General features: G+C 38.5%; 9 protein-coding genes across 11 annotated transcripts in view; 5 read left to right on the top strand and 4 right to left on the bottom strand.

Annotated features, from left to right (window-relative positions):
• Positions 1-1,696, top strand: part of LOC117301056 (programmed cell death protein 2-like) — an 8,406-nt gene extending 6,710 nt beyond the window's left edge. Inside the window, exon 6 of the mRNA XM_033784939.1 lies at positions 682-1,696. Coding sequence (XP_033640830.1) covers positions 682-839 — 158 coding nt within the window. The 3' untranslated portion in view covers positions 840-1,696. The remainder of the gene's footprint in view (positions 1-681) is intronic.
• A 5,061-nt stretch (positions 1,697-6,757) lies between these two features.
• Positions 6,758-60,783, bottom strand: LOC117300621 (PAS domain-containing serine/threonine-protein kinase-like). 2 transcript variants are annotated; one of them, XM_033784290.1, is made up of 21 exons: positions 60,529-60,783; positions 39,563-39,684; positions 37,989-38,134; positions 36,059-36,264; positions 32,875-33,045; positions 32,080-32,220; positions 29,930-30,064; positions 29,136-29,280; positions 28,322-28,482; positions 27,475-27,667; positions 26,332-26,524; positions 25,393-25,554; positions 23,634-24,643; positions 23,094-23,272; positions 21,210-21,377; positions 20,499-20,624; positions 19,029-19,163; positions 17,342-17,541; positions 15,344-15,477; positions 13,850-13,990; positions 6,758-7,294 (listed from the first exon to the last, which is right to left on the bottom strand). In XM_033784290.1, exons 1-21 carry the CDS (start codon positions 60,712-60,714, stop codon positions 7,161-7,163), a joined length of 4,188 nt encoding a protein of 1,395 aa, XP_033640181.1. In that variant the 5' UTR covers positions 60,715-60,783; the 3' UTR covers positions 6,758-7,160. The 2 variants fall into 2 exon arrangements, with proteins under 2 accessions (XP_033640181.1, XP_033640182.1); XM_033784291.1 differs by lacking the exon at positions 60,529-60,783 and adding an exon at positions 54,389-55,067.
• Positions 60,784-63,079: 2,296 nt separating this feature from the next.
• Positions 63,080-80,985, top strand: LOC117300776 (replication factor C subunit 1-like). The gene is made up of 21 exons (XM_033784568.1): positions 63,080-63,118; positions 63,957-64,173; positions 64,758-64,793; positions 65,861-66,108; positions 66,564-66,663; positions 67,507-67,679; positions 68,025-68,414; positions 68,942-69,121; positions 69,634-69,723; positions 70,412-70,709; positions 71,217-71,314; positions 72,160-72,381; positions 73,041-73,178; positions 73,452-73,547; positions 74,996-75,094; positions 76,316-76,470; positions 77,616-77,733; positions 78,364-78,509; positions 79,065-79,278; positions 80,186-80,383; positions 80,712-80,985. The coding sequence occupies exons 1-21, from the start codon at positions 63,116-63,118 to the stop codon at positions 80,829-80,831; spliced, it is 3,339 nt and encodes a 1,112-aa protein (XP_033640459.1). The 5' UTR covers positions 63,080-63,115; the 3' UTR covers positions 80,832-80,985.
• A 2,129-nt stretch (positions 80,986-83,114) lies between these two features.
• Positions 83,115-87,962, bottom strand: LOC117300591 (exonuclease 3'-5' domain-containing protein 2-like). Of its 2 annotated transcripts, none has more exons than XM_033784252.1 (5): positions 87,882-87,962; positions 86,707-86,941; positions 85,895-86,061; positions 84,505-85,263; positions 83,115-84,167 (listed from the first exon to the last, which is right to left on the bottom strand). In XM_033784252.1, exons 1-5 carry the CDS (start codon positions 87,908-87,910, stop codon positions 83,615-83,617), a joined length of 1,743 nt encoding a protein of 580 aa, XP_033640143.1. In that variant the 5' UTR covers positions 87,911-87,962; the 3' UTR covers positions 83,115-83,614. The 2 variants fall into 2 exon arrangements, with proteins under 2 accessions (XP_033640143.1, XP_033640144.1); XM_033784253.1 differs by having other exon boundaries at positions 87,874-87,933.
• A 200-nt stretch (positions 87,963-88,162) lies between these two features.
• Positions 88,163-95,397, top strand: LOC117300992 (26S proteasome non-ATPase regulatory subunit 14). The gene is made up of 7 exons (XM_033784864.1): positions 88,163-88,746; positions 90,282-90,413; positions 91,351-91,470; positions 91,664-91,734; positions 92,187-92,520; positions 93,143-93,268; positions 93,946-95,397. The coding sequence occupies exons 2-7, from the start codon at positions 90,291-90,293 to the stop codon at positions 94,105-94,107; spliced, it is 936 nt and encodes a 311-aa protein (XP_033640755.1). The 5' UTR covers positions 88,163-88,746; positions 90,282-90,290; the 3' UTR covers positions 94,108-95,397.
• Positions 95,398-98,418: 3,021 nt separating this feature from the next.
• LOC117300608 lies at positions 98,419-100,684 on the bottom strand. The gene is made up of 2 exons (XM_033784269.1): positions 100,617-100,684; positions 98,419-99,637 (listed from the first exon to the last, which is right to left on the bottom strand). The coding sequence occupies exon 2, from the start codon at positions 99,519-99,521 to the stop codon at positions 98,601-98,603; it is 921 nt and encodes a 306-aa protein (XP_033640160.1). The 5' UTR covers positions 99,522-99,637; positions 100,617-100,684; the 3' UTR covers positions 98,419-98,600.
• Positions 100,685-101,572: 888 nt separating this feature from the next.
• LOC117301164 lies at positions 101,573-109,866 on the top strand. Its single transcript, XM_033785066.1, has 6 exons — positions 101,573-101,827; positions 103,061-103,226; positions 105,892-106,018; positions 106,607-106,801; positions 106,973-107,134; positions 107,530-109,866. The coding sequence occupies exons 2-6, from the start codon at positions 103,077-103,079 to the stop codon at positions 108,309-108,311; spliced, it is 1,416 nt and encodes a 471-aa protein (XP_033640957.1). The 5' UTR covers positions 101,573-101,827; positions 103,061-103,076; the 3' UTR covers positions 108,312-109,866.
• A 1,564-nt stretch (positions 109,867-111,430) lies between these two features.
• On the top strand, positions 111,431-124,014 carry LOC117300789 (flocculation protein FLO11-like). The gene is made up of 6 exons (XM_033784590.1): positions 111,431-111,703; positions 115,298-115,530; positions 115,952-116,075; positions 116,309-116,500; positions 118,377-118,544; positions 119,394-124,014. Exons 2-6 carry the CDS (start codon positions 115,384-115,386, stop codon positions 121,202-121,204), a joined length of 2,442 nt encoding a protein of 813 aa, XP_033640481.1. The 5' UTR covers positions 111,431-111,703; positions 115,298-115,383; the 3' UTR covers positions 121,205-124,014.
• A 1,385-nt stretch (positions 124,015-125,399) lies between these two features.
• LOC117300947 (U5 small nuclear ribonucleoprotein 40 kDa protein-like) lies at positions 125,400-138,018 on the bottom strand. The gene is made up of 9 exons (XM_033784816.1): positions 137,835-138,018; positions 137,119-137,248; positions 136,169-136,259; positions 132,100-132,265; positions 130,791-130,913; positions 129,908-130,028; positions 128,832-128,914; positions 128,382-128,547; positions 125,400-127,292 (listed from the first exon to the last, which is right to left on the bottom strand). Exons 1-9 carry the CDS (start codon positions 137,946-137,948, stop codon positions 127,243-127,245), a joined length of 1,044 nt encoding a protein of 347 aa, XP_033640707.1. The 5' UTR covers positions 137,949-138,018; the 3' UTR covers positions 125,400-127,242.
• Positions 138,019-144,179: the final 6,161 nt, after the last annotated feature.

Below are 144,179 nucleotides of genomic sequence, written 5' to 3'. Positions count from 1 at the left end.
TTCCATAACGCGACAACTCCTTTCACAATCATGGCTATTCATGCCTGAAAATTATGGGATATTTATGTAAATCATTAACTTCTTCTTTTGAAATTTCTGTCCAGCTATATTCATTATATAACAGACATTTTTTAAGCCCGAAGCACCAAATCTGAATGCAAAGTGCCTTAAGTTAACCAATCATGTCATGTTTCTCAAATAGAGGACATTTCACAAAGGGTGATTTTATTTTAGAATAGTTTTCAAGAAAGGGTTCCTTAAAATGCTTTGAGAAAATAGAATGAGCTGTTGCAAACTGCTCACCAACCAAAAGGACCCATGGTATATTATAAATGCTAAAAGCAGTTAATGGCCTGACATTTCAACCCTATTGCGAGTATTTCTTGAAGGATTAAAATGCCTCGATAATGTTTCATTCTTGCCTTTACTTTTGTAAGTCACTCCCTCTCTCTCTTTTAGACTTCAATAAAATGTCCAGGGACCAATGTTATAAAGCCTGTAAGCACACAAACTTGCTAAGCACAGATATAAGGTATTGCTTAACAGAAGTAGGTTACCAGCCAAAATTACAAAGTTTACATTATTGTGACTGGTTCCCTACTCGATTTTTGCTAAGCAAAGAAGTTTGTCAAGAAGTATTTTCTGCTTAACAGCATTCAAGGCCTGTGATTTTCTTTTTAGATATCTCCCTTGATTTTGGAGTTGTGATAATTTATACATGCAAGAGGAGCTGTTGGAATGAACCATGCCAGCCTGGTCAATTCCTTTACAGAGAAGAACATGTAGTACTCCAAGCTGATCCTGATAGTTCACTTATAAACCAGGCTACATTTGTATGACCCTAGATACATTCTTCAAAAAATAGTGGGTATAGATCGTATTGAATATGACGTCACCGTTCAAATATTTGCCCTACAAGATGGCTACATTTGTATAACCCAAGATACATGTACATTCTTCAATAAAGTATCATCTTTCTCAATAAATAACGGGTAACAATTCTATAGTTGTGAAGTGGATTTGGTGAAATTGTGATTTTGCATACACTTTTATCTTGAAACAACTGGCGACAATTTCACAAAGAGTTAGGATTGGTCTTAACTGTTTATAAATCTTAAAATGCTAAGCAAATTATTAAGTCACAATACAGTCACTACTGCAATTCAATTAAATTCAATTCCATTCAACAGAATTAAATTCAACAGAACATATTTATAATAATGATAATGATTCAAAATTTCTTATGACCAAACATATTCAGAGGCAAAATACAAGACAAGCATAAATCAGAAGATGCTAAGATTATCAAAGTAGTATACAGGGGATATTAAGATTTTCACACTAAAAAAAGGTGGATTAACACAATATATATACAGTCAGTCAAATATCGTGATGCGTGTTTCACAGATTTTTATTAATTTTTAATAAGTATACAGTAACTTATTGTTATTTTTGCTGAAATGTCTTCAACACTTTCTTCTGTAAAGCAGTGATATTAAATTTAAGATCTTTTTATTGAACCACACATGGCAGTATGCATAGGAACATGACTTTAATACCCAAAAGAGGGTTGGTCCAATTTGTGGCCTACTTGAACAAGCTAATAAATAGACTCGAGAAAGTTTTCCTTTAAAGGCAGTGCACACTATTGGTAATTACATGTACTCCAAATAATTATTATCATAAAACCTGTCTTGAGTACATGTAATGGGGAGAGGTTGATAGTATTAAACATTGTGAGAAACGGCTCCCTCTGAAGTAACTTTCCACAAATTTGATTTTGAGACCTCAGATTTAGAATTCGAGGTCTTGAAATCAACCATCTAAAAGCACACAACTTCGTGTGACAAGGGTGTTCTTTTCTCTCATAACTTTCTCGCAACTTCGATGACCAATTTAGCTCAAATTTTCACAGGCTTGTTATTTTATGCTTAGTTGGGATACACCAAGTGAGAAGACTGGTCTTTGACAATTACCAAACGTGTACCTTCCCTTTAATACCAAAAAGACGATTGGTCCAATTGGTTGCTTACTTAAATAGACCCAAATAAATAGACCCAAGAAAAATTAAATTTAAGGTATTGCACACAACAATCTGCTGATGATTAGTGGTGGTTAATTAAAAAACAACAAATTGTTGGGATCTGACTTTAAACTATGCCATAAGCCATGTGCAAATAATTGTGTTCTTTACATATATTTTGTGCAAAGTATCGTAAGCAGAAAAAATGTAACTTGGAATAGACCGATCCATTTAGCTCCGCCCCATTGCGTATTGACCAATCACAACGCAAGGAAGGTCGACAAATAAGGTCCGACATGCGTGCGCGTATGGCAGATTATGCAGAAAGGCATTGGAGAGGCTCACGTGTTCTTGCTCACACGTGCGTCGTGGGCGGAGCCTACTGGATCGGTGTATTGAACAAAGACAAATTGACTAGAGCGTGACTTGAACCTTCAACCTCTTAAATCATGTAGCAGCGCTCTACCAACTGAGCTATCTAGCCCTATGTTGGCGATCTCCCATGTCATTGTTAGGGATGCCAGTCAGATGCCATAGTTACCCTTAACTGCCGGTGGTCAGGGATCACACCCAAGTTTTTGATACAACTTGGGAAGCGGCAGCCAAGGGATCACCTTAAGGGAATGCAACTTGTTTTAGTGAACAACACAAATATATGTAAATGGTTGCAAAGCATTTACAATGTCAACTTGGTTACAAAAACTGATGTAACATTGAATTGTAGTGAACTATTTTCAGTTATCTTCGTTGTACTATTTCAATTTCAGTTAAACTTTTCAGTAATGTATGATGATGGGATTAAAGGGACACGTTGCCTTGGATCGGGCGTGTTGGTCTGTGGAAAGTGTTTGAAACCGTTTGGTATGAAATGCATATGGTTAGAAAGATGTTTTTAAAGTAGAATAAATAATGATCCACACAAATATTCCTCAAAATATTCCCCCCAAAATTTGACTCCACAAAATGGCGTGCCGTGCTAGTTTACAATGTACAAAGAAAACTGTGCAATTTCCAGGCATATTAGTGTGGATTATTGTATTCTACTTTTACAACATCTTTCCAAGCATTCTTTCTAAGCATGTTTTTTTTCACAAATACTTTTCAAATTGCCTTTCATAGACCAACTTGCCCGATCAAGGCAGCTGTCCCTTTAATGTTTTAGTTTGAATCACTGCTTTGTGTGATTCACAATCAGAAAGTGAAAATAACCAAAGGAATTCCAATAAAATATGCGAAGTAGTGGGAATTGAACTACGATGGTTTCCTGTTGTGTGAGTTACTGTAAAAATTAACTAAGAAATAACAAAATTAAGCTTACTAGAATAAGGTTACCAGCCAAAATAGCATGTCACATGTACAATTCTGTGAATGGTATCCTGCTTATTTTTGCTCAACAGAAATGTTTTAAACACTATTTTCTGCATAAGCAGCTCTTGCCTTGGTGCCCCTTGATAAATGTAAATAAATTCACACAACCATTAATGTGCTGCATGGAAAAGGTGCCTGCAGCCGATTTCACGAAACGATAGGATTAATCCTAACTCGAGTTGGGACGAGTAACCCGTCCTAACTTAGGATGGGTTCAATTTGTCCTACGTACTTGGATACAGAACTGAACCAGTCATAAGTCCTAAGATGATTCCTAAGTTAGGAAGAGTTTGGCTGGCTTTAGAAGAAAGCCTGTAAGCACAATAAGTCCTTAGCACATACAAAATGTTATTTAGCAAAATTAAGTTACCACCAGAAAACCATACAGTTATCGTCACTGCGACTGGTAACTCGGTCATTTCTTGCTTAGCCAAGAAATTTGCTAAGCATAATTTTCTGCCTAACAGTTTGATGAAACTGGGCCTTGATTTAGTACAAACACAATAATGAAATGCATTGCCACCTTTTTCTATAACAAATACAAGATAACCAGCTTGTAATACTTTACGAGTTTATCGGTGCAGGAATGGTTTGAAAAGATTCACTCAAAACTATTGTCCAATACAGGGCGAGTCAAAAAGAAGTTGACCAGGATTGGTGATTTTTTTCAAGACAAACAAATGACACTCAAAAGTTCAGTAAAGCATATATTTAACAACCACTCTCTCCTGCTTATTAGAAAAAAAGAATGAAAGAAATTGATAATTCCAAAGAGGAATTACGTCCGTTTTATAAAAGGTACTCATTTAGCAAGCTGTCCATGGATTACTTGGAAGAAAAAAAAACGGATTACTTCTTTATGCCCTTTCCTACCTGCTCAGATGTTTAGATTCAGCCAAGAATTATCATTTCAAGGAAAGCTATAAACATGAGTCCTTTCAGTACAACAGGCATAATGTTGGTTTAGAAATGATCAATTTGGTTCATTCCTTTTTCTAGAAAAGCATGAAAGAATGCTTGTTTAATATGTGCCTAACAGGGGTTTTGAGTGTCCATTGTTGTTTTATTATTAAATCATAAATCTCGGTCAACTTCTTTATGACTCCCCCCCCCCTTTATAGTTCACTAAAACAAATGTTTCAATGTTAGCACACACAGTATCACACTAATACACCAAGCATTGCAACACCATACTCCAATATTTACAAACACAGTATGCAATATTAATATTTGGACCAATCCTGTGCAAAAGTTCTCAATCTTTGTACAATAAATTCTCTCCGTAAAAAACGCATTCGTCATTTCCAAACAATAATGAGAATGCTTAAAAAAACCCAAAAGTGTTCAAGATATTTACAAACCCTTTGTGCAAAAAAATGGATCTAACAGTTAAGTCCACTAGATTACAAAATAACACTCCATACTTTTGGCACACAATAGACTTGAAATAATGGAATTATAATACGAGAAAAAACACACATAGCACATTGTATGAGAATAAAAATATATATATTTCATCAAATTGAAATCTAAGATGATGTCTCAAAGTTTTTGGTCTCAAGTACCTGTTTTTTTATCAAAATACAAATGATTCATTGGAACACCTCCCAAATAAATAAACTCCAAAGTATTTTGCGCATCTAATTAACATTTTGGATGACCTTTGAAATGGCAAACTTCACATTGATCCCACGGTATTCATAATTTACCTTTGTTTTCAAAACATCTCGACATGAAATACCAATATCTCTAAATATATTCAATAAAAATCCACAGCATTACAGTTCTAATTTAAAGACCGCTGGTAAACAAAACTAATAATGATAATACATACAGCTCTTTGAGCCAAATTCACACAAATTGAATTTCTCTATAAGTCGGCATTAAGCACATTGGCAACACAATGTCTGGTAAAGTGTCATTTAAATATTTCTTGTGCTTTATATTTGATCTTTAAAAAAAGTCTTGGCGGTTGAACAACTCCCATCAGACAGGGGTTCCCGGTGATTTCATGAACGTAACGTCCGAGGTCAAAACTTCCAACTTACAGAAGATGTTATCGGAGGTCTGGACCCCCGACAAAATGTAGCAATGTTTGACAAGATTTTACAAGGGACCTTGGACACTACAAAATGTTTTGTCTTTTCACAGGAGGTATATTGTGTAAAAATTGTACAACCTTGCTACAACTTAGCAAGAGATCCTTGCTATAAGTTAACCATTTTGTTAACTTAACGGTTTGTTAAACCTATCAGTTGATAGTTAGCTGAGTGAACTTACCAATTGGCCTGTAACCTACAGGTTAGTTATGAAACTTAGCAAGAGATCCTTGCTATAAGTTGACCATTTTGTTAACTTAACAGTGTGTTAACCTATCAGTTGATAGTTAGCTGAGTGAACTAACCAATTGGCCTGTAACCTACAGGTTAGTTATGAAACTTAGCAAGAGATCCTTGCTATAAGTTGACCATTTTGTTAACTTAACGGTTTGTTAACCTATCAGTTGATAGTTAGCTGAGTGAACTAACCAATTGGCCTGTAACCTACAGGTTAGTTATGAAACTTAGCAAGAGATCCTTGCTATAAGTTGACCATTTTGTTAACTTAACGGTTTGTTAACCTATCAGTTGATAGTTAGCTGAGTGAACTAACCAATTGGCCTGTAACCTACAGGTTAGTTATGAAACTTAGCAAGAGATCCTTGCTATAAGTTGACCATTTTGTTAACTTAACAGTGTGTTAACCTATCAGTTGATAGTTAGCTGAGTGAACTAACCAATTGGCCTGTAACCTACAGGTTAGTTATGAAACTTAGCAAGAGATCCTTGCTATAAGTTGACCATTTTGTTAACTTAACGGTTTGTTAACCTATCAGTTGATAGTTAGCTGAGTGAACTTACCAATTGGCCTGTAACCTACAGGTTAGTTACAAGCTACGTACAAGTTCTCAATGTGTTTTGATTTAGTATCGTAAAACACAGACTAAAAGGCTTCAAACCCTTTGAGCAACAAATGAGGATATGAAATTTGTAATTTGCCAACATCTAGTCAGACTTTAGAATTGAAAATAAAAATGCTTGTACAATGTACATACAGAGCAATGGTTCCAAGATTGACCAATAATGCATCACACAATAGACAGATTCAATAAGTCTGCTTTCATACAGAGATAGAGTCTAATGTTCTTTGGTTTGGTACAATTTTAACATGCCAAAACATAGGATTCAAAGTGCCACTAGCTACCGGGCAATCTCGGTAGTCTATGTTGGTAAGACACTGCTCTAGAATTGCAAGGGTCGTGGGTTCGAATCCCACCCGCGTAACATGCCTGTGATATTTGTTCACAGGACTCTGGAAAGTACTGAGTATACAGTGCTCACACACATCGGTATATGGGTAAAAACCAAAATTAATATTCTTATCCCGATGCAAATTTAACCTCATTATAAAAACATGTCTGATTATGCTTCAAGATAGATCGTATCAGCAAACAGAAAGAGACTTCTGAAAAATCTACTCCGCGGTAGAAGAGAGGTCTCCCGAATTTAAAAAAAAAATACTCCGCGGCAGTGGAATGTAAAGCAAGACAAGTTCTCAAAAGAACATTATCTACCCAGCAAGTAGACATGGTATTACCGCACACCAAATATACAATGATACCTCAATACGCAATGCCCCAAATCCCATCAGAAAGAGACTCATAAGAAAAAAACTGTTGTAATCTGCTGTGACGTCGATGGTGCATGATATTGATAATATAATCGCAATTTCAATCGCCTTCATCTGTTATTTCCAGACATTTCAACAGCTCACTACTCAGCATCAGATCTTCTTGCTCTTGCTCTTCTTGTTCCAGAGGGATGTCGCTGCCACCAAAGGTGTGAGAAGTGTCACTTTTAAAACCTATAAGGAGAAAAATAGTCAGATTTTTATATAACACCCAAGCAGATCCTTGCCATTTGATTGGAGGATTGTCCGTCATGTGATGGCAAATAAACGTCATTCACTGTGCATTTTTTTGTTCCATTCACCGTGAATTTTTGGTTCCATTCAATTTGTTCTATTGCACGGTGCAAACCACATCACCGTGTATTGGTGTAATAGTTGGGTATTATGTCACAACTAAATATTATACACTTTGACAGTTGTATCCTCCAATCAAAATGGCAAAGATCTACTTGAACGTCATACAAAACAAACAATTATGAGTTTTTCCATTTGTGCAATAGTGAGAATATTTTCATTCGTTGGAAAGATGGAGTGTTCCATTCAACTCGGCTCCGCTCGTTGAAAATATAAATCCGACTTTCTACTCTTGAAAATATTTTCACCATTGCACTCATAGAAACTCATTATTTGTATATATATAGTCATTATGGGCAGTGCTAATGTGATACTTGTGTGAAGAATAGATCTGGAAATGAATGATGAAGTTAAGTGAATGCCATTGCTATCCACATAAAGGCCATTGTGAGTGATATGGGCTTTTCTGTGGCACATTCTGACAACAAACAAATATGCTGAAGGAAACAATAATGTGAGTTTATAAAAAGGATCACACAACAATTGAAGGAAAGTGAAGGAAAACAGAATTTCAAAATACAAAAAATTCCAGTGATTTGTAATCAGAGTAAAATCTGACCAATAGTTTAAGGGGAAAAGAGAAGATGATAACCTTTCGGTACAAGAGAGGTATATGGTTTGAATTGGAGACTAGGGTTTAAGGAGTGGGCTAAATTTGGGTACCAGAGAGTGGGCTACATGTGGGTACCAGAGAGTGGGCTAAATGTGGGTACAGAGATTGGGCTAAATATGGGTACTAAAGAGTGGGCTAAATATGGGTACCAGATAGGTACAATCTTTAAATTGAGGAGTGACTGGTTCAGGGATCAAGGGGAAATGATTGAGTGATTGCTTTAGGAGGGGGGGGGGGCCTGCAGCCAGCTGGGTATTGGTGTGCTTTGTGTCAAGCTCAGACATCTGGTAGGTTTAAGGTGTGTTTAAATAAAGACGTATAATATAATAAAGACGTGGATCCTAGGTCTGTGTATGTGCTGCTAGAGTTTGATTATAGGTGAATATAATTACAGTGTTTGAGTAGGGAAGGGGTGGGGAAATGTGCTAGCACATTCTATTATAGCCTATGTTTAAAGGATCATTACAGAATTGGTTTTTGCTAACCAAACAATTGCAGCCAACAATACCCCAAAACACCATTCTCATAGCAATAAGCGTAACTTTTAAGGTCCTTTTTAATACATGCATTTTAAAAAACAACCAAGGGGCCCTACAGCTTACATAGCCTAGCCCTCAACTAATCAGAATTAAGCATTCACAAGATTTAGAAAGTCAAACAATTCAAGATTGCAGCTATTTAACAAAGCTTTTTTATCGTCTCCTGACGATGACTAGAGCAAGCTAGTCAAAACATTGAGACCAATTTAAGAACCGACTCCGCCGTAGTACAGTTAATCACGATCCTATAAGCTTAAGTAGTAGTCCCAGCCTATTTTCTATGTCCGCTCGGGTAATAGTTAAAAAGCAGGACAGTTCTTTTCAGAACTGAAAAGTCCCCCAAACCCCCGAACATCTACTCCGCGGTAATAGAATAAAGCAAGACAGTTATCTAAGAACAAACTCTACCTGGCAAGTAGATACACACATGGTGTTACCGCAAACCAAATATACATTGATACCTCACCATGCAATGCCTCAAATCCTATATAGCCTTTTAATAGCTCATTGGACATTAAGTCAGTGAGTTAAAGGGGGAGGGATATTAAAATATTAGTGTTGATGAATGTGAGTGCAGAAAGTGCAGCTCTGGAATTCAAAAGCAATGTATGTAGTTAGCTTGTGAGAAGTGTCGCTTTTATAACCTATAAGGGGAACAATAGTCAGATTTATATAACACCCAAACAGATCCTTGCCATTTGATTGGGAGGGGTATCGAAACATTAGTGTTGATAAATGTGAGTGCAGAAAGTGCAGCCGTGGGATTCAATGGTATGTAGTTTGCTAGGGTCCAAGTTTAGGGGTTGGAGCACCGTGATACTATCCATCCAAACTTGGGCACATGGAACTACAAATGGGCTGGATCATCTAGTACAGACAAGTGTACACACTGTGTATTGGTTGAGTCAAGAGTTGGGAAACAGTGGGTGCGTTCGCTTAGCTTCTCCGGGTCGACCCTGGTCTGCCCCCACTATGTTCGAATAGCTTTGACGTCATTCCAGGGGCTCCACCAGGTCAGCCCAAGTACCCTGCTTATGGAACGGGTCACTTGGGGCTGGCCTGAGAGGTGCATAACGTCACCACAAGAGGGTGTGTGATCGTTCGATTAGCTCTTGTCAGGGGCTGACCCGAATGAGCACTGTGGGGTTGACAAAGGAAAGCTAATCGAACACACCCAGTATTGTGAATTTAACAATCTTATGCAACTACAAATCGAGCAAGTAAATCCTAGATGGGCAGGATAAAGCACACACCAACATGGGCTGGTTAAGCTAGGTGAACTAATACTGTGTTTGTAGCTATATCTACTTTGTGACAATAGTTCATGACACTGGCGTTTTAGCTATATATGGTAAATTTCAGCTTTCCCATTTGTTAATCTGATTACTTTGCGTTTGCTAAATGCTACTGATATTCTATGTCCACAGCTGACAAAGAGGGCGTGTACAAATGTAGAGCACACACATACAACAACTGGGCTTTAGCATTATCCATGTTCTATGGCTCATAGACACAAGTAGAGCTACATCGTGAAAGAAATCAGAATAATAATAAAAACAAACCGTTTTTATACAGCGCAAAATTACAGTGAAGTCTCAAAGCGCTTTTGGAAGGTCACTAGAGAAAAATCAGGACCGTTGAATACAAAAATTACAGAAAATACAGAAAGGACTGCAAAATCATAATGCATAAGTCATTTCACAAAAAGATGTGTCTTCAAAAGAGACTTAAACAGTTCTAGAGAGGAGCTTTCTTTTATGCAAATTATAGGGAGTGAATTCAAGAGTTCAGGAGATACAGCCTGAAAAGCCCTTTGCCCATAAGCTAAGGTGGTGGCTGGAAAAAAAGAGTAAGGAGATTTTTCAAGCCAGAAAGAAGAATGCAAACAAACCCTGTCAGCTTAGTGATATTGAAACTGTAAAATAGTCACAGAGGAAAAGATCTGAAAGTGAGAAAGTGACTGTGAAGAACGGATTGCAACAAAAGGAATCACACAAAAGATGTAGCCGAAACACTACCCAAGCAATATGCCAAAACGTGCGACTCAAATTGAAACTGCAAGTGTAAAGCGGAGGAATGAAAAGTTAAAAGAGGAAAGTTTGAGATTTGTAAACACGTGAAGAAAGACACAAACTGTTAGTAAATCCAGAAGTGAAAACAAAACATCCTTCCATGAGATCTTTATCACACAGCAGCCACCTTGGATTCATAATGAGGCTTGGTTCTAAACTACTTTTTAGTCTTTAAAGGCACTGGACACGTTTGGTAATTACTAAATGTTTGAAAAGCTTAGTTGGTAACAAGCAAAGTAGAGCTGTTGATAGTATAAATCATTGTAAGAAACAACTCCTTCTTAACTCTGAAGTAATGAAGTTTTTGAGAAAGAAGTTTCTCACTAAAATATTTGAATCTGAGAAAGACTTAAGGCCAATAACCAAATGTGTCCAGGGGTCGGTTTCACAAAGAGGTAAAGACACTGGACACTATTGGTAATTGCCAAAGACCAGTCTTCTCACTTTGTTAATGCATAAATTAACAAACCTGTGAAAATTTGAGCTCAATTGGTCATCGAAGTTGCGAGATAATGAAAGAAAACACACCCTTGTCACACAAAGTTGTGTGCTTTCAGATGCTTGATTTTGAGACTTCAAAATCTAATTCTGAAGTCAATCAAATTCGTGGAAAATTACTTCTTTCCCGAAAACTACGTTACTTCAGAGGGAGCCGTTTCTCACAATGTTTCATACTATCAACAGCTCCCCATTTCTCGTTACCAAGTAATGTTTTATGCTAATAATTATTTGAGTAATTTAACCAATAGAGTGTCCACTGCCTTTAAGATGAGTTACTCGTCCTACCTTAAGGACTAGATTTCTAGTCACAAGTTAGGACTATCTTTGTGAAAGGGACCCCTGTATCTTTAATTGTTGCATATAGACCATATGAACCTTGTTTACAATAAGTGTGACCTTGTACATTCTTTGAGTATTCTGGCAGGCACAATACTGCACAGGTCGTATGGGAAAGTTGACATTTTGTGTCATAATTTCCACATCAAAGTAAAAGCTGGACAAGTTTTGTTATGTGCCCCCTTTCATCATATCAAAAGTTGATAAGAATTAGACAGTGTAATCTCCATAAAATATAAGATTTTGTGACTTCTTCCATTCGGCTGTGTACAAATCGCGCCTGCAGGAAGTCCAGGCTCTGTGGCTCTTTTGTAAACAAGTGATGACACAGGTCACATCGTCTATAGACGATGTGACCACTGACGTCACAAGAAAACCATAACATGATTCGCGCGCATACCGCCGGGCAAAACCTTTGTGTTTTGGCAGCCAGCTAGAAAGGGTATGCAATCTTACCATGACTACGTGTCTTTTTGCCCAGCGAATCATGACGTATACAGTGTTTTTTCAGTAGAGGGCGGTATAAATGTAAACACAGGTCACATCGTCTATACACTCAGTGATAATGGTATGATTGAGATAACCATTGACTGTTGTTGGATGATAATGATCTCTAGGTGAATTTAAAAGCTGTACCTACGCCCACTACATACATGACTAACAAGGTATTGGATCACATTGAGAGAGAAAGTTGTCTCTCGTATTCGTCTCGTAGATGCGATAAATTCTCTGACTCATCGTCGGGGTCACTGCACTCTCGATCAGATGGTGGGGGAGAGGAGTCATAAATCTCACGGGATTCCCCTTTATTTGATACAAAGGTTTTATGCAATGGAAGCAGCGTGAAAAGGAGAGAAAAAGCGCTAAATGTTAATGGGAAAATGGTTATTGGCTTAATGCTATGCTGGGATCTTAAAATTATAGTACACCCTAACTACCATAGTACAGTGTATTACAGAAACAGGTATGTGTTACTCCCAGACTACCAACTAAACCTTTTCCCTCCCCCTCCCCCTCCAAAAACAAACAACAAACAACAAAAGTAAACAAACACGCAAATAACCTTCAAAACAAACAATATTAAAAGGGAACAGATATGTCTATCAGACTACCCAAACTATCAAGCTAGCCCAAAACCCCTTGACGATGCCCCCCCCCTCATCAGAAAACAAAGACAACAACAAACAAACAAGTAAACAAACACCACTAAACCAGTTTTTAGTAGACTTGTGGACAAGTCATTAATGGTTTGTCACGGTGAGATAGTCGAGCTGGGGCGGTGTTGTAATGATTCAGGTTTCCGCAATTAAATACTGCTCTCACAAGATAACTGCTTTCGCGCGAACTGCTGGTTGCCGACTTCTACTCCCCAGGGACCGTATTCATGGGAGCAGTAGTCTTGCTGGGCCAGGAGTCTGGAGAGAATACAGCAGAAATTGTGGGGAGATTCGGAATAGAGTCCGAATGCTCTCACCGTGACAGACATTTAACGACTTGTCCACAAGTCTAGTTTTTTTTATAGAGTTGTTAGCTTTTTTAAGTGTCTATCTAGCCTGTAAAATGTAGTTGCTGATTTATGTATGTTTGTGAACTGCATAAAGGCGCTATATAAATGCTTTACTATTGTAAATGTTTTACTATTGTTATTAAAACCCAACCGCCATGACCCAATTTCATAGAGCTGCTTAAGCAGCAAATATTGCTTAACAATTTTCTGCTCAGCAGAAATGAGCAAGATACCAGTCATACATTTTACATGTAGTATGGTAGTTTGGCTGGTAACCTTTATTCTGGTAAGCTAAATTTGGTTGCGCTTAGCTACTTTTCCTGCTTAAGCAGCTCTATGAAATTGGCCCCTGATATTAAGATACAAGGAGGCTACCAGGGCCCAATTTCATAGAGCTGCTTAAGCACAAAAAGTAGCTAAGAACAAAATAAATATGCTTACCAGAATAAGGTTACCAACCGAAATACCATGTCACATGTACAATGTAAGACTGGTATACTGCTCTTTTCTGCCAAGCATAACATTGTTATAAGCAGTATTTTCTGCTTAACAGCTTGTTTAGCATAAAAAAATGCTTGACAAATTTCTCTGCCAAGCACAAAATGAGTGGGGCACCAGTCACAACAGTGGAAACTTTATGGACTGTTGGCTGTTTTTGCTAAGCAAGATTTTCCTGTGCTAAGCAGGTTTTTGTGCATACAGGCTTCATGAAAGTGCGCCCTGATATTTAGATACAAGGCTAATAGGGAAGCCCCTGATTGATTGAATCTTATTGATTAATTGATTGACTGATTTGTCTCAACATACCTTCAGGTGGCAGGACGGACTCCCAGGAGTATTTAGTGATATCTACAGCCTGTGTTATCCAAGCATGGCTCTGCATATCACGTAGAGTACAACGCCATTCAGGCTCTGGGTGTAGCAACCACGCAACCAGTTGCATCAAATCTACCACAAACAACAACATCGTTCAAATTCATTAGTAAGTTGCATAAGAGAGTTTATGCATTCTGATTGGGAGGGTGAAGCAACCACGCAATCAATTGCATCAAATCTAATACAAACAACATCGTTCAAATTCATTAGTAAATTTCGTATGAGAGTTTATGTATTCTGATTGGTCAAAGACTTGGACTAAGTCTGTGCTTACGATCACCATTCTCCGATCACATGGCAAGCGCCAAATTTCTGTGCTTATGGTGTAACCGAAGAATGCCTAGTAACACACGCACTAACCTGTGAAATACGCTTGACGTAAGAGTGGAATTCTCTGCTTCCGCAAGCGCCGATTCTTTGCTTACGGTAAGCAGGAGCCATGTGTTTCATGAAAACCTCTAATTGAGTCGGGATGGTTCTGAGTTGAAACCAACAGTTCTTTTCAGAACCACCTCAACTCAACTTATAGAGATTATCATTACATGGTGTTACCGCAAACCTCACTAGATCATTCTGATTGGTTGAAGATTGGTCATTTGGGGGTGTTTTAACAAATGATGCCAAGACCAGCTAATTGAACTAGCAAACACTTGAAGACACTGGACACTATTGGTAATTGTCTAAGACCAGTCTTCTCACTTGCTGTATCTCAACATATAATTAAAATAACAAACCTGTGAAAATTTGAGCTCAATCAGTCATCGAATTGCGAGATAATAATGAAAGAAAAAACACCCATGTCACACGAAGTTGTGTGCCTTCAGATGCTTGATTTCGAGACCTCAAATTCTAAATCTGAGGTCTCGAAATCAAATTCTTGGAAGATTACTTCTTTCTCGAAAAGTACTCAACTTCAGAGGGAGCCGTTTCTCACAATGTTTTATATTACCAACCTCTCCCCATAACTCGTCACCAAGTAAGGTATTATGCTAATAATTATTTTGAGTAATAACCAATGGTGTCCACTGCCTTTAAGCAAAATTTAATTGCTCCTTTGAAAAAGTAATAGTATTTTAAAAGAGTTCTGAATGTATAACTGTGTATGATGAATGTTTTATTGGATGAATGATTGTTATTGTTTATACTGATTTTTGTGCTGATCGCACCACTTCATACAGGAAACGGCAGTCATGATTGATTGAATGATTTCGCACAACAGCTGTTTGCTGATAATACCATTTGATACTAGTTCAAGTTTGATTATATATGGTTTCACCCAACAACTATTTGCTGATCTCACCATTTGAAACATGGAAAAGTTGAGAACTGATCGAACTATTTGACACAACGGCTATTTGCTGATTGAACCATTTGATACTAGAAATTAATCGCATGATTTCAAACTTCACTGTTCGATGAGCTTACCATTTGATACAGGAAACGGCGGTTTAAGAATGGCTTGAATGATTTCTTCGGCATCATAGAATGGGTTTTCTTGGAAGATGAGTGTGTATAGAGTCACTCCTATTGCCCATAACTCCAACTCAGGTCCCTTGTAACTGAAGGAAGTAATAATAATAATAATATTAATATCAAAGTCTTTTAAATAGCGCACGTATCTACCAAACAAGGTACTCAAGGCGCTTACTTTCAGAAGGATAGGTAATTGCAGTGATGAATTTTGAGACCCAATTATTGAGCACCTTATAAGGGTTTACAAGGTGCTACGGCGCATACAGCAGCCATAGCCAGGAACACCGGGGCGAACCCCTTATCTTTTGGAAAAGTGTGCTGGGTTCTTTTACATGCGTTACACAACACATGGGACCAACGGCTTTACGTCCCATCGACGAAGCAATTGTTAAGTGTCTTGCTCAAGGACACAAGTGTCACGGCTGGGGATTTGAACCCACACTCTGCTGATCTGAAACACCAGAGTTTGAATTTGATGCACTTAACCGCTCGGCCACGACACTTCCACAAGTAATGGATTGGTAAATGTTAAATTATAAAGATATTGATGTGCTGAGTCAAAGAACAATGTATGACATCACATTATTAACACTAATCAATTGGTAGAAGCGAACAATAATCTTACACGTTATAGAAAACACTTTATTAAAGTTTCATGAGCTTTTATCAGGAAAAGAGGTGTTAGCACAGAAAAAATGTTGCTTAAAGTCACCTGGAAGTGGTATTTTTCAAAATAAAGCTTTTGTCACTAATATATGTGTTTTGATGAGTGGAATGTGAATAAACAGTTAACTAAGGTTTAAAAAAACCAGTTCTTATGTTATTTACAAATTTAAGAGTAGACCCCGACCTGAGAGGGTGCTGTTCGTGACGTCAATCGAGGCAGACTTTGCCTTTAATGCGTAGAGTAAACACAATTTCAAAGTACACGTACGGACCAAGTCGTGAGTTTGTACGTTTCCAAAAAAAATGTTTTGTTTTTTCCGGCAATGCCGACCAGGTGTATTGCTGCTGAATGCAGAAAAACACTTTTTGAAATGTACCAACTCACGACTTGGACGTACATGTACTTTGCACGTGTGTTTACTATACGCATGCAGGCAAAGTCTGCCTCGATTGACGTCACAAAAGGGGTAGGCGGAGTCAGTCCCCCAAACAACTTTATAAATTTTTTAAACATATAAATCGTAACAAACAATTACTAAAAAAATTGTTTTATTGTTCGTAAGCATATACTCTTATGTTTGAAAGAAAAAAAATTCTATTTCCAGGTGACTTTAAAAAGTTTCTGCTTAGAAAAAATAAGCAGGATACCAGTACCAGTCACAGATGATGCCAAGGAATTTTAGTAAGCATAGTATTGGTTGTGCTTAGCTGCATTTTTTGGCTTGAGCAGCTTTATGAAACTGAGCCCTGGTCTATGAAGTGACTTCATTTATGGATCAATCCTGACTAAGGCCATATCCGAATTAGTAGCTACGGCTACCTCTACGACTGTTGCTAAGGATGTCCAATATCTCAATGCATGATAACGGACATCTACCCACAGCCGTAGCTGTAGCCACAGACTTAATATCAGTAATAATAATAATAGTGGCTTCTTATATAGCGCTCAGGCCCGTCAAGCAGTGACGCTTCAACATTATTACCCCTGGTCACTGGGCCTCAAATCATTCCTTAAACCATCTCAGCTCCCTGGGGAGTATACAGCCTGTGCCGCAAAATATGTAGCGCACTAAGCTAATCAATCACAAGAACTAACTCTGCCCTCCACAGGTACCCATTTACCCCTGGGTGGAGAGAAGCAATAATAGTGAAGTGTCTTGCTCAGAGACACAAGTGTCACGACCGGGATTCGAACCCACACTCTGCTGAACAGAATCACCAGAGCTTGAATGTGCTCGGTGCTCTTATCCGCTCGGCCACGACACCCCGTGCAGCTGCACTTACTTGTTCCCGAGCAGTACTTCTGGTGAGCAGTATTCAAGAGTTCCACAGAATGTAGAGAAGAGTTTTCCTGGTTCCATATGAGCAGCTGAACCAAAGTCAATCAGCTTGATATGGAACCGTTCATCTAAGATCAAGTTCTCATCCTTAATGTCTCTATGGAGGATGTTTTTATCGTGGATGTACGACACAGCAGCAACAACCTGAAGGTAGAAGTGGTTCAATCAATTAGAAGCAGCTGGTACAAGGCATCAACCCAACATAATGCAAAGCAATGGCTTTAAAAGCAGTGGACACTATTGGTAATTGTCAAAGACTAGCCTTCACAGTTGGTGTATCTCAACATATGCATAAAATAACAAACCTGTGAAAATTTGAGCTCAATCGGTCATCGAACTTGGGAGATAATAATGAAAGAAAAAACACCCTTGTCACACGAAGTGTGTGCTTTAAATGGTTGATTTCGATACCTCAAGTTCTAAATCTGAGGTCTTGAAATCAAATTAGGAAAATTACTCCTTTCTCAAAAACTATGGCACTTCAGAGGGAGCCGTTCTCACAATGTATGTTACCATCAACCTCTACCCATTACTCGTCACCATGAAAGGCTTTATGCTAATAATTATTTTGAGTAATTACCAATATCATCCACTGCCTTTAAAGGGAAGGTACACGTTTGGTAATTGTCAAAGACCAATCACTTGGTGTATCCCAACATTAAGCATAAAATAACAAATCTGTGATTATTTGGGCTTATATCAATGAGAGACTTGTGAACGCTAGGTGGCAGCAGACTTACCAGGTAAATTTCCATTGTTTACGTTGTTCTGAGCACGCGCATATTAACAAGAACAATGGATTTTACCTGGTAAATCTGCTGCCACCAAGAGTCCCAAAAGTCTCCCATTGGTCATCGAAGTTGCAAAGATATTATGAAAGAAAAAACCCCCACCCATGTTGCACAATATTGTTTGCTTTCGCACGCCTGAAAAAAGGAATTCAGGCCTTCAAATAACTATAATTGAGTGAAAAATTACCTTTTGCTAAAAAAACATGTACTTCAGAGGGAGCCGTTTCTCACAATGTTATATACTATCAACAGCTCTCCATTGCTCGTTACCATGTTTTTATGCTAACATAGTTATTTTGAGTAATTATCTGTAGTGTCCATTGCCTTTGAAGACCCTGGGGAGCCCAAAGTTTCTTAAAAAATTAAGGGTGAATGTTTTAATAGAGGATATTAAAGCAAATGATTTAGGATAATAAGGCTGCAAAGTTGTAGAGGTATGACAATAGTGGGCGCTAATTATGTTTAATGGATGTCACTGTGGGAGGGGGGAGGGGTAGGGTTGTCAGGATGGAACAAGACTTATCAAAAATAAGATAAAGTAAACTTGACGTTTTGACCCTAGCAGAGTCTTTCTCGAAGGCTTAACAAAATGAACATTGTAACTAATAAGTGTAACATATGCCTATTCATTGTTTACCCCTTGCTTTTTTTCAGTGCTTTCTGACTCTCTCGGTCAAGTCATGCATTTCCGCTTCACTGCTTATGTTACACTTAGTAATACCGGTTCATGTTTGTGTTTGTTGTGATTTAGCGGTCAAGAATGACTCTGCTAGGGTCGAAAATGTCAGGCCAGTAACTTCTTTTGACAAGCTAAACTTTACAGATGGAATTTATATTTACCTGTCTGAACATGTAACTCGCTAACGCTTCATCTAGAATTGGTTGTCTGTCTATAAACTCAAACAGATCAATCCCAGAACCGTGTTTCTCCATAATCATCTGAAAGAACTCCTCATTCTCAGTAAATTCATAAACCTTTGGAAATAAAGCAATACAATCAAGGATTATGAACAGCAATGACTGCAGATCTTTGGTTATGAAGAATGGGATAACAGAGAGGCAATCAGATCTTAAACAGCTGTTCCCGGGCAGGGTTATGACTTAAAGCCATTGGACCCTTTCGGTACAGAAAAACAATTTTTTTTTTTACAGATTTACAAATAACTTACAGGGTTTACAGAAGCTAGTGGTGAAATACTTCTCTTGAAATATTATTCCATGAAATGCTTTACTTTTTGAGAAAACAGTAAAACAATATCAATTCTCGTTAACGAGAATTACGGATTTATTTTAAACACATGTCATGACACGTTTAATCTACAAAATATGAGGATACTTTTATAGTGACTTATGCACTTGGCTTCTGAGCACTACAAGAAAGTACACAAATTTGGAAAAATATGAGCATGTTCATAGTAGTGCCTTATGAAAGGCTTCAAGCCCTACAGAAAATATGTCAGTCAATAAATAGCACTGAAATTCACAAGCAAAATATGAACATGTTTATAGTGCCTAATTATGCAAGGCTTTAAGACCACATAGTAAATATATCAATCGATCAATAAATAGCAGAGAAATATACAGGCAAAATATGAGCAGGTTTATAGTACCTTATGAAAGGCTTTAAGACCACAAAGTAAATAATATATCAATCAATTAATGAATAGCAGAGAAATTTACAAGCAAAGTATGAGCAGGTTTATAGTAATGTACCTTATGAAAGGCTTTAAGACCACAAAGTAAATAATATATCAATCGATCAATAAATAGCAGAGAAATATACAAGCAAAATATGAGCAGGTTTATAGTACCTTATGAAAGGCTTTAAGACCACAAAGTAAATAATATATCAATCAATTAATGAATAGCAGAGAAATTTACAAGCAAAATATGAGCAGGTTTATAGTACCTTATGAAAGGCTTTAAGACCACAAAGGAAATATATCGATCGATCAATAAATAGCACAGAAATATACAAGCAAAATATGAGCATGTTTATAGTATCTTTTGCAAGGCTTCAAGCCCTAAAGAAAATATCAATCAATAAAATAAATAGCAAAGAAATGTACAAAGCTGTTAGGCGAAAAATTCTGCTTAGCAAATTTCTTGACTAAGCAAGAAATGACCGGGTACATGTACCACTCGCAAAATGGTTGTCCGGCTGGTAACCTGTTTTTGCTTAGCAACATTTGTTGTGCTAAGCAAGTTTTTTGTGCTTACAGGCTTCATGAAATTGGTCCCTGATGCTCAAATATAAAAGCAAAGAGCAAGTCGGCGATGAAGGACAGTTTACTGAGAACTGCGTCTTACCTTCACAATGTTAGGATGTGAGAATCTTAACAGCATCACAATCTCAGAAGGGACTCGACCAAACTCTGCATCATCCAACCAATTCTCCTTCAATATCTTCTTCTTTCGAATAAACTTCACGATAACCTGTGAAGGCAGAACCAAATGATTTGCCAATTTGAAACTTTGAATGGTGGAAATACGATATGAAAAGGTTTTCAGTAACACCATGCGATAATTATCTCTAAATAAGTTGGGGTGGTTCTGAAAAGAACCGTTGGTTTCAACTCGTAGTTTCGATCATTATGCTCTGATCGTAGAACCACACCAACTCAGAAGAAATCACTCAAAATCATTGTTGGCATACAAACTTACTTGGTATAACAAGCAATGGAGAGCTATTGATAGTATAAAACATTGTGACAAATGGCTCCCTCAGAAGTAACGTAGTTTTTTAGAAAGAAGTAATTTTCCACTAAAACAGTTGAATTTGATTTTAAATCTAATCCTCACAATCAGATTTTGAGGTCTTGAAATCAAGCATCTGAAAACACACAACTTTGTGTGACAAGGGTGCTTTTTCTTCCATTATTATCTCAGAACTTCGACGAGCAATTAAGTTCAAATTTTCACAGGTTTGTTATGTTATGCATATGTTGAGATACACCAGGTGAGACGACTGGTCTTGGACAATTACCAATAGTGTCCATTGTCTTTAACTTGTTCACTTACCAGAGTGCCATCTTGTTTCCTAGTGGCCATTTTAACAAATCCAAAAGCTCCTTTACCGATAGACTGAAGCGTTGTGTATTTCTCTTCATAGGCTCCATGGCTCAGACTAATGTCCTCTTCCTCTGGACATGATGATGTGCTTAGATTGTTAGCTTTAGCCGCTATCGCCTGATAAATAATAATAATAATAATAATAAAGAATATTTGTGACCCGCTCTGTGAAAATGAGTCAGATGTAGGCAATTTCAGGAATTGAGTTATATGCATGGTTGGAAAGAACACATCAGCAGCAGTAATTTGGTATGTGTCTAAGCTTTGGGGGTGTATAACGTTGCTGAGTTACTCCCGTTTGAAATTAGCCACTACACCATTTTTTGTGAAAAACGAATTACAAGTAAAATGATATTGTAAACTACCATTGTGTGCAAAAGAATACAAAAGTTTTTATTTTATTTAACATTTTCCACATTAAACTGTCCATAACTTAGTATTGCATTGGGCGACATGTGACTCATTTTCACAGAGTGGGTCACATTTATAAGGCGCAAAAATCCACCAAATGAGGTGCTCAAGGCGCACAAGAGGGGAAACCACACACAGCAAAGGAAAATGAGACATATAACAATTACACATAAGCGACAGTAAACAATGTGGTTTTTAACTTAATCTTGAAAGTATTGAGACTAGAAATGTTGCAAATTTGAAGAGGTAAATCATTCCAGAATGTGGGTCCAGCATGGGAAAATGACCTACATAGTGTATCGCCCCATGATTAACTACTCTTAGAAACCTGAAACATACAAATATTAGAAGATCGGAGAGATCGTATGGAATAGAATAAACACTCATTTTATAATCAAGAAAACTATGTCTGTCAGACGAACACAAAGAGCAAGTTCAGGCGCTCACCTTTAAGCCCCGGTTCATACTTCCTGTGAACGTGGAACTAATTTTGACGGCACAAATTCACAACAAATAATTTGCGCGAGTTGACGTGTGCTCAACTCCTGCGAAACATTCACTGCGAAAACAGCCCTGTGACGTCAAAATTCATATCGCGTTCGCAGTCGCAGAGAGTACTGTGAAACCTGGGCTTTAGTTAATTAGTTTTGTGACTTACAGGTTGGGTCATGGATTGGTTATTGTCAACAAAATGATGATTTATAGGCTAGTTAAAAGGAAAGATACAATTAAAGGAACACGTTGCCTCGGATCGGACGAGTTGGCAGTATAAAAAGCGTTTGTAACTGTTTGTTATAAAATGCATGGTTGGCAAGATGTTTTAAAAGTAAAATACAATGATCCACACAAATTTGTCTCGAAATTGCCTGGTTTTCCTTTTGCTTTGCGAACTAACCACGCAATTTCGAGGCAAATTTGTGTGGATCAATTGTATTCTACTTTTAAAACATCTTTCCAACCATATGCGTTTTATAAAAACGGCTACAAACGCTTTTCAAAGACCAAATTGACCGATCCAAGGCAAAGTGTTCCTTTAGAGTTGCATGTGAAATGTTCAGCTGAACACAGTGTCTTCTTGCTGAGAATTTACAGCTAAAATGAACAGCAGTATATGATTCTTACCAATTATATGAACCCTTGCACGCACGTCACATGCGGCGACTGTGCCACGCTCACCATTTTGGTTGGCAATTTTAGGTTTTTGTGTAAACGTTGCGTCGCCTAAAATGCGCACTTCACTGAATAACGCACAGTGACATTGCCCACCAATATGGCGCATCCAAGATTATTCGATGATGATGTCAGGTGAATTGGGTCAATAGGCATGGGCGACTTGTGTGACTAGTGCAACTAGTGTCCAAGTCTCGATCTGCTGCTATCAAATTGCAACTACCACTTTTCAACTACCCGAGTTAAACCTACCTCTCCCAGACTAACACCAGTCACCGATGCATTGAAGGTACTACTAAAGCTAGAAGCTAAGGTGAGATTGGAAGTACATCGACCACCCTCCCCAGGATCCGACGGGTCACGTGACATCCACATACAATATAAGACAGCATCATCTTCCAGCTGAACTATCTTGATTTGGAATATAATACCTGGATGGCAGAAAAAGATTTCAAAAGGCATTAGGAAACAAAACCACCACAAAAAACAAAACAATATTCTTGCTCCAAAGTTTGTTCGAAAAAGTAGTTTCTATGAACATTTGACCGGGTTTACAGGCACTGGACACTAGGCACTTACTCCAAGCGTATTTCATGGGTTAGCAGAAAATGTTTGCTTGTGTCCCTACAGACTCCACACGTTACTATGCGTTCTTAATTTACACAGTTAGCGCAGAAATTTGTGGTTTGCACAGTAAGTGGAGAATTGTGATAGTAAGCGCAGAATTTGGACATAAGTAGAGCCATGAAGTAATGCTCAGGTCATCAGACTATTATTAATAAAATAACTTACCTAGGTATGAGCCGTCCCTGTGCTTGCATTGCCCCATGAAGCTACCCTCTGGAATCGGAGGCAACGACATCGCAGACGTCTGCCTCATCACCTTACTAGCAGGTGTAGACGTCGCCAAGTTCAAAAACTCTCCCTCAATTCTATCTTCTGGAGTCTTCAGCACATCTCCTAATAAATTACTATTGTTAATATTCACATTGTTATTGACTGCTTTATCGGTGTCTGCTTCACTGAAACCCCACGCTTCTCTCGGCACACTCGGAGGCGTGGCGTCCAGTTTACCCCCAGTCCATTTCTCGGTGCGGATCTCAGAGTGACCTTCTTCAAAGCTGACGCTTTTCTCTAGGAATTTACAAGCAGGCTTAGGTTGGGATCCACCTGATCCTGAGCTGACCCTACGCGCTGTGATGACAGCCTCTTCATCATCACTATGAACTGAGTTATCATCGAGTAGCTGTAACGGACTCACAGGCTCAGAGTCTACATTCCTCTCGGCTAAAATCTTTAACGAAGGAACACACGGTGACGTAAGCGCCTCATCCTGCTCATGTTTTGATTCAATAGTTGATGAGCTATCGTCAACGATTTGTGGCTCAGTTGCATCATCTGGTGTTGGTGCTTCTCCCGACGATGCCAGACCATCTGAAGCAACTCCTGACGATGCTTGACCTTCAGAAGCTACTCCCGATTCTCCACCCTCGTCTTCTTTCTCCTTCTCCCAGTCCATGACCCTAAGCTTCTCCCCAAGCCGAACATGCTCCTGTAGTTTCTGAGCTGTAAGATTACAACCTTTCTGCGTCGTCAAGTCAGCGTTGGAATTCCTCTTACACAGGAAGTCTTCCCCTAAGGGACCTTCTCCTGGAACGATCTCTTCACTCACGCTGCCTCTCTCTGATGATTCAAATCCTAAGGAGGATATATCACTCAGACCATCTGGAGTACCACTACAGTTCACTTCCATACTCGCATGACTGCTCCCAGGGGGTGACACTCCAAGGAATCTACGTGGACTAATGACACAAGAATTCAATCAGACTATACGCATTTTCAATTGGTTTTAACAAATCTGTTCACACTAAGGGACATGTCACACGAGGCAATTAACAGGCACCCAGTTCCAGGCAATCTCCCAAAAGAAAATCAATTCACATTTAAATTCTCACATAATTATAATTCTTGGGATTGTAAGACATTGTTTGAAAAAGTGAACATGTGCTACCAAAGTGTTCTTGTAGCATGTAATGCAGTTGGTTGCCTCCAAGTAGCTTGCAAAAGTTCCCTCCTTTGACAAGTCCCTTACAAATATTTGCCAACTGTGCTATCAAGCACTAAATTGTCTATCTATTTTGTTGAGATCTTTTATAATAATAATAATAATAATAATAATAATAATAGTAATATAGGTATTTATATAGCGGCTTTAGCACAGATCAAAGCGCCGAACAATAAATAAAACAAGAACAAAGCAAGGAAAGAAAGATAAACAGCAAAGGATTAATGACGAGGCTGACTGAAAAAGTAGGTTTTTTTTTCGAAAATGGCAGTTAGATGATTCCCTGATGAGCTTGGGTGATTTGTTCCATTCCTTCGGCCCAGCTGGAGAAGACCATCCAAATTAAGGGTACTTAGCTATAACAGTTGGTACATGTAGAGCGTCTGCACATTGATCCGGAGATGGCAGGCTCAAATCAAGCTGTAGCAAAACTTTTCTTTCTTCAACCCAAGATTTAATTAAACATTTATTTGAGAGAGATCTCACCTTTCGATACCATCTTCTGATTTACAATCGTCAACGAATGACGGAGCAGATTCCAGAAGCTCATTGGTGCTAGAACTAAACGTCCGTTGACTGCCACGATTAGCTTTATCAACTGTGTCAAATATTCTCTCTGCCTCGTTCAGAAGATCAGCAGTGGATGGCCTGGTGTCAGAAAATAACTTGTTATCAATCTTTAAATAAAAATTCTGAAATGCAATATAAATTAAGTTGATGTGAAAGCGTAACACCCCAGGGGTCGATTTCACAAAGAGTTAGGACTCGTCTTATCTCGAGTTAGGACGAGTAACTCGTCTTAACTTAGGATTAATCTTAAGGTCTGCATGCTACAGTGTAGGGTTGGGACTCGTCCTAAGTCCTATAATTAGTCTTAAGTTAGGAAGAGTTTTGTGAAATCTACGGCAGTATCTTGTAACAAGCTGTAGCCGCTAATTCAAACACAGCCTAAATCTGCTGCTCCCTAAGGTTCCCCAAACACCTACCATTGGGTTCTACCATTTGTATCCCATTTAATTCAATACAATTCAATTCAATTTTTATTGGTCCTACCATGGAGGAAATTCATTTTGAATACATGCACTACAGACAAAATTAATAAAGCACAATCATATAAATAAACTACCGGAAATGCATAATATTAATTAATCAGAAAACTACATAATAAACCACAATGGAATCATACTGAAAACAACATCTAAGCAGAAAGTAAACAATTTGCCATTGACCAAATGAATGACGTGATAGGAAAAGGAACAAATTAGTTGATGGTCTAATTTTTGGCCTTATCAGAGACTATTCTAGGGTCGAATAGTCGGGCCATTAACTTTGTTTGCATTTATACCAGAGGTCCTTTTCATTTGGTAAGCAGTTTGCAACTGCTAATTTTATTTTCTCGATAGAAAGATGAAAAGAGTCTTGTACCTGTCTAAGACCAGATCAGGAAGGACCAGACCTCTGATATCAGCTCTGCCGTCGGATGAACCTTTCCCTGGATCTGAGATTCCCGATGATAAGGAGGTCGATTGTTTAGGAAGGTTGGCTGTCTTGGCTTGTTGCTGGTCAGCGAGTTGTGCAGCTATGGGGTTGTATGCAGAGGAAGTAAAGGCACTGGGATCTGTAATTACAATATCAAAGCAATTTTAGTTCAACATATCATCATCAAGAAAACAAAAGGTCACCTATAGATGATTGATGCTGATTTGTCTTACCCTCTTCCTGTACCCCCCCCCCCACTTTTATCTCTTTCTTGGTTAACTCACCTAATGACTCCTGTTGCATGAAGTTATCTTGTCTGACCCATCCCCTATACCCCCTCCCAATCTCTTTCTTGGTTAACTCACCTAATGACACCTGTTGCATGACGTTATCTTGTCTAACCCATCCCCTATACCCCCTCCCAATCTCTTTCTTGGTTAACTCACCTAATGACACCTGTTGCATGACGTTATCTTGTCTGACCCATCCCCTATACCCCCCTCCCAATCTCTTTCTTGGTTAACTCACCTAATGACACCTGTCGATGACGTTACCTTGTCTGACCCATCCCCTACACCCCCCTCCCAATCTCTTTCTTGGTTAACTCACCTAATGACACCTGTCCATGACGTTACCTTGTCTGACCCACCCCCTGTACCCCCAATCTTTTTCTTGGTTAACTCATCTAACGACACCTGTCCATGACGTTATCTTGTCTGACCCATCCCCTGTACCCCCAATCTCTTTCTTGGTTAACTCACCTAATGACACCTGTCCATGACGTTATCTTGTCTGACCCATCCCCTGTACCCCCCTCCCAATCTCTTTCTTGGTTAACTCACCTAATGACACCTGTCCATGACGTTACCTTGTCTGACCCATCCCCTATACCCCCCTCCCAATCTCTTTCTTGGTTAACTCATCTAACGACACCTGTTGCATGAAGTTATCTTGTTTAACCCATCCCCTATACCCCCTCCCAGTCTCTTTCTTGGTTAACTCATCTAACGACACCTGTTGTATGACGTATCTTGTCTGACCTACCCCCTGTACCCCCTACCCTCCCAATACCTTTCTTGGTTAACTCACCTAACGACACCTGTCGCATGACGTTATCTTGTTTAGCCTGCCAGCTCTCTGGTCTCATCAATGGTTCCGATGATGGTCTACTTGGGTAGGGTATAAACTCATCATCGTCGTCATCAAATGGTGGAAGTGGCATTGAGCCATCGTCAATCAAATCTAAATGCTCATAGAACTCTGGCACTAAGAATGTTATATGCTGTGTGCAATAAAATAAAACAAGTTGGTACATGTAAGTCTAGTTGGTTTGACACTGCTCTGGAGATGCAAGGGTTGTGGGTCCCAATCCCACCAAAGTAATATGCCTGTAATTTTTTTCAGAGGACTCGGGAAGGTACTGAGTATACAGTGCTTACACACATCGGGGTGTATGGGTAAAACCCAAAATTTAATATTCTTTATCCCCGATGCAAATTCAACATCTATTAAAATATGAAAACAACACAGGAAATTCAAAAAAGAGCAGACAAAAGATTAAAATTAAATTACTCAATAAATCATTCAGAAGTCAAATTTATAAAGCGTCAAAATCAAACGTTTGCTCTAAGGCTCTGAGGCAAAGATTAATAGTTAGCAAGCCTGCTAGAACCTGAGTTTTCACAGGTTTGTTATTTTATATATAAGTTGTGATACACGACGTGTGGGCCTTCGGACAATTCTGTTTACCAAAAGTGTTCAATGGCTTTAAGGATTATCTTGAATGAGGTAAGTGAACTGGCATTTCTAGTTTATACATGACCCTTATTCCAGCCGCAGGTCCTTTCAGTTGGTACGCAATTTACAAGGGCTAATTCTATTTTCTCTTGAATAAGTTGTACGGTCATAATTCTTATTGAGCCTACATGTATCTCACCTGTCCAACAAGTTCTTGATGTGAGTAGCCAGACATCATGAGAGAGAAGTTATTATTAACGCTGTGTATAGTACCATCTTGATTGAAGGACACCATACCACTGATGTTAGTAAAGACCCACATGCTAGCCTGGTAGACCACACCACACGACTGGTACTCATCTGAAAATATAACAAGAGGCAAGAATGATTTCACCATTTAAAGACTATATCAGCCAAAACATGGCCTGCTCTCAAAATGTCCAAACCCGTCCTTAACAAAATCTTAAATCAGGTTTAGTCTGGTCTGGGAAGAACATACAGCTGGACAGTGTCTATTTTGTGACTCTCGTCGGGTAAATTCTGGTAATGAGTAGTGTCTGTCTGTAAACGGGATGAACATGCTACGAACCGACCCGGTCTTTGACCCATGTACATCCGGATGATGCCCAACTGCACCACGTCTAGCATGTCTGTTGTACGATCAAATTACAGTAATTCCACTCCTAGTACGTCCTTATCATTTTTAGTACATTGCCCCTCCATCTATTTGCAGGACGGAATGGTCGCCCGATAATTTTGAGCAGGCTCAAAGTTCTGGAGCACCATTTCGATCAAACCCGTCCTAGCCTGTCCATGAAGTTCGGAAAAAGATCGTAGAATGTTGCTACTTCATCCACTCGGCTTGCTTTCAGCACCATTCGCTACATTTTTCAGAACGTAGTCGGAAAGAGTTTGCAGTGATGGGGGCTTCACAACAAATTGAGAATGAATCTGGTATGATAGGGACTTGAGAACATAGTGTGAGAACTAGTTGGGTAAGATGGGGGTTTTACCTTGGTCTTCTTGTAGCCTGTTGTTACTATCTCTCTGCCCTTCATCTTCAGGTATTGATGGAGAGGTCTGATTCTTAATGAGCAGACTAATCGGGAAACTGACGCCATCTTTGGTCCGTCCCGTTATTCGCTGTTTCTTCACCTCCTAAAACCAGAACCAGAGATGTACTAAGTGATTAAAGTAGTACTGTTTGAAAAAGGTTTTTAGGAAGTGAAAGAAAGTCAACAACTCTGCTCTCTGTGAGTTACCCTGTTTAAAGGTTTGAATTAAGATAACAGTTTGAATGTTCTCATCACTGGCACAAGAAGAATTTGCTTGCTAACCTCTGGAAATAAAGTTAAAGGAACATGTTGCCTTGGATAAGGTCGAGTTGGTCTTTGAAAAGTGTTTGTTTACATTTGTTACAAAATGCATTAAAAGTAGAATACAATGATCCACACAAATTTGCCTCGAAATTGCGTGGTTTTCCTTTTACTTTGCGAACTAACACTGTCGGCCATTTATGAGAGTCGAAAATCTGACTCCCATAAATGGCTGACCGTGTTATATTCTACTTTTAATGTATCTTTCTAATCATATGCATTTTATAACATATGGTTACAAACGCTTTTCAAAGACCAACTCGACCGATCCAAGGCAACATGTCCCTTGAAGCAAAGAATGGTTCAACACTGCAAATGCTGATATGTAAAATGCTCAGCTAAGGTTTGAAATGAGCCAAGTCCGCAATAGACCTTGCTGACGGGAAATTAACTCTAAGTGAAAAACAAAGTGTAGAGAAAAGAAAAGTTACCTTGGGAAGTTTTGCTCCAGAGGGAGGGAGTTGGATAGATGGAATCAGTTGCTTGATTGGCATACCAATTACTTCTGTATTTGATGTGAAACCATGGAGATATGCAAATTGTTGATCAGATTCAACAATGTAGCCCTGTAATATGAAAACAAAAAACATTCATTTAATACTAATAATAATAATAATAATAATAATAATAATAATAATAATAACAATAATACAAAGCATTTATATAGCGCTCTACGGAGAACAGAGCGCTTTACATGAGACTATGACAAAAAAGAGAAACAAACAAACTAGGATGGGTGGGGAAACAGAAACATCTTGAGGAGGTTTTTGAACACAGGCAACGAGATCGCCTCTCTCAGACCCGCGGGGAGCTCATTCCATAGGCGAGGGGCAGCTATGGAGAATGAGCTATCCCCAGCTTTCCGTCTAGTTCTAGGAACGGAAAGCCGGGTCTGATCAGCTGATGAGCGGAGTCGTTGCCTGTATGCATTAGCGGTATCAGAGTTGTGGGAATGTACAAGTTCAACCAGATATGATGGAGATATACTATAAGTTTTAATTTTTATTAGCTAATTTATGTTAAAGTCTGTAACTTTGTGTTTCTTTTCCGCATAATTTGATTTTTTGATAGGTGTTATTTATACCATGCCACTATTGCAGTTGCCAATCTCCTTCATTCTTATTTAAGTTTTATGTTGGTTTAATGTTTTGTATATTTCCCTTCAATGTATGTAATCTTGATGTTTTTTTACCTTGTAAACTCAATTGTAATTTAGCCTTTGGCTACAAATATTTGAATAAAATACCTTGAATTGAATTGAAAGTGATACATTTAACCCTAAGAGGTCCATTTAAAGGAACACGTTGCCTTGGATCGGACGAGTTGGTCTTTAAAAAGCGTTTGTAACAGTTTTTTATAAAATGCATATGGTTGGAAAGATGTTTTAAAAGTAGACTACAAATTTGCCACGAAATTGCGTGGTTTTCCTTTTACTTTGCGAACTAACACGGTCGGCCATTTATGGGAGTCAAAAATTTGACTCCCATAAATGGCCGACTGTGTTAGTCGACGAGGTAAAGGAAAACCGTGCAATTTCAAGGCATGTTTGTGTGGATCATTGTATTCTACTTTTACAACATCTTTCTACTCATATGCATTTTATAAAAACCGGTTACAAACGCTTTTCAAGGACCAACTCGACCGATCCAAGGCAACGTGTTCCTTTAAGGGAATCCTTCCGTCATGTTTCAATATAAGTGGGGGAGCTCCAATACGAAAAATTCAGAAGTTTACAAATATCAAAATTACATTTAAATGGTAAACAAACACGTTATAAACAAGATTAAATAGCATTCCCGTCAAAAACAAATTCGCTCAAGTACCTGTTTCAAGTCAAACAATGGCACCACAAACAACTCTCAGCCAATGACAGGTCGTCATTGACCACAGTGAGGGCACTGTTTGGATCTCGTGTGAAGTCATATGCAAGGGATTTATATAACATTGTTTTGTGTGTACATTTGAGAGAGTTAAAGTGAGATCCAAAGTTTCCATAGTTTCAAATGTTTCCGCACCGACACATTAAAACAAGGTTTTAATAATGAATGGTACCTTCCAGATACTGTGCGCCTAATAAATTTTATATTATTATTATTATTATTATTATCAAATAGAGGATTGACCCCATTGACTCGCTCTGTGTTCCAAACATACAGTATTCCGAGTGTAACTTCTACAAAGTCGCCTAAACCTGACTTTGAGATGGAGTATCCTTGCTGATAAGGACAGGGGGCAAGTCTATCTTGTGGAGTGACTGAATCCATCAAGCAATAGACCTTTCTTTTGCAAAGTCACAGTCCAAGTTTTTGCCAACCCAGTTTAAAATACTATAGAAAGCCCAAAATGCAAATCAAAAATACATCACTACTGTTTGTAACAATGCACACAAATATTCAAACATTGTGTTGATTTTGTTGAAAACAATACAACTAATTATGGGAGGTATTTTTTTAAACAGAAAGTTTGCAGAAAATGTTAAATTTTGTTAAAACATCTGTTAATACGATTGAGTGTTTAACTAACATTTGTTCGTCCAAGGCAGTTTGTTTATCAACAAAAGAAAAGGTCTATGAGTGCATACCTTGCTGTCGAATGACAACTTAGCTGAGCTCCTTTCTACTGGTTCCATGACCACTAGACATCTGGGGTTTTCATCTGAGGTTAGTTTCTTCATCCATAGAGAGATTGGTATGACTAAACCATTAGCATCTACTGCATCAAACTGGCAAGAATAAAAAACATGGACAACATAAAAAACAATACCTTGACAGTATGTTGTATATATATATATAATATATATTGTACTTTCTTTTGTAATTTGTATTTTGCTTGTACATCGCCATGAGCGTCTTGCCGGACGGACCTGTGCGCTCTGTTAGAGGCCACTATTATTTTAATTTTTATTATCATACAATAATGGAAAATGCAAAATAGAAATCACAAACGCCGTTGTGAAAAAAACTACATTGATTGAAGAGGGACTCTAAAGTCAAATTCAGTTTTGTGATGAACTCATTTTCGTAACCAATAACTGGTTGTCCTGCAAGTAACATGTGGAGGTACATTTTGAATTATGAGACCTATTCCTTTATAGCACCATGTAATGGTTTACAAGGTGCTGTGGTGCAATATGCGGTGAACCCTCTTCTCTTTTCCTGTTTTTTTTTGTGCATTACAAAAGACCTGAGGCCAACGGCTTAAAGTCTCATCCGAAGGACGCAGCTATTTTGATTAAGTGCCTTGCTTGAAAGGACACAAGTGTCAAGACCAGGACACGAACCCACACTCTGCTGAACAGAGCTTGAGTCTGGTGTGCTCTTAGAACTGCTCGGCCTCCTCCTGAAATGAAGGTTGAAGGGTTGTAGATAATACTTACCACTTTACCTGACACCATGACGACTTCCCCGTTATCTTCAAGATGTTGCTCACATAAAGCTTCAGGTTGCTTACGATCATTCACTGATAATAAACTTGACATCTTCATTCCAACTAGTTCATTCGTGCTATAACAGAATAACTCACATGCCATCTCGTTAGCGACCAAAATCTGCAAACAGAATCATACAAATAATTCAATTATTGCAATTTTATAATGAAAAGAAATTGCTGAAGCACCATGAGCATGTTTTTTAAAATGTGCGCTCTATGACTCCATATATATTATATTATTATAGCGCTTTTAAAAGGTTGCTTAGTGAGCAAAACTTGTTACTATATCAATCAAATATTTTATCACCCAGTTTATAGTGCTTCTCTTTTTAGAATATGAATTATTTGATACTCATTCAAAATGTTGTTTAGTTAGGGCCTATCTACATGTATTTATTTTAAATTATTCTCTCGTTGAAGTTGCGAGAGTATAATGAAAGAAAATACGCCCTTGTCAGGCAAGTTGTGTGCTTTCAGATGCTTGATTTCGGGACCTCAAAATCAATATCTAAGAAATCCAATCCAAATATTTTAGTGAGAAACTTCTTTCTCAAAAACTACATTACTTCAGAGGGAGCCGTTTCTCACAATGTTTTATACTATCAACAGCTCTCCATTGATCGTTAACAAGTAAGTTTTTATGCTAACAATAATTTTGAAGTGATTAGCGATAGTGTCCAGTGCCTTTAAATAATCTAAATTGCTGCATGTTTGTTTATAAACAGCCTGGCCAGGCCAGGTACATGTAGTGTGAATGCGATTGCATTTCAACAATGTACTACATGTATAGTGTAGTCAACTTTGTAAAAGTGCAATTATTTCTACTACATCATGCCATGCCCGATAACATCCTTTCATTTAAATACCTTTAAACGTATTGATAAAATAAATGATTAAATGTGAAAGACAAAATTCTGAGTGTATAGATGAACAAGTTTTGTGATTTTTAAAGACACTGGACACTATTGGTAATTGTCAAAGACCAGTCTTCTCACTTGGTGTATCTCAACAAACCTGTGAAAATTTTAGCTCAATTGATCGTTGAAGTTGCGAGAGTACAATGGAACAAAAAAACGCCCTTGTCGCACAAGTTGTGTGCTTTTAAGATGCTTAGTTTCGAGGCCTCAAAATTCAAATATTTTAGTGAGCATTTGCTTCTTTCTCAAAAACTACGTTACTTTAGAGGGAGTCGTGTCTCACAATGTTTTATACTATCAACAGCTCACAATAATTTTGAAGTGATTAGCGATAGTGTCCAGTGCCTTTAAATAATCTAAATTGCTGCATGTTTGTTTATAAACTGCCTGGCCAGGCCAGGTACATGTAGTGTGAATACGATTGCATTTCAACAATGTACTACATGTATAGTGTAGTCAACTTTGTAAAAGTGCAATTATTTCTACTACATCATGCCATGCCCGATTACATCCTTTCATTTAAATCCTTTAAATAAATAAACTGAGCAAGTCTTGCATGAATGTAACCGTCTTGGCAATGCTTGGTCCAACAATTGAGTTTTATGTGTGCTTTATTTAAAGGCAGTGGACACTATTGGTAATTACTCAAAATAATTATCGGCATAAAACCTTTCTTGGTGACGAGTAATGGGGAGAGGTTGATAGTATGCAACATCGTGAGAAACGGCTCCCTCTGAAGTGCCATAGTTTTCGAGAAAGAAGTAATTTTCCACGGATTTGATTTCGAGACCTCAGATTTAGAACTTGAGGTCTCGAAATCAACCATCTAAACGCACACAACTTCGTGTTACACGGGTGTTTTTTTTCTTCATTATTATCTCGCAAGTTCGATGACGGATTGAGCTCAAATTTTTGGGGAAAGTTAAATTAAGGTATGAATTATTTGAAAGCAAAATAAATTTAACAAGCCAACAAACAAAACCAAATAAGACTTGATCTCCACTTCTGATTGGTTGTAAACAATAAAGAAGGTTGACCAACTAAAATTAGACCTTCAATAATGTTGCACAAATTTGGGCGTGTGAAGATTGTGCAATAATGGGGTTTCTAATGAAAACAATGTTTTTTCATACACTACGTCCTTGGAACGCATTTTAATTTTGTTTAAAGGGATGCTGCAGTGAATTAAAATAAAACAGTTAATTTTGCTGTCATTTATTTCTGATATATATGTCTTGAACATCAATAAAATGTGTTTTGTTTATTCCCGACATATCTCACTTGCGTAATTAGCGAATAAGTCATGCCCCCCCCTTTGTGGATTGTTACCGCCCCCTACCATCGACGTCACGTCGGGAATTCAAACATATCGTCGGCAAAAAGAGTCTGGTCCCTAACTACACGCGCCTAGGTACCAGGCCACACAGTGCACACGTCTCTACATGCACACAGCCAGGGGGCCCGACGGCTCGGGTTACCGACATGACGTCACAATTATGCAAATGAAGGCTCCCTTTTAGGGGCGGGGTGGGTTCCCCTAATCTCTTGAAAACCATTTTTAAAATACTTGCGCATTTAATAAAAAATATATAAAAATATTTCAGGTTTCAAAAGTCATCTTCATAAAAAAAAACAATGCACCCACCCTTTAAAGCCATTGGACACTTTCTGAACAGAACAAAAATTAAAAGTTCACAAATTTACAAATAATTTACAGGTTTACAGAAGGTAATGGTGAAAGACTTCCTTTGAAATATTATTCCATGAAATGCTTTACTTTTTGGGAAAACATTAAAACAATTATCAATTCTCGATATCGGGAATAACGGATTTATTTTAAATACATGTCATGACACGGCGAAACGTGCGGAAACAAGGGTAGGTTTTCCCGTTATTTTCTCCCGACTCCGATGACCGATTGAGCCTAAATTTTCACATGTTTGTTATTTTATATACAAGTTGTGATACACGAAGTGTGGGCCTTTGGACAACACTGTTTACCGATGTTGTGCGATAGCTTTAATGTTAATTCAAACAAACTATTTGTAATCATAACAAAAGTGATGAATTAGTGATGAATATTTTTAAGAATTTTGTTATGAAAAGATTTGATCTAGCGTACGCGCTTTACATTTTGGGTTATTTGATCAAAGCAATGGTGGTCAATGCAAGGATACTTTTTAGATTATGGAAAAGGCTAGAACTGATACCAACCTTTGTAGTCCTAGCTTCTATCGTCAATATAGCCTTGTTGGGATTCCGTACTGTAGTTGGGAATGTCGCCCCCATTTGACCGCCTCCGACAAAATTATAGAAGGACCAGGATTGCCCCAGGGATGCGTTGAGCTGAGAGGTAGGAGCTGGAGCAAAACTACCCTTGGAGAGACCGGCGGAGAAACTGAAGGTATCCAAACCGTCACCTACAATGTACAAGAAAAGAAATATTAAAGGCATACATACTATTGGTAATTACTCAAAATAATTATTAGCATAACAATTCATTTGGTAACAAGCAATGGAGAGCTGTTGATAGTATAAAACGTTGTGAGAAACGGCTCCCTCTAAGCACCGTAGTTTTCGAGAAAGAAGCAAATTTCCGTTAAAATATTTGAATTTGATTTCAAGACCTCAGAGTTAGATTTTGAGGTCCTGAAATCAAGCATCTGAAAGCAAACGATTTTGTGTGACAAGAGTGTTTTTTCTTCCATTATTATCTCGCAACTTTGACGACCAATTGAGTTCAAATTTTCACAGGTTTGTTATTTTGTGTGTATGTTGAGATACAGCAAGTGAGAAGACTGGTCTTTGACAAATACATGTACCAAAGATGTCTAGTGCCTTTAATGTTGGTTTTACCCTTACATCAATTTGTGTTAACACGGTTTACTCAGTACTTTCCCGATTGCTGTGAAAACAAATCACAGGCATATTACTTGGGTGGGATTCAAACCCACGACTTTTGCATCTAGAGCAGATGTCTTACAAATTAGACCACCGAGATTTGATCAACAAGATAGATTGTGGGTCTGAACACTGCTCAATCAGTTATAAAAAAACAGGACAAATTAGGGTATTTAATTAGGAGTGAAAGAAATTATGAATTAATTAATGATTGTAGGCCTACGCTTTGTTTAAAAAAAAAGTATTTTGATGTTTCATATCAATCAATCAATCAAAAGTAATTTATAGAACGCTCAAGAGTTTGCTCTAGGACGCTGAGGCATAGATAAATAGTTAGTAAGTCTGCTGGAACCGATGAGCTTAAGTTTAAGGAGTGTCTTGAATGAGGTGAGTGAGCTGACATTTCTGTTAAAAATACTGCTTCGAGCAAATTTCTTTTCTAAGCAAAAATTGAGTCGGCATCAGTCACAAATAATGTAAACTTTATGTAATTTTGGCAGGTTTAACCTATTTCTGTTAAGCAATACATTTAGGCCTATAAGCCTAGCAAGTTGTTGTGCTTATCGATGGTTTCAACTCAACGATTCAACAGTATGCTCTGATCGTCTTCTGCCAACTCATTTGAGTTAGTCATTACATGGTGTTACCGCAAACCTTTCTATATCGTATTTCCATCATGCAAAGATTCAAATCCTACTTAGTTAAGTTAATATTATATAACACCCAAGCATATCCTTGCCATTTAATTGGAGGATTGTCCGTCACGTGATAGCAAATAAAAGTACTATTGAACGCTACGTCACTCACCGTGCATTTTTTGTTCCATCCGAAAAGTACTATTGCACGCTGAGTAAAAACATCACTGCGTGCGCGTGTCTAGTCTTTGGTAACGCAGCAGTGTTACAAGGCACATACTACATTCTGCATCTGCGTGTCTCAAAATAGCTGTACAGAACGCACATAATCACTGTTGAATCCAACAGGCCGACCCAAAGCAAACAGGTGTAATTTCACAATTAAAAATTGTAGGCCTTTGTTTAAAAAAAAAGTTGTATCCTCCAATCAAAATGACAAAGATCTACTTGGATGTAATATAAAACAAATAATGAATGGTTTTCAAAGATGGAATGTTCCATTCAACTCAGCTCCGCCTTCGTTGAATAGAACATTCCATCGTTCAACTCATGAACATATTCGCACCATTGCACTCATAAACATTCATTATTTGTATATTATAATTTACCTTTGAATTTTTCCAGCGTACAGACTTGTTCTTTGGCTGCTTCATCCTCCTTCCTATACTTAACATCGGCCGTTGTTGGAAACGATTTATTCAGATCTAAAGATGCGTTGAAGGATTGGCTTAATCCAAACTGAGCTGCTTTTTCTCTGTAAACACCAAACAAATGGAAAACAAAAATAAGAAAACATTTTAAAATATTGTTTCCAGTTCAGCAAGTACACATAAAACACTAAGTGACTTTTTTTGACCCTACCAGAGACTTTCTTGTCGACCCTAAGCAGATTCTTTCTCATAGGCTTTAAGAAAGACTCTACTAGAGTCAAAACGTCAGGCAGCTATTTTGTGCATTTATACATATATGTACCATACAAGTTGGTCTTTTTGTTAAGCAGTTTGCAACGGCTAATTTTTTTTTCCCAGCTTCGTAAGTAGGCACCACAAATTTGACACTACACTGTAAAACAGTTTTACAGAATAAAACTTACTTAAAGGTAAGATTGATGCTGACGTAAACCATCCCTTGTGACAGTCGGCCTGATCCAACATATCATTAGAAAACATACAAGTATGCCAGACAATATCCACTGCTGTATGTTCCAGTTTTAAACGGCAGAGAAAAGCAACACCGACTTTCTTAGATTCCATCAGCACAAAAATGAGAGTGTTGGATTTTGGAATGTCTATAAAAACAGTGAAGTCATCAGGCTTTTAGTCCATAAAAGCACAGCATCTCTTTTCCCTGGACCTTTAGATGATAGTGTTGGGTTTAACCTTTGGAGCTAACATCCTTAGGGCTACAAGCCATTAGCGGGGAGAGAAGTTCACTTAAGACGTAACCAACAAAGCAATATCAAGGCAGTCTTGATAAATATAGATTCCATCTCATTGATGTCCCATGAGATGAGAGGCTGCAAGTCTTATTAGTTTGTATCACATCTTTATTGACTGCATATCCTACCTAGGGAGGGTAGTGGTAGAGGCCTGTGCTCAATTTCATAGAGCACAAAAAGTTGCTTAGCATGACATTTCTTCCTTGATTAAAACAAGATTACCAACCAAATTTCCACTTCTTGAATTTTGCTTGTTACTGGTTTTCAGCTGTTGTTTACTTAAATCCTGAAAATCACCCGGAAATTTGGTTGGTAATCCTGTTTTTATCAAGGCAAAAATTTCATGCTAAGCAAGTTTTCGTGCTTATCAGCTCTATGAAATTGGGACCAGGACCCAATTTCATAAAACCTTTAAGCAGGCTTATAAATGTATTGCTTAACAGAAATGGGTTAAACCTGCCAAAATTACATCAAGTTTACATTATTTGTGACTGATGCCCGACTCAATTTTTGCTTAGAAAAGAAATTTGCTCGAAGCAGTATTTTTAACAGCTATGAAATTGGGCCATGGTGTCAGTGTCTCTATTCCCTATACACTGAGTGATGAAGAGGACATACACTGCAATAACTAGCGTCATCCTTTTGTCCGTTGTGTATCAAAGGATGGGAAGATGTATAACAGGCAAAAAAACACGACTCCTTGCCCGCCTGTGGGCTAGCCAAAATCTCTACTGACTAACTTACCTTTTACCACTGCGTATCCTATCTAGGGGTGATGGGTAGGACGGGGTACCAAACTGATCGCCTTGCCTCATGCTGCCTCCTAACGACTTAGAGAGATTCTGACTTGCCCATGGTAGTCGCCCCTGCAAAATCACACAACATACAACAAAATTAAATAAAAATGTGTACCTGTAAACGCGTAGAGCTCATGATGGGACAAGGGCTTGGTTAATTTAAGAGAGGTGAGATTGTGTGATAATGAACATGTCTGGATAAAAGTCCCCTCTTTAGTGTGGAAATAAATCCAATAAAATTAAAACAATGTGGAGATTTACAGAGGCTCTACATGTATCATTTCATATAGATATCTGACGGTCTGGTCATAAAAGGGGCCAAGTCTTTTCATCTCTATGATGGTAAAACGATCTCTTTCAAGAAAATCTGAAGGTGCAGGGAGATAGGTCAAACATTCTGAAATTGGGAAAATTTACACGCTTGTGGGAGAACGACAGCCTTTGGGCGAATGGCACCCTCTACTTTGTCTTAAGAGTGCCGGTTGCCCTGCCATAGAGCGTGCAACACTAATGTTGTCGTTTTGCCTACACACATAGAGCGTTCCCCTTTAACAGTGGTCCGCTGGCTGAATGCCAGTTAAATACCCAATGACCAGCCAGATATCTGTCTGGCTGGCTAGTTGATTGCTTTCCACTGTTAGTTTCACTTAAACCACTGATTATATTAATTCAAATCACATAGTCCCAAGATAATATAATCATTGCATGTATGGTGATGGAAAATCCTAAAGTATGGATCAGTGATAAAGCTGACAGACCAGCGAAATGACAAGCTAACTAGTCCTGCTGGCTAGTGGCTGTAAAAGTTATATGGACAAAGCCTGACAGGTACAGTATGGTTGACACTTACTGAAGAGGTCTATGGCCTCATCAAAGATACTGTACATAACCAACTGGTGTACGTGTATGTAATGCAGATGACACTGACGTTTAATGCTGAAACTCGGTCTTGCTATAATCAAGTTTGACATCAGATCAAAAGCTCAAGTGTACTTGAGTACATGTTACTGTCCATCAATAATATTTGAAGTACAGGTATCAATGCTTCAACAACAACACATAATTGTACATTCTAAACCTTCCTCCATGATTCTACACTGTTTCAGCTATGTCAACAAGATATCATATTTCTGTGTCCGATTTCAAGGTGGGTTGATGCAGCCGCAATTAATTCACTTTAGCGCTAAATCTACTGAGTGGTTTTAAGGTCATTCTAGAGACCTCGTGATCAAACACTGTATCCATTACAAGCTCAAACACATTGCTTGGTTTGGTACTGTGTATGGTTCAACAGCAAATAGTCCGTCTTGAGACTACTTCCTAATCAATAAAACCATTTAAGGCAGTGGATACTATTGGTAATTACTCAAAATAATTAGTAGAATAAAACCTTAATTGGTAACAAGTAATGGGGAGAGGTTGATAGTATAAAACATTGTGAGAAACTGCTCCCTCTGAAGTGCCATAGTTTTCGAGAAAGAAGTAATTTTCCACGAATTTGATTTCGAGACCTCAGATTTAGAACTTGAGGTCTCGAAATCAACCATCTAAACGCACACAACTTCGTGTTACACGGGTGGTTTTTTTTTTCATTATTATCTCAAGCTCATTATCTCAAGCTCATTATCTCAAGCTCATTATTATGAGCTCAAGTTTTCACAGGTTTGTTATTTTATACATATGTTGAGATATACACACTGTGAAGGCTAGTCTTTGACAATCACCAATAGTGTCCAGTGTCTTTAAGGACATGTATACTTGAAGTCAACAGTATTGGATCCTGGATGAACTGTAATGCGTACACTCTACGCATTGCTATAACGTGTAACCTGGTAACTGTATCATTACATTAACTACATACTATGAGAGAATTTCTTCCTACACATGTACGTACGTGGAATACTGACAACAGACTTTCAAAATAAAATCACATTGGTAATGATGACCTTGGATAAGATAAACCATAGAGCTATAAACACTGCGCTCCTTGCATAAAGCGGAAGGCAACAGATATGATAGGGACACTGTTTTACACCAAAAAAAACGCTGTCGTGATTTGCCTCCTTTGACCTCAGATAGGGCACTTTTTGAGCGTGTAACGTTATATGCAAGGGTCTATATTATGTGATTTAAAATTAATGGTAGTATACCTGTAAAGGGATAGGGCTAAAAAGGTGGTTAAAGATTTTATTCAAGTTGAAGCTCTTTCATGGGGTGACCAACCCATGCAACCATCCGTGGAGGCCTACCTCCATGACCCATCACACTGATAATGTTACATGTATATAAATTGACCCAATTGCACCATCAATCATGGTTGCGCTATTTTGCAATTTAGAATCTCGCCTGCTTATAAGCAGCTCTATGACAGTATGAGATTGGGGCATGCGCATACTGATGGTTATTGCACTATGCACTCTACCATATACACATAACTTGCTTCTCTTCACCTTGGAGTACATTAAGTAATGTACAGTGTTTTGGCTGGTAACCTAATTTTTGTTACTAATCAAGAGTTTTTGTGCTTAGCAAGTTTTTGTGTTTACATGCTTTACGAGATTCAGCCCCGACAGTAATGTACTTTATATTATAACTGTAGATGAAAACTTCAAACCTCTTTGACTGTGTTGACATAAAACACACTTAAGATCAACTCGGAGTACAGAAACACACAGCGACCATCCCTAGAATCTCTAGACAGCTAGGGCTTGAGACTCTAGTTACTAGGGCCAAAGTACACAGCACACCAGCCTCCACTATGAGGCACTTAAATGCACTCCACACATCCATAAGGACTGCACTTCAACTTCACATAGCGAAGGATTCAAGTGGAGCAACCGAGACAAACTCATCATCAAACTCACTGCATTCTCAAGACTCATTGAAGACTTCATAAAATGCCATCTGACAGTGAATTTATTATTACCCATTTGTTATTTCCCAGTATCGTGAGCAAAAAATAAGTTGTAGAATATAGACAGACAGTTCTCTAACAGTCTACAGATCAAACTCTACCTGGCAAGTAGATACACACATTACTTCCCGCAAACAATATATAAATTGAAACAATTTATTACTACTGAGTCTTTGAATTCATACAATAGGCAGAATTGGGTTAAAAGGAAATGCATTGTGAAAACATCTCTTTGACTATGACTTTTTAAATACAATAAAATTTAACCTTGATTTTCTTACTGACCTAGATTTTGCTATTTGTTTAAATTCCTTAATCAATTTTTTGTTTGTGTAGGTCGCTATGTATTGAATAATAATAATAATACGTAGTTCTTACTAGCGCTTTGTTCTACTCCCAATGGGCATCTCAAAGCACTCAGTGTTTTTCCTACAAATTAGTTAGATAAGTGCAGCTTCATGTTTAAAGGAACATAACAGGATTGGTAAGAACAAAACTCGGCTAAGGTCAGAGATTAACATTTAAAATTCACACGGTCTACAGTAATATGATAATAGTAGAAAAAATCCCTCATATTTCTGTCTGTCATGTCATAAATTTGAGGAGAAATACAGGAAAATAATTTACAGTTTAGAGTTTATCGGTCAGTGACCCAGATAGCCGATCGATCTCAAACTTCTACAGGTTTGTCAGTTTATGTATGGTGGATTACATAAAGTGCTAACACTGTCAGCAACTGTTTGTTAGCAAAAAAACAACTCTGTAATGTTCCTTTAAGGATGTAGACCTACATGTGTTCCTTTTGACAATGTTATGCTTTACAAGGTGCTGTATGCAGCCAATCAGACCAGGAACACCGGGGCAAACCCTTTTATTAATCTCAATTATTCTTCGTCATAATTCTTGACCATAACCACAACGTTTCCTGACTATATTTCCATAATCCATTCTTACATCAGGCAGGTGCAATTCTTTTCAGATAATGGAATGAAATAGAGATGAAATGCTCTGCGTGACAGCTCAGCATATGATACAAATCTGTTTCACGTCGTAAGGTGTTCATAATGTATGAACAGCTGCAATGCGTTATACACAAACTGCTGCTTGCGAGAGAGTGTTGATAGTTTGAACCATGGAGGTAGAATTAATTAGCCTCCATGTTTGAACACACTTTAAAAGCAGAATGTGGAGTTCACACAAGAATGTTTATTTAGTATTGCGTATATTCTTTCACCATTTCGGAGTTACAATGTAGATTTTGAATGTCTGGTACAATAACTACGTGTAGATTGGACAATTGAACTTGTAACTTTGATTCCCTAGATCAAGTGTGTATAAAAAAGCAAGTTCGCCCCAAACTTAAAAGCCACTTTTTGTAAGTGGCTGAAGAAGAAATGTTTTAGGTGAAAGTAACCCAGGAAGGTTGGTGTTGTCAGCAGCAGAGTGTGGGTTTGAATCCTGGTCACGACACTTGTGCCCTTGAGCAAGGCACTTAACAATCATAGCTACGTAAATTTGGAATCTAGGTGGTGCACCAGCCAGGTTCCTAAGGGATGATACCCATGCCTACATCCTTCTGGACTGGGGGTTACACTGTTGCAGCCCAAGGAGTAGGTGGCAACATGCCCCTGGTGGCAGCTGATTTGGGTGGACAGCCCAAATCAGTTCGGTGTATAGCCCTCACCTTGAAATGACTGTTTGTGGCCTCGTGATGTTAGGTGATCTCTCATATTAAAAAAAAAAGCCTTGTAAATCAAAATACACTTTAATGTACCTCTCTCCGAACTACTGGTGAAAAGAAACTCCACAGGCCTGGAATTTCATCTTTGAACCTATTGAAAAGGGGAAGGCCATTTTCATTTTGCAAAGGGCACATCCATTGGAAAATCTTAAAGTAAATGGGAAACTTTTGAAGGGCACCAAGGCCAAGTCCAGGGGCAATGAAGGCCATGGACTCCATGTAATATATCAGGCCAAATTTATTGTTCCTCTCTCGCAACTAAAGCTGTATGAAAGAAGCTTGATGGTTAACTGCAGAGCAATCAAAACCTTACACTTGTACAGACTCTTTGACTGCCAAATTGGAGAGCTAGTGCTTTCTGCTTTACCGGCCAGGCTTTGGACTGATTGATACCCAAGCCTACATCCGTATGGACTGTAAAAGGGGTAACCCTGTTTCAGCCCTAGGAGTAGGTGGCAACGGCCTCTGAAATTTTTTTTAAATTTTATTCATTCAATGTCAAGGTTTGCTTTATGGTCAGTCAGTGTGTAGAGCCAGGTGCATGCAGCACTCTTGTGTCACGATGCTGTCAAATCTCTGTGTGTATAAAGTCTTCACATTTAATTAAACAATAACTGATCAATGGTGGAATCCACTAATATTATTTTTATTATATATTTCTGGTTATATGAAACCAAGGATGCCTCATAAGTTAACGTGATCACTGTAGTGCGCAAGCCCGAGGAAACCGTTAAGGGTTCAATACTCTTCAGCGATAAGTGTTCTGGGTTTTTTCAGGTGCACTACCAATGTACGCTGAACCCATACAAAGATTCAAACCCATAAACTTTGACATTTTGGTGGCTAGAGGGCAGGCTGATCACTGTTGCTTGCAAGCCTGAGGAAACCTGCTAAACAAGGGCGCTTATGCATGTAGGGGTCAACCCACTAATCTTCCACGATAAGTTTTCTGGGCTCTTTCTAGAGCACTTCCAATGTATGAACATATAATTAAGGGAATAAGGGTAGCTTCTAGTTCTTTCACGTTCGTTTAAAACAGACATGGTCAAATTGCCGTGTGATATAAAGGCCCGAGCCATGGTATGTTCAGTATGTTCAGTATACATGTTACATGTACATGTACAATGTCCGTACGCGTGTGTTTTCCCGTTCCGTTACGGTTCGTGCGCATGCCTGTATAGTCTTGGTGCATATTCGCTGGTTTTCCTTTCACACACAGCGCGGCCAACTCGACGACAGCGCCTGCATCGCCCATAACAAGAAACGTCTTGCATCAAGACTAGCGCGGAGTCTCTGCTCACAGCTGGTTATAAACAAAGGTTTAAACACCCCAACGTGAGATATTTATGAATAAGGCTTTGTCCAATCCAGAGGATGCAATGATGGTCTTTCGCAAGGACACAAGTGCCACGACTGGGATTCAAAAACACACTCTGCTAATCAGAAACCTGATAACTTGAGTCTGATTGAAGGTGTGTCTTTCCCATGCAGCCATAACAAAATGTCAAAGCTACTGGAACGCACTGGGGTCAAACATGATTGATGTCAACTTATTTTAAGATGATTGCCAAAAGAAATTTATACTGAACAATTTCCTGTAAAAAAGATCTCAAATCACCTCACTGGAAATTAATTTCTGATTTTGGAAAGAGAAAATGCTGGTAATTGCTGAAATGAATAAATGTTTGCATCAACAAATTTCCGTTATTAAGCAGCACTCTAAATCCCAGGGGATGCTACTTGTAATCGACAAAATGCATTCATGAGTTATGTGATAAGGCTAATGCATGGGTCAGTGAACATCTGATCAGCAATAAGGCTGAAAATTTAAAGCCGTGTTCGCACTGGATTCATATTTTGGGTAACTTAACCATGACGCTGGGTAACATTCCGACGGGTTAACTTTCCCACCGTCCGCACTTGGATTTACCGAGACCGTGGGTAAAATAACCGCGCTGTTCCCCTGCGTAACATAAATCTTATTCTTCCATGACAAAACATGTCAGCTTCTTCGGGTCACGGACAATGGGAGATTTAACTGAGTCGTTGCGTCCCGCACTTGACTTTCTGGTTCGGTTAAACTGAACTGGTCAATCTTCCTGGGCACCTTTGGCTCGGTTAAACTACCCATTCGGGTCGGGGAAGTTACCTGCATGACCTGGGAGGAAAACTTCCTGGGCTGTTCGCATTGGACTTAAAATGGGTAAGTTACCCATTGGCTCGGTTAGTTTACCCAAACTAAGTCCAATGTGAACAGGGCTTTAAACACTGAAGAGCATCAATACGAGGTCAAAATAATAAAGTAGATATTTAAAAACATTCCTCGGGAAAATGGTTTGTGTGTTTACATTGATGTGTGCTACAATGTAAGCACCTACAAAATCCTACGCATATTACATATTCCATGCTTCGTTTTTGAAAGGGCTAGGGCACCTACGCATTTTCTCATTGACAAAGGACAACCCATGAGGAAATTGTAAACTTCTACTGGCAGAGCATTTCAAGGGGACCAAGAAAATGACCAGAGGGCATGGAAGCATTCACCTTTTTTGCCTCCGTGAAGTATCAGGGCTGATATGCTCGGGTGGGATTCAAACCCGCAACATTTGCCATTCAGGTGGCTAAAGGGCAGATCGATTACTGTAGCTTGCATGCCTGAGGATATCAGTGTATTAAACCAAGAGTGCTTATTAGGGTTTTTTTCATGTGAGCTTGTATGCACTACCAATTTACAGAGGCTAGAGGCAGCTTGAATCCTCTTGAATTCAAGAAGCATGCCGCAAAAACTTTGTTTGAGGAGAATTTTTCTATGGGAATATTTTCAAATATCTTTCCTCAGGCATGGATTTTTATATTTGAGAGGGCAAGGCCATTTTCATTTTGAAAAGAGTACTTCAATTAAAATATGTTAAAGTCTATGGGAAACTTTTGAAGGGGCACCAAGGCCAAGACAAGGAGCAACGAAGACCATGGCCTCTGTGGCCTCTGTTTAATTCCAAGCTTGCTTCCTGGTGCCTGAATGTGGAGACTACGAAAGACAGGAAACGTCCCAGCTGCACATTTTGATCTGATAGTGAAAGAGTCTCTTGAAGAAAAAATACACGTAGACGAGTAAATCAGTCATCAGTTAGGTTGCAAACTGATGGGGGTATTTTTAGGCCTTGAACTTTACTCGGGATCGGCCATTATAGTTTCCTGTTGGGGGCAGGGCTTGAATTGGAGAGGATATCCACAAGACAGTGCGCCTTGTGCAAAAAAATGTTAACTAGATCACCATCAAAATGAGAGAAGACAATAAAGAAAGAAAACATACCTAGACAGTTGGTGTTGCTAAAACTGTAACAAAAATGAAGTCAGCAGTATAAATTTACACTGTTCTACCAAATTCAAATCCTCATAAAATAAATACATTTATAATTAACAGTTACCCAAAAAACAAAACTGTAGAGTGGGTTAAATGCGAATTGACAGCTTGTGTCCAATGATATTTTACAGCCAAAAGTTAAGACTTTTCTTTTTTATCTTGCTTTTACATGTAATTGTGCTTGTTGTTATCAGATTTTTTAATATAGTATGTTATTTGTCAGTACTTTTTATCTAATGTTTTTATACTTCTTGTTTTAATGCACAGGTGGTTATTTTCGTGGAAATCGCGCAATAAATCTCTAATAACCATTATTGTTATTATCATGTGCGATCCATATTGGTAATATCCATACTCAGCGTAAAGAACCCGTCTCCAGACATCAGTGATTGATTATAAAAAAAACCTCAGTTCATATTAATAGCCTACAATATGACAGAATAATTCACTACATAGCGCCTTAGAATGGTTGCTAGGCAACCATTTATACAGCAGTCCTAGACCTTTGAGATGAGATTCCATTGTTCAAGCGCTAGTAATGAAAGTTAAGGGCAAGTACAAGGCAATACGAACCATGCAATGCAGACTCGAGCCTGTCAATAACATTGTATAAACACAGCTGCCCTGAAATTAGTATAACATTTAGACCATGTTTTAAAAAGGAGAACGCAGAGCATCCCAACCCCAACCGGAACAAATGACTGTGACCTAAATGGTTCACAGTAAGCTTCGTGCTTCTAATTTTCCTCCATGGTTTATCCAAAAGATGGCAAGTTGTAGCATTTCACTTCCTCTGGGCTATTTTTGCATAAAAACCCTCTTTTCAAAAAAGGGAAACTGATAATTCTATTATGTCACGTTTGTTGTACTCGCGCTACAGTGCATTTTCTATTGTGTCACAAATGCTGCACTTACGATACAACACATTACTGCATCGCGCATGATACTCACGTTACAACATATTTCTAACTGCATCCTTTCTGATACTCACGTTACATCACATATTCTAACTGCATCATGTATGACACTCACGTTACAACACACTTTCTAACTGCATCATGTATGAGACTCGCAACAAATTTGTTATTGCATCACATGTTGTGCTTCTACTACAACACATTTCCTACAGCATCACTTATGTTGTACTCACAATACAACACCTTTTGTATTGCATCAAATAAGCTGTACGTCATTACAAAACATTTTCTATCATCATGTACCCTATACACATGTTACGATACATTTTCTGTATGTTATGTTGTACTCACGTTTCAACACGTTTTCTATTGCATCACTCATGTTGATGCACAATTTTTTTAATATCCAGTTGGAATTGGATTTCTGGCCGATACAAACCATTCTGCCTCGAAAGCCAAAACAGAACTCCAGCTTTGCACTTACGCCTCCCACAGTGAACTCTTAAGGGTTTTCAGTTTTATTAACTCTTTAAGCTTGAATGAAATATATTGAATTCTTGAGATGCGTTCATAACAATTCTTCCCTGAGGCAGGCGAGTGTCTTTGGAATCCAGATGGAATTGGTCGGGATCAAACAAAATGTCACTGCACAGATTCAGTTTTTGTCAGACCTTTTGCTAAATTACAATTTTTCTGGAGTTCCCCCAGGCTACAGGTTGACATGTGACCAACTTGAAGAATTTTCAAGATGGCACAAAAAAGTTAATTTCAAAGACAACGGTGCATCAGCAAAAATGTCAAAGGATGGATCACAAATAAAATATTGTGGTCCCATCATCCAAGGTTTTTGACAGGATTTAGTAAAGAGGTCAAAATTTGGTTGAAATTATAAAAGTGGGCTTTTAAATTATTCACTTAGAATAGATAAGGGTGCTCAAATTTCAAAAAGGGTGTCCAAAAGACAACCCCCCCCCCCAAAGCTTTTAAACACTACATGTGTGTATGCCATCATTCACCCCGATTACAATTTTATAAGGTATTTTTTATCCCAAAAATTGCATATTGTAAGCATTTCACTCCATTTAGGCTATTTTTGCAAGTACAAAACCCTCTCTTTAAAAAAGTGAAAATGGTCATTTAAACTTGCATTCTCTTAATGCAACTTGATTTTGTCAGCTCTACTAATCCTGTACACCCACCCACCCCCCCCCCCTATTTAATTGATGCAAAGAACAGTTAATTGGCCTGACGTTTTGATCCTAGCAGTCTTTCTGGAAGGCTAAAAGAGAAATACTCTGCTACCATAGGTTTGAAACATCAGGCCATTAAAAATTGTTTGCATTTTGCAAAAGCTAATTAAATTTTCTCATGTGTAACTGATGTACCTAAAAAACACAAAGCTTTGTTTCACCCTTTGACAGTAGATACCCACTGATGAGATTGCAGACATCATGTAGTACATGGAGTCCCATTGTCGTAACTGATTAGTTTTTGATACAATGATATTTTGGTTCGGTTCGCATGTTTAGTTATTTATGAAGGTAACCATGGTAACATGATAATGAGTTTTCATCTTGATTCCTTTGGGGGGACAGTTGTATAAAGCATAAAAATGCCAGAGTATCGCACTTGACATGCAGATGTCTTTTTACAAATTCTACAGTCTCCAACCCCCGCCTCAAAATAAGAAAGGCTCCAGACTGACGAGTTCTGCACCACGAGTCAAATGAAGACACTAATAATGCAATAACTCACTCAATAACTACACTGTGGAAATTAAGCACAAAGGAAGTAACTAATGTACTGTATGTAATTATTCAAGCAAATTTGGCCTAAAGTAAACTATGGGTGTTTTCACATGAGTAGCTAACAATAACATCACTGCTAAATACTGAGCGCCAGTTTGCTTGACAAAGACTTACATAGCTAAAATTTACTGCATTTTCTCGACTCGTATAGTAGGACTTTATTCAGCTGAAATTTTCAAATGAGACTTTGATTATCTTTCTTTATAATTCTTCCTATTAATCAGCCTTGTACATTGACAAAAACAACAATCTAGTACACCCTACCTTTGAGTGGCATGTCATTTACATGCTAGCCCTAATTACATTACTTTGTGCAATTGCATGTACTGGGGACAGTAACATTGTGTAATGAAGCTACAGGAGCAAGGAAGGATACATTAACCAGACAATATATTGCACCATGTATCAAACATAATTTAGGCAAGGATGCATAAAGCCCATCACACTACTCTATTCCCCTGGGGTGGCCCTGGGGTATAACGGCTGGTCTTTTTCAACTACAGATGATCGATTTACCCCTGTCTGCCTACCCCCCCCCCTTCTGGCAAATGGATGGGCATTCCCCAGGGAATAGTCACCCCTGCTCTGGAGTAGGGTTAAGCGGTAAAACCCTCCGAGGTGTTCTTGAAACCTGCACCTGGAACCCCATGGAATAGGGACCTGGGCAGGGACAGTGTGAAAGTGCAACGGGGTAACGTGGAGTAAAGAACTCCCGCGCTGCCCTTGGGCTGCATTTACCAGTGATAAGAGATATTGGGTGCGTTCGTTAAGCGCCCCTGGGTCGACCCCGGTGTGTGGAGTTTTTTTTTTCAGGACGAACGTGTGCAGATAATTACCCACGTTCGTCCTGCAAAAAAACAACCGCCACACACCGGGGTAGACCCAGGGGAGCTAAACGATAGCACCCATTGTAGAATGTGAAAATTAATGGCAATAAAAAGGTTAAAAGTCTACAGCAGCATTTGATAGTAAGTTTTATGCCCCACAATTTTAATAATCAGAAGCATTACCACGATTACGCTTCTCAGATGGTGTATTCCTATAGAAATAATTCTCCCTGCCAACAACAATTCAGATGTTAGTTTTATTGCATTGTAAAGTACGAAAAAACAATCAGACGGTATACTTTGCCTTTAAATAGTACAATTTGAGCTGGTTTGTTCAAAGTTTCTTTTTAAAAGACAACACAGTGGTCCAATTCTAATGAGGAAGTTTGCATACTGTATACTTTGCCATTAAATAGAACAATTCGAGCTGGTTTGTTCAAAGTTTCTTTTTAAAAGACAACACAGTATTCCAATTCTAATGAGGAAGTTTGCATATGAGTAGGTAAATGGCCTTGAGGAAATAACTGTTGATAAAATACCAGTAGGTAAGTGGCTTTTAAAGTAGGCCTTGTCAGTAGGCTACAGTCATTTAAACCTATTTTTTATTTTATAAAAGGTCAGTGTGTACCCAGCCTCCAGGAACTGTGTTCTTATGTCATTTGATAAAAGTACCATACACGCAAAGTGTTGCTGTAGTAACTGTAATTGTGTTAATTACTTCCTCTAACATCAAAGGACTAGCCATGACCGACATACGTGCGTTCGTGGTAAATTTGAGACCTTGACATCAATTACCTACGTTCAGGATTTGCATTTGGTTCCTGTTTGTATTGTCTTTTTCACTTTTGGTTTCTTTTGGAGTCTTTTGGTATACAACAGTAATAGGAGACTTTCCAACGCTAGGCGGCAGCAGACATACCGGGTAAATTTCCATTGTTTACGTAGTTCTGAACATGCGCATAATTCTGAGAACAATGGATTTACCCGGTAAGTCTGCTGCCCTCTATCGTCCCAGAAAGTCTCCCATTGTATAGTCTCACATTGTATAGTGTTCATTCAATTTGTTTATCAGAGAGCATTCTATTAAATTTATTCAATCGTTGAGGTTCTCGCTGCTTAAATATAGAATTCAAACTGCCTCTAGCTACTGTACCAGGGAATTTTGGTGGTCTAGTTGGTAAGACATTGCTCTTGAAGCAAAGGTTGTCAGTTTGAATCCCACCTCAATAATTTGCCTGTAATTTTTTCACAGAACTTGGGAAAGTACTGAGAATACAGTTTAAAAAAATCCCAAATTAATATTTTTCCCAAATGAATATATTTTTCCCAAATTAAAGTTTATTATACAATGTGAGAGGGCATTCAGTTATTCTAGATTCAGCAGTTCAGCTATAATTCAACTTTCTTTGTACATGTACATTGTAGTAGCCGCTGCTGATAGGATTCAAACAGCCTATAGCCACCAGGCAATCTCATTGGTTGAATGGTAATCAGCTGCTCTCCAATGGCAAATGTTGTGGGTTCGAATGTATATGTACAGGTCTATGGATATGTTTTCAGGACTCAGAAAATTACTGAGTATACATTGCTTTAAGTATGCACACATCGGTGCAGTGCATACGGTTACCAAATGAAATGAGTCAATACTGATTGTTTGTTGAGATGATCTTCCCATCAAGGGAACTCGGCAAACTCCCAAGTGGATAGCATGGAGTTTAGTCTATGAATGTTTGTATGTAAAGCAGAGCAACATGCTTCAATCACCAAGTTGCTTTTTAACATTAGCTTTCAGGCTGCATAAAACAACTTGAGGCTATTGTCTAAATATTTTGCTATGCAAAATTGCTGAACGAAATTGCTCCCTGCAAGTATCGTTGTTTGTAGTTTGAAGAGGCAATTTCGGTTTTGGAGACAGAGAAGAGTGTATTCCTCCAGGTTGCTTACAAATCATCAAGACAACCTTAAAGAACCTGGACAGGTTTGGTAAAGTCTCAAAGATTAGTATTCTCACTTTGTGTGCATCCCAACATGCATAAAATAACAAAACTGCGAACATTTGGACTCAACTGGTCATCAAAGTTGCAAGAAAATATTGAAAGAAAAAAACACCCTTGTTGCAGGAGTGCTTTTGAATGCATGAGAAAGGCTTCAGGCCTTACGTCTTTCTTAGATTCAAATATTTGAGTGAGAAACTACCTCTTTCTAAAAAACTACAGCACTTCAGAGGGAGTCATTTATCTCACAATATTTTATACTATTAACAGCTCTCTGTTGGTACTTACCAAGTAAGGCTTTATGCTATTATTTTGAGTAACTACCAAACTTTTCCAATGCCTTTAAAATGTCATACGAACAGTATGCCTAAATGACAGTACATGGATACAACATACTGCCTCAAGATTCCTTCAAACATGGAGCTCCATGCTTCATACAACCACAAGACACTGTCAAGACGCTGTTATTACAACCTTTTTAAACCATGCATACAAACTACCTCCGCCTCCAAGCTATCCAATGCATCACATTACATACACAGCGCGGCATGCTCAACGCCAAACACACTCTTGTACACATTTTCTACAGAGGATTTCCCGGAGGCGTTTTGATTTCAATCCTGTTGCCAAACGCTTGGTCGCATCAATAGCATCAATAAAAGAGGTGTACAGTTTCCTTGAGGAATCGGAGGATGTAAAAAATATCCTGTGACACATGGTTCAACAACACAGTTGAGAATATAAATGATGTCTTAAAGAAAAAGGATGCAATGTGTTGTTTATAAGATTTATAAGAGGAACCAATCGAATCTCAGCCTACGCATTATGTATCCAGGCCAAAGTCTTAGCTAGGATTAGTTGAAAGGGTGTCCTATATTGCTGGAAAAAAGGTGTCAAAATTAATCACATACAATACACATTCACAGATAAAACAGGGTGTTCCGTAAGACACCCAGACATCCCTCTGGCTAACACTATGACCAAGTATGTCTTGTCAATTTAAGGACAAACATTTCAAAACTTTCATACAGAAGAAGACAACAATCTACTCCAAGCAAAGAGTCAAACTTTGAAGGATTTAAGATAAACTGAAGTTATTTGAGCAACTTTTAGAATTTTACAAAATACTTCTATTTATAAGCTAATGAAGTAGTATAAGTTCTTTAAAGGGAAGCTATGATTTGAGTCCCTACAATAGATTGACTTACATGAGAAAGCTGTTTTCCAGGTCCCTGACTGCTCCCTTCACTGGCTTTTTCTACCTCCATCCCAGCAACTGATTACTACAAATACCTGAAGTCCTCCTCACGATCCTCCCAAAAGGACAGGCTAACCACGTCAAAAAGACAGGTTAACCACGTCAAAAGAACAGGTTAACCACGTCAAAAGGACCACGTCAAGCAAGATTTTGATGAGTACAGAGATCACGTTTAGCAACTCCAAACAAAAACAAGGTCTGAGAATTGACGATTTCATCAGCTGCCCGTCAAACTGCCAGCATCCAACGAAAGTCCTCAAGAAAATGTCTAAACAAACACGCACTTGGCGAATACGACACGCCGGTAAACACTTTTTTGAAAGCTGGTCAGGTAACTTGATCCTAGAGGGAGTTGATTCCACTGTGGAAAAGTTGTACTCTCACCGACACTTATAGTCTCAATCTAAATATATGCATCCCATCTGAAATACACCATGTTGCTATGGTAACATCTTTCCATCAATTCCAATCTACCACACGTTGGTATTACAATTGTGGTTTATTCTGCTCAAATCCAAAATGAAGAAGTCTGCAACTAACAAAATGTACTCAACCACTGAGAAGCATCCATACACAGTCGATGAAAACAAAACACTGGATCAAACATCCTCTTAGAAATGACACGCCACGTGCCGATACGCTAGCCACAAAAACACACTCCCACACACGCAAACCTTATGTGCAGTGCATTTTTTTCTTCCTAATGGGTCACGTTATGTGCATTTCCTCATAGGCTTGTTATAACAGTGAGTGGATACATGCACTGGATGTACACAACGCATACTGATCAAAGGCTCAGACACAAAACGCACACTGCTATACAAGAGCTTCTAGTATTTCTCATTAATATTTCATAAATTAATAATGGGATGAATTCGTCAGACATTCTAGAAGGCATTGTAAATTCAGGGTTTTTTAATACAATAAAACTAAAGCCCTAGGCAAGGTCAATGCTGATAACATCTTGGATGCAGATATTGTACAAATGTAGAGCCACCCTATATTTTTGAGCAGTTCCACCTTTTTGAGTTATATTAGAGATAGGCAATTAGGAACAGTTTCCCATGTGCTAAAGATGATCGAAGGGAATGATATTTTTTTATCTTGAGAAAAGTACAATATTTGTTTTACAAGGCAGACATAAAAAAGTATGAATTAAAACAAATGTCTGAATAGTTTTATTTCATTCCTGAAAAAACTGAGAGGTTAAATTAAGCATACACCATTTTAATAAAAGAGTGGTACGAGGTCGTGATTGTTTAAAACCGGTATGGACGTGGCTGTATGATAAAGAACCTAGCTGAATCCATAATTCTTGTGATTCAGATTCAGGCCCGTATGCTTCGTTTTTGAAGGGGCAAGGGCACCAAGGCATTTTCTCCTTGGAAAAGGGCACTTCATGGGGACGAAGGCATGGAGGCAATCGCCTTGGTTGACTCTGTGAAGTATCAGGCCTGCATATTGGAATGCCATTGACAATGCATCCAGGTTTAGACAGGATTGGGAGTAAGTAGAGCCTGTTAGAACCTAATTTCCTTGGGGGATGTTGTGGCTGAGCGGTTAAGAGCATTGGACTCAAGCTCTGGTGTTTCTGAACAGCAAAAGGTGGGTTTGAGTTCCAGTCGTGACACTTAGTGTCCTTAAGCAATATACTTTTGCCATTATTGCTTTGTCCTTAATCATATATGGAGCTGTCAATATGTTTTCAATAGTGCAAATATTTCAATTAATGATTAATTCCTAAACACGTTCACCAGTTCCTGAAATTGAAGAGAAGAAATATTCATGTAGAGCGAACGCTTTGTACAATTCCTTGCACATAATTGAAACTTGCTGGTTTGTGAAAATGCGGGTGCCAACCCCATCTCTGGCTGCAGAAGTCACGAATAGACACCAACCCTAAAAAAATTTAGCAATGAAGCATTTCTTAGATTCATATGTTTTGGGGTGAAAACACTTTGAAATACTTTCTAAAAATAGTTTAACTATCAACTGTGGTAAGGTTTTTTAAGGTCAATATTTTTTCCGAGAACTTACCAAAATCAATTTTTTACCTTTAAACAGGGTTTTTCAAAGGTTAAACAGAACTGTTTATAAACTTTAACTTGAACACTTGCAATGGCGTACCTTCCATAACACTGTGCAATTAAGGCAGTTGCCCGTTAAATGAGTCTACGATTTAGGAGTACAGCCGTCGATTTCAAAAAAACTCTTCCTAACTGAAGACTAATCTTAGGACTTAGGACGAGTCCCAACCCTGCACTGTAGCATGCAGACCTTAAGATTAATCCTAAGTTAAGACGAGTTACTCGTCCTAACTCGAGATAAGACGAGTCCTAACTCTTTGTGAAATCGACGGCAGATCCATTTAATAGGCTAAGTACTGTTTAAGTAGGGAATTTGTTTATTAAATTAGAATGCTAAAAAACCATGCTACGAGCTAAAGCTTAGCACAGTTTTGCTTTTATCACTGTAGTACCAACGGAACTCTCAGCGAATCAACAACAATTTCATGATCAAGTCCTTTTTAAGATATTACCATGGCAACTACAATTCCTGAGGATACCCATGAAATTTAAATTTGGACACGATTTGTTTTATCACCCAGAGAGTTGAGCAAATAATCCATGCTTTCCTGCAATCTGGGGCAGTGATCTTCAAATTCCACTCAGTCACGATCCAAAAAAGAAAGAAGATTTCCTATTAGTGTGGGAAGAAGGGGCATAGAGTAGTCTTTTTTCAAGCAGTTTAACCCACAGAGAAGGGCTTGATTACTGTGTTGGGTATCTCAAGAAAGGAACAGAAGGAGCATGGAGTGGTCTTTCTCCAACCAGTTACACTGTAGAAACCCACAGAGAGGGTGTTGATTACTGTGTTGATCAAAGTGTATGCTGCACAGCGCTGGTTAGGGGCCGCACAGACATCGGAGCGTACCACTTTGCAAACTGACCCCATCTTAAGTTGTTTTGCTGCATCCAGCAGCAATACACGTGGTCGACATTGCAGGAAAAATGCAAGAAATAAACCTTTTTTCAAACCATACAAACTCATGACTAGGACATGCATGTACTTGCACGTACATGTGTTTGATGTTCGATCGAGGCAAAGTCAGCCTCGATGGACATCACAAAAGGGGTAGGCGGAGTCACCCCCAAAAACTTTATCTATTTTTCGTTACAAGCAATTTTGTTACAAACATATAAATCATTACAAACAACTACTAAAAAAAAATATTTTTATTGTTCATAAACATAATTATGCTCTAATGTTAGAAAAAAAAATATATTTCCAGGTGACTTTAAACTGTGTCCAAACCCTGCAGTGTCACGTGATGTTTCCCTGCAATTTGGAGTCCTGACATTGAAACTAATTTCTTTCTTTGTGTCCCTCACTAATGAACCTGTATGCTAATCATTCAAACAATTGGAAGTGCCAAATTGCACGACAGTTCCCATTTAGTATTTCTAGACTGTCAAAAGTTCCCAAACCTTTGGTTCAAACCTTCGGTAAAACTTGCCTTAATTAGACTGCCTTGATTTTAATGAAGGCAATTTTTCAAAGGAAACGCTTGGTTGCAGTCAATTTGATTACAGTTCCATGAAAAACAATTTGATTGTTAAAACTGCCTGTGACTTTGCATACTGCGCAATGAAGGTAAATTTGCTTGTACTGGTAATATGAAGCCTTCAGTATCATTAAATTGCCACACAGATCACCATTGCAAAATACCTTCTACCATAGTCTAGCATCAAGTGTGTCTTTATGTACATGTACTAGATCAGAGCTACACAACAAACTGGGATTGAAAGTTCTTTACTGGCATACAGAATACTTTCATTTGTCAGTAAACTTGTGAGATCTAAGCATTTCATCAAAGCAAGGCAGTGTGCGCTTTCTGTGAAAATTCTTCAGTCGACCTTTTTCAACCTCAAAACACGATGTCAATGTTATTGAATGACTTCTAAGCCAGTCTAACTCCTAAAACTATTGAAGATGAATCTGGCACAACTTCTCATTTTGACAACTCTTTGCCCATTGCTGACTTGAAATATGAATCAATTCAAGTCCCGTGTCCACTTTAAGAATGTCAGTGTAAGTTATTGCTGGTCTACCAGGTTTCCTCCTCCCATGCTTTGGGTCCACAGGACAATATTGGACACTGGTTCGTTGATAGCTTGGGTAGGTTTCCATATAGGACTTTGATGGTCATATGTTAACTTCAGTGGATATTAAGAGCTGTGCTTAATAGCCTTGTGTAGCACCCATTTATCTGCTTTTCCAGTTTTAGAGTAAGAGTACAGCACGGTTTGCCCTTAACGTTTTCAGTAAATGGCCAGCAGGACCAGTTAGCTTTTCAATTCACTAGTCAGTCAGCTTTTCACTGGTCCATAACTCATAATACTAAATATGGATGCTTTTCAACACTGAACTAGCCAGCCAGACCACTTGGAGTGAATGTTGACTGGTACTCAGGTGTTTTAACTGACATTTGGCCAGTGGACCACTGTTAACGGAGAACGCTTATACAGACTCTGTGTATCAGCAGAAAAACAAAACTACAGGTTTGGACATAATGTTGCTCCCTTTTGTAAGTGGTTTATATGAAGGGTCGAGGCAACTGCACGTACGTGTTCTGCTGTAAAGTACTCAGTAGTTCTATAGGATTAATGTATGCTACATGTACAAGTATGTAATGCCTGCTACGTAAAGATTAACATTTGAACTGCCTCTACTTGTAGCTACTGACCAACCTTGGTAGTAGCAGACCTGATGCTTCACGGAGTCAACAAAAGCGATTGCCCCCGTGCCCCATGGTCAATAACTTGGTGCCCCTGAAATGTTCAGTAGAAGATTACAATTTCATCATAGGGTGCCATTTACAAAGGAGAAAATGCCTTGGTGCCTGTGCCCTTTGGAAAATGAAGCATACAGGCCAGTACATGTAGTAAAATAACATAGGTCATGGGTTCAAATTCCACCCTAGCAAAATGTGGCTTTGTTTTCACAACATGCCGCGAGAAATAAGGAAATAGTGGTTAAAATTAAACTCAATATTGTACTTGTAGCTGTTGTGAACTGGTGAAGAGTGTACTTCTTAATTGGCAGTAAAAGAAAGACTCTTCTCTGCTGTACTAACTCCATATTTAAAGTAACTTCAAAATGCTTGAGCTGGTACGTTACATATCTTCACTACAGAAATCAAAACAAAACCAGAAACTCTTTTCCTTTGTATTCAATCTTCGAACACACAACATACAGTAGTGCTTTTGCATTACACATAGATCAATAGGAATTGATTATAGCTTTATCAGCTATTGATCATCAGTGTTTGGCATTAGGTATAATAATAATAATAAATAATATTTATAAAGCGCATTTTACAAAAGTTACAAAGCGCTGTACAGTAACTACGAATAAAAAAAATAAAAAATAACTTATGTAGCTTAGGTAGGCCTATTCAACGATAAGCTTGTTAGTGCACAAGCCACACCTGCTATGCCTATGTTATAATATTGATACATGTACGTGTGCATGATGTATCATAAAGAAAATTGTGTTCACATTCGAACCTGCACTGTCTACGCTAGTGCCCTCTTTGGCAGAGTGCGTGAAGTTGTTTGCCACGCTACCTGCTAAAACGCTACCTTAATAGTTAATGGATTTTATTGTAAATGTTTGAACGAATGTTACATTACATGTTCAGTATTCTTAGTAAAAACATGTTGTGTTAGTATAAAAGGCTGTGGAACATAGTAGATTGCAGCTCTTGCTCCGATTCCAAAATGGTCAGACTTAGGAGTTGATTGTTGAAAATAAATAGTTGATCCACACAGATTCTGTCCTTGTTTGCTCATTTCTAACTCTCAAGTTGCATCTCTCGCAGACGAACTCATAACAACACGTTCCGTGCTATGACTTAATAATAGGGGACTCTTGAGATGCTAGGTGGCAGCAGACTTACCAGATAAAATCCATTGTTCTCGGTAATGTGAGCATGCTCAGAACAACCTAAACAATAGAAGAGTACCTGGTGAGTCTGCTGCCACCTATTGTCCAAGTCTCCCATTAACAATAAAAAAGATTACTTACCAGCGGCGATGCGAATCCTGTGTAAGCTCCTTGCCTGTATCTTGATGGTGACCCAGCACGCCATGGTGATTCAGCTCCACCTGGAGACCCTACACGCCATGGTGAGTCTGACCGCACTGGGGAGGAGATCTGAGGTACTAGAGGAGACCTCCTAGGTGAGGCATCGCTACCCTCAGGTAACGACATAAACCTCTTGTATGGGCTTGAAGGTCCGAGGTCTGAGAATGATGGCTGGAAGACACCACCGACAATCTCTGGACTAAGAATAAAAAATCCATCAAAATTATTAGAAAAATAATACGGCTACACAACAGATACAGGGCCCAATTCCATAAAACCTGTAAGTTACAGGGCCCGATTTCATAACACCTGCAAGCACAAAAACTTTCTAAGCACAGAAAAGTATTGCTTATTAACAGAAACGGTTACCAGTCAAATTTACATGAGGTTTTCAGGGCTGTATGCTTCCTTTTTGAAAGGGCAAGGGCACAAAGGCAATATTCTTCTCGGTAAAGAGCACCCTATGATGAAATTGCAAATTTGTACTGGAGCATTTCAAGGGCACCAAGGCAATGTCCAGGGGGCATGGAGGCAATTGCCTTCGTTCTCTCCATGAAGTATCAGGCCTGGGTTTTATACTGTTGTGACGTGCCCCCTTAATATTTTGTTATCAAATAAATTTGCCAAGCAGTATTTTCTGCTTTTATAACAATTCATGAAATTGGGCCCAGGTTTAATGTCTACTGACTGGCACCCACCAACAAGAAACTGACACAATAGGGAGACCACCGCCAACATAAGAAGAGACAAAGCTCAACTCAATATGGTAGAGTGCCAGCACATTAATCTGGAGTCTTGCTCTAGTAAAATTTTGGAAAAATTTCCGCATCCTGTCACCACTTTTTCATTCTTTAATATGAAATAAAAGAGTATTTAATTTACTCAAATGAAATATATTCCTTCATTTCATTTGTGTAAAAAAAAATTAAAATCAAAAGGTGGTCGCAGGAATGGATACGGAAAGTTTCTCTCAATTTGCCTTTGGCTTTGCTCAACAATTAGCCTACCATGTCAACTCAAAATAGTGTAAGTTTAGTCTTAAATTAACAAATTGTTTATATTCTATGTCTATGGTTTGTTGACAACATTCTCCTTCTTTTGTTTTTGCTAAAAAACATGTTTTTGTACTTGTTATGAATTAGAATGCAATTTTTCACATACCTACTTCACTTCAAAGTTCAGGTTCAGATATATTGCAGAAAATCATTTTTTTTTTTTTCAACAAATAAGTACGAGTATTTCAATTGTTTACAAAAATAGCAAAGATTTGTATCCAGCCAGGGAAGGGTGCAAATAAATTCTGAATCCTGTCACCACTTTTTCATTCTTTGACTTGTGAGAATTTGAGTTGAGAAAAATATTGCTATTTTTTCACTCAATCAAAAAAGTCAAAAGAAAAAGAGGAAAACACTTAGATTATCTCAAAAAAAGATTTAACAAAAATTGCACAAGTAAAAAAGTGGTGGCAGGATACGTAGAGGCATTAGTAAGCTAGAGTAAACATGGTAAGCAGAGTATTTTCAACAGCAAATATGAATTTGGGCATAGCACAGACTGCTGGACGTCGTTAGCAGCGCAGACGTTTTTGAAAAAATTTAAACACTGAAAAAAATGTTGTCTGCTCACCCCTTGCTCGAGCAAAAATCGCAAAATACCTTGATTTCTTCAGCGCACACACAAAAGCACGAACTTAGGCTAATACAAAAATTAGTACTTTAAGAATATCTAACATTCAATGAGTCATTTTGGTGACTAAAACCACGAAAAGGCACGTTATTAATTGTCAAAATGTAAACATTAAAAATTTACCTGTTTGAGCTGTCCGCCATTTTTGTTTGAATGACCTCTGCGCATATCGCAACCAAAGGTCAAAATTAGCATATATTCAACTAGTTAATGAAGTTTTAACTAGTTTTTAAGTAGCTTTGTTTAACCTCATCGTGCTACTTTCGTCTCCAAAAATGTCTCAATTAAATTTAAAGAATACTTTGTTGTGGAAATCAACATTGATTTGTCTTTAGAACCGGGTAAAATGTAGTAAAATTTGGATTATAACCCGGTTTAATTTAGTTAAAGTTTACTAAACCCAGCTGACCCAGTGACCCAATCTGACAAACACATGCGCACAATGTACACGTTTTGTCCCAACTTGCCAATCGTCCAAACTGTAGTTGGGACGGATCAACTTGAATGTTCAAGTTGGTGCATCCCAATTGTAGTTGAGATTGCCCAAGTATTGTTATTATATTTTTTTAGAGTGAATATTCATTTTGAAAAAAAAAAACAGAGATAAAGAAAGAACTCTTGTAGACGACATAAAACAAAACAAACAAATTATTTATCCGTAATATTAAAAATAACAATTCATAGGACTTTTGAACACTCTCGATAGTCCCAACTATAGTTGGGATGCCCAACTTGAACACTCAAGCTAGGACCAGTCCCAACTATAGTTGGGACGATTGTCAATTGGGACAAAGTATACATATGGCGCGAATGGGCAAAGACATGACAAACTCTGATCAAAATGGTAATTGTATTTTACGTTTTTATGTTATTTGTGCTGGTAAAATTGTACCTTTAAGCTGACAAGGGGGTTCATATTAAGTGTTGTCATAAATAGGTTTATGGGATTATGAGATCGGAGGACCACGGTCCAATCCTGCAATCAATTTAGATCGGCAACTAGTGTTTGTGTACATCACTCTATAGCATGACATAGCAAGGAAGAGCTTACTCATGTCAGTGTCAGTTAGTTCCAAAAAAGGAAATATTCAATACAAATTAATACACTGCACCACTGACTGGCTTAATATTAACAACACTTGTCAACATCAACACAGACCCACAGCTTCTCAACTTTGCTGAAGTTTTCCAAAACAACAGTAATAATTTAAAAATCAAGGGGGGGGGGGGGGAAGCAAGGGTTTGATTTTTTTAAAGAAAAAAAAAGGAAAGTAAATCTTTTTAACAACAGCACCTGCCTGGTGGGGATTTGATCAGAGTGTGTCAAATTTAACTGACTTGACTTTACCTGACTTAACTTGATTTAACTGTTTTGTAAAGTTATATTATACAAAACAGGCTGTTCTTGTTTGTATTAATTGAAAGAGTGTGCTACCGCCATCGGATCTGCCGGCTTTATAGTTTCCTAAAAATGAAAGCCAGTCAGTGACACTGAACACTGCTGAAAATGAATTTAAACATTATAATATCAACTTACTTTTAATAGAGTTTTTCAAATGTACATGATTTATGAAAATGTTTAAGTTAAGTAATTGTGCTTCAAGGAAACCCCCTTCTCAAGCATGTCAAAGCATGAAACAAAAATAAGAACTTTATTTCTACCTTTTCTCTGATTAACCAAGGATATTCGTAAGTATTTTGGAGCTGTTCCTTCAAGTTCATCCACTAAGTCTAAACCAAGCAGTTCATCCAATAAGAAACAGCCAAATGGAACCGGAGGGAAAAGAAAGAGACGTTTAGATGATGACGAGGAAGATTTCCAAGATGGAGGAAAGAGAGGAAAGACTTCCAGCAGTAAACCGGCGAAGATGAAGAAAACTGCCGTCATTTATGATTCAGGTTTGTGCCTCGTTATTCCATTCAAATATTCAATTATTTATTCAAGACTTGTTGACTGGAAAAATTCATTGATTAAGAGATGTTGCCATGGTTTTAGCCAGGATTTGGTGAAAGGGTTTCCAAACTATTGGAGAAAAAAACTATGTGTCTAAATTGTTTTGCACAATAGATTTAGATGACAAATAAAACAGGGTAACCAAATATTAAGCAGTTTTACAAAATTATATGACAAAGTTGCAAATGTTCCCTCCTTTGCTTGCTCCCATTTCAATTTTGTTTTAAGTTAGTCTGGACTGTTTTTCAATCTCATACTTGTCCTGTATTTGTTTTCCTTTTCTTTCCTTTTCACCTATATGGAAAAGACATGTGGAAATGAATTGAATTGAGTTGAGTAACTCAAATACAAATGACTAGAACAAGTTTTGTTGAGTAGTTCCTGAATGACGATTGGTTGACTAAAACCAATCTTCGTAAAGAGAGATTGGCTGTTGCCAGCTTGATATCCCCTCGTGGGAGCCTTTGGTGAGTTGCCTTGTTAGGTAGATCATGTAAACTAAAAAAAGTAGTTTTGTTTTGATTTTTAGATTCAGATGAGGAGACTTTCCCGAAGAAGAGAAAAGGTACAATATCATAGAGCAGCTTCAAAGCAAAGACAAAAGATAAGCCCAATAAAAATATGCTTACTACAGTAAGATTACCAGTTAGCTAGCATTCCACATGTACAATTTGTTACTCGTAATCTGCTTGCTTTTGTTTAGCAGAAAACTTCTAAGCAATATTTGTGGCTTAGGCAGCTCTATGCAATTGGCCCTGATTGACAATGTTCTGATCCGAGATGCCTCTGAGTTGCCCCCAGGGGAATAACGGCCAGCCCTTTCACACCCCCCCCCCAGTCTGCCCCAGCATATGGGCATACCCCGGGGAATACAAATAGCCAACCCAGCTCCGGAGTAGGGGTAAGCAGTAAAACTCTGGGGTATTCTTGAAACCTGCATCCGGAACCCTAGTGAATAGGGACTTTAGGCAAGGACAGTGTTAAAGTGCACCGAGTAACCGTGGGGTTAAACAACTCCTGGGGGGCGTCCCCTAAGCTGCATTCACCAGCCGGGGATAGGAGACACAGTGTGAAAAGAGCTTTATAGGACCTTTGCTAAACCAAGCAGTTAAGAGTTAAAGGCAGTGGACACTATTGGTAATTACTCAAAATAATTATTGGCATAAAACCTTACTTGGTGACGAGTAATGGGGAGAGGTTGATGGTATAAATCATTGTGAGAAACGGCACCCTCTGAAGTGCCTTGGTTTTCGAGAAAGAAGTACTTTTCCATGAATTTGATTTTTAGACCTCAGGTTTAGAACTTGAGGTCTCGAAATCAACCATCTAAACCCACACAACTTTGTTTGACAAGGGTGTTTTTTCTTTCATTATTATCTCGCAAGTTCGATGATCGATTCAGCTCAAATTTTTACAGGTTTGTTATTTTATGCGTATGTTGAGATACGCCAACTGTGAAAGCTAGTCTTTGGCAATTACCAATAGTGTCCATGGCCTTTAAAAGAAAGACTCTACTGCTAGGGTCGCAACGTCAGGCCATTAACTATTTTTTGCATTTATATCATCAGTTCTTTTGATTGGTAAACAGCTAGTTCTATTTTCTCAGTAATAGTGTGTCATTTTTTTCTCAAGTCCCAGCCTCTAAATCACCCATCAGCGTTTCCACGAAGTCATCATCAACCAAGTCCAAGAAAGTCTTGAGCCCCTCCCCCGTCAAGAAAAAGGTCACAACTGTATCAGACTTCTTTGGCGCCAGTCCCATCCAGAGATCTTCCAAAGTCACTCCTAAGAAACCACGTCTGGGCTCGGAGCAACATGAAGATGTGGACTTCAAACAAACGCTGGAACAGTTGGATCAGGAACATAAAACACCTACCAAGGCAGATATCCTCTTCTCAGATAATAATAATACTAATATGGATTTATAATGCGCACTGCACCAACAAAACAACCAAGGCGCCTACAAAAAAAGAAAACCACCGATTTCTGCGATTAGGATCACCATTCTCCGCTTACTGTGCAAGCGTTGAATTTCTGCACCGTCTGTGTAAACAATAAGTGCCTAGTATTGTGGTCTACACACACGCACAAGTAAAAACCCTCTGCTAACTCATGAAATATGCTTGACACAAGCACAGAATCCCCTAATTGATGTAAGAACCGATTCTTTGCTTACGGTAAGCAGAGCAACGAAATTAGGCTTGATCAGCTTACCTCACATTCCTTGTCTGATTTTATCCCTAAAATATTTGTTGTGAGTCCCATGTATCTTCTCCACAAGAGCCCAATTTTTGGGGTGTCTTTTTTTCATTTCTTTTATATTTTCTCTTAACAGTCTCTGCGGACCGATAGTGTTAAATCAACTGATAATTCCTCACCATGTCGAAGAAGCCCAAGAATCTATAAAATGGACGTCAGCCCGGCAATGAAAAAAGGTGAATCTTAAACGATTAGATTTCTCACTTAATTTGATTTTCTCAATAATGAAGATGCTCAGAGCATACTGATGAAGCGTTGAGTTGTCAACCACCGGTTCTTTTCAGAATCACCATTACTCAAAAAAGATTCACACATGCTGTTACTGCAAACCTCACCTGAAGTTAGAAAGAGGTCATTCATTGTTTCATGTTTGAATGTTTCCTCAGCTTAGGACATTCAATAGGTTAGTTTGGTAAAAGTTATGAACATGAGCCCATTTCACACGAGATCTCAAAATGATGGCCGTTTGCTACAGCAAAATGCTCTTAGATACATTCATCTTTGGAGTCAGGACGCTGATAAGTCGCATTAAAAAAACACATATGGCATGCCGAGAAAGCAATAGGTGGTTACCTAACGCAATGACATTACACAAAACGGGACACGGACAGAGCATCACCGAACTGACAAGTGTGTGATCTCGCATAAACGAGCGACGTCGGGAACGATGTGTGTGCTGTGTGAATGTTTGTCATGATTGTATGCAACCTTTGGGACAGACAACTGGCGCCCAAAACAAGGGTTGTTAGTTTTTGGCTTTTGTGTGAAAGGGGCTATAGACCTTTATCAGGGTGTGGCCATCTTGATTTTTCTCCCAATTCAAATGAATGTAACCAAACCTAGGCTGGAAGAAGGAATAGTCTGGTTTCTTTTCATACAATTAATTTTAACATTGATCTTTGTAATGGGATACCGGGAACATTACCCAAATGGTGGCAGCATGATAACAATTTATAGTGAACTCTCATACCCACGTTTTGAACTCTGAGATTAACGCAGACTCTCTTCCATTGTTGAAGGTAAAGGTTTGGCGAGCAAAGTTGCAGAGAAAGTACGAGCTAATTCCACAATCCTAGTAGAAAATACTCCAGAAAGAGGTCAAGGTGAAAGGTCAAGTTCCAGGTCAAAGGTCACTGTGGTGGAAGAAACACCTGTAAGTGTAAGACAAACATCGAAACATCGCAAATCATCAGTAAGTAAAGTTTTAATGCACAATTATAGATATGTAACTTGAGACATAATAATAATAATAATGCAATAATAATAGTTACTTCTTATATAGTGCATCAATTCCTACCTTCAGCTCCACTGAGTTTCTGCATGTCTATGTTTTTTCCTTGTAGCCCTTAACCTAGAGTGGCTTGTAGCCATGTTTTGGGCGACTTGCACAAAAAACATTTAAAAAAATCACTCAGTGATGCTCAAGGCCCTCAAATATATAAGTCTGCTTGTAGTAGGTGAATAGGTGAATAGTTTATATATTTTTTTGCAGACCCACTTTCAGCAAACTTAAATATTATTTTTGAATTTCTTCCAGGATGCCACACCTACAAAGGAGAAAGCCACGCCTACAAAAGCCACGCCTACAAAATCCACGCCTACAAAAGCCACTGCTATAAAGGTCACACCTTCAAAAGCCATGCCTTTAAAAGCTACACAAATTGAAGCAGCAGTATCTGCAAAAACACCAACTAAAGCTACACCAACAAAGGCCACGCCTACAAAGGGCGTGCCTACAAATGCCACGCCTACAAATGCCAGGTCTTCAAGGGCCACACCTACTAAGACACCAAGTGTGACAGGCAGCAAAGAAGTCGAGACACCTGACCAAGACTCAGCATCAAAGAAGAAAGGAGGCGGGGCAAATTACAGGAGATATTTAAGCCGTGATGGACCAAGATCACTTGGTGCTAAGGAAATGCCTGAGGTACATGTAATTAGGAATATTACCATGCTGTTGCCATCTTGGTCATGTTCCCTGCATCAAATAATAGCAATTGGTGCTAATATTCATGGCACAAAAAGGAACCAGACTATTTCTCCTTGCAGCCTCAGTTTGGTTACATTGATTTGAATGACAGAAAATCAAGATGGGCGCATTATGATAAAAGTCTATTAAGTTTGGACTTGATCAGTTTGATGAAAGATGAATGAATGGTGAAGTTTCCATGGGATGAACCATTCATATGCACAGAACAAAACCCCCATAGTGGATGCCAGAAAACATTATTGTACATTGTTTTCCTGCAGTTGACTTGACTTGAAGGTTAAATTTAACGAAAAATGAATGTTTTGCATTCGTGCAATGGAGAGAATATTAACTTTCATTCATTGAAAAAAAAAACCATTCAATTCAATTTGGCTTTTGGCTTTACCTCTTTGTATTGCAACATTCCATCTTTCAACGAATGAAAATATTCTCACCATTGCACTCCGTTGTTTTGACTGTCACAGGGTGAGGAGGGCTGTTTAGCTGGATTGACTTTCGTTATGACTGGAGTTCTGGACTATGTAGAGAAAGATGAAGCCAAAGAAGGGATAGAACGAATGGGAGGTAAAGTTACCACAACAGTGTCAAAGAAAACATCTTATCTCATTACTGGACGCGATCCTGGACCTGCAAAGATACAAAAGGTTTGTTGGCCGGTCTGTCTATTTGGGTATTAATAATAGAGGCTTCTTATTTAGCGCTTTTATCGTCACTCAGTGATGCTCAAGGTACTTCAACATTCAGTATTTTTCTGTAAGGTATGGTACCTACTCCTTTTACATAGCACCATGTGATGGTTTACAAGGTGCTGTAACTCAATATGCTGCCAATCAAATCCCATTCTCTTTTCGATAAGTGCACAGGGTTCTTTTACATGCATTACACAAAACAACGCCTTTACGTCCCTTCGAAGGATGAAGCAATGGTTAAGTGTCTTGCTTAAGGACAAAAGTGACAACCAGGACTCGAACCTACACTCTGCTGATCAGAAACACAAGAGTTTGAGTCCAGTGCTCTTTTCCCCTCCTCCACAGGGTATACGTGAAGTCCATTATTGAATCCTCCAACAAACAGTTCCTGTGCATCATCTTGCCTATCTCAACATTCGTGACCTTTGACCTGTATCAATGATTAGTTTTATTTGTGTTTTATACAGGCTGAATCACATGGCACTAAGATTCTCACCGAAGATGAATTTTTTTATTTCATCCGATCAAGACCAGGAAAGAAATCATCAACAATCAAGGTAGATTTCCAACTTGACAGTTTTCCTGTTTGTTTTACCTGGTAGTGGTTTTTCTTGAATGCTTTTTCTTTCCCTGCTTTCAGGTCTATGTTCAATGATATGTTAGAATGTGTTATTAATATTGTTATTAAAGGGAATGTATACATTTTTCGTAATCACTTAAAAAAATAATTGCAATAAAACCTTTGGTTTTAGCTTAGAGCAAGTTTCGTTAGCACAAAATATTTTGAGAAACATTTCACCTCAAAGGAATCTAGTCGTGTAAAAATCTCTTTTGTGGGTAGTAGTGGCTCTGAGAAAAGCTGGTTTTTGCTCATCGCTTCGATCAGTGTACTCCAGAAGACGATGAGAGTACAACGGATCGTAATGTCAAGCAGAAAAACCAGCGCCTTAGAGTAACCAATACTCACTGAAAAAAATTCTTACATGGTGTCACCGCAAACCTTACCAGCCCTGTATGCTTCATTTTTGGAGAGGCAAAGACACCAAGACATTTTCTCCTTGGTAAATGGCACGCTATGAGGAAATTGTAGTTTCTACTGGAGCATTTCAAGGGCACCAAGGCAATATCAGGGGACATGGAAGCAATCGCCTTTGTTGCCACCGCTAAGTGGCCCCCTGCCTTACTTTAGTATTTTCCACAATGCATAGCCTTATCTTACAAATACTATTATCATTGTTTAACTAGAAGGAAGAAATGGCTCAAAAAGAGAAGCCTCGAGCAGTCAAGCAACCTTCTCCAGTTCCAACCCAGTCTCCCAAACCATCAACATCGCACCAACTACCCAGTACATCATCCCAACCTAAAAGTCAACCTACTCAAGCAGCTGACCAATCAGGAGAGAGCTTACTGTGGGTCGACAAATATAAACCACATACTATGAAGCAGTTGATTGGCCAGCAAGGAGATCGGAGTTGTGCAAATAAACTCTTAAAGTGGCTTAAACGCTGGCATGACAACAACGCTGGACCCAGCAAAGAGAGAGGTAGTGGTCTATGAATTTTGAGTATTTCCTGTTTATGTTGGGTTGTCATTTAGCTTTCGCGAAAGACTCTGCTAGGGTCGAAACGTCAGGCCTTTAACTATTTTGTGCATTTATTTGTGCCATGTCATGGTTAAGTGGTTAAGAGCACCAAACTCAAGCTCTGGTGTTTCTGATCAGCAGAGTGTGGGTTCTAATCCCAATCCTGACACTGTTGTTCTTTAAAAGCAAGACACTAAACCATGATGCTTTATCCGTCGGATGGGACATAGACCTGTAATGCACGTAAAAGAACCCAGTGCACGTATCATTAAGAGAAGGGATTTGCCCCTGTGCTGGTTTAAATGACAGCATATTGCCCTACAGCAGCTTGTAAAGACCTAGCTCCACATACCTTGCAAGACAAAATACTAAGCGCTTTGATATGCCCCTAGGCATGTGATAAAGCGCTATATGAGAATTGAGTATTATTGTGATTATAATGACAAACTCATTACCTCTCTGTTTCAGCTCGATTCAATAAAGACGATGGTTTCTGCTTCAAGGCTGCCTTGCTATCTGGACCTCCTGGTATTGGTAAAACAACAACAGCTGAGTTAGTATGCAAGGTAAGAAATCAATGTGTACTTGCCGTGACTTCAAAACTTAGGACCTGTAACAAATGAGACAGTAGGTATTTGATCTAATATGTGTTAAATTTGCATCGGGATAAAGATTATCATTTGGTTTTACCCATACACCGATGTGTGTTACCACTGTATACTCGGTACTTTCCTGAGTTCTGTGAAAAAAAATCACAGGCATACCCGAGTGGAATGCAAACCCACAACCTTTGCTAATAGAGCAGGGCCCAATTTCATGGCTCTGCTTACCGCTGAGTTCTGTGCTTACGATCACAATTCCCTGCTTACGCGCAAGCGCCGAGTTTCTGCGCTATTCTTGTAAGCGTAGAGTGCCTAGTAACAATGAGTACGCACGCGCAGAAGCAAAAATTTGCCGCTTACTTGTGAAATACGCTTGCCGTAAGCACAGAATAACCTGTTCCCGTAAGCGCTGATTCTGTGCTTATGGTAAGCAAAGCCATGAAATTGGACCCAGATGTCTTACCAACTAGACCACTGACATTGCCCCGTACCTAGAGGCAGTTTGAATTCTAAATTATTAGTAGCGGGTACATGTACCTCAACGATTTAATATATTTAAAATTTGCATAGGGGTATAGAATATTATTTAGTTTCACCCTTTGTCAGGATAGAGAGTTCAACAAAGGAGAGTCCACCGATTGGAGGCCGTTGTCATTTGGTTTAGCCATCGGGGTGTGGCAGAAAAATTCCATGCTAACTTTGACATAAGCACGGAATTCCCTGCTTTTGTAAGTGCTGATTTGTAAGCAGAGCCATGAAATTGGGCCCAGATTCTTTAAGAATGATTTGTTATTTTTTCTTATTTCCAGGAGTTGGGTTATGAGACATTAGAACTCAACGCCAGCTCGTCACGAAGTAAGAAAACACTAGATGTCATCATGAAGGAATTCTTACACACTGACTCAATCCAAGGCTACTTAAAGGTCAAAGGTGATCAGAGCAAAGGGTCAGAGGTTAAAGTTCATCGTCAGTGCCTTTTGATGGATGAGGTCGATGGGATGTCTGGGAATGAGGACCGGGGCGGAGTTCAGGTACAAATGTTTCTCTATTGATCATTTTGGTTTTAATTATGGTGTGTCGTATCCGAGCAGTCAAGTGCACCTGACTCAAGCTCTGGTGTTTCTGTTCAGCAGAGTGTGGGTTTGAGTCCCAGTCATGACCATTGTGTCCTTAAGCAAGACACTTAACCATGGTTGCTCATTGATTCGAAAGGATAGTAAAGCCATTGGTCACTTGTGTGGTGTAATGTACATAAATGAACCCAGTTACACTTATCGCTAAGAAAAGGGGTGTGACCCGGTATTTGCTCTTTGAGTTTAAACAAAGCTGAAATGTACCTTAATCAAATCCAACAGCATGAAGCATTTCAACGTCGGACTCCGTTATATTGTCTCTGACTTGATGGGCATCTATGCAAGTAAAACAGAAGAACAATTTTTCGGCGAAAAAATTACACATTTTTACAAGATGATCAGCTTTCTTTACCTAGTGAGGTTTGCTGTAAAGTCTCTTTGGTGTAGCATTGCCTCTGAACTGAAAAGAACCTGTGGTTAACGACTCAGCGTTTCGATCAGTATGCTCTGAACGTCTTTAGAAGAATGCTGGAGTCTGTTGCTGTTTTCTTTAGATGTTTCATCTAGTATTATTGTGTTGTATAATAACATTTCTGTTTGTATTTTTACTTTGATAGGAGTTTATCCAGATGATCAAGAAATCTCACATCCCTGTGATCTGTATGTGCAATGATCGTAATCATCCTAAGATTAGATCATTAGCGAATCATTGCTTTGATCTTCGATTCTATCGACCTCAGGTCAAACAGATTAAGGTAAACAAAAAATCAATCAATCAAATCAATCAGACTTCTGTTTGATAATGTATTCTATTGTGTTTTTTTGTAACAATTTGTAGATTTGGGGTCGAACAAAAACAAATTTAGTTGAAGCTAAGTGTTATTATTATTATTATTAAACACACAATGCATATTGAGTGATTGCAGATGCATTTGAATGCTAATAATGTTGGAAGGGCTTTGAGAAGCCCTCGGGTGTGAAAAGCGCTATATAAAAACGGGTTATTGGTATTATTATTATTATTTCAGGGTGCGATGTTATCCATTGCATTCAAGGAAGGTGTAACAATCCCACCGTTAGCCATGGAGCATATCATCACGGCATCAAATCAAGATATCAGACAGGTTTGTAGAAATGACACTCTAAGTCTCAGTCCCTCTCCAAAAGGCGCTGGAGTGCGCTGTTGTATACACGTATGCATTGGCTTGTCATGGCCGAGCGGTCTAGTTCACCGAAACCAAAGCTCTGGTGTTGTCAGCAGCAGAGTGTGGGTTTGAATCCCAGTCATGACACTCAGTCCCTCATTAAAAGGCGCTGGGGTGCGCTGTTGTATACACGTGTGCATTGGCTTGTCATGGCCGAGCGGTCTAGTTCACCGAACCCAAGCTCTGGTGTTGTCAGCAGCAGAGTGTGGGTTCGAATCCCAGTCATGACACTCAGTCCCTCATCTAAAGGCGCTGGAATGCGCTGTTGTATACACGTGTGCATTGGCTTGTCATGGCCGAGCGGTCTAGTTCACCGAACCCAAGCTCTGGTGTTGTCAGCAGCAGAGTGTGGGTTTGAATCCCAGTCATGACACTCGGTCCCTCATTAAAAGGCGCTGGAATGCGCTGTTGTATACACGTGTGCATTGGCTTGTCATGGCCGAGCGGTCTAGTTCACCGAAACCAAAGCTCTGGTGTTGTCAGCAGCAGAGTGTGGGTTTGAATCCCAGTCATGACACTCAGTCCCTCATTAAAAGGCGCTGGGGTGCGCTGTTGTATACACGTGTGCATTGGCTTGTCATGGCCGAGCGGTCTAGTTCACCGAACCCAAGCTCTGGTGTTGTCAGCAGCAGAGTGTGGGTTCGAATCCCAGTCATGACACTCAGTCCCTCATCTAAAGGCGCTGGAATGCGCTGTTGTATACACGTGTGCATTGGCTTGTCATGGCCGAGCGGTCTAGTTCACCGAACCCAAGCTCTGGTGTTGTCAGCAGCAGAGTGTGGGTTTGAATCCCAGTCATGACACTCAGTCCCTCATTAAAAGGCGCTGGAATGCGCTGTTGTATACACGTGTGCATTGGCTTGTCATGGCCGAGCGGTCTAGTTCACCGAAACCAAAGCTCTGGTGTTGTCAGCAGCAGAGTGTGGGTTCGAGTCCCGGTCATGACACTTGTGCCCTTGAGCAAGGCACTTAACCATAATTGCCTCTAAAAAGTTGGGAAGGTAGTGCATTCTGCTCTACCAGCCAGGCTTCTAGCGTGCATCATAAAATGAAACAAATTTGAACAGTCCCTCAGTCATTTCTTCCTAATTAGAATTTGACTACCAATAATAATGTAGCTCTATTGTTTGATACCATTGTTTGTAGTTATTGTCATTCTAAGCCTTGTACTAAAAATAGGGCTTGATCGCCAAATTATATCTACTGTTGGCCCTGGTACTCGTGTAGCTTTTGGTCAACGGACCACAGTTAAGAGAAACACTGTTTCTACGATCATGATGATGAACTTCTCAAGTCAGTACAGTTTGACTATTTATCTCTTTCATGATTTTCATCTGTCTTGTTTCTTGCATGGATTGTACTTTTAGGTTCTTCATAATATGAGTATGTGGAGCGCTGGAATGAAGAAACTCAGCCAAGACCAGGTGGATTCTGATGCTCAGAAGGCCAAGAAAGATCTCAAACTGGTTAGTATCAGTTTAGTATCACAACTTAGTTTGTAGAACTGGTTACTTCAAGTTAAAACCATAACTCGTAAATGGTTAGGTCGAGACTAAACCAAATTGATAAAATTGGTTAGTTCAATGTTAAATCAATTTGATTGAACTGGTGAACTAACTAAAAAACCATTATTTAAAAAATGCCCTAGACACTTCAGGCAATCCTATTGGTTGAAAGGTTGTCACATGACCATGTTTATCTGGTATTAAATGGCTAATAAAGACATAGTTGGAGCTGTTCAAGACCAGTAGCACATTCAGCGTTTATAGCTACATGCAACTTGACACCCAGGCTTACGCAGGCGCTAATAACGCACAAGGCAAATATTTACATGCGGCATGGGACACTAAAGGCAGTGGACACTATTGGTAATTACTCAAAATAATTATTAGTATAAAACCTTACTTAGTTACGAGTAATGGGAAAGGTTGATGGTATAAAACATTGTGAGAAACGGCTCCCTCTGAAGTGACAAAGTTTTCGAGAAAGAAGTAATTTTCCACGAATTTGATTTCGAGACCTCAGATTAAGAATTTGAGGTCTCGAAATCAACCATCTTAATGCACACAACAAGGGTGTTTTTCTTTCATTTTTATCTCGCAACTTCAACGACCAATTGAGCCCAAATTTTCACAGGTTTGTTATTGTATGCATATGTTGAGATACACCAAGTGAGAAGACTGGTCTTTGACAATTACCAAAGGGGTCCAGTGTCTTTAAGCCATAGGTTCTGTGGATAGGATTGGTAGTGCACATAAAAGAACACAGAACACTTTTTATGGAAGAGTAGGGGTTAACCCCTGTGTTTCTGGTTCACATAGCAAGCACCCTTGTTTACAGGTTTCCTCAGGCTTGAGAGCTACATTTTATGAGAAATAAGTAATCTAATTTCGCGTTTGGAGTTTATCGCTTAGTGAGCATTTTATTCATTTTTTTCTTCCATCGATGTCATGCAAAATGTGTTAGCGGTTTTAAACTATTTTCTCGTGACCCAGGTGGCCGATCGATCTCAAACTTCTACAGATTTTTCAGTTTATGAATATGGCGGATTACATAGAGTGCTAACACTGCCATCCACTGTTTTGTTAGCAAAACCAATTCTGTAATGTTCCTTTAACTTCACTTATAAGCAGCCTAAGTTTCATAACCAGAAATAATAAGTTGGTTTAAATGTGAATTGTTGACAGGGTCCATGGGATGTATTGCGGCAAGTGTTTGCTTGCGGGGAGGAAGCGGAGAAGATGTCTCTGATCGATAAGATGGGATTATTCTTCCACGATTATTCCATCGCGCCTCTCTTTGTCCAAGAAAACTACTTGGCTGTCCGACCCAAGAAAGCCAAGTAAGTATCAAGGCCCAATTTCATAGAAATGTTATTATACAGAAAATTCTGCATGGCAAATTTCTTGGCTAAGCAAGAAATGGCCGGGGTACTAAGCACAGCAATTTTAAAAAACAAGCGTAGATAACAATAGAAGTTTACCTGGCAAGTTTGCTGTCGCCAGATGTCTTTCATAGCCTTTTTTCAAATAAAACATTCATTCATCCCTTGAATGTAGTCCTGATTGGATCACCACAGCTCTCTTTCTTCACTCATGCATGTGAGGGTGCCAATGTTTCCGCTCGGCCTGTAATGTTTATTCCTGCAAAATATTATAACAGTACCAAGTTTTTATAGCACAATAACTGTTTTAGCAATGCGCTTTACATTAGTGCCCTGGTCAATGGGCCAATAACATTTCTTTAATCTTTCTCGGCTCTCTGGGGAGTAAACAGCCCGGGCAACCATAGCTCTCAAAAGGTTTTTCTTACACATAATCAACCTCTACCCTCGCAGTCACCCATTTATTCCCCTGGGTGAAGAGAAGCAATTATAGTAAAGCATCTTTCTCAAGGACACAAGTGTCACGACTGGGACCTGAACCCACACTCTGATAACTGAACCATCAGAACTTGAATTCAGTGCTCTTAACCACTTGAGCATAATACTATTTTGGTAAATGACGACCACCTAATAATAATAATAGTAAAAATGAACAGCATTTATAAGAGCCACTATAAATATAAATATTAATAGTAAACTTGCAGGAACAACCATGGGTAAAAACTCTTTTGAAGGAGTGGTGGTCTTTTGAAGGAGACGAGCAGAAGAGGAGCAGAGAATACTGAAGATGAGCAGAGTATACTGTTTGAAACGTCGAGACCAAACCGGCTCTTTTCAGAGCCACCACTCCTTCAAAAGAGTTTTTACCCATGGTTGTACCCGCAAGTTGACTATTCATATTTATATTTATAGTGGCTCTTATTCTCCACACCATGCAAAGCTCTAAACACCATTTAGCATTTATAAGGGTCATTATTGAATCACAGATTCCTTAATGTGCCTAACAATAGAAACAAAGAGCTAAAAACCTGACCAAATAAAACTATAGGAATAATACTCAGTATGAATGCGGGTTTTATGGAATTATATTTTGCTAATTACAGAGGAGATCTCAAGAAGCATCTTGATCTGATAAGCAAAGCTGCAGACAGTATGTGTCAAGGGGATCTTGTGGATAGAGCAATCCGTACTACCCAACGATGGAGTCTGTTACCAACACAGGTTTGTCACACAAGCTAAAGTTGTTTGTGCTTAGCAAGTTTGTGTACTTAGAGACTCTATGAAACTAGGCCCTGGGCAAACCTGTTAGTGACAATTGCATTGGGTTCTTTTTTTGTGATACACAACACAAAAGCACCACTTAATGCTTCAGAAGGTGCTGTGGCACAATATGCAGCCAAAACCAGGAACTCCGGGGCAAACCCCTTCTGTTACACACCACACGGGACCAACGGCTTTACGTCACATCCGAAGGTGTTGATATAATATTGCAACATGACAGAGTTTGTTTTAAAGGAACAAAACAGTTGCTGGCAGTGTAAGCACTTCATGTAATCAATCATTCACATAAACTGACAAACCTGTAGAAGTTTGAGATCGATCGGCCATCTGGGTCATAAGAAAATAGTGACAAACCGGTTACATTTTGCATAACATTGATGCAAAAAAAAAAAACCCACTCTGAGCGATAACTCCAGTAGTTTTATTTCTCATCAAATATGACATTTCAAACGAAAGTGATGTTTTTTACTATCATCAAAAGACAGTGTAAGTTTGATGTAAATATGTGATCTTGGACAAGTTTTTTTCTTACCAATTCCATAATGTTCCTTTATTTTCTCGCCCATCCAGGCGATCTTCGCCAGCGTCGTTCCTGGTGCGATTATGAAAGGCTACCTGAAGGAGATGATTACATTCCCAAGCTGGTTGGGAAAGAATTCAACGAGAAACAAGAACCAAAGATTACTGCAAGAAATCCAGCAACATATGAGACTGTCGTAAGTGTATATCATTGTGTCAGGGCAAAAAGCAATGTTAGTAATTCATAATAGTAGTAAAGAACTCCTATACATGCTCTAACAAGCAAACTAGTAAGAAAGACATCAGGAATGGTAAACCACCTTAAACCGATAAATGTTAGCTTCTACAAAGCATTCCTTACAAAGGGACAGTCTCGTCACTAAGCAAGGTGGCATCATTATCTCGGGGCCAATTTCATGAAGATAAAGTTGTTAAGCAGAAAATACTGCTAAGCAATTTTAAATGCTGAGCAATTTTCTCTGCTAAGCAAACATTGAGTTGGGCACCAGTCACAACAATGTAAACTTTTTTTGCTGGTAACATATTTCTGTTAAGCAATACTATTCTGTGCTTAGCAAGTTTTGTGCTTACAGGCTTTATGAAATTGAGCCCAGGTTAGTTTTATTTGTATAGAAACTTACCTGGTAAGTCTGCTGCCACCTAGTGTTCAAAAAGTCTTGGGTAGTTTGGTGTTACTTTTTCTGCCACATTTGAAATAAATTTCTAACCTCAAGTATTATTATGTTTTACAGTGCAGCAGCCAGCATCAAAGATGTCAACTTTGACTACATCCCACGCTTACGGGATTTTCTAACGCAACCTCTGTTGACTCGGGAATCAGAAGGCGTGTCAGAGGTCGTTGAGTTGCTCAATAGCTACGATCTTACAAGAGAGGATTTTGATACTGTGCTGGAAGTGAGTCAGTTTGAAGGAAGGACGAAACCAATGGCAGCTGTACCACCAAAGGTAAAAACAAATGTGGCTTCTTATACAGCGCTTATAACCGTCACTCTGTGAATGACACTCAAGGCCCTTTAACATTCTGTATTTTCCTGCAAAGCATTATGGAGCTGGAAGTATGAGACAGATTCCTTTACGATAGCACCATGGTATGGTTTACAAGGTGCTGTGTTGATGAAAAAACTTTTAAAGCACACTTTCGGAACAGAAAAAAAAAAAAAGTTCACAGATTTACAAATAACTTACAGGGTTTACAAAAGGTAATGGTGAAAGACTTCTCTTGAAATATTATTCCATGAAATGCTTTACTTTTCGAGAAAACATTAAAACATTTATCAATTCTTGCTAACGAGAATTACAGATTTATTTTGAACACATGTCATGACACGGCGAAACGTTCGGAAACAAGGTTGGGTTTTCCCGTATTTTCTCCAGACTCCGATGACCGATTGAGCCTAAATTTTCACAGGTTTGTTATTTTATATAAAAGTTGTGATACACGAAGTGTGGGCCTTTAGACAATACTGTTCATCGAAAGTGTCCAATGGCTTTAAACGAACATGACAAAGTAAATTTTTGCCAACAAAACAGTTGTTGGCAGTGTAAGCCGCCATATCGGAAACTGACAAACCTGTAGAAGTTTGAGATTGGTCGGCCATCTGGGTCATGAGAAAATAGTGAGAAGGGATTACACATGTTGCATTGCATCGATGCAAACCAAAAATGAATAAAACACTCACTGAGCGATTAACTCCCAATCGGGAAAAATTTGTTGTTTTTATTTTTTATCAAATACGACATTTAAGAAAAATATATTTCAAGGGATGATTTTTACTATCATCATCAATAGACCGTGTAAGTTTTATTTAAATCTGTTTTCTTACCAAGTCTGTAATGTTCCTTTAATCCCCAGGTCAAAGCGGCTTTCACAAGAGCATTCAACAAAGAAGGACACATGATGCCATATGCATTTGGTGATGTCGGCAAGAAACGTAAAGGTGCTGTTGCTATGGAGGATGGGGATGGCTATGGTGATGAGGAGGGGGCGGAGCCTGCTGTGGGGGAGGAAGAGGATAGTGATGATGACATCAGTAAGAATGCTATGATCAAGGTAACGTCATTCGTAATATGATGAGTGTTTAACATGGTCCCAATTTCATAGAGCTGCATTGGCACAGAATAATGCTTAGCTAAAAGCAGAAATTAGTAGGTTACCAGTCATAAATGCACTTGAAGCATGGTAGTTTGGCTGGGAACCTTATTCTGGTAAGCGTTATTTTGTTATGCTTAGCTACTTTTTGTGCTTTAGCAGCTCCCTGAAATTGGGTCCAGATGTTAAATTTGCATCGGGAGTAACAAATATTGATTGGTGTTACCCATGCAACAAAATTTGTTGTCAAAGTTTTTCAATCCTAAGTGTGTTTGTATTTCTTTGACAGGTTAAGAAAACCAAAGGTGAATCAAGCAGTACAACCAGTGGGGTCAAAGGTAAATGTTCAAAGGGCAAAGCAGCAGCCAAAGGACGAGGGACTGCAAAGGGAAAATCAAAAGCCAAATAGTTGACGTTAATCTAGAAACAAGACTATCTGTCAGGCTTAAGAAGGAGGAAGTTTTGATAACAAAACTGGGAAGCTGCCCAGTGATGATGTTTTTAAACATTGGGTGCGTTCGTTTAGCTTCCCTGGGTTGACCCGGTCTGCCCCGGTACGTTTGAATAGCTTTGACGTTATTCCAGGGGCTCACCCAGGTCAGCCCCGAGTGCCCTGCTTATGGAGTGGGTCACTTGGTGGTGACCTGATGTGCATGACAACAACACAAGAGGGCGAGTGTGATCGTTTGATTAGCTCTTGTCAGGGGCTCACCCGAGTGAGCACCGCAGGGTCGACCCAGGGTGCTAATAGAACGCACCCATTATATACCATGTCACTTACGACATCCCTAGGGCCCAATTTCATAGAGCTGCTGAACTGCCAATTGTATGCTTACTGTGTGAATTCCATTTCATAGCGCTGCTAAGCGTAAGCGCATGAAAAGGCATGCTAATCTTCCCTACCGTATGAAAATGAATGACTTGTAAATACAAATCCATGGTGAATGCGCAAAATGGCCACCTAATATTCTTGCTAACCTAATATGTTACACCTTAGCAAATTTTGTCTATTACAGTAAGCATGCAAATTTGCTTAGCTTGAAGCAGCCCTATGAAATTGGGCCCAACTTCATAGAGCTACTTTAGCACAAAAAAGCGGCTTAGCACCAAATAATTCACTTATCAGAATACAGTTACCAGTCAAATTATCATTTCACATACAATTTGTGACTGGTATCCTGCTCATTTCTGCTTAGCAGAATTCTTTTAACAGTTCTTTCTGCTTAATTAGTTCTATGAAGTTGGGCCTTGTGCAAAGCTTGGACTTACGGCGCCTTCAAGTATTCAAAGCTCAAGAGGAAGAAACAAATCTATACATATTTTGGGCAATCATGGAAATAACAATATAATTTGTCACAACTTTGCCTACGAAGCACTATTCCTGTCAGAAAATGGGATGATTTTCAGTTTGTTATAACAATTGCCAACAAACAAACCAATTTTGAAGTTAGACATGCATACAATTATTAAGGTAGGGTTATCATTTGATTTTTCTTAACGTGATGCTAATGTATGTATACGCATATTTATAAAAGGGATACAATACAAGTCACATGTGAAAGTTTCAGTGTGTACCTTTTGAACAGCAAAATCTGTTCCAGTATTTTCAGTTTAGTGCGATGACAGCGGGTACCAATCCCATTTCTCGCTGATGCATTGAGGGCAGCATGCAAATGGACACCATAGACATTTCAGAAAGTCGTCTGCAGGCAATCTTTGGCCCTTTTTGAAATGGTGTCGGCTTTGGATTCGGCTCAGGCTTGTGCCATTGATTTGACAATTGCGCATGCTTTGGGTATGCGCTCATTGTTCCAGAGAGATCAAAGCCTCAAGCCGAATCCAAAACCGTGGTTTCGAAAAGGGCCTCTGAAGATTCAAAGGGTAGCATTCAAATTGAAACCAAACAAATTTTCAAAGACGTCTGCAGGTGATCTTTGAAGATTCCAATTTGTCGTCATATTTTTGTTGGTTTCTAATCAACAGGGACATTTCAGACAGAATAGTTTTGGATGCTTACTACAAGTACCTTCTTTATAACAAGTACCAGGTTTCGGATAAAAATTACACAATTTCCTTTTTGGGGTTACTACCAAACGACCCTACCTTCATTGGAAGACTTTACTTTTCTGCTACTCCAGTATTCATCTAAGACCATACCACTCTACGTTTCATCGAGTCAGGACTATGCAAACATTTATTTTACTATCTTTATTTGCTTCCATACTTAATCATTTACAAATCTTAAACAGAAATATTATCTTTTATATTTTTGTAGAGGTCCGAGATTTTTTACATTGAAATAAATGTAAGTTGAAAGGAATTGTATGGCTCTTTGGTCTTTTTTTCTGGTTAATCCTAGGGAGCCTAAAGTGTCATTAAAGATGCTATGTCAGATTTTTGGCCCCAAACATTAAAAAATAGATTTTTTTTGAGTGAATAGTATTTCAAAGAGTATCACCCGCTCTAACGAAAACAAGTTTAACTTTTACTTTTAATGGTCAGGAACCATGACAAAAATTTAAAACGTTTCTTATAAAACACTTAAGAATTGGTCGCGTGATATCTTGTCGGGATCCCGACAAAAACTAATTTTGAGCACTTTATTTCACTGCTACTAATAATTGGCAGACTTTTTCGAGCAATGGCTCAAATGAAAGCTTGTAACTTTCTCGACCCCCATCAAAATACCTATTGAATTTTAATCAAAACTTTGGGGTCAAATCGGCCAAAAATCTGACATAGCATCTTTAAAAGTCAGTTCAGGTAAAAATTTGACACGTTCTCACGGTCAACAAAAATTATATAGTTGAAAAATATCCACAAAATTTGTTTTTTCTTAGAACCGCTGTTGGAGAGACCTGTTCATACACCATGAGTCTGTTCCAACAACATGCAAAAAAGTTCAGAAAATATTCAGGCAGATAAAATAAATACCTAAAATAAAATGCAGATGAAGCATTGGACGATAAACATTGAATGGCTTCAGTTAGTCCATAATTATGTGCCTGTCCCGAGTTGCAGAAAATATTTACTGACAAACTACCGCAGTCCTGGAATTTCATCTGTAGGACGGCAAGGCCATTTTCATTTTTCAAAGGGCACTTCCATTGGTAAATCATATGGGAAACTTCTTATAAAGGGGCACCACGGCCAAGACCAGGGGGCAACAAAGGCCAAGGCCCCTGTGGCCTGCTATCGTGGTGGTATGGACCCCTGATTATCTTCATTAGAATCCACACTGGTGTGTCTATGGTGTACCGACCATAACGCCGGCATGAACTTCGGCTTCATCGTCTCAAGGAACTGCTGACGCCATCTTTTCTCAAATTTCTCGATTCCGTTTTGGTCTTTCATCACCAAGTTCACAACCTTCTCCCCATGTGAGCCTTGAAACTCCTCATTCTCACATTTCACATCAAGGGTGAGCGTTTCATCAATTATATCAACACTCACTTCTTCAACATTCCAAAACTCGGACAATATTCTCTTTAATTCGTCGACCCGTTGCTCGGGGAGTTTTCCAACCTTGGTGTTACGCTTGAGTGCCTTTGCAGCAGAGCGAGCTTTCAGTCTCCGTGGATCCTCACGATAACGAGCGTTAGTTGAGTTTGTGATCGGTGCGTTGTACTCCACAGTGAGTTGGTTACGTATGATCCGATCATAGCTTGAGCTTAGTTGATGACAAGCCAGGCAGAGTAACACAACATCATGGGACGTGTGTTTCTTGTTCACCTCAGGAAAGTGTCTGAAACATAAAACATTGCATGAATAAAATGTTAGTTACAAATTTGGACTAAATTGGCCATCAAAGTTTCAAGAGAATAGCGAAAGGAAAAAACCATGGGTGCACAAATTTATTTGCTCTCAGATGCCTAGTAAAGGCTTCAGGCCTAAAGTCTTTTTAATATTTGAGTGATAAATTACCTCCTTCTTAAAATCTATTTTACTTCATCACAGGGAGCCGTTGCTCACAATGTTTTATACTATCAACAGCTCTCCATTGCTCACTACCAAGTAAGTTTTTATGCTAACAATAATTTTGAGTAACAACCAAAAATGTCCAGTGCCTTAAAGTCACTTACCTTCGATATTCATGAGGGACGATATTCTTCCTGATGTAGGAGTCTTCACTTCCACACACGACGCACATATTAGCTTTATCCTGTAGATAGTAAGCACGATCTAACCCAGGCATTCCTGACGGCTCAAACTTTAGTCTAACTGTAAATGGTTCTTCACATTCCAACTCTCCAATACCCTTCTTAATATACCATTCAGCTTTCTGTTTGTGACACGTACATAGAAGTTCACCACTAGGGGCGATTAATCGACAGTTGTGATACATCTGAGTTTGGCGGGGTTTATAAGCATTGCTTGTTTTAGTTGTCGTCTTGATCGGTTCAGTCAATACATTAGTGTTGGTTTTCCGTTCCGTTGCTTTGGTTTTATATTTGACATCAAGAAGTCCCTGGCACATTGAGGCGACTTGACTCCAGAGATTGTCATCGGCTCGGTCGGGGAGAGCGCCAAACTTTCCTTGCAGAATCGAAAGGAAGATGTCTACAGCTACCAAGACGTCTTGCGCTCCGTATCGAATTTGATGAGTAGACATCACATCGGCTTCCCAGTCGCCGCAGCGAACATCCTCCGATTTATCCAATGTCTTGTTAAGAAAAATATCCGCGAGGTTCTTGAGACTACCGGTGAACTTTGACCTAAGGTCACGTGGCATGTGCCGAGAGGCAACATATCGGAGGTCGAGACAGCCTCTTGTTGGAAGGTGATGATCTGTAAGAAGATGGTTTGCATCGTCAAGAACGGCGACGCCCACTTTCAAAATACTGCAAGAAAAAATGATCAACAATCAAAACAGGAATCCTTTCTCCGTTGGAGGGAGTAGCTTTGAGTATTCATGTAGGCCTAATAATTGCTGTTTCTTTAAAGGCACTGGACACTATTGGTAAAAGCATAACAAATTACTTGGTAATGAGCAATGGAGAGCTGTTGATAGTACACAACATTATGAGAAATGACTCACTCTGAAGTAACGTAGTTTTTGAGAAAGAAGGAATTTCTCACTAAAACATTTTGAGTCTGAGAAAGACTTCAGACCTGAAGCACACAAATTTGTGCAGCAAGTGTGTGTATAGACCTTTACCATGGTGTGGTCATCTTGATTTTACTCCATTCCAACTCATTGTAACCAAACTGAGACTGGTTGCATGCGCAATAAATGTTGGCATTCGTTACTTTATTGGAAACAGGAAACATGACCAAGATGGTGACAGCGTGATAAAGGTCCATTTTCTTTCATCATCTTTTGAACAACTTCGATTGAGCCCAAATTTTTCACAGATTGGTTAATTCATGCACATGTTGGGAGAGTACTGGTCTTTGACAATTACCAAATATATCCAGTGCCTTTAAATGTTTTATTTCAGACCATGTTTGGCACATCTTTGAGCAACCAACCTTCTATTTGCAAGTAGATCTCTTAAGCTTTGTGGAAGACTCCTGTTGTCTAATTTACAGAGACGTATCAGAACAGAATACCCACTGATTGTTGCAAGTTGTAACAGGGCAATGGGGCGACGTTTACCAGATCTCTCACTGCACCATTCACAATCTAAACCAATCACCTATACAAACAAAGACAAAATCACACGCATGTATTATTCAACAGAATTGTCCTTCTTTGGATTAGAGCCCCATATGCATCTTGCAAGCTGCAATCAAGAAGAGGTACAAAAATAAGAGGGGATCTTTATTTTCTGGCAACTTTCTGCTGAATCAGGGAGAGTCAGCAGGTCTGCACGATACTTGGACCGATTGTGTTTATTACACAACAGCTGGTTATTACAATAATAATTAGTATCTAAAATGTGTTGCCATAGCGATTGTCACAGTTAGAAGTTTATTTTAGGGTAAGCAGTTTCCCTCTAATCTTGTGTATTTTTAAAGGTTTTTTTTTCAGATGAAGCAGACTCAGTCTTAATCTACTAGGTACTCCTAGAACGTGGAGACTCATATTGAAACGAACCTCAATGTTCTAGGAGTACTTGCTGGGTAGAATGTTCTTGTGAAAACTTGTCTTGCTATAATTCTACTACTGTACAGTAGATTTTTTGAAGAACTCCAAAGACTTCTCAGTTTTAAAAGGCACTGTCCTACTTTATAACAATGGAAGGTAGAAAATCGGCCGGTGATCAAGGGGACTTCTCGTACTGTTAACTTCACTATTGCTGGCTGAGTGAGTTCTTGAACATTCAGTCTTTGACTCATACCTTAAAACTTGATGTGTCTTCAATAATTCTCGTCATAGCTGTTTCTAAGACATCAATGGTTTCCACGACAACTGCTTTTTTGGAATAATCCATTCTTGATCTTCTCTGTTGTGGTTTGAGCAACTTATAGATCAGGAAGCTGACTAAGGCTGTCCCGACTAGAGACGCTGCAGCCAGGGGAAGATGTAGATGTCTCAATGACATTACAATGGAGCTCTTGGGGGTCAAAGGTTGCCTGGAAAAAAAGTAAATAAAGGGTCATAGTCTTGACCAAGCAGGCATGTAGCTGTACTATGGAATTGTGAACTCTCACCCAGTTATAACAATAATCTTAGCATTTTTGTAGCATTCTTACACAAAAAAGAGGTACCACAACGCTTTGATTACAATACAAATAACAAGCAATACAAATAAAACAAATTAACAGTTAGGCCTATATACTCTACACCACAATAGTGCAAGCCTCACTCCTTAACTTAAAGTTAAATCTGAATATGTAATGTACATGTATACGAACACTCTATCTGATGTAGGCTTAAAGTTGTTACTGAACGTTAAGGTAAGCCTTTAGTTATGTGTACCACTTAAAATAATAGACTTAAGTTATAGGCCCAGTGACTAACTTCACTAAGTTACTAAGTAAACCTGTGGACGTGGTGGTGTACGCGGTAGGCCTATCATTAGCCCAGGTTGGACTCCTCCGTTGCATGCAACGCAGTGGCACTGACTGACTTCCTACCAGGGCTAGTCTATCAGACAGATCACTGCACAAATGTTTTTAGACATGACACTTCAATTCAGTTAACAAGTTCCTTTCCTTGGCCAATTAATTATACACATATTGACTGGCAATGATGATCCCAACTAACTTAATAATTTACATTCCAAAGACACAGCAAACCGTTAAAACCAACTGTTTCTGCTAAGCAATTCTATCATTCTGTGCTTAGCAAGTTTTGTTGTCATTCTTATCATTATCATCTACAACACCGTCAAATCTCAAACACCTGGGCTTTAATTTTTCAATGGATAATTAATACGGCCCTGATTCTAAGGAGCGTTCCTCCCACGCTACAAACAAAATACACATTTTACTCTAGCCCTATTTATAGTCCTACATATGAGGGTCTGCCTGGGGCAGAAATAAGTCAAAACATTCATTCTTACATACTTACAAGTAGATACTTTTCACCGGATTCAGCATACAATTTCCAGTGATGTTTTGGATGGACCTGGCATATATCGCACGATAGAGGGCGCTATGCAATCAATTAACGGTGACCAACAAGTAAAGTGCACAGTGTGTAGGCTAGGTGCAGTGACTAGTGGTGGACCAATGATACGGCAATATTCTCCAATGCCCATTGCTTGGTGCGCGCTTCGTGAAGGCCCATGCACAAAACAATGGAATAGGAATATTGCCAATATCCCGGGTTGACAGCACGTAAATTGTAACGGTCCGTCTTCAGATTGTACCCATTCGTTTGTGCACAGTGTATGGGCCTTGGTGAATCCGTGATATGACAATATTCCTGATCCCATTGCTTGTGCACAATGTGCGGGCCTTGGTCAGTTTGTGAACCCGTAATATGGCAATATTCCTGTACCCATTGCTTGTGCACAGTGCGGGCAATAGTGCACCCATGATATGGCAATATTCCTATGCCCAACGCTTTGTTCACAGGATACGGGCCACAGTGAACCCGTGATTATGACAATATTCCTGTACCCTATGCTTGTACACAGTTTATGAGAAGGCAGACCGTTACATTTACTGGCCGTGGACCCATGATATGGCAATATTCCTTTACCCGTTACTTTGTGCACAGATTACGGGCAGTCGTGCTTTATGCATGGAGGCGAGCAAAATTTAACTAGAGGTTGTAATGAACACGAGGTTGATAATTTGACAGTCGGGCTCCTTGATATATAATAAACACGTAAAGGTATTTACATCAGTCACGTCTAGGAGCCAAGCAAATAGTGAGCGAGCAGTTTTCACCGAAGTTTTGACGCTAAATAAATTTCCCCACAAATATTGTAAGTTTTAAGGCTTTCTCTGACCATTCACAAATATATTTCACTAGATTATAATCATATTTGTTTGTTAAGTGGTTTAATGTTACCATAATATGTATTTATTTTCTAGTTATCTTGTAAAAGATAGGATTGTATTGTGGGTTTTGTGCATTGAAAATGGTGATGGATTGCCAAAGTCGTTTATTTCCGACAGGTTGCTCTGATCTTTTGTTTCAAAATCAGTTTGAGTTTGTTCTTTTGTTGTGTTTTATTGTTTAATGTTTTGATTTGTGTATGACTATTGAGTAAGAAACTATATCACGTAGAAGTAGAAGTAGAAGTAGAAGTATATATACTAGAGCAATTAGAATTCAATAACGGTCCAGAGTCTTGAGTTGAATTCAACAATCCATATTAAAATAAGACCATCCATAGTGGATGATAGCCTACTACACTACCTACACGTTATAATAATATGCTTGTTCAGGTTTTTCCGTTATTTTGTTCACGCAATTATCAAACTCTTCTATATAAGTATAAATACTTTTTAGTTTTACTTAAATTTAATAATACTAGTCTTTGCATAATGGAATGATGTCGACTGTAGTCATGGTAGTGTACATATTATTTGTTTCTTCCTTTTGTTCCCTTTTTAAGTTATTTGATTTTGAACTTTACTTTTTAAAATTTTTTGTTATTGAATTTGAAGGAATATTTAAATTTTGCCCAGTAACTGGGGCGCTGTGCTCCTTTTTCGGACAAATTCAGGTTTTTTGTCATTTGTCATTATCGTTTGCACTTCTAAAGTTCCAGCACAACCTTTAATTATAATGACAAATTTAAAAAAAAGGAGTACAGCGCCCCAGTCACTGGGTCTAAAATTTAATATTAATTACAGTTATTAACAATGTAATTAACATAACATTTAATCTATTGGTCTCAATTTAAATTAAGGAATCAACCAACTTGTGTAACATAGTTAGGCCTATAGTATAGGTCACGTCTTAACCAGGGAAAACAGACCTTTAAAATTTACTGCAAGCCAAGTACTGTAGACTAGAAGTAGAAGTGTGACATCTTACACTGATGATACTGATAGGTTGCCAGCAGTACCATCAAATTGGACAAAAGTCAGTCATAACATTGAAATAGTCATTAGTCGTTGTGACGTGCCAAGGTCGAGCAGTTTTTTAACACTAAGAGTAACATGTTTCTAATCAGCAGAGTGTGAGTTTGAGTTCCCAGAGTCTCGGAAATGGCACTTGTGTCGTTGAGCAAGATGCTGTCCTATAGTTTGCTTTGTCCTTCGGACTGGACATTAAGCCAGGAATTATGTGTGTATGTAAAAGGATAACGCTAGCACACGCGAACTTAAAGAACATAGAAAACTTACCATAGAATAGTGAGTTAAGTCTGGTGTTTCTGGTTCCTGGCAAGACAGGTTTTCTCAGGGTTTTTTGTGTTGCAGTGATTAGTTCTTTTATGAGGCATCCTTGGTTTATAACCTGAAATATATAAAAAAATAAATTGACTTTATTGTTTTGTTATATCCTCAGCATTCCAGAATGGATCGCCTGTTGAGATTAGGAAATGGAATGCCAGGGTTGGGGCAGGCTGGTGGAGCTAGTGATGCACCAGTGGTTGACACAGCGGAACAAGTCTACATCTCATCATTGGCATTATTGAAGGTAAAAGGCATCAACATCAAAACAGCAGCTTGAAAGCCGAGTCACACTGCAGCAATAACGATAACAATGCCAAGAGAATGCATTCTTTTGGTTCATGCAGAATATGCCAACGCTTATTCAACCAATCGAGGGCGTGCATTTTTAACGTTCTCGTATTCGTTCTCGTTATCGAGGCCTGTGTGATCGGGCCTTTACAAAGAAAGGTTTGCAGTAACACCATGTGACTATCTCTCTTTGAGTAGTGTTGGTTTTGAAAAGAACAATTGGTGAATGACTCAACGTTTCGATCAGTATGCTCTGTTCGACTTCAGGAGCAAGATCATCTTTCTCTTGAAGATGATCAGAGCATACTGATTGAAACCAGTGGTTCTTTTCAGAACCAACACTACTCAAAAGCGATCTCCACATTGTGTAAACTGCAAACCTCTCTTAGTTATACATCCACCATGCAAAGTTTCAAATCCAGCTCCACAATAAACAAAACCCCTACTGATCACATCAGAGAATAAATAGAAACACTTGGTTTTGTTTCACCCAGAATAACTGGTTTTATGGCTGCACATTGTGCCATAGCACAATGTAAACCATTACATGGTGATTGGTAAAAGAATAGACCGATCCATTAAGCTCCGCCCCATTGCGTATTGACCAATCACAATCCATTGCGCGACCAAAACTCTGACAAAATGAAGTCCGACATGCGTGCGCGTATGCTGGGCGTGCGGAGCAGAGTTGTGCAGAATGGCATTGGAGAGGCTCACGTGTTCTTGCTCACGATCCTAATGAATCGGTATATTGTCTCATACTCACTACAACGCCCCTACTCGAGACAAGGCTAGTCTGAACTCCTTGTGAAATCTACCCACGGACCTGTGAAATACAGTAAGCTAGGGGTCCAAGTTGTTAACAGTTTGAACATCGCTGATTTTTCTTACAGATGCTGAAACATGGTCGAGCTGGTGTTCCAATGGAAGTGATGGGTTTAATGTTAGGAGAGTTTGTAGATGACTACACTGTGCGAGTTATTGATGTATTTGCAATGCCACAATCAGGAACGGTAAGATATACAACTAGAAACATCTTCCTTACTAGAAAAAGCCCTTATTTCATCTTCCTAATAATAAGTTGATGATTCAGATGAGGGAAAGAGCTGCAGCCTGTAATCACTTGTTGTTTACAAATGTACATGTATAGGCTTTATGATTGTGGCCCTCAGCGTATTGTGACTAACTTTGCCGTTCTTATTCCAGGGGGTGAGTGTAGAGGCTGTTGATCCAGTATTCCAGGCCAAGATGTTAGATATGTTGAGACAAACAGGGAGGTATGTACACTACAACTATACACAAACTTAGATCACTGATTTACTGATTATTATAGGGTTGCTGTACATCTGTTTTATGGTTTAAAAACACAAATATTAAATTCAATGTTAAATTTTCATCGAGATTTAGACTATTATTTGGTTATGGCAAAGGTCCTGGGTTTGAATGACACCCAAGTAGTATGTGGATTTGTTCAAGGTACTTTGGAAAGTAATGAGGATGCACAGGTTTACGCTTATCCGTGTATGGGCAAAACCAAATCTAAAATGAAACTGATTTTTTATGCAATCTGAGAGTGATGTGTTTGTAAAATCTGTCAAGCCGGATTTCGCCATGGTGGAATACTGAAAGTTTTAGAGCCCCAGGGCAAACAGTTCTTTGATAACTGATGGGGCTACCCTGGTTAAACAAGACAAATAAATAAATTGCAAGACTTGTCTTTACTCAACAGACCTGAGATGGTAGTGGGATGGTACCATTCCCATCCTGGGTTCGGCTGCTGGTTGTCGGGTGTCGACATCAACACCCAACAGAGCTTTGAGGCCCTCTCAGACCGAGCCGTTGCCGTGGTCGTTGACCCCATCCAGAGCGTCAAAGGCAAAGTTGTTATCGACGCTTTCCGTCTGATCAACCCTAACATGATGGTGCTCGGTCAGGAGCCTAGACAGACGACGTCTAATCTTGGTCATCTTCAGAAGCCATCGATTCAGGCTCTTATACATGGATTAAATCGGCATTATTACTCCATTGCCATCAACTACAGAAAGAATGAACTTGAACAAAAGGTAAAGGTTAACTTGTACAACAATACAAAGTCAAGTCTTGACTTTGTTTATTAAGGGGCACTTGTTTGAGGAACATTTTCAGTTTTATTTGGAACTTTACAAAGGGCACCACAGCAATTGCGAGAAGTCCCCTCGATCCTCTGAAGTGAACGTAGTAGTACGGGCCGATTTTTTTTACCTTTCGCCCAGGTGAAAGAGCGGAACAGTTCTTATCAGAACTGAGAACTCTCCCGAATTACCAAAGTCTTTACTAAGGTAGTGGAATATAAAGCAAGACAAACTCTCAGAAGAAAATAATCTACCCAGCAAGTAGATATACACATGGTGTTACCGCAAACCAAATGTACACAGAAGTGTCTTCTCAGACTATCCTTGTTGTAGCACACCTGTCGTCTCAGGGTTCTTGATAATTTTCTGTTGTTGTTGTTGTTGTTTACTGTTGTAAACCTCCTCGGCAGAAGTAGAATATTAAGCAAGATAAGTTCTCAGAAGAACATATCTACCTGGCAAGTAGATACACACATGATGTTACCGCAAACCAAATATACACAGTGTCTTCTCAGACTATCCTCATTGTTGTTGTTATTGTTATTTACTGTTGATGTTTGTTTTCTTGGTATAGATGTTATTGAATCTACACAAGAAGAGCTGGATGGATGGTCTGATGTTGCGAGACTACAATGAGCATTGTAAGCTGAACGAGACGACAGTCAAAGAGATGCTGGATCTTGCTAAGTCTTATAATAAGGTAGGTCAACAACTAAATACACCCCCCCACTTCCAGAACAGCCTTGCCAAAGCATTTTATGCAAGTCTTAACAAATGCTGGCAGGTAATACTAACTAGTTTTATATAGCACATTTTACAATAACGTATCAATGCACTTTACATTGATGCCCTGGTCACTCGGCTAATGACGTTTCTGTAATATAACGGCTTGCACTTTACTGATGTGGGCCGTCAACCCAAATCAGCTGCCACAAGGGGCACATGCTACCTACTCCTCCGTTAGGAGGCAGGGTAGAGGTATCATCCACTAAGAGCATGGCTGGTAGAGCAGAATACACTACCTTCCCAACTGTACAAAGCAATTATGGTTTAGTGCCTTACTCGAGGGAACAAGTGTCATGACCGGGATTTGAACCCACACTCTGCTGCCGACAACACCAGAGCTTGGACGACCGCTCGGCCACGATAGCCTTAATGGTCCTAAACTAGTCCTAATGCACTATAAAACAGCAGAAACAAGCATAGTTTTGTTATTTGTTGGCTCCAAAATTGTAGCCTTTGATACAGACCAATTGTACAGGTTGAAAAGTGAGATCAATCCCACATTTCAAATTCATACAGCGAGCTTTTTTCATCATAAAACTTCTCAGATTTGCAAAGATTCATTCTGGATTTTATTATTCTTTTCGTGTTTAGGCTGTTGAAGAGGAAGACACCATGACTAAAGAGCAGTTAGTGGTGAAGAACGTCGGCAAACTCGACCCTAAGAGACATTTAGAGGAGCATGTGGAGGTATTGATGACGGCTAATATTGTACAGTGTGTCGGTGCTATGATGGATACAGTGGTCTTTAAATAACTCATATTGGATCGAGTCACTCAAGGGCCCTTTTCAAATCCTCAGCTTTGGATTCGGCTTCAGACTCCGTCCTTTGGTCTGAAGCCCTTAGCACATATGCAAAGCGCGCACAAAAAAAACAACCGCGGCGCCAAGTTAGCCTGAGCCGAATCTTGAGCCGAAGCTGTGGTTTTGAAAAGGGTGATAGTGCTGTAAATAAACATTGCATTCGTGCATCAGTACGAATAATGTGCTAAAAGAAGAAATATGGAAGCTGTACACAAAAGCCTTTTTCACACTTCTCTATTCCCCGGGGGCAACCCAGGGGAATAACGGTTTTCCTTTTCACACTATGATCTCTACCCCTGTCTGCCTCAGCAAATGGGAATGATCCGGGAATAGCCACCCCAGCTATGCAGTATGTTTTTTTTTATTATTGATATCCAACAGCGGATAGCCGGTATTGAAATGTGCAACCTGAACCCTGTGGAATAGGGACGCGGGTGGAAAAGTGCGCCGGGGTTACCGTTGGGGGAAAGAGTCCTAGGGCCTCCCCGGGGCTGTATTCCACGGGGAAAGAGATACAGTGTGAAAAGGGCTTTAGGGAACCTGTCATCGATTTCACCAAACTGTTTCTAACTTAGGATTTATCTTAGGACTTAGGAGCTAAGTTTAGTTCCCTATTCAAAGATGTAGCATGCATTGAACCCATCCCAAGTTAGGACGGGTTACTCGTCCTAAAATAAACTCGAGTTAGGATTAATCCTAGTGTTTTGTGAAATCGGCTGCTGGACTTGGTACAACAATTCTGTCTGCAAACCAAGCATACAGCAGGGTTTAGTTTTACATTTATTCCATGGCTTCGTAAAGTAGAAAACAAACTAATTAAAAGTCTTTTGTATTCTGCGTACTTTCTCGGGGTAAATATGGAAATCTTTAAACAGTTTATCGAACACTCCTTATTCACTTATGATCAACACAGAGGACATGGGTGTCGAGACAGTTTAACATTGGAATAACATCAACTTGCCAAAGGGTAATAAGGAAGCAAGTGTCAAGTCTTTACTTAAAAACAGGTCGGCAGCTCTAAGTAGGCGCTAGGTCGATTCCACAAAGATTGTCCTAACATGGACTACATGTAGTCATAGGGCAGGGGTTATTGAAAACAAAGGCTAGTCCTAAGTAAGGATGAGTAACTCGCCCCAACTTACTCGTCCTAACTCAAGACAAGTTCTAACTATTTGTGTTTCTAAAACCAATAGTCACTGTCAATTAAAATTGTTTTTCATTGGAGATTTAACAAAAAATCCCGCAAGATAAGAGTACATCAATTTGTTTAAATGCAAGTCATAAAGTTATACTAACAAGATTTTATAAACGTATTTAAAAATGTAAAGTTTGACCTTGTTTTGGGGCCTTGTTTTTTTCAAAAAATTTTTGAACAAATTGCCCCAACCCTTACACGGAAAGTGGATTTTGTGTGAAGTTATGGGAGAAAATGAGTGGGTTACCATTAAATCCTGTACAATAAATCATTTGTGAACTTGTAATAATTTGTTTCTGATCCGTCTGTTCATTTGTTCTTCCTAAAGTTTTCCTTTAAAGGGAGGGGTATAGACCATGTGAACTTTGTGTACAATATATGTGACCTTGTACATACTTTGGCTAGTCTGGCAGGCAAGATTAGGCTGTGTACAAATTGTGCCTGCAGGAAGTCCGGGCTTGGTGGCTCTTTTGTAAACATGTGATGTCACAGGTCACACTGCTATATGTTTGGTTATTACTGAAGCCCACAGCAATATTTGATAGTATAAAGCATTTTTTTGAAACATTTCACTTCTAAGTTATGCGGTTATGTAAAAAGAAAAAACTCCAATATTCCCCAAAATTTGAATATGAGAAGCGTCACCGCATAATGCTTCTCAGATTGTGTATTCCTATAGGGATTAGTCTTCCTGTGTGGACATAATCGCACCAGATTTTTGTCAATGTCTCAAAAACGCAACCACCTTTTGAAATGAAATGTCTAGATGTTAGTTTTATTGAACAATCTACTTCGAAGTAACGTGTTTTTATGCCCCAAAATTTGAATCTGAGAACATTCTTGCATAATGCTTCTCAGTTTGTGTAGAGTTGCCTTTAACGCACATGTTGCATAGCATTTTTGCACAGTAACACATTGAAAAGTTAAATCAAAAGCCCAACCATGATTGGTCAAATTTATCATGGGTGATGCTGCAAGTTTAGAATTGGATTAATAATTACATTTTGTGCCATTTTATGGGTCAAATTGCTGCTAATAATAATAGTGGCTTCTTACAGCGCGAATATACGTCATTCATTGACACACAAGGTGCTTTAACATACAGTTTTTCCTGCAAGGTATAGCATTGTCAAGAAATGCATCTGAGCTTTTGACATCAAATACAAGAGAACTTGAGACCCATCAGACAGTTGTAGGTAATGTATAATGTAAATGTTTTATTAAAATCAATTTTACACCAATTTTGCCAATGTTTTAAACAACAATTTATTTCAGAAATTATCTTCATTCAAGCTACTTTATACAGCATTTTAATGACAAAATATAGTTGTGAAAATAGAGTTAAAAAAATTACGTATGCAGATTTAACATTATTTTTAAAATGACAATTGAGAATTAATTTAATTGAAAACTTTATTTGTTTTATTCAATTTTGTAAAAAACTTGACTTCTTGAGCCAGAAGTTTATGCTTTTTGACATTTCAGAGTTTGAATACAACCAGTTTCTTGAGTTTGAGCCAATGGTTTTCCATTTAAGAAAATTAACATTCATCTTGGGAAAGTTTGCATTCTATTTCAGACAAACATGCTTTGTCAAAAGGTAATAGAAATATAGGAAAGGCAGTAAGGGTTGTGATGCTGTCCCAGTGAATAGAATTGCCCTTCTTCTACCCCCTCCTCCTCTCTAATTAAGAACTGCTTAAACAAAGGATTCGAACTGCCTCTAGCCACCGGGGCAATCTCGGTGGTCTAGTTCGAATCCCAACCGAGTAATATGCCTGTGATTTTTCTTCACAGAACTCGGGTAAGTACTGAGTACAGTGCTCACGCATCTGTGTATATAGGTAAAAACTAATATGAATATTCTTTATCCACGATGCAAATTAAAAAATTATTAAAACTATTCACACATTAAAGCAATCGCACATTGGTAAACAGTATTGTCCAAAGGTCCACACTTCGTGTATCACAACTTATAAAAAATAACAAACCTGTGAAAATTTAGGCTCAATCGGTCATCAGAGTCGGGAGAAAATAACGGGAAAACCCACCCTTGTTTCCGCACGTTTTGCCATGTCATGACATGTGTTTAAAATAAATGTTATTTAGCTTTAGTTAAAAAAAAACCCTAAATAACAGATTTATTTTAAACACATGTCATGACACGGCAAAACGTGCGGAAACAAGGGTGGTGGTTTATTCCCGATATCGAGAATTTATAATTGTTTTAATGTTTTCTCAAAAAGTAAAGCATTTCATGGAATAATATTTCAAGGGAAGTCTTTCACCATTGCCTTCTGTAAACCCTGCAAGTTATTTGTAAATCTGTGAACTTTTAATTTTTGTTCTGTTCAGAAAGTGTCTAATGGCTTTAAGCGCCACAAATGCTCTTTAAAGCCTTGAATTCCAATACATGTTTCTCCAGAAACAAGGCAAGAATTTTATAATATTAAACTTAAAGATTTTTTATTATTTTGAGCACGTTCTGGTCCTACTATATTTTTGTGTTGCTTACAAGTCCTCAAAAAAAATATTCTCATGATGCACATAAAGTATTACCATCAACAAGTTTTTTGTGGTCACATTGTTCTCATCTCATGATCTGTTTGCACAGGGCTTAATGTATGAATACGCTTTTCCCTTTACACACATCTTTAGTCATTATGGAATGTAAATATAATGTACTCAACATTACATTGTTATTGTTGTATGAGTTGTTTGTCAGTGTATGGCTTAAAATGTTTGAACCTTAAGTCAGCTGCTAATTTGGCTTGTCGTATTAGAACACGAATCAATGCATTTAGAACTAATCAATTCAACAATCATCTACAGATTAAAATCAATTAATGTTTCTTAAGCAAAATAACTATACATGTACAAATAATAGTATGTGTATTTAATACACAAGGTTATGCAAGTTTCTTTAGAAGGCACTTGACTTAAAATTAACCTGACGTTGTTTGTTTGTTTACATTTACAAAAAGTTCATAGCAATTATATTCGAATCCCACCCGAGTAACATGCCTGTGATATTTTTTCACAGGACTCGGGAAAGTACTGAGTATACAGTGCTAACACACATCGGTGTATGGGTAAAAACCAAAATTAATATTCTTTATCCCCGATGCAAATTTAACATCTAGCAATTATTTAATTATCTATACATGTATTACATACGTTTATATGGACTCAAACTGAATGACTTGTTTTTGATAAACAGTACTTAAAACAAATTTGGTGTAGTCCCAATTTATGTTTGTTTTTCTCTCTCTGCTTTTTCTCTTTCCAATCTCTTTTCTACTTTGATACATTTTTTCAATCTGTCTGCAAATAAAGTACTGCTTTGATTGACCCCATTTAAAGAACTCAGCATTACTGGCATCTCAAGGCCTTGATCCTGACAAATAATTGGGATCACTGTGTCTTTCTTTTTAGGGTCTTCTATTGCCCGTGTAAGTGCTCCTTGATAGCGACTATCACACCAAACATCTGCAAAGAACTTAGAAGTAAGAAGAAGAGCAGTGTAAGAACTATTCTGGTACACATCTTCAAAAGATTTGATTTTGGTTCGATTTGGGAGGAAATCATTAGATGTGGCAACTTTCCAGTTTGCTTTCTTTGCAACACCAAGGAACTGCTTGGCTACACTATGGTCGTGCTCACTGTACAGCAGCAAAATGTCATAATGTTCATCATCTTCTTCTGGAGGTTTCTGGGCGATTGGTTTTAGCGGTGGTTGAGCTGCTGTCTCCTGGATTGGTGATGGCGTGCGAGGCACTTGGTCTTGTTGAAGCGCCCGAGATGTAGCATCATCGGTGACTTTAGGTTTGGTGGTGGGAGGCAGTGATTCTTTGTGTGATTCTTTGTGTGTCGTTTCTGCATTCGCACTACCACCAACAGCTCCTCCTGCAGGTGAGCCAGGTGTCTTGGTACCTGGATGATTCTCCTCTAGTTGTGCTTCAGAAGGTTGTATCTGTTGGTCATCTACATCGGTGCTGTGTGAAGAATCAATCTTGACCTGTTTGAGTTTACAGCTAAGACGCTCATCATTAAAAACAACTGCATCTGTTTCCAAACTGCCTCTCTGAGTCCGAGTCTTATTTAGTTTAGTATCATCAGACATATTGTCTGGTCCACTGGAACTAATCTCACGAAAGCAGTTTGTAGACATCTTACAATTTTTTTATAACAGATGAACCAATATGATGATGTAGAAGTGGCCTCACCAGATGAAGTCTTTGCTGCCAATGTGGAGAGGTGCCAAGTTACCTTACAGCTTCGTTAAATCTGTGAAAATACAAAATAAAAGCACTTATAAGATGACTAAATGTCAATTTAAAAATGTAAAGCCAAACAGAGCATTGCTTGCTATGAAGTTGCACTATTATTGTCTTTGTTAATAACAAGTTAATGTAACAACATTAAATTACATTGCTATTTTTACAAGATCACCATGTGTACATTAACTTTACTTGCACACTGCAGATAAAAATCCGCACGGGATCAACCGATCAGTATTATTAAACTTTTGTTTAGCTGAAGGTTGGGTCAGACTTTTTTATCAAAATTACATTAACCCTCAGACTGTTATTCTATATTCATACAAAATTTGCTGTTTGTAGCTAGCAGTTCACAGTGACATTATTCACATTTCTACATCGTAAACTTACAATGTGCATGACTCAAAATAAAATAGCACATCATTTCAATTCAATAAAAATAATATGCACATGTTAACGTATGTCAATATGGGCGAGAATGAAGCAGTACGTGTTTTAACAACTAAAAAGAGCACATCCAGCGCCCCCCCCCCACCCGCCCCCTAGCGAATAACAATTTAGGTAATGGTCCTGTCACTACGCGTTTCCTATCGAATAATGGGAAATTATTATAAAAATATGCCCATTCGTCGTGTGAGAAATTCTGTTATTTTGCATTCACTCAGTTTCACTTCAGATGTCAGATAAACAATCGTATGATACACCCTAATTGCTCATCAGTAGTTGTTATCTGACTAGTTTCATTCAGATAAATATCAGAAATCATTAAATCTTCGGGATAACATTCCGTATGGCGCCACCACTTTTTCACAAATTTTTACAAAAAAGGATATCTCATTGAGGTAAATTAGATACTATATTATTTCATATCGAATGAAAAAGTGGTGGCGCCAAACGGAAACTTTTCCAATCTTCGAATTGTTCATTAGTATTACACTAGTTGTCACAAAAATTACAAACGTCATCATTTGAGGAAGAAAACTTACCAAGTTATTCACTGTTTAGACGTTTGGTGTCAATCTGTTATTTCTTGCTCCATGATTCTGCAATTTTTAACAAGAGACGTCAAGGAATCTTTGGTCAGGGAACCAGACTAGATTCTGCACCGCTCGTGTGGTTTTGAGAGCCCGCAAAAAAAAAGTTTGTTCCCCTCCTGATCCTCCGTTAGACTGGTATACCGCCCTCATACGACGGAATTATGCCATTGTTGCACTCGGAGCGTCATCATCATTTTGGCCCCAAAACCCTCAATTATCTCCGAGAATAAAAGGGTCACAGATTTCAAATTAACATGGTGTCGTTATGAGCTGTAATCGCCTTCAGTGTTCAGAGAAATTTGGCTTTTAGTGACTGGGAATTCTTAAGTTTTAAACAAAAGCTGACGTCATCATTTGCGGCCCAAATTATCAATAATCTCCGAGAATAAAAAGGTTACACTAACTTGTTCAAATGGGCCGCAGGTCGGGAGTAGAGGCACCTGCCTAAACCGATCACTCCGGAGCTACGTTTTCAATGATAGTCAAACCTTTCTTTTCTTCGTGTAAAATTAATTGTGTGCCCCCAACGTCCACTGCAATTTGTAGATTACATTAATTCTCACCCACTGCGCGTTGGGCTATCCTATTATTTACCTTCAACATAATGGACTAGTCCAAGCTTCTGGTCTTACGCACTGCATGCATTAATTGTGAAAGTCTTCGGGCGGTTCCCATGATTCCCATAGTCTCATTGCAGTACAAGAAAACACAACAAGGGTACCAGTGGTTACCCAAACTTTTGTTGAGACTACACACTGGGGTGTGTGTGCATACATGACCTTTATTCTTGTATAGGGAGCCGAGTTATTTTGTTTGTAGAGAAAGGCGTTTATTATCAAAGATCATTGAACTGTGAATTATGGCAGTAAACCCAACTCAATGCATTTCAAGCAATCATGTGTACATGTGCAAGTTATGAAAAACAGATAGGCCTATATTTCAATATTGTGCTATGACTATGAGTATTGACATTCAAAATAAACTCTCAGCAAATGTAGAACACCGGAGAGACGAAATATCAACTGACTTTATCCCATGTGTACATCAGCTTTTAAATGTCCTTGATGGTTTTGAAAAGTTGTACGAGTTGTAATACACTTATTCGTGGCTGGCGTTTCCCCTTAGTTGAACAGAGAGCAGTGTCTAGAAACAAACATCAGGTAAGTTTGTCAATTATTTGACTTCAAAAATCAAGGTTCTCAATTTCAGACAGATTTATATTTATATTTACTGAACTGTTAGTTATAAAAACAGGAATCTACATCAATTAATGTTTTTGCTTATTAATTTGTAGAATACTTCGGTAGGAAGAAGTTAATGGAAGATGAAGCTTCAGGGTAAAAGTGACTGCTTTCGTTTTTTTCTGTTTTTTCTTTTTCTTTTTCGCATGAACATGTTGTTCCAGCACTTCAAATGTTAGCCAAGTGTTTGTGCAACGTCTGGAGTACACTCATGTGTCCTTGGGTGCGGAATCAAGAAGCGAAATTCTGGAATTTCAATTTCATATTTAAATTTATTAATAAGTTGTGTTCAACAATAAGTGATGGTAAAACGTTTGTCAAGTTTCTCTTCGTAGTATGTATTTTTGAACTGAGTATTTACAATTGGTTGATGTTTTTATTGGGTAGGGCTTATTCATTTTTAATGGGTTCAGCCCTATAAAACACAAGTTTTCTACAATAGAAGTCTTTTTTAATAATTCTGAGTTTATATGCCTCAAAATTAGAGAATTACTAGACTAGTTGTGGTAAAAGAAGATGAATTCTGTTTGGATACAATTTTGATAACTCTCTAGTAACCTTATTCTATCTTGTGTGACCCATTAGTCAACATGGTTTTTCTTTTGAAAGATTGCATTTATTATCGCTACAGCCAAAATATCTTCTACTGACTATTATACCTTCTATTCTATAATACCTTATGACTATGACTTGTAAGATATCCCTGCTCAGCAGAAAATTGTTTAGCAGTATTTGTTTAAAACATTTTGCTCTGCATGGTTGCCTAAGTGTAAAATTGCCTTTATGCTCACCATTTTTGTTGACATGTTTTTGAGTGATCACAAACCCTAATTGTTTCTACAGATCCATTTCATCAGTTATGCCATCTGACATTCAACATTCTCAACCCATGGGTATAAGCGAAAAGAGAAGAGACCTTTCTTTTTAATCTTGCTGTATGTAAAAATTGTGCTTGTATGTAGACTTTGCTAGTAATGTAATATTTTGTCAGTACTTTTTATCTATCAATAGGGAAACTGACTGGATAATTATGATTTTGGGGGTTGAATAAAGAGTTATCTAATTATTAGTACTTCTTGATGTAATACGCGAAGATCATTGTTTTTGGAAATCTCTAATATGACATCTCTAATTATTGTGATTATTTTACAGACAGCTATAAGCGGCCATGTTTGCTCGTCCAGTCAGTGACATCACGTGGTCTAATGAGTCTTATAATACAAGAGAACTCATGTCCAGGTACCCGGCTCCATTACTAGTCCGGGTAACCCACGGCCATTGTGGACTTCAAGATTCAGACTCACTAGGGCAGGGACAGGTAAGAAACTATTGGTTCAGCATAAAGGGGGCACATTCAGATTGGGCTATAATTAAAAAAAAATTTTTTTTTTTATAATGAATATTGTTGGAAAGATATACTAATTGTAATATAATAATTAAAGGCAGTGGACACTATTGGTAATTGTTAAAGGCAGTGGACACTATTGGTTATTGTCAAAGACAAGCCTTCACAGTTGGTGTATCTCAACATAATTTATGCATAAAATAACAAACCTGTGAAAATTTGTGCTCAGTCGGTCATCGAACTTGCAAGATATGAATGAAAGAAAAAAAAACACCCTTGTCACACGAAGGTGTGTGCGTTTAGATGGTTGATTTCGAGACCTCAGATTCTAAATCTGAGGTCTCGAAATCAAATTCGTGGAAAACTATGGCACTTCAGAGGGTGCCGTTTCTCACAATGTTTTATACCATCAACCTCTCCCTATTACTCGTCACCAAGAAAGGTTTTATGCTGATAATTATTTTACCAATAGTGTCCACTGCCTTTAAACAAATTTGATTCAAATAAGTATTCCTTGAAATTTGCTAGAAAAAAATTGCTAGATTATCCAAAAAATGGCGGTCGACCGTATTTTCCGCAAATTGTTTCCAGAGGCAAATTTATGTTTCTTGGATGATTGGGAAAAAACCCCACAAACAATTACACTATGAAGGAAATTTACCCCTTCGTTGTTTGTCTAAAACACCACAGCATTGACTTTTACAGACTTGAGCAAATGCACGTTTTTATTTTCCTTGTAATACAATAAGGAATCATGACGATTTCATGGATTCCATGAAAATGAAGCAGAGGTAAACAAATCAAAAAGTGGCCTGGGTTGCCGTTCACTTAGGCTTTTGATGGTCTATTAAAATTCCTGTGTGTATTATTATACAATGCGGATTGGCATTATTTCGTTGTTGTTGTTGTGTGGTTACTTTTTTATCACTTTGCTTTATTTGTGTTGATTCTGAACTCAGAAAGTGAAATTTGTAAACAAAACAAATGGGGTAATATTTCAGGATGGGATACCAAAAAAAATCGCATGTAAAAAGGCAGTGTAAATTTTGTTTTTGGAACCATTCGATTACAGTAGAATACAATACAATTAAGCTGCGACAGTTTTTAAAGATATCACCGTAACTCTGTAGCGAATAATGTCCATGCAGAAAGAATAATCCCTGTAGGAATACACAATCTGAGACGCGTTTCCGCGGTAACGCTTCTTTTACTCAATTGTTGTTGTTTTTTGTTGGTGTTTTTTTTTTTTGGGGGGGGGCATAGAAAGTGATATACCTTTCCATAACCATAGTGCTTCGAAGTGAAATGTTTCTCAAAATGCACTTACTATCCAGAATTTTTTTCTATAGTATGAACTTCGGCAGAAACTTTCAGACTAAAATCCAACAATGATATTTACATCCCTTTGAGTTCACACATAGAGCATAACTATTATGGGATATAATGCCCCCAATGCTGGATGCCTGCGATTCAACCAACCGATAAGTTATACTTTTCTTTACACGTTGGCACACCTAAGGGCTTTGGGTTCACACACATTGAGTTTAACCACAATTGTTATGAGTACAATTTATTCATGCTTAAAGGCAGTGGACACTATTGGTAATTACTCAAAATAATTATTAGCATAAAACCTTACTTGGTAACGGGGAGAGGGTGATAGTATTAAACACTGTGAGAAACGTAACGTAATTTTCGAGAAAGAAGTAGTTCTCTACGAATTTGATTTCTATACCTCAGAATCAGAATTTGAGGATGCGAAATCAAGCATCTAAAAGCACACAATTTCGTGAGACAGGGGTGTTTTTTCTTTCATGATTATCTCGCAATTTCGACGACCAATTGAGCTCAAAATCTTTCACAGGTTTAGTATTTGTATGCATATGTTGAGATACACCAAGTGAGGAGACTGGTTTTTGACAATAACCAATAGTGTCCAGTGTCTTTAAGTAGTTAAAAGTAACCGTGTAAATTATAGCTGTGTATAACAAGCCGGAATCATGCCAAAAGTGGCTGGAATGAAGACTATTGTTGTTCACCATTTCCCCCTGTATGACTCACACATCGAAAGCCCACATCTTCGACAGTTTGACGGATGGTTACATTACAAAACATGAACACTGTTGACATCCTGTTTACTTTAATAAGTTTTTATGTGTGTTTGATCAAGCGATATATTTATGATATTTTTGTACGCATGATAATTAATATTTTTGTAACAATTCGATGCACAATATCGCAACATCTGCATGAAAATAAGTATTCAATTCACTAGTCTTTTGAGGAGTTTTATATCCTTCAGTTTTCAGGTAACATTGCCATCATGTGACAAACATTTCAAACTAACTGGTATACAGTTGAAGTGGGGGATATTGAAAAGGGACTGAGTTTAGCTGTTCATTGGCACGTCCTTTATAATAGACATGTCATAATATTCTTATTTCACTTGCGGCAACCGAGGACATAAGCTAATGGTGATTTGGGGATCTTCAACTGCCCTTTGCCTGTCTCGACTTCCAGAAAGAAATTACCCATGAAGGACTATAGGATGAATATCCAGAACAGTAAACTTGAGGTCAACTGATTTAATTGCTTTCTCGAATATAATCCAAGTTTTGTCGTTCTATTTTCAAACCAGGTGATCCGTATCCATCGATGGCTAAAACAGCAAAGAGTGATTGCTATGGATGCAAGAGGGCGCTATTTAAGTATTCCTCTTGACTTTGAGATACCAATTGAGGTAGTTCCAGACAAGAGAAGAACTTGTAAGAATTAAATTTATTTTAATATGGGAAACTTTTTTTCACTAAGAAAAAAAAACATAGGATGGGGATCTCTGGGTTTAAACAAAAATCACAGCATTGTTTACAAAATAATAAATCAAAAAATCAAGATTGCGATGTATCTGTTTGCAGATTTGTCATTTTAGCTGTATTCCCACCCATTTCAAAATTTGTGTAGAAACATTCTGGGACCAGACCACCTCTTAGATATGTGGAATGGTTCATTAGTCTAGGAAATCAAGGAATTTGACTCACATGACATAATAATTGAGTCGTGAACATCAAGTAAAACGGAATCGGTCGGGCAAACAATAACTTGGTATCTTTCCTGGGGTTGATTTCACGAAGAGTTGGGACTAGTCCTATAATACATTAAACATGTATGGCTAGTCCTAAGTTAGGAAGAGTAACTCGTCCTAACTCGAGATAAGACTTACTCTTTGTGAAATCCATCAATGTTTATAAACATCTCTTATTAGTAAACGATGCTAGTCTTGTATACAAAGTTTAGGTTATTTTATCAATTGGTACCAAAGAGTAAAATAAATGCGCTTACCTCTTTCCTTTCAGTATCCAAGTTAAAGACAATGCCCATAGCTGGTATCATCCGTCAATTCTCACTCCCTAAGAAGGTTCGATTCTCACTCAGTCATGTCAAGTCTCTCAAAGACGTGGGGCAGTTCGGTATCCGTCTTCCATTGGAGCCCATTGACCTCCTACGGTTACAGCAAGAAGTTTACCTGAATGGAAATGCAGTCAATTTTGGTGAGTTTTAACACAGTTTTTTTCTAGTCGTGCGAGTTTTTGAGGATGGCGTCACAGGGCTTTTTATATAGCTCCTCTAAGAGTTATTGGAAAGAGATGTTAAAACACGGAAATCAAGTTGAAGGCTGGGTTAAGTGTTTTATCAATACAATTATTTCTTATTGATAACAGGTGAATTAGATGCGGCTATACTAAGCATCCCTATCCACCACGAGCTCGAGATGTCAGTAGCAATGGGTCTATCTAGTGGGGATAGAAACTGGCATCGACTCATGAGAGGTCTTGATAATGTGGTGGCTACGAGGGTACGATTCACTGTACATGGAAACAAAAGTAAGTAATTTAACTGTTTTCAGGTATTTGAAATAATTTTTATTTTTTTATATTTTTTTATTTGATTGTGTTAAGTTATAGGATAGGGGGAAGCCTCTGCCATATATCAGGCATGGTATATATAACTTACATTAACAACATACGAGTCATTGTTTGAAACACCCCCTCCACACTTTTCATTAGAAAGACGAAAAAAAGTACACCCCCCCCCCCACATCTAAAAAATTCATCCTAAAAACATTAAGCAGAGGGTTTGGGCAGAAATTGTAATAATTAATACGCACATCATTTTCATGTTGCTCTGAATCTGAATATGATTTAGTATGCCATTGTTTTGAAGTACAATAAAATCGTTGCCAACTCACAAAAAACTACTTTTTGTCTTTTCTTTTCAGAAATCACAATATTTTATTCCAAGTCGGAAGATGCAAACATTATCAAAAAAGAGACAAGGAAATCAATAGAGACGCCCGTGGTGCAGAAACGGCAACAATCCCTAGGCCGTGCATTCTATTACGGCACATTACAAAGAATAAAAGCTAAAGAGAAAGCACGACCAATCAGTCATTCTGTGGATATGGGAGTTTTAGACAGAGCGACCAATCAGGACTCAAGTGATGGGCATGCGCAGACAATGTCTCTGACCAAGTTCAACATCAGACAGCGATTTGCTAAGCGGAAAGACCCAAAGCTAACTCGAACAAATACAGACAGTTTGTCGGGTACATCAACAAATGTATCTGAGACAACAACAGAAGACAGTGAACAATTCTGGTCAAATGGTTTCCATGGTGATGACGACGATGATGACGACAAGAGTGAAATCACCCAAGATGATGACGTCACTGAGGACTTCACGCCACGCTCATTGTTCGGTTCGGTGTCCAGACTCTCATTATTTCGTCCAGCAAACTGGAGTGCAGGAGGCACAAGCAATGATGCTGGGATAGGCAGCCACCAGCCTAAAGGATGGAAAGCCATGAAGGATAAACATAATGCACGCAAACGAAGGGGAAGTATTGGTAGTCTTAGTATGGGGACTAGTATAAGCATGGGGGATTTAAATAGCCTGGGTAGGACGAAGAGAAATAGTGAGCCTGTTGTTCAGCGAAGAGGACGTCCGGATGGGCGGTCGGTCGTTAGTGACGATGACGTAGAAGAGTCAACTGACTTATAGCCCTCTAGAGGCCACAGAACTCCAATGTCATTCAAATGATTAGTCTATAGAGTGAAAGATCCATACAATGCTGCGTGTGTTCACAACTACATCTGAAATAATGGACTTTAAAGTGATCCTTAACTAACTACGCACTATAGCCTACATGTCATGGTTTCATTTTACTATCTGATATTTCAAACTGAGTAATTTGTTTGCACACGGGAGAGTTTACAAGGTTAAATTAAAGCCACAAGCTTATTATACATTTTGATGGGATCCCAGCTAGACCTTGCCATATTATGCTAATCATGTTCACGACAGCCATTTTGGAAATTTTGAAAAGTTGACTGTTCTAACCATACTTTAATGTTTAAATCTGCACTGGCCCTATTGCTAATTATATTTTGCGTTACATATACTCTGACTGTCAAAAGTATATAATGCACACATCCCCGGAAATGTAACCCGATCTGCCCCACCGTACCGCAATACCAAAGGGGAGGTCATAAAACAATACACCCAATACCACTAATGGTTTAAAAGTAAGACAATACATGTAATTATTGCCTAAGGCATTTACTTTTTTACTTCTTATGTTATTATTGGTCAATGGAAGCCAAGTTTCTATATTTATGACGTGGACAAATCAACATTATAATATTATGTATATCTTTCTTTCTACATCTATTTATAAGAAGCCTATAGCGGTGTTGAACAAGTGCTATAAAAGTTGTGTTGACATAATTTATAACAAGTATTTCCAATTGGTTTTTATAATTTATTCCACATGAATGGATAGCTGTGTACAATAAGATGAATTATACAGATATACATCGATGTCAAAACAGTTAAGTTAATTGGGAATGTTATAAGTTGCTCCCCCCCCAATATATAACATAAAAAGATTCTGATTTTGATTAGACTTAAATCCCATTAATTGAAGCAAAAATACTGTTTTCTACAAAAGCAACTTGTATTTAATGTAAATTATTAACTTCTAGTATAACTCTTTCTTTTTAACTATAACCACTTCGTGATTATTATCAACAATGTAACTTATTTCACAATAAACCGATGTGTGTAAATCACTGTACACTCAGTACTCTCCCGAGTCATAATAAGAACTTTTTTGAGTAATTACCAATTATTGTCATGAATAATAAAATTACTTGTTATTATTTTATAGGGAATTTATAGCATTCCCTCGCTGCCAAAATATGACAAATTATTATCAAAGTTTGTTATTCCTATTATTTTATAAAGTCATTACAGAATATGTGTTAACTGGTAACTAACAATAACCTCTGACATTCTAGGCACATGTCATGCATAAGCATTGTCTCGGACCAATATGTCGATACATTTCGACCATATCAAATATAATCCAAACAAAATGTAGTGGAATTATGTACAATGTCTACTTCTATATATTTGCCAACCCGTTTGGCTTTGCCTTCTAATTTCACAAACAAAATGTGTAGTATGTTTCCATACGATTATTGTCATTATATTTTAGTGTGATTTATTTGTGAAATATTGTGTAAATTTGATGAAAAGATGAAAGTATAATGACTTGGATTATATAAATACTTCTTTATATTATTAGCCTGTCTCTCTGTGTCAACTTGTTGTTGTTTGTTGGGGGTGTTACGTTGTTTGTTTGCTTGTTTTCGTTTATTTTTTTTAATTATTTTTTATTATGGTGAACAGTGTTAATCTGACTAAGCACCAATCGCATAAAAACACAAATGTACAGAGTCTCAAAGTCCCCAAATAAGTTCAGAAACAGACAGAAAAGAAAATGTGTTGGTTTGGAATTGTGGAAAGTCGGAGGAAGCTATTAATAAATAGTAAACTTGCAGGTACAACCATAAGTAAATCTCTTATGTGGGAGGCTTGCCTCTGAAAAGAGCCAGTGTGGTCTCGACGTTTCGGACAGTATACTCTGCTCGTCTTCAGGAAAAAAGTTTGTGGAAAGCCAGACTCTGCAAACCATTCACTAAATTGCGACAAATCTGAACTTTTGTTAAAGCAATTATTGGAGACATCGCTTCAGGTAAGTTTCAATGGGTGTGAAACGTTTCACTATGCCATTAGTCTAGTAATTTGACTTTCACGTCACGACAGGTGAAGGTAGTAGTCTCTTTTCAGGTATTTTCAAGGACGACCCGAATCACCATGGTCTGTATTGTAATCCTGTATCACGATGAGTCATCCTACACAAACGTTGAGGGCGTACCCCCTCTTTGTTTGAACAAAGAGTTAAGCACCGCCCTACTACTAGCCTACCCTGGGTGGGATTATTGTTAAAGCTCTGGAACACCCATGTTTGTTATGTGAATGTATGAATCAATATTTCAAAAAAAAAAGAAGACAACTTTTTTTTAAACTGCATAGATTGCCCGAAACAGTTTACTGTTGAAAGGGGTGTCATCAGAGACCAACAAGACCGCGTGGATATCGCGTGCTCAAATCCGGGCCAAATTACAGAGCTGCTGAACGAATTTCTGTTAAGCAAAAAGATTATACCAGTTACAAGATTATACCAGTTACAATTGGTGCATGATGGAATGGTACTTTAATAGTGCTTAACACAAAAACATGTCTGCTAAGCAAAATGATTAGGGTACCAATGACAATTGGTGCACCGATGGAATGGTATTTTAATAGCGCTTTACAACAAATCTCTGCTAAGCAAAACAATTATACCAATCATAAAATTAATGGTTGATGATGGAATGGTATTTTGTCTTTGGTTGTACACATCTATGTGTGTGTGCTTTAGTAATGGAATTGCTCTATGAAATTGGGCCTATAGACTACACTTAAAATCCACACAATTGTGCCATACTAATTCTGCTTTGCCAAACAGCACAAAATGGTAGATATCATATCATAGAGCAAGGACTTTCTCTATACATCAGTCATCTGTTGTTGCTTTCATATGAACCATATCGACGAACTTGTATTTACCCAGTCATCGTTAGCTATGGGCATTCTATTCATAGGGTGTTATGGATCATAATAGAATGGTACGTAGACAACGGGTACCAGTGAGGGAACTGATGTGAAAGACTTTAGTGGTCGGTTGAATCATAGAGCTCTGTCCTTACTCTATGGTTGAATGCACCCTAGCTGACATTTCTTCACCCTGTACCCACGTCCCATACACACCGTACCTCTATTGTCCATAGGAGGGTACCTTATTACCATCTGAATGGGTTTAAGGTTTAGAAGGAGCCATATTGTATGGGACCAGCCCCAATCGGATCCTATCGACTAATGGAATGATGTTAACCAAGGCGATCTCAAACTACCTTACATTTCCAGCTGTTTTTAAGGAGTTATGATTGATAAGATGTAAGATGATATAGCGAAGATGTATTTGGAGTAACGTCTTGGACTAGTTGGTAAGTTCCTAATTTTTGACATTTCCAACTTTTTGTAGAAAATTGTCTCCCGTTTCCTGTTCTGAGATCTTTTTTCCCATTTCCTGCTGCATGTACTGAATGCCAAACCCACATAGGGACTACGTGATATATATTTAATCTCGATAAAATTGCAAAACCAAAGAAAATCTCAATTGCAAAGCGCGATGAAGTTACTCATAAATGGTGTTATAAACTCAAGATAAGTTTGGAATCCGAACTTGAAGATTATTAATACATTGTTAACCCATCTGCGTAACGCCCACACACATTCCCATATGTACTGTCATTTTTCACTCCACATCGCCACCTACAAATCTATAATTTCCGAGTAAATTCAATTAAATTCAACAGTTATTTTTTACAAAGAATACTAAGTGAAACTACAGGGGCTTAGTTTTTAACTGTTATTTGGGTAATTACATGATTTTTGAAACAAGTGATGTGTATCAACCTTTAATTTTAGTGAGACATCTTCCTTAAGATATTTATTGGATGCGGTTTGTCTGTGAAATGTTCATGATAGTAAAATTGATAATTAATAATGACTGGATTTAATAACAGTCTTTAAAACTAAAAATGTGATCTAAATATTGAAACTTATAGTTAGATTGAGTCCAGAAATTGACACAAAGGGAATTTTAAGGGTAGCCTATACCCCTTATTGGCAATTGCCAATTTGATGTTTTATATATTCTTTTATTATTATAGTGTTTTCCTGTGATTTTGATTCTGGAAATATTAAATGATGGGATTGGTGATGATTTTAATGAGAATGATCTTGTTTTCAATAGCACTAAAACTTATGATTATCATTAACAAGTATTTGGGCTATACAAAATGACAATCGTTGATGATTATAACATTTGGCAACAATTATTGTTTGATTCTACATCAATTAAATGATTGACATGTTGTCTTGAATGATAATGTGGCCTAAAGACCATACTGGTAGAAGTCAATGTCCACATTAGTAATTATCAGGGCAATTGTAATTGCAGTTCATCATAAAACAAAATAATTATACGATGTGGTAATGGACTATGCGACAATGCCAACCTGTGTCTTGCTTTGTTTACATTGCAATTAATAAGCAATAAAGTGATTTTGTTTCAGTGAACATAAAACACGTCTAATGTGAAGGTCATCTGTTAATCTAAGCTCAACCAGTCTGTAAAATAAATTGGCAACATCGTTTACATTATATGAAAAGCAGGCATTGCTTCCCACCCACACAGTAACAATGACTTAGTGCCAAAGAATTCCATTTAGTTTTATAATCTGAGAACCGCCATTTTGATCTGGTTATATACAGTGGAAAACTGAAGTGTGCATAAACCTTGTATACTCGATAAAAACAGGTGTTTCTCATGAATAATGCATGAGCGTGTTGAAGAGCGTCTAGTCATAATTTTTATCTAATATATCATGATGGATTTCAAATGATTACAGCTGCTGACATCTACCCTTATTTGCATATCATTTGCATATCAAGTGTTCATTGGAATAATAGGTTGTGATGAGCTTGCGTGCAGCTCATCAACAACTCAAAATAATTAAGGGCTTCTGTGTCCCCTTCCACGAAAGGGTTTTGATATTTTGATATTTTGGTATTGAGTTGATATCAATTAAGACATTAATGCAATTTCATGGTACAACACTTATAGGCAATAAATCTGAAATTGATTATAAATATTTGTCACAAGGTACAAAATAGTCTGTCATGCAACAGGTATACATTTTAAATGTAATACTTTCTTAAAGAAAGAGCGTTGCGACCGGACAAGATACCCATTTAAATTAATTTTCAATATATTTTTTAAACGCTGACATCCATCATGACCAATGTGAAATCTTCTGCAGATTTCCCATGGCATATCTGAATAATATTTTAATGCAGCATAGTAAACCTTGACCCAAAATGCATTTATTAATATTACGCGTGTATACTGCTCCTATAAAAATGGAATGCTAATTTCTACGACAGACATTGTGTCGCACATTTCAGTTATGTATTTAAATAAGAAAAATAAAGCACAATGCGTTTGTATTGTTGTTGCACCCTTTCCAGAACTGAAAACAATTAATAACCAATTGTGTTCTCGTAAAGAACGGGATGTTACGAACATCTGCGTTGATTGGAAGCAATGGTTGACCTAGTTTATTATTTTAACATAGGGTCCATTGTTTTTAAGTACAAGCATGATGTTATGAAATCTCAGGCATAATTTTGAACAACAATAAGTGGATAATGTAACTTCTTCTTTCAATATAATATTGCCGCAAAGTAAACTTACCCTGTGTTTTTAAAGGTATTTACATGTGTTGTCATATATTTTCTTTTTCATCACAAAGACAACAATTATTTCTGCATATAACGCGAAGAGGAAATGCAGACATTTTAATGTCTGTATCTCTTTACACACACAAAAATGTAGCTATCGCCATATTTAAGAAGAATTTCGTTACTTCATGAACTTGAACAATTTCGATGACACAAACTTTTGGCAATTTTGTAAAAAAAAAAATTATTAGTGGTTAATCATTGCACTAGTTTTATAGTGATTTTCATCTATTGAACCTAAAACAAACAAATAAAGTAAATTATAGTATTGATTTGTGTCGCGATCTCGAATAGATGTCACATTTTTGTCATAGCTCTGGTAAAGGGAAGGTTAAATGGAGTGAAAAGTTCAAGGCTGGTTTATTGTTGCTTGTTATAATACAGGACAAATTCACACGGCCTACCATTATCAGTTCCCTATATTCAATGATCAAACGACTAGTTAGGCCTTCACTTCGCCGTAAACGTCTATAGCGACGTCATATATGAATAGTTCACTAAACAATAAGCGTTTTGTAGAGTTGAAAACCTTCGGTTGCTAATAATGGTATTGCATGATAATCAGAAGCATGATGGTTTCGTATTGCCCGATCATTACTGCAGTTCCTATACCTTTTCGATTTCTCATCAAGTAATACTTTATATTTTTGTGAAATGGTTATGACGTTTTGGTTTTTTTTCAAAATTGAAGTTTAATATTTAATATAGTTTTTAAAACTATATTAAAAAAACCTGTTGTTCAATTTTGTTGTTATTGTTGCAGTTCAACACATGGCTGCTTATATTTTGTAATTAACCAATATCTAAGGAGCCTTGTTTTCAGGCCTGTGCAAGATTGAGCCTTAAATTATTACACACACCTTCATCAAAGATTTTTGTTTAAGTATGCTATAATGTGAACATACCCTGCCCTACTTCAGTGAATTCCCTGTGTTGGTCAGACCCCCCCCCCCCCCCCCGAGTCCCATCCGAGTTACACAGCATCCAATACCAGACCAGACACAATAACACAAGGTTATTGTGGTTTAATTTACTGAAGCTCAATTTTAGAACGAAGTATTAATCAAATTAAAATGAACGATTATGTGATTTCATTTTGGAATAAACTTGATGTTCGATTTTTCCTTGTATAGTTCAATATCAGATCCAATAGTGGTAAAACACGATGATCGTTGTATCATTTACTGGTTTTAGAACAAATAAAAAATAAATATTTTATGTTTTCATTCCAGAATAAATAAGTATATGCGAGAACTGTTTCCCCTTGATGAGAGGCTGCATGAGCAAGACCTACTGACCGTAGCACGCCACTGAAGCCATGGGGTCTAAAGTGGAAGATATACGGTGGTCCAAACGCTCCTACACGCTGCGTGAAGCCCTCAAGAGATGTACATTCCCACAGATTATGAAAGTGTCAATCGGCTTTGTGTCTTCGGATGAAAATGAGACACTTAGTAAAGATCAGGTAAGGATTTGAAGCTTTCTAAAATAAATGCAAAAGGGCAAAAGCGACGGGCATAATGGATGACAACATGCAAAACAGACGTGCTAACTGTTTTATCACGAACAAATAATATGTCAAATTTTGTGTACTATAGGCTACAATGTAAGCTACTAACTAAATATTTATGCAAAGAGCAATTGTTTTTATATTCTATGTACAGAAATCCCACATTAGAAACAAATTTCCAAAATAGCATTCTTCACAATACACATGTAATCGTAATAATGTTGTGCATAGCTACTTTTTGTGCGTAAGCAGCTCCTATTAAATTGAACAAAGAAAGGAAAACAGTGTCTGAAACTATCGCCAAAATTGTATAAAAAGTGCCACATTTTCTAATGTAAACTTCGAGATTATGTTTCTATAATTAATTTTATTACAGATTCTTCGAATTCATCAAAACCACACACAGACCCGTGTCCTGGCCGGTACAAAGAAAAACAAATTTCTTAGTATCCCTCTTCGATATGCAGACGCACGATTTGAGGTCGTGACCAGCAAAAAACGTGAGTTATTTTTGTGTTTCTACTCAATAATTTCCCCTTTATTTGAATTTCAAAACGACGGAGAAGAAAATTCAAAAATGCAATTAACTTATCCTGCAGGAAACATAGTAGCCCTGGATTGCTATAAGTTTATATAATTATATTATATCATTCCAACGATAAATGTCCAACATCACACACTTGCAACTTATGGAAATTGTATCATTAATTCAATATTTATTTTTGTACTTAAGGTTCTAAGCCAATGTACATGCGTGACGTCATCGACAGATCCCTCCTGCCGCAAGAAGTTACTTTCCATTTTGGAGACGATTTAACCTTTGACCTTCAAACTGCTAAGGGGAGTGTTTCTGAGAAGTTGAGTCCTCTTTTATTGAGGAATATGTATGAAGTAAGCTACCTACAAGGAAACGCTATCTACCACAGTAAGTCACCTATCCTACCATTACACCCGATGTTATAAGCAGTTTATGATATATTTTGTGTGAAGCATTACAACACAAAATTTGAGCACAAAAACGTTTTGCTTAGCACAACAAAAAATGTCTGCAAACTTATGTACCGGTACCCGTATTCAGTGAGCTCACAATTTTAATCAATCTGCTCAACAAAGTTGTTGTGCAACACTGACTGCTTACCTGTCAAATATACATCCCAATAAAAGATATTTATATTTGTGTGGAGCAAAACAAAACACAATTTTAGCTGACAGGTTTCTGCAAATGTATGTACATTATATAAAGCAGCTCGATTCAATGTTATTTAGTCTGCTTAACAAAGTAGTTATGCAATATTGTCTGCTCACATTATTTCGATCCAGAGTGACCTTTAATATTGGGTGGGGGGTGGCAATGGCACAAGCGGCCATTTTTATTGGTTGTGCATTTGGGTGAGGTATGGAGGCAAATATATTTGTTGTTGTACAAAGACAATGCTTGGGAAATGCTTTGTTTTTTATTTTTAGTAATTCACAATTCGGCACTTATTTCGTTTCATACTAAAAAAAGGAACGGGCACAAAGTGAAACGTGTAAGCGCAATTATAAAATTGTTCAAGCTCTTTACATCCCCAAAACCTTTCCAAAATACCGTGATGCGCGAGCAGGAATTATCTACACATCTTTCTCAAATTCAATAGAAGTTATCAACAACCAAAATAATTATCGGACTTATTTTTTTTCACGAAATAGATGCAACACGACTTCTTGCCGCCAAAATTCAAATTACAAACCGATGTTTATGAGGTCAAATAAGTCATTTCATTCAAGAGCTTACCTTTGTAAGAAGTCAGTACCTTGCACTCTATCCATTGGGGCTGTTTTGGGTGCACAAGTGTTGTTTTACGGCTCCAAAATGATAAAAACCGTCAGTTTTTGTTGTTGAAACAAACACACGTGTACGCCACACAAAACGAGTTCCTTAATGGCTGCCGCCCCCAAATCTGGAACGTGACGTCACCAGGTGTTTTCGCGAACCGTCTGACTTCTTCAGGCTTTGAGCTTAAATGCCAAAGAGTCAATGCACTCATAAAGCATTGAAATAGATGATTCAGCCTGGTTTCGAAAAAGCTATCACGCGGTAAACTTGAATTAAACCTTGCTCTGTGAAATAAAACTGTGACAGCATAACAACAGAAATTTATTGGTAAATTTGCTTCGGGGATATAGAAAACTAATATTGTTTGTTTATTTTATATTTCTTATTTTGAAAGATTATACTATTTAAACTTTGCTTGTTACATGTTAAATTTTTATTCTTTGGTGATTGACGCGCGCTAATGCCGAGATCCGAACAATTATTACAAAATTTAGATTTTTAGTTTTAAATTAACTAAATTACGAACAAAAATTATAGCGCAATATACCTTAAATTAAATATTACAGCTTTCTCAAGTCTGTGAAGGTAATAGTTATTGATAAATTCTATACAAGCTACGGGTCAAAAAAGTACGAGCTGCCTTCATTGCAAAGAAAAGAATTATCAAACAAAACAACATTATTATCACTGACACAAACTGTGACCAATTTTATAAATCCTGTTAGCACAATCAAACTTGCTAAACACATAATGAGACAAGTGTTGCTGATGTACAGAGAAACAGGTTTAACCAGTTAAAATTAAATTAAGTTTTCCATTGTTGCAACTGGTGCTCCACTCAAAGAAATTTGCTAAGCCAGTATTTCTGCTTAACAGATTTCTAAAAATGATTCCTGGTTAAGAAAAACGTAAACAAAACACAAATCTGAAATTATTATCGGTGTATTATTAATAATTTTCAATTGTATTTTCTTCTTTCTTCCAGATCATCTTGATACTCAAGTGATAAATATTCCACTACATCTTCCAATCGAAGTCAATCTAGCCGAAGGTTTCACGAAGCACTCGGTTGAACAATGGGGGCGCTATCAATCACTGCTTGAGAAGCTAGTCTCCAAACACGTGACCTTTGAGCTCTTCCCTGGCAACCAGAGTAAGTAATTGGTCTGTAAATTGGTGATAAACAAACTGAAGGGACTGGACATTTTGGTAATTGTCAGAAACCAGTATTCTCACTTGGTGTATCCCAATATTATGCAGAAAATAACAAACCTTTGAAATGGGCCCATCGATTGCACGAGAACGAAAGAAAACCGACCCTTGTTGCAGCAGTTGTGAGTAAAGTTTTGTGTGCTTTCTTCAGATGTAAAATAAAAAGCTTCAGCTAAAGTCTTTCATTATTTGTGTGAGAAATTACCTCTTCCTGTAAAACTACGGAGGGGGCTGTTTCTCACAACGTTTTTATGCTAACACACAGTAACAATTATTTTGAGTAATTACCGAATTCAACAGTCTCTGCAAACTGTGAATTACCTCCAATTAGTTGGGACCTTCCAATAATCTCAACACTGTTTTTTAAATATCTTATTGACATTGTTACAAACAGTAGCCATCTGTTTTCGTTTTGCATTTATAGATTTTCATAGATTTCCAACATCGGTTGGCAAAAACTTGAGCTGTATCTTTGTTTACCAACATATAAGAGGGCATTAATGAACACCCAACAATTATTTATAAATGAATAAATATGTGATTAAATAAAATAAAGAAATAAGCAAATACTAAAATGATAATGCATAAAGACTGAACTACGCCTTATTCAGTGCACATGTACTTGAAAACACTTATGTTTCATTTTCAGTTATAAGTGCATTTTCCATCTCATTTTTCAATGCAAAAGCTGAAGAAAATCGCTAAACCAATAAAGACTTTGGCTGGATATAAACATTGCTAATTGCTTCCACTAAATAATAATTTGATGTTTGATTTTTCACTTTTCTAGAAATCACCTTCTTCTCCGACAAACGTCTTGAAAAAGCCGAGAGTCAAGAAGACTATGAGAAGATCTGGCCAATCGGAACCCTCTACATCACCTCAGCTAACGAGAGGTTACGCAGTAAGACAACAACTGGTGCAGGTGTCTCTCGGACAGTGGGCCACACCGCTGCATCAGCCACAGCTGTCCGAAGAGTAGCCTCTCCGAGCCCACAGGTCACCAAGAATGGAGATGCTGGACGGGGTCGACAAATGACCAAATCTGCTTCAGCTTCCATTATGATGTCAACAGATACTGTACCCAGGAATTCTCGGCCTGTTGCTAAAGTGGTAAGCAAAGGGTCGCCTCCGGTTACCAGACCTCTACCTGTATCCAGTGCAACCATGCCAAGATCCATCCTACAGAGAGGTCCTAGCCAGGAAGCTTTAAAGAACAATGTACAACCTCCTCCTTTGCCAACATCAGCAAGACCAACAAAAGGAAGCCCTACACAGGATCAAAGACCTGTAGTAACTCACAATCACACATCAGCAACCAACTCAAGACAAGATGGAACAGCGACTAGAGGGCGTGTCCAAAAGCCCCCGCCCATAACGACAACTCCTGCACATTATTCCCGCAAAAGATCCCCGTCTGTTGACTCCACACCATCAAATGTACCGAGCTACCAAAGGAATAGTTCACCATCAGTAGGAGCAAGACCAGATCAAATTCTTGTCTCATCGGCCGGACGAGTCCGAAAAGGTCCCATCTCAAGTAATTCACCAACAATCAACGAGACGTTCGGTGCAAGAAGCGTCAGTTCAACCAGCTCAACTGACTCCAATGATTACACGCATCTTAAAACATTACCTGTCGACATACCAGCTCCAGATTATGACCCAAATGAAACTGTATTCCAATACCCAGGAGCTGTGGAGGCAAAGCAAGGCCCTCCTCCCACGCCTCCACCAATCTCCTCAATACCTGTCAAGCCAAAAGCCCCAGCGCCGACTTTCTCACCACAAATATCCCAAGTGGGTGAAGCTGGGTCATCTTCAACACTGTCTTCCCCTGCCTCTTCTTTGTCGTCTATCCCTGGAGCATTAGCACTTGCTCCTCCTCCCCCTCCAGGCCCCCCGCCCCCACCTCCCCCTGCCCCAGCCCCAGGTTTACCAGCCCCTCCACCACCCCCTCCTCCTCCTGGATTAGATTGGAAGGCTCCATCACAACAAGTATCTCACACACCCATTGCTAAACCGCAACCCAAACCAGTTAGGAACAATGAACCATCTATGAACACAATGATGATGGAGTTAAAAAAGGCACAGCAACGCCGGATGTCTACTGGGATCATTCTAGAAGATGCCGTGGATAGCGGCAAAGTGACATTTGGTCCCTCAAAACAAAGCCCAAGATCCACAGGTGCTCTTAAGACGCAAGCTCCATCTGGCACTAATGAGCTGCAATCTATCCTGAGTTCAAGACTAAGGAAGACTTCAACCGACAGAATTCTTGATCCTGGTAACGTTCCTTCTGTAGCTCCAAAGCCGACTCCAGGTCGCTTCAAAGTTGGCAACAAAGCTTCTTCAAGCAGCGATACTTTCAGCAAAGTCGAGGATATCCCAACTAATCTGAAGGGATTAACAGTGGCTCAAGTCACGCAGTCTTTGCGTCTTCTTAATCTGGATAAGTACGCAGAGGTCTTCAAGAATAACCAGGTTGATGGTGAAATGATGATAACATTAAGCAAGGACATTCTTCGCACTGAGTTTAAAGTCTCTGAGTTTGACAGCCAAAAAATCATGAAATTCCTCGGAGGGTGGCGACCTAAATAACACTTCCTTTTGGCTGTTAAACGCAATGTAAATTTATGATGCAGCTCATACTTGCTTATAAATACAAGAGGAAAACTTATTTTACAAAATGCAATTGCTAAATTAGACCGTGGAGTTTATGATTTTAATTTTTTTATTATAAACTTAAAACTTATGTATATTTCTAAGATAAAGACTAGTTAAGGTTCTATTATAAGCTGTAAATTTCATTCGTCATTTAAAACCTTTTAGTGCCTCATAGATCTTTCTAATCGGTCAAACATTTGGAAAACTATAATGATAGTGATATTTTTACCATCAACATGAAATTACCAAATGGTTGACTGACATTCCTCCAAGTACTGTCAGACTATTTCATCACAGCCTCACCTTGACTCGAGTGGTTTACAATGAACGAAAATACAAAATGGCTGCTTCAAACATTAACGTACGATCACATCATCTTTACTGTAAAGTACTGTTATAAAGGTATATTTAAATTGAACTAGATTGTACAAGTTCATTTTCAGTAAATGTAGGCAGATTTGTAAAAATGATTTCCGAGTCAGAAATTAAGGGCATAAATTAAGGGCACAAACAAAAAGTTTCTTATTGATAAGGCCATGATTTTGATTTTATCATGTGATGCTTCTTGATCAAATCAATATCATGACGTCTAAAAGAGGTTTGAGTTAACACCATGTGAATATCTCCTTTCGAGTAATATTCACTCCTGAAGACGATCAGAGCAAACTGATTGCAACATTGAGTTGTTAACCACCGGTGCCGTTCCGAACCAATGTTACTCAAAAGAGATATTCACTTGTTACTGCAAACCTCTCTTAGTTTATACCCTGACCATGCAAAGTTTCAAATCCAACAAGTCATGATGTGTAAATTGAAAGATAAAAGCTCTGACAACTGTCGCAAGCAGATCATTAGCCCATCAGTAGATTTACATATTTTATAGTGAATATTTTCTAAAGACATATATTACGCAAATAATTATTTAGAATGCAAATAGTAAGGGTCTATAGGTTTCTTATAACGGTGTAATACAGGATTGATACGGATAGAAAACATTGTTTAATATTTAGTTTCAAAGTTTACTGATTATGAAGTTCAGACTAGAACCATTTTTGTTTGGAAATTTTTCCCACTGAAATGAATTGATCAAGAAAACTGTTTCTGGCTCATTGAAACCCTTACAAAATACAATAGCTGATTTTGGTTGTTACAACCAAAATTAAGAACACTGTGTACATGCTGTAACATTGTGCATGCTTGTCACTGTTTTCTCCTGACTCGCACAAAGGATTAAGCCCAAATTTTCACTTGTTTGTTACTTAATGTATATGGTTGATCACAGAACATACACACTATTTCTATGACTATTAAAAAATAGTTTTAATTTAGTAGATAAAACAAGAAAGGGTAGTGGTAGCACTTGCAGTTAAACTAATTATATAAAAACCTTCAAGAGCTTTTGTAGCAACAACTACATCCTTGCATCCTACGATGAAGTAGTTGTTACTACCAAAACTCATGCAGTTTTGTATACATGTATAATTAGTTAGTCTGTAAGTGCTACCACTACCTTCCTTGCTGTGACTATTTCGTCAGCTCTACCAATCCTGTGTAATACCTTTAAGGTCTATGTGTAAATATTGATTCTACGTTACAATGGGAGAATATAATGAGTAAGTATTGGCATTATGCAATGAGCAACTTGTGTACAGGCATTCTGTTGAGCAAACAAATTTATTCAGACGTTAGTCTATACCATGCTGAACATGTGGCAGAGGGTGTCATCCTCCCCAAAATGCTCCCATACTTAAAGGCACTGGGGTCGATTTCACAAAGAGTTAGGAGTTACTAACTTAAGATGAGTAACTTGTCCTAAGTCGAGATGAGACTATTCTTAGCTCTTTCCCCAAAAAATTACTTGGTAACAAGCAATGGAGAGTTGTTGGTAGTATCACACTTCGTGAGAACACTCTTTCTGAAGTACTGTAGTTTTTAGAAAGAGGTAGCTTCTCACTAAAATATTTGAATCTGAGATTGTACTATCAACAGCTCTCGTAACCAAGGAAGTTTTTATGCTAATATTGTGAGTAAAAACAAAATGTGTTCAGTGCATTTAACACGGTTTCCTGTGAAAGAAAGTTCAACTGTGTCAAAATAACTTCCTGTAAATGAAACAGAAAATAAATAAATAAATAACTTGAAACTATATAATCAGCTAGTTTACTATCTGTATATATTAAGCTGACTGCAAGAGTATCAATTTGTTAAAACATTGAGCCACACGAGTGCATCTGCTGCATGTCCAAAGTTTGTTTATTCTTCCAGCTCCAAAGCTGAATATTGCTTAGTAAATCTCTTTGCTAAGCAAAACATAAGCATGGCACCAGTTGCAACAATGTAAACTTTATGGAGTTTTGGCTGCTTACAAGTTTCTGTTTAGCAAGATTTGTCTGTGCTTAGCAAGTTTTTATGCTGACAGGATTTATGAAATTGGGCCTTGGTAATCAGTGGAGCCAATTGGTATGAAGTTGGGGCGGCTTAAACTGGAATTAGGTCACACTTATAAACAGGATACTCAAAAGCGATAGACGCAAATTTCAAGTGCTGTTTTTTAAAAACACATAATTAAAACTATCTGTATATGTATGTATGTAATGTGAGAAAATGAAATAGCAATCTTTTGTACTTCTTGACACAGTAATAACCATAATATGGAAGTAGTGAAAGAGTATGCCAGCAATGAATTATTGTTAGCTTCCGACATTCTCTGGTTGATTTCCACTGAATAAAAGGCATAAATATAACACTGTGGTATATTTGTACATTTTTTATACTGACATTTGATAGGACATGTTGCGGCAATTGGTCAAGCACACCAGACTCAAGCTCTGGTGTTTCTGATCAGCAGAGTGTGGGTTCGAGTCCAAGTCATGTACAAGATTGGTAGTGCACATTTAAGAACCACAAACACATAGCATGGATGACTAGGAGCAAGTTCGAGTGCGCACATTTAGTCCACCAGTGGTCAACCTTCCACCTTTTTGCTAAAGTGTCACTGGTTCCCCTCTGCACTTAACACATGTTAGAATAGCACATGCTGTTGGGACCAGTGAAGAAACCATGGGCTCGAGGCTGGTTCCAAATGGTCGACCACAGTAGCCAACCAATGTTCGACCAGCCTGGGTTCGCGTCAAAATGGTCAACCTTTAGTTAACCATTGTGCACACTCGAACTTGCTTTAGGGTTTACAATAGTAGCTCTCAATAGTCATGTGAGACCAAGCTGTCAAACGCACTTGACTCAAGCTTTGGTCTTTCTGATCAGCAGAGTGGGGTTTGAGTCCCGGTCTTAAAACTTGTCTACTTAAAGGCACTGGACCCCTTTGGTAATTGTCAGAGACCAGTTTTCTCACTTGGTGTATCTCAACATATGCATAAAATAAAAAAACTGTGAAAATTTGAACTCACTTGGTCGTCGAAGTTGCGAGATAATAATAGAAGAAAAAACACCAGATGCTTGATTTCATGAACTCAAAATGTAATCCTGAGGTCTCAAAATCAAATAATTTAGTGGAAAATTGCTTAAGAGAATAATGGAAGAAAAAACACCCTTGTCGCACAAGTTGTGTGCTTTCAACTGCCTTGAATTTGAGACCTCAGGTGAGGTCTCAAACTCACTATTTAAGTGATAATTTGTTGTATGGGTGGGGCTGTATATATACAGAGCTATATTTTCATTCGCCTTGATCAAGGCGCTCCAGCCAGCCGCGACCTGCAAAATCCCAGTCCCCATCATTGAATTTCGCCAGCACACCCCCATACATAACACAGTGCATATAATACGTGTACAGCGTATGTACACATACGTACTGTACATGTACCATCTGTACGGTACACGTACGGTACATGAGTACTTTCTAAATCGTGCCGCACACCGGGCCGGGGCACACTACAACGCCAACAGCCTTGAATCAAGGCTATATTTTCGTAAGCATTGGGTGGAAGTGGGAGGAGGGGTCCTGCTCAAGGCCACACCCTGGTTTCTCTCCTCTAGATCGTTCATTTGTTGCCAACAACTAAATAATCTTTCTCCATTATGATTCCACTTACATGTACACCCTCATCAACCTGTACAGTTTCCTTGACTAGTTCACTGCAATTTCAAAAGATTATCAGAGATGAAATCAATATTCTGTACAAAATGTTTTATTGAAAGTAAAACTACACAAAGTATTAACAAAAGTACATGTACATCCTAAAAGGTCGGATCAAATTTGAGACAAACAAAAAATGAATATGAAGTACAGTGAAGTCTTAATCTGAAATCCAAGAATTCAAACGTAGTTAAAATATGTTGACAATGTACCCGACACTTAAACTTACTGTATGTTTTGGCAAATCATCCCTTTACTTTCAGTCCAGTATAAACATATGAAACACATTTATGTTTCGACAACCCTAAGGTTTCATTTTCCGAACTGTAAAACCCGGTTCATACTTCCCGCAAATGTGAATGTGATACAAATATTTAAGTCATAAATTCGCCTCAAATTATTCACATCAGTTGAAGTGTGCTCAACTCTTGCGAAACCCTCGCAGCGAAAAATGGAGCTTCGACGTCAAAATTTGCTTCGCATTTGTAGGAAGTACGAACAGAGCTTGACACTCACCCTTGCATATAGATCATAAGGGGCTGTCGGAAGATGGAGCAGCCATCAAAGAGCAGTCAGTAACAAAGACAAAATAATACTTGACAAAAAGTGTGGATTTTAACAAAGATCATGATGCTCTTTTAGCCCGCCAAGGACCATCAAAACAATTGGAAGTAATTACTTCTTGAACATACCGTTTGCACATTCTATCATCAGAATAAAAGAAATCAAAGAAAAAAAATTAGAACACAATGTCATTTAAAACATTTTGGCCGAGCACTCTTACATGGCTAACATTTTAGCCGTCATGTATGCAATCCTGCTTCTGGCCCAAAAATGTTTATTTGCAGGCATGTCACTTTACAGACGACGTGACCTATGTTTACATTCAAACCTCCCTCTGTTGACAAAACACTGTTCACGCGCCGGGCAAAAAGACACATAGTCACGGTAAGATTGTGTGCACTTTCTAGCTGGCTGCCAAAACACAAAGGTTTTGCTCGGTGGTATGCGCCCAATTCATGTTATGGTTTTGAGTGACGTCAGAGGTCACATCGTCTATATGCCTTGGAAAAAAAAATGGAATTCTTTTTTTAAAGGGGGATGTCCGAAATGCCTCTGTGACTTCATGGCATGCCTTATTGTGGCCAAACTATAACCCCTTTATAGGTTTAAAATGACCCATGGCACCCACAACAATTGCAGTGGTGACCTGTGCTTTTGCTTTTTGCTGCGCTGCCCCTTCCAAGGCTAAAATACAAACTTCCATTTTCCCCATAAAGTGCCCCTTACCAGGAGAAAATTGCTGTGCCCCTTCAAAAAGGAAGTTTAAGGTTTGCCTTTATAGGCACATACATGTATCATTCAATGCAGCATAAATCCGACAGCTTTCATATTTAGTTCTAAATGCATTGTCTAAAATGTCTCTGGCATGCCTTACTATGGTCCACATTGTACCCCGTTTTAGGCACATACATGTTATGTACATTCACTGCAGCATAAAAACCGACAGCTTTCATATGACAATATAACACTGAACTGAGGATTTCCGAAACGTTTCAGCTGCGTTCTCCCTAACAGTGGTCCGCTGGCCAAATGTTCTATCCAAGTAGTCTGGCTGGCTAGGTCAGTATTGAAAAGCATCCTTATTTAATATGAATTATGCACTGATAAAAAGGCTGACGGACAAGCTAACTGGTCCTGCTGACCATCCACTGAAAAACAAATTTTGGTCAGCTTTTCATTTTTCCCAAAGACCAAGGTTTGAAAGTCTTAGAAAGCAACACTCTAAGGCACTTTCCATGTTATAAAAAAAGTCTTTCATTGGTTAATATACATCACATGATAAACATCCTTCTCTGTGATTGGTCGATATGGCAAATCACATGATTTCTCCAAGATACATCTGTTTATCACTCGAGCATGAGAGAACTGCAAATAAAATGAAAAAAAACCCCACATTTTATCAGAACAAGGAAACTTAAAACTGTATTGCTAAAAGAAACTGGCTGATCATAGATGAGTAAGGTCGTGTCCAAATTAGCGGCTACAGCTACGGCTATGGCTAGATTTCCGCGTCACTATGCATTGAGGTATAGGACGTCCTTAGCAACACTCTTAGCAACAGCCGTAGCCGTGTCCGCCAATTCAGATTTGGCCTTAGGCAGGCTCTCAATGTCTTACGACAGAGCCAACCATTTTTGCTTAGCGGATTGGATTAGAAACAAAAGAAATGTATCCAGTCAAGTCAGGGAGTTCCATCTACATGATGATCAAACCCATAATTTGACAGTGACTTGGATGAGTCTATGTATGAGATATGCTCGTTCTTCAAACACCACTTATAAAGGTGATGGAGTGATTTTAATCTCAGGTTAATCGTTACAATCAACTGTTTCTCCTAGCTCCAACCTTTATCGTTTCAGACAAGTACAAGATTTGCCAATAACGGAAAACACATTCACTGGTTTCATAGTTACTTGTCTAACATCACAATGCCAGGCGGCCACTTCAAGGGGAGTGGTATTAAATTGATTTGGACTGTTAATCCAAATCAAACACTTCTCCCTAAAGAGTTGTATACACTGTTGTATCTTTAAGTTTACTGCTATAGTTGAAGGAAGGGTATGGGATCTGTGGCATTGCATGGTGAGGTTTCAATATATATATATTTGGTTTGCGGTAACACCGTGTGTGTATCTACTTGCTAGGTAGATTTTGTTCAGGAGACTGACGATGACTAGAGCAAGCTAGTCGAATCGTTTAGACCAATTAAGAACTCACTCTGCGGTAGTGAAGTTAATAACGATCTGCCATAAGCTGATTTTCTACATTCCGCCCTCTGGTAGTAATTAAAAGCAGGAGAGTTCTTTTCAAAACTGAGAAGACTCCCAAATTCTACCCCCCGGTAGTACCACAATACAAAGCAAGACAGTTTTTTTAAAGAACAAAATCTACCTGGCAAGTAGAAACAGACATGGTGTTACTGCAAACCAAATGTATTTTAAAGGAAGTACTTACTTATTGGTTCATTTGGATGGAATGCAATGTCATTAACAGATCCAGAATGTCCTGGTAGTTTATAGAGAATACGTCTTGATGTTGTGTCCCATACGTAGACGAATCTATCAGCAGAACCAGCTGCTATCTTACTACCATCGGGTGACCAAGCACATCTTAACAGGTTCTAGAATTAAGAAATGTCACTCATCAATGTTGGTTTGAAATGATAAACACATGGGAAATGTACCTTCATAATATTCAGGGTATTAATGAATACTTGTCTAATGTCATTAATCCAATCCTTGTTGACAAATAATGTTTTATTGTCACTTGTAAAATATAAATGTACAGTGAAATGCATTGTGGTTTTGCGTGTCTAAAAATATGTTATACAAAAATACACCCTAAAAATTTACCCTTATACAAAAATATATCGATCTATAAACATTTATGAAAAGTAAATGTTACCTGTTCAAAATTATGTTGTGCGCCTTGGAAGAGCTTTACACATCTTTCTTGAGGAGCAAAAGGTCGAATGTCCCAAATTCGTACTGTAAGCAAAAAGCAATGTAAATATTACAACATAAATGATTACCGGCCGGTAGGATTTGAAACTTTGCATGGTGGAAGAATAACTTAGAGAGGTATGCGGTAACACCATGTGAAGACCATCAGAGCATACTGATCAAAACTTTGAGTCGTTAAAAACCACTAGTCGTTAGGTACATTTAGTAAACGTTTCTTGCACAAATCATCTAAAAGAGGTTTGCGGTAACACCTCGTGAAAATCTCTTTGGAGTGGTATTGGTTCTGAAAAGAACATGCTGATCGAAACGTTGAGTTGTCAAGAACTAACACTACTGAAAAGAGATTTTCACATGGTGTTACCTAAAACCTCTCTTACTTATTTGCTGTAATTTAGCTTTTGCTAGGGTTGAAACTGGAGATAATAAAACTTTTCCTAAAAACGATCACATACTGATTAAAACATTAAAGGCAGTGGACACTTTTGGTAATTACTCAAAATAATTATCATCTTAAAACCTTTCTTGATTACGAGTAATGGGGAGAGGATTATGGTATAACAAATTGTGAGAAATAGATCCCTCTGAAGTGACGTAGTTTTCAAGAAAAAAAGTAATTTTCCACGAATTTGATTGTGAGACCTCAAGTTTAGAATTTGAGGTCTTGAAATCAAGCATCAGAAAGCACACATCTTCGTGTAACAAGGGTGTTTTTTCTTTCATTATTACCTCGCAAATTCGACAAACGATTGTGCTCAAATTTTAACAGGTTTGTTATTTTATGCATATGTTGAGATACGCCAACAGTGAAGACTAGTCTTTGACAATTACCAATAGTGTCCACTGTCTTTAAAGTCAACCACCAGTTCTTTTCAAAACCAACACTACCCAAAGAGATTTTCACAAGGTGTTATCATCGCAAACCTCTCTATCATACTGATTGAAACCCTTTTTTTTTTAAAGCCGAGTGTCAACTTTGACTGCCTGTAGCTGAATTCAAAAAGCTGTTTGATGACTTACATGTATTGTCCATAGAGTTGGAGAGTAGATACGACCCATCACCACTCAACGATAAACCAGTCACTGAGTCTGTGTGTCCAGGCATCTTATATAACATCCCATTCTTTCTCAAGTCCCAAACCTGACAGAAAACAAAAATTCAACATCAACACTTGAACTCTCCTCATGTAACAGGCCTTGAACTTCCCTCTTGGGAGGGGCACAGCAATTTTTCCTCTGGTAAGGGGCACTTCTATGAGCAAAATGTAAGTTTGTAATAGGACTTTGCAAAGGGCACCGCAGCAAAAGCACAGGGCATCACAACTAGGACTAACCACAACAATTGCTGTGGGTACCGTGGGTTAATTAAAGGCATGATGTTATAACAAAAATAGTGGCTTTTTATATAGGGCTCTTATCTGTCTCTCCGTGACGCTCAAGGCGCTTCAATATTCAGTTTTTTCCTATAAGATATTTTGGAGCCTGAAGTACATGTGATATAGCACCATGTAATGGTTTACAAGGTGCAATATGCTGCCAATCAAACCAGGAACACCGCGACAGACCCCATTTCTTTTTGATAAGTGCATAGGGTTCTTTTATGTGCATTACACAACACACAGGACCAACGGTTTTAAGTCCTATCCAAATGATGAAGCATAATGGTTAAGTGTCTTGCTTAAGGACACAAGTGTCATGACTGGGATTCAGACTTACACTCTGCTCATCAGAAACACCAGAGCTTGAGTCAAGTGCGCTTAACCGCTTGGCCACAACATGCCAGATTTAGTCTAACATCTCAGCGATTAAAGCTTGTGCAGTTAATGTTTTCAAAAGCCGTGATAAGTGCGGGAAAGACAGACTAGTCCTGACAAGCTTGGCCCAAATTCATGGCTCTACTTACCTTGATATCGTTATCAATTCCAGCTGAGACAATTTGATCGCTGGTATCATTGAAGGTAACAGAGAGAACTTGGTAAGTATTCTGGAAAGTTTGCACCACTCCTCTCTTTCTACTGTCCCAAAGCTGTCAAGGAAAACAGAAAATAAAAGTTAATTGTTAAAATCACTGGAATCTTTCCACACTACTACTCTATTCCAGCGGAACTGCATTGAAGAAGGCTCGTCCTTTTGTTTAGTGTTTGTTCGATGCTCAAAGAGAACGTTGCGTGGGGAAGAACATACATAATAATAACAATATTTAAAGATTTGTACAGCGCATATATCTGCCTATAATGGCACCCAAGGCGCACAAAGAAACACTAGAAACAGCTATTAAAGGCAGTGGACCCTATTGGTAATTACTCAAAATAATTATTAGCATAAAACCTTTCTTGGTGACGAGTAATGGGGAGAGGTTGATGGTATAAAACATTGTGAGAAACAGCTCCCTCTGAAGTGCCATAGAGTTCGAGAAAGAAGTAATTTTCCACAAATTTGATTTCGAGACCTCAGATTTAGAACTTGAGGTCTCGAAATCAACCATCTATTAACGCACACAACTTCGTGTGACAAGGGTGCTTTTTCTTTCATTATTATCTCGCAAGTTTGATGACCGATTGAGCTCAAATTTTCACAGGTTTGTTATTTTATAAGTATCTTGAGATACATCAACTGTGAAGGCTAGTCTTTGACAATTACCAATAGTGTCCACTGCCTTTAAACAAAATAATGACAAGTGTGGACATGACAGTTAATCGCTGGATTCCTTCACACATGTAGATTGCAAGTTCGTTGCAAGCTGGATAATTCAGCTGCAGCATGAGTGCTTTGAAGATATGTAGACAGATTTTGAAGTCAACACACTTAGTGACAGGAAACCAGTGGTGTTTCTTCAAAAGAGGGCTAACACTATCACTACGACGCTTCATGAACACAATACAAGCAGCCTTAATCTGTAACTTCCGTCGGCGGGGTAGAGGACGTTTGGATATGCCATACAATTTAAGATTTTTTTTCTCATTTTAGAAAACCATTTAGTGCATGCAAATAATACTACTAATAATAGTAATATCAAAGCATTGTTTAGCGCACCAAACAAGGTACTCAAGGCGCTTAGTATAATATACAAACTTCCGGGAAAGATAGCTATCGAGGGTGCTATGGTGCATTCAGCGACCAATGCAAGGAACACCAGGGCGAACCCCTTCTCTTTTCGATAAGTGCACTGTGTTCTTTTACAAAGCTTCTAGCATCACATAATTCCTTATTACCTTTATAGTTCCATCATCCCCACCACTGACTATCAACGAAGGTCCTCGTCTTGCTGGATAAACTGAATTAACAAACGCCGTGTGTCCTCTCATCTTCTTGATTCTAGTCCCTGTCTCGGTGTCCCAGAGACATAGCAGTTTATCTGTGCTGCATGACACAAGCTGACTGTGGAGAAGGAAAAAAACATGAATAGTAATAGCAGTAGCTTTGTACACAGCACTCATGTCAGTAACTCAGTGACACTCAATGCCGTCAACTTCCAACATTTTTTCTGCAAGGTATGTGGGGCTACATTTGAAGTATAAGACCCATTCCTTTACATATAATCAAGTCATGGCCGAGCGGTTAAGAGCACCGGATTCAAGCACTGGTGTTTGATCAGCAGGGTGTGGGTTCGGATCCCGGTCGTGACGCTTGCTACATAAAATTGGGGAGGTAGTGCTTCAGGCCTTGATCTTGGGCAAAAAAGGGGCAGGCCACTTTGGCCTTGCCCTCATCAAAATTCAACAGGGCACCAAGGCCAACTCAAGGGGGCACCAAGGCCATTCATTTCAAAACCTTTAATTTAAATAACCTTTATTTACAGCCTGTGTATAAATGCCTATTTTCTAGGTCACATGTGTAACACCGTATCCAAAGAGCCAATGTAGCCATTGGTCACATTCCCTTTATACCAAATGAAAATGTTGATAGTAAATTAAAATAATAACATAAAATGGTACCAGACTATTTTTCCTTCCAGCCTTAGTTTTGTTAAATTGTTTTGAATGGTAAAAAACAAGATGGCTGCACCATGGTAAAGGTGTATTATTTGTTATTTATTACACAGGCATGCAACCGCAGTTTGTCAAAAAAGGAATTTAATTCCCATCTACAACTTCGAATCATTTAACTAACTTAAAAATGTATGATACTTTTTAAAATTTAGACAAAACTTAAATATGTGAACCCTTTGATTTTAATAGAATGTATAGTGTCCCTTTAAAATGTAGATTTAAACAATTTATATGTATGGTCTCTTTAAAATATGGATCCAGTAGAAATGATTATTATAAAAAACCTTAAAACATTCTAATACCTTTGATATAAACACTTAAAATGTGTTCCTTTTTAATGAAATGTGGAGTCCCTTTAAAATATTTACTTTCAATTATTCAATTAGTACAATCCTGTACTGACTGGTTAATTTATAAATATTTTGAGCCTTCCTTGAGAAAAGCATCCTTTTTGCGCTTTTTTACACGATTGTGTGAAGGCATGATGCTTACTTTTGAACTTCAGTTTTTGGAGATCAGCGTGTACAAACGTTGGATGTGAATGGTCAGAACTTTTTCCATTCATAAAAAATATGCGCTGGTATCCGACTCATTTTAACGTCCGTCGATGTCGGTTTTTTCCCATAACCGATATATCGAAAATTTAATATCGAGTATACTCGATATATCGAGTATTTCCCGCGCGCAAGATGGAAGCCTAAAAACAGCACTTGGTATACTCATGGAGGTAGAAATATATATACCATAGACTGACAGTTTAATAGGGTTACATTTCAACCTGTTTTTGTCTGATCCCCCGAACTTGTTTGTAGTCCAAACAATTTCAGATTGCGTAGTCCCGCCCCGATTATTTCTGGTTTTACAACAAAGTATGATCGCCGCTACCGCTGGCTTGGCCAATTGGTGGACGCTCACCACAATTCTCGATTCGTGATTGGCCATGATTGGCCGTCTCAAAATGACACAGAGCCTTTGTGAGTTGCGTGACTCGCCGACATTAAGGTGTCAGTTGCCGATGCATTGACGTAGAAGTGTCAATCAAGTTGTCCGACGGGCGCGCGGACTACCTTCTTTTTACGGTTGAAAATGGTTGAGATAATCATCGAAAAAAAATCACTAGAAAGTCCCGCAAAACACAGACCTACCACTCAGCGATCACAATAGCCTTGACCAAAGACTGCATGTATCTGCGCATGCTTGGGCAAACGGGTTTTCCCCCCGAATTGCAATAACCATACACGCTGGTGTGCACGCTTAAACCGTACAACAGCATAGTCTTCGCTGGTACGCACGCAATAGCCGCCGACAGCGTGGTCTGCCAAGCATATAGTTCCTCGGAAATGTTAGCTTGTTTACCGAAAACAACACAACGTGTAGGCTTTATTTGACCAAAATGACGCCATTACGATACCTTGGATTGATAGAAAGATTATTTTACTGTATAACGTAAGATTGTTTTCTTCCTTGTTTTGTTTTGTCTTGTTGATTCGGGGAAGTTTTTGCGGGGTATTTTTGCAAAGTCAATAATGCTGTGATGAAGACGCATTGATTTTGATCACATGCCGAGGGAAGTTGCATCTTAAACAGCCGATAGGCTAGGGCAGCAGCAGCGGTTTCTTTTGAGGTTTTACCGTGTGCTCGCCGCGGGGTCGTGAACTTCTGCGGCGGGCCGGCGGCTGATGGCGAAAACACAAAGAACATGCAGACATACTTGGTTGTAAAATGTATTTTATTTAATAGGGCAACTCAAAATGATGAAACTACATAACGACGACGGCTTTTCTAATACTCAAACACAGATTTCTTTTAAATAATCGGACACTCTTTTGGTATTTTCGATACCATTTAGGAACATCGAAATTTTCAAAACATCGAAATTTTCGATATATATCGAAAATCCGATATTACGATATGATTATAAAAGTGACATCGGCGATTTCGATGTCAAAAAAATATCGAGTTTTTGAGTATTTTCGATATATCGACGGACGTTAACTCATTTGTGCTGAGTTTATTATCACTACGCTGGTTACCGCGCGTTCATGTATATCACGTGGCCGCGGGCCGGGCTAAAACGTGCGCTGGCATCCGACCCAGTTGTAGTGATTTTACAATTACAACACTGGTTACCTTGTACAAATACAGCCGGCTGTTCAACCCGTGCTTATCAAGCCGCATTTCGGAGCCGCTTATTATCAGCGTGTGTGGGGCCGGCCGGGAGATCGAGCGGGTGTGAGTCTCAAGTGATCCTACGAGCAAGCTAGCTACGACACACGTTATATCGATACCGACGTGGAGTATATTCACCGCAAACATTTGTTGAATGGTGTTTTGTATGCACGGAAACTCTACACAATGTTCGTGATATGTACATGTATGATTGTCATATTGTCATGACGGTATGTAGCTCGGTAAAATACAAAAGGGCACGCTGGCCAAGTTGGCCGCAACGTGTGTATTTTTTTAAGGGGCATGCGGCAAAGTTGGAAGGGCATGCGGCCATTTGCCGCGGTGGCCGCGGTAAAGATCGAGGCCTGAGTGCTTTCTGCTCTACCGGCCAGGCTTCGAATTGATGATACCCAAGCCTACATTCGTATGGACTGTGAAAGGGGTAACCCTGTTTCAGCCCTAGGCGTAGCACGGCCCTGGAAAAAATAATTGTAGCCCACACCTTGAAGTGGCCTTCAGGCCTTGTGTGTCAGGCGACTTGCATAAAAAAAAAGTAAAAAAAAAAGTCATGGTGCAATATGCAGCCAATCAAACCAGGAACACCGGGGCGAACCTCTTCTCTATAGGAGCAACAGGTTTCTTTCACATGAGTTACACAACACATGGAACAAACGGCTTCATGTTCCATCCGAACGTTGAAGCAATAATGGTTAAGTGTCTAGCCTAAAAAGCACACAAATGTCATGAGGGGCCAGAGCCCACATTCTGCTGGTTGGAAACACCAGAGCCTGATGAGTTAGGTGAAGTAAAAAGAATGGCTGCACACAAAATGTTTCAACTTTTTAAAGGTTTTGGGGGTTTTCTTAAAGGAAGGTTGTTTATGAATGGGAAAACAGTAGGTAACTTAGTCTTAAACTGCTGTTTTAAACCTTGAAGGGTTTGCAGTTTGATAAGGTATCATGCCCCTGCAATGTTTTAAATTGCAGTTTAAGACCTCGTTGCCAACTCTTTTATTCCCTTATTTAAAATTAACCTTACCAGTCACAAATAGCTACCGACACCTTTAGATTTGCACCTGGACTGGTAAAATCGCAAAAGAGAGAAAAAAGCAAAACAAATTTACCCGTCAGTCGTATACTGTAGTTCCATGATTGCTCCTTGATGCCCAGAAAGCACTGCATAGTTGGCGCACTCACCGTACACACTCCATAAAACTATTCAACACAAATTCACAATGAAAAAAAAGTTACTAACTAGGATTGAACGCTTTAAATCATAAAAAAACAGTGCCATCATTGTGATAAATAGAGGCACTTGATACCTAGCTAGACCAGCATGCACCTCATTACCATGCCTAACGTGTGTGTTCCGATTATTTGCGATAAGGTGTATGCAGTGGTGTAGTGGTGTCTTCCCTTGCCTTCCACCTATGGGACCCAGGTTCGAATCCCACAGGGGCACCTAGATTGGGTTTTAAGTCCCTACTTGACTGATGGGTTTGTTTTATAAGGTTGTTTCAGGCCTGGTATTACATTCAGGGCACGGAGGCCATGGCCCCTGTTGCCCCTGGTCCTGGCCTTGGTGTCCCTTCAAAAGTTTCCCATTGACTTTAAGATTTTCCAATGGAAGTGCACTTTGCAAAATGAAAATTGGCCTTGCCCTTTCAAAAATTAAATTCCAGGCCAGTTGTTTTCACAAATTTAAAAATGAAATTTCTTCATCGTCTTTTTATTAGAGCGGTGAATATAGGGTGCGTTTGATTAGCTTCCCCGGGTTGACCCGTATCTGCCCCCGGTACGTTCGAATAGCTTTGACGTCATTCCAGGGGCTCACCTGGGTCAGCCCCAAGTACCCTGCTTGTGGAAAGGGTCACTTGGGGCTGGCCCAAGGTGCAAGACGCTACCACTAGAGGGCGAGTGATCGTTCTATTAGCTCTTGTCTGGGGCTCACCCGAATGAGTACCAGGGTCGACACAGGGAAGCTTTTAAATCCAACGCACCCATATTTATTCAGATCCATATCATGCAGAGTGAAGGCTGGCCCCCCAAACTATTATTCCCTAATTATACTTACAGATATTCCTGTCAAATGATCCTGATGCTAGAGTGTTTCCATCGGGATGGAATTTAGCGGAGAAGATTTCTGCTCCATGACCAGACAGCAGCATGATCGGAGCAAGAAGGCTCGATGTTCGCGGTGGTCCCTGTTTACAAATACAAAAAAAACACAATCAATCATATTTCAGGATTTTAGCAAAAGTTTTTTCTTTTGTTTCAAAGAAATTTATTTGACAAAATCTTACTAAAACCCTCTAATATGTGTAAACTAAACTACTGCCTCTCGGCGTCTCGATCTCAGTCGATCAGGTGAGTTTATTGTCACTCCTTGTTTTGATGATTTGAATCTTATAAAAAAAATTATATAGCCGGCCTAGGGCGCGCATGAAGTGGCGTTAGCTTTAAAAAAAAAAAAAAATTATTAATTTTAAACAAAGAATAAATTAAGTAGGATGGATTGTTTCTCCTATATTTTATTATTAATATTAATAATAACAATCAACATGATGATGATCGAGTGGAGAAACCTGCAGATTGAGATTGTGCAAGTCCGTTAAATACGTTAACCGTGCGCATATAAAGACAATCGCAATGCCTACAAGTTGGTTTGTTAATGTTGAATCCAAAATAACTACTTAAGTTTATGCTGGGTTTTTTTTGTGTTGAAGAAAACTCTTTCTATTGTCCGGATACTGGGCAAAAGTAATACAATATCGTTCCAAAAAAACTTACCGCTTGGACCATCGTTCCACCTCCTACGGCCGATGAGACCAACTCATTCCTGGGTCTCTTTAGGTGGACCAATGCCCCCTCCTCAGCTTTCCGCTTTCCTTCCAACATCGGCATTTATTTATGTGTGTAAAATCGGAAGAAAAACAATCATAAAATTGTAACTTTTTTTCTCAAACGTGCAACAAACGCCAATGATGGTCAAACTGAACTCTTGAGGGCGCTATTAATTTCTAAAATTAATTCGCGCAAGCTGCCATATTTTAACTGCGCAAAGTTAGTATAGTTTCCTTACGTGATTTGCGCAGGAGGTACCCTTGGCGCAAACTTTGTACACCACGCAATACTTGCCGTTCAACAATAGAGCTGATTGTTCTTCACCACTTTAAAGTGAATTGAGAGCTTTATGAAGAAAAATTACCCGAACAGTTTTCAAAGGTTAGTTCATTTTGTATTATTAAAATGCTGGTTGTCAACTTTTGTTTAAGTTGCTTTTGTTAAAATATTTGGAGAATGTTGTAAAAACAGGGTTTCTCATGAACTGTAAGTTTATAATTGATTTTGCCAACGGGAGCGGCTGGTTTGTACGCGTTGTGATGGTTTGTACCCCTATCTCACTAAAATGAGTCCCGCCCGTATAGACACAAAATAATTCGTAACACAGAAACAATACTTAAGAGGTCTCACAGATTTTTACAGTGAATGGACAATTTGTTTCCGCTTGAACGTTTGTTCTCTGCTGGGAGTTGATATAATATGAGTTACATTCACTGGGCCATCGATTTATATAATTTACCAAGTTACATTCACAAACACCCGGTTTAATGTTTCCAAACGATTCTTGGAATATCGAAAAATGTTTCTATAATATAGGATTAGGCCTAGGAGGCCTTTTAATCTCTAAGCAAATTAATTTTCTATTTATTTGCATTATCTAAAAAATACAAGTTGGAATTTAGTCAATGAAGCCAGCCGTGTCACTGTTTGGCAATTTTTTATTTGTAGGCATTTAAAATTAATTGGACTCTCAATTCGGTCGGGTGGAATTGGGGGCCTCGGTGCAAAATCGAAGTTCCCCTTGATCCTTCCTAAATTCTGAACCCGCCAATGTGACGCTGTGGAAGAAACTTCTGTAAACGGAACCGTGTAGTAATTCCGGTCAATTGCGTATCCAAAACGCGCAATTCTTAAGTTTGTATCGACAAACTACAGTTTGAAAACTGCGCGCAGGCAAACTTTTGGATCGGCTTGCGCGAATTTCAAGAAATATTGCACCATTAACTTTTACTAGCGCCCTCTAGAGTTCAGTTTGATCAGCGGCGCTATTTCATTCGAGATTATTGGCACCACACGCGGGGCGACGAGATGTACAAGACTATAGCCTCTCATCACATTTCGAACTTTTCAGTGTCTTTCTCAAAGTAAATAAACGAAAGAGTAATAATAATGGGATGGAAATATTTTTTTCTTCAAATTTTTAGAATGTTAGGATCAAGACCAGGGAACTTTGTTTACTTTAAGGCAATCCTCCAGACTCCAAATGTTTCCTTTTCCTTATTCCTCTGTGTTTTAATTGCTCATTGGTGATCTTTGAATGTGTTTACCTTGTTATAGTATGAACATTATTGTAATGTTTATCTACCCAAGAAACGAAATAAACCTATTAATAAATAATTGGATGTATCGATTGTCTGTGTTCGATTATTTTGCTCGAAAAATCGGTCGTGCACGCTTCCGGAGTGAAATCGCAAAAGTTCTCGGATTTTGGCGAAAAAGTGACCCAATACTTATGCAGACAAATAAGGAAGAGTTCTCAGAGGTTCTGAAATTCGGGTAGAGTTCAGAGGCTTAAAGTCCTCAAGAGATATGGGGGGGGGGGCAGCGGCGCTCACGCATTTGACTGACATGCACCAAAACTCAACAACTGTATTTGAGTGTTATTTTCATATTGACTGGATTCATTTTTCTAGTTAGTGTTCGATGTCCTCATACCGTTGTATACAAAATGATCTTTACGTACTAAGGCAGCTACATAATTATAACCTACCACCGAACGAAGTGGAAAATCACTCGGTTTGTTTTCTGAACGGAAATTCAGTGTAGAGTTATATAATTGTTTTGAAAAATTCATTTTTTCTTTCGCTTGTCAATTATAGTGACAGTTTCCTTTTTATTCCTTTTTACCACGTTTTATTCTGTAATCTGTCTTTAGCTTCTTTAGGGAGCCACTTTGTGCTTCATGGCCCCCGGGGTGAAAGTTTCCATCTTTCTTTAGACCAGTCTTGAAATTTTGGCAAGTGGGTCATTTGGGGACGTAGTTGAAGTCATGGTGTGGAGGTAGTTTGCAGAAAACATGAAGTAAACGTTTTATACTAATTATTCGCATTATACAAATCATTGGTCACGTTACACTAAAGATCTGCATAAAGTGAATAATTATTTTCAAACGTTTGTTGTACGCCCGATTTCCTACTTTGGAAACTACTTTCACACCATGACTTCAAGTACGTCCCCAAATTACCGCCTTGCCAAATTTCTAATCACATGCAATATCCTTACAAGAATGATAAAAAACATCACCACCGGGAGCCACGAAGAAAAATGGCTCTCTAAACAAGCTAAAGATAGATGCAGATGTTATATTAAAGATTTGCGGTTTATATTGATATATAAGATCTGCTTAACGTGGAAAATAATTGATGTAAAACGTTAATTTACGTCCGATATCCATGCCACCATGATTTCAACTCTACGTACCCAAAATACCACCTAGCCAAATTTCGAATAGGGTCAATTAATCCGTAACTTAAGCGTTATGTAACGAATTACGGGGGAGCCACCTAGCAATAAGTGGTTCCTTTAAAAACAATTGGAATAGGAGCAGTTGTACAGCTGGACCCGTATTGTCCTTGGCCTAGACCCTGCTCTCCAGTACCCGAACTCCCGACTCTTCTACTCTACATGTTCGCCGGGGACGGAGCTCCGCCACGGTTTTATGAGGGACGGAGCTCCGCCAGGGCCCCATGAGGGATGATCTTTACGTACTAAGGCAGCTACATAATTATAACCTACCACCGAACGAAGTGGAAAATCACTCGGTTTGTTTTCTGAACGGAAATTCAGTGTAGAGTTATATAATTGTTTTGAAAAATTCATTTTTTCTTTCGCTTGTCAATTATAGTGACAGTTTCCTTTTTATTCCTTTTTACTACGTTTTATTCTGTAATCTGTCTTTAGCTTCTTTAGGGAGCCACTTTGTGCTTCATGGCCCCCGGGGTGAAAGTTTCCATCTTTCTTTAGACCAGTCTTGAAATTTTGGCAAGTGGGTCATTTGGGGACGTAGTTGAAGTCATGGTGTGGAGGTAGTTTGCAGAAAACATGAAGTAAACGTTTTATACTAATTATTCGCATTATAAAAATCATTGGTCACGTTACACTAAAGATCTGCATAAAGTGAATAATTATTTTCAAACGTTTGTTGTACGCCCGATTTCCTACTTTGGAAACTACTTTCACACCATGACTTCAAGTACGTCCCCAAATTACCGCCTTGCCAAATTTCTAATCACATGCAATATCCTTACAAGAATGATAAAAAACATCACCACCGGGAGCCACGAAGAAAAATGGCTCTCTAAACAAGCTAAAGATAGATGCAGATGTTATATTAAAGATTTGCGGTTTATATTGATATATAAGATCTGCTTAACGTGGAAAATAATTGATGTAAAACGTTAATTTACGTCCGATATCCATGCCACCATGATTTCAACTCTACGTACCCAAAATACCACCTAGCCAAATTTCGAATAGGGTCAATTAATCCGTAACTTAAGCGTTATGTAACGAATTACGGGGGAGCCACCTAGCAATAAGTGGTTCCTTTAAAAACAATTGGAATAGGAGCAGTTGTACAGCTGGACCCGTATTGTCCTTGGCCTAGACCCTGCTCTCCAGTACCCGAACTCCTGACTCTTCTACTCTACATGTTCGCCGGGGACGGAGCTCCGCCACGGTTTTATGAGGGACGGAGCTCCGCCAGGGCCCCATGAGGGACGGAGCTCCACCAGGGTTCCATGGGGACGGAGCTACGCCAGGGTTCCATGAGGGACGGAGCTCCGCCAGGGTTCCATGAGGGACGGAGCTCCCTTGGGCCCAATGAGGGATTTGTTTTACAATAATAGTGTAAATCTATTCAGGTTTTGTAACTTACGCTTTGTTTCCACTTGACCCTATACATTCTTTGAAGCCTTACGTACATGTTGTATACGTCGTTAAAACAATTCCCATGTTCAGCAATATTATCCTAATGAAAATACATTAGTCTCGCATTGTAAGAAGAATTCCATCCTTGATTATAAAACAAATCACAAGAGCCTTGAACGAATAACATATCAAATAATGTTGCCCTCAAAAAGTCGCCCAAAGAAAAGAAAATTTTACGCCTAACCCCCCCCCCCCCCCAGTAAAAAAAGTCACCTCCAGTTTCATTTTCTTCCACATTAATATTGTACACGTGATGAATGTCAGTCATTTTTGTCTAACATCTGACGAATATTAATCCATACCCGATCCATCGGGCAGGAACCTCGTGCCTCAGGCCTTGGGTGCTGTTGGGCCCCGCTGGGCCCGGACCCCCATTGCCCCTCGGCCGAAAATCCCGGACTCCGGACCCTTCTCCTCCAGCCAGTTCGTCGATAACGGAGCTCCGTCTGGCCCCACGAGGGTATACCGGGGTTCATTATGAGGTTTAAAATTCTAGTGTAAGATGGTAATCTTAAAAATCAATTAAAAAAGGAAAAAAAAAGGGGGGTTTTGTATCGATCCCACGCTATAATAATAACAGAAACACATTTTGCAGCCTCCCCCCCCCAAAAAAAACGACAAAATCTTTGCCGTACATCTCAAAAGCTTACGATACCCCCCCCTTTGAGATTGATGTGGCGGCGAAGTTTTAGTCATTTTGTTGCAACTTGTTTAATTGTTTTTTTGTTTTTTTTGGGGGGGGGGGAGGTGCTAAATGGGTTTGTGTTATTGTTAAGGGTGCGGACCATTACAGAAAACCATGTTTGTTTATTTTTAAGCTATTACACTTCTAGTCTGTTAAATCTTAATGAACCCCGGTATACCCCGTGGGGTCCGGCAGAGCTACGTTACCGACGAACTGGCAGGAGTAGAAGGGTGCGGAGTCCGGGCACCGGAGAGCAGGGTGTCGGCCGAGGGGCAATGTGGGTCCAGGGCCCAGCAGCACCCAAGGCCCGAGGGTCCTGCCCGATGGACCGGGTATGGAGTAATTCCTCAAGTTTTAGTATTCAGAAAAATAACCGACATTCACGGTAACAACAATTGTGGAAACAACCCTGGGTTAAATTTGAGAAGACGTTTTTTTTTTTTTTGGGGGGGGGGGGGGGGCATTACATTTTTTAAAGGTAATTTTTGGAGGGGAAAGTTGGCTAAAAGTTTAATGCTCACCTCTTGTGATTTTTTTTTCAATTTAGTGTGTACTTCTTATTACAATGCAAGGCTTTTTTATTGCACTTTAAGAAAACGTATTCATCATAGCGGGTTCGTCATTTTTTTTTTTTAATAATAATAATAATAATAAATATAGGTTTTCTCGTTCGAATTCGGCAAATAAGCAGTCAATTTCGTTTTCATGCGTTCGAATTAAAGCTGTTTTGCCTCTCCAGTTGTTACTGCGATTCAAATTAAGAATTCGGTCATTCAATTTCGTTTTGAGTCAAGTCAAATTCCTTTAGCACTTTGTTCAATTTAGCGTATCGTCATTCTTTTTCGTGCCACACACGCCTAAAGAAGCGTCTGCGAATTTGAATGCTGCTTTGACGAATTGTTAAAATGAATTTGTTAAATCGAATGACGCAACATTACATTTGACTAATCATAAAACGAGACCCTTTTCAGTAGCATTCGATTTCGCGCGAAATAGAATAGCTTGGTGGTTAAGTTGGCTGCTCATTTGCCGAAATTGACCGAGAAACCTATAAATAAATACAAATTATAATAATAATCTTGTTCCGGGAGACCCTCGTGGGGCCTGGTGGAGCACCGTTATCTACGAACTGGCTGGAGCAGAATGGTCCGGAGTACGGGCACCGGAGAGCAGGGTGTCGGCCGAGGAGTAATGGAGGTCCAGGGCCGAGCAGCACCCAGGGCTTGAGGCGCGAGGGTCCTGCCTAGTGGTAACAGGGTACGGAGGGAATGTCCGTCAAATATTATTTATTTTATTCAGAGGCAAGTATACCAGCATGGTGACAAGCTTATGTGAAAAAAAAACTGGATTTATAAGTAAGAGGCGACGTTTTTTTATGGAGAGCAATTTTTTAACCT

This window comes from Asterias rubens, chromosome 16 (assembly GCF_902459465.1).
Source record: "Asterias rubens chromosome 16, eAstRub1.3, whole genome shotgun sequence".
NCBI lineage: Eukaryota > Metazoa > Echinodermata > Asteroidea > Forcipulatida > Asteriidae > Asterias > Asterias rubens.
This window is presented reverse-complemented; position numbering and strand designations above follow the sequence as displayed.

Coding starts and splice junctions, on each gene's coding strand:
- LOC117300621 (XM_033784290.1), bottom strand. CDS start 60,714: ATGTCGTTACCTGAGGGTAGCGATGCCTCACCTAGGAGGTCTCCTCTA. Junction 30,065..32,079: donor AGTTGTCATTCGACAGCAAG/GTATGCACTCAT, acceptor TTCATATTACAG/GGCTACATTGTTGAATCTGA. Junction 20,625..21,209: donor GGAAACAAGATGGCACTCTG/GTAAGTGAACAA, acceptor CTGCCTTCACAG/GTTATCGTGAAGTTTATTCG.
- LOC117300776 (XM_033784568.1), top strand. Junction 73,179..73,451: donor CTCAGGTCAAACAGATTAAG/GTAAACAAAAAA, acceptor TTATTATTTCAG/GGTGCGATGTTATCCATTGC. Junction 75,095..76,315: donor CCAAGAAAGATCTCAAACTG/GTTAGTATCAGT, acceptor AATTGTTGACAG/GGTCCATGGGATGTATTGCG.
- LOC117300591 (XM_033784252.1), bottom strand. CDS start 87,910: ATGCTGAATCCGGTGAAAAGTATCTACTT. Junction 86,062..86,706: donor AAGACACATCAAGTTTTAAG/GTATGAGTCAAA, acceptor TTGTTTGTATAG/GTGATTGGTTTAGATTGTGA. Junction 84,168..84,504: donor GTCCCTCATGAATATCGAAG/GTAAGTGACTTT, acceptor TTTATGTTTCAG/ACACTTTCCTGAGGTGAACA.
- LOC117300992 (XM_033784864.1), top strand. CDS start 90,291: ATGGATCGCCTGTTGAGATTAGGAAATGGAATGCCAGGGTTGGGGCAG. Junction 90,414..91,350: donor CATCATTGGCATTATTGAAG/GTAAAAGGCATC, acceptor TTTTTCTTACAG/ATGCTGAAACATGGTCGAGC. Junction 93,269..93,945: donor TTGCTAAGTCTTATAATAAG/GTAGGTCAACAA, acceptor TTTCGTGTTTAG/GCTGTTGAAGAGGAAGACAC.
- LOC117300608 (XM_033784269.1), bottom strand. CDS start 99,521: ATGTCTACAAACTGCTTTCGTGAGATTAGTTCCAGTGGACCAGACAAT.
- LOC117301164 (XM_033785066.1), top strand. CDS start 103,077: ATGTTTGCTCGTCCAGTCAGTGACATCACGTGGTCTAATGAGTCTTAT. Junction 106,019..106,606: donor TCCAGACAAGAGAAGAACTT/GTAAGAATTAAA, acceptor CTTTCCTTTCAG/TATCCAAGTTAAAGACAATG. Junction 107,135..107,529: donor CACTGTACATGGAAACAAAA/GTAAGTAATTTA, acceptor TTTTCTTTTCAG/AAATCACAATATTTTATTCC.
- LOC117300789 (XM_033784590.1), top strand. CDS start 115,384: ATGGGGTCTAAAGTGGAAGATATACGGTGGTCCAAACGCTCCTACACG. Junction 116,501..118,376: donor AGGAAACGCTATCTACCACA/GTAAGTCACCTA, acceptor TCTTTCTTCCAG/ATCATCTTGATACTCAAGTG. Junction 118,545..119,393: donor GCTCTTCCCTGGCAACCAGA/GTAAGTAATTGG, acceptor TCACTTTTCTAG/AAATCACCTTCTTCTCCGAC.
- LOC117300947 (XM_033784816.1), bottom strand. CDS start 137,948: ATGCCGATGTTGGAAGGAAAGCGGAAAGCTGAGGAGGGGGCATTGGTC. Junction 132,266..136,168: donor CTACAGTATACGACTGACGG/GTAAATTTGTTT, acceptor CCTTCTCCACAG/TCAGCTTGTGTCATGCAGCA. Junction 128,915..129,907: donor CAACTCTATGGACAATACAT/GTAAGTCATCAA, acceptor TTTTGCTTACAG/TACGAATTTGGGACATTCGA.